The sequence below is a fragment of the Chrysemys picta genome, chromosome 13, assembly GCF_011386835.1.
Source record: "Chrysemys picta bellii isolate R12L10 chromosome 13, ASM1138683v2, whole genome shotgun sequence".
NCBI lineage: Eukaryota > Metazoa > Chordata > Testudines > Emydidae > Chrysemys > Chrysemys picta.
The window spans coordinates 50,937,674-51,058,632 of record NC_088803.1 but is presented as its reverse complement, the minus strand read 5'-3'; the positions used below and the strand labels follow the sequence as shown (position 1 = coordinate 51,058,632).

Here is a 120,959-nt window from a genome sequence, read left to right as displayed (position 1 = left end):
GGTTTTCAGAAATTGAACTTTTTGTTTGTTTTTCAGAAACCATGAAACTGTTATCTACATGCGGGCTCCGAGCCTACCACCACCTACGCACGCGCTTAGCCTCATGTGTACTGTCACTGAAGTCAATGGGGCTATTCGCAAATGTCAAGTTAAACATGAGCGTAAGTCTTTGCAAGATCAGGGCCTAGGATTTGGAGGGAGTTTGCCCCAAGTTTCCTATCGTCATTACTACCCACAGAGCTGAACTGGAGATTGCAAACCTGGGAGCAGCAGCACAGACCATTCTAACCACCTGCCAGGATAGATGAGATCCCAATAGCTGCTCGACATCCCATCTACACTAGCAGGGTTGCTACCAGCATTCCTTTCCCACCACAGGTAATGCTGTGGGGGAATATAGGTAAAGAAAGCTTTCTGTAGATATCTCTCCCTCCGTTTACAGACCCTGTTATCTATTACTTTTTAAATCCCAGTAGTTTAAGGCTCCTTGTATCTGAAGAAGTGAGGTTCTTACCCACGAAAGCTTATGCTCCCAATGCTTCTGTTAGTCTCAAAGGTGCCACGGGACCCTCTGTTACCATGTCCACAGTCTTCTAAGAGAACTGTGCTTAAAAAATGGATCTGGGGAGAAAGAAGCTAACAGCACTGGAAAAACGCTTGCAGACCAAGCCAAACTGTCTTGATTACAAAATAAGTGCTGCCCTGTTCTGAATTCATACTGTTCACACTGTTCTAGCAGCAATCAGGGATCTCAGGGGAAGTTCTAACACGTTTGTGGGCACAGGGCTTGGCATGCCTTTTACATCAACCCCATTCTATGAAATGAAAAGCTAGGGTCCTTTCTTGAATGCCTTGACGTCAGTGGGAGGTTCAGCTGCAATCCAGGACTGTGTCTCTGTAGAGCAGCATTTCACTAACTTGTAATTTCATTTTGTTTCTCCGCAACGTTCCTTATCTAGGAAGCTGCTGAAACGAAGGGCCAGTGTGCAGCACTGAGAAGCAAACAATCGTTGGAACAAGAACTCGGCGTGCATACACTCTGGGCTCTTGTATTATAAACCTAACCCCATTTTCAGAGGTAGCCAGATGCCTGCCAGTGGTGAAGTGTCTCTTACACACTTCCTATATAAAACTGCGTAACGCAACGGTAAGCAATCACCCTGAGATGAGAGCGATCAGAGGAAGTCTGACCCTAAAAATACATTTCTCACAGGTGCTACTTCAGAAACAAATAATAACAAATAAAGAATAAAATAATAATTCATAATCATTCTGGACATTTTTAAAGTTAGATGATCTTTTAAAATGGAAGTTTGCTATTTTCAGTCACATTCTCACACTCCAGTGAAGCAAATGGCTGTTTGCTCCAGTGAAATGTTGCAGACGGTCAGGGCTCAGTTTCTAGGTCAATCCCCTCCTCCATCTTATAAAGGAAGCAGTCAAGGTATTTTGGATGATTGCTTTCATATTTTCTTCCTCCTCCTCCAGAGTCTCTGCTCCAAGCCACTTCTATTGGGGCCAGGTAATCAGCACTTCCAATCCCAGCATTTGCGCTGTCATGAGACAGAACCCCTAAAATCATGAGATTAAAAAAAATAGACTCCTGATTTTTAGGCCAAAGAATAAATCCTGGTTTGGGGTCTGACCCCACTAGGTTCCTGTAACCCTCACTCCCTCTGGCAGGCTCCCCATTCCTGCAGCTCTCAATCTCCTGGCCAGCTCACCCAGACACCCAATCACCCAGAACCCAAATCCCCTGGCAAGTTCCCAGAGCGTATTTCCCCCCCCCCCCCCCCCCCCATGATCCCAGTCTCCTCACTTCCCTGGTGGGCTCCAGCAGCTGCCCCTGTCTCCACTCTGCAAGGGAGGGGACTTCCTCTGGGCCCTTACTCCCGTGAGCTATCCCTTCCCAGCCTGCAGTGGAGGGTGAGTGCTACCAAACGTGGAGAGAGGGGCCATTTCTGAAGCTCTGCCTCAGTACGGCAAGATGACACAGTGGCTTCTAGCAGGAGAAACGGCAGGTGGCGCAAGTAGAATTCCTTGGCGCCTGTGTTTTAGTGAGAGCCCCCCCAAAATCAGCTCCGAATTGCTATACAGAGTTGACATTACAGTGTAATTAAGAACAGCCCAGTTGGAAGGAGCCATCCAGAGACTAGCAGGGATGGGGTCAATATGGTACCTATGCACCTTCGTACACGAGCCTAGTACTGCTCACTTCCCTCCCCGTGCACAGTGCAGGGGTGTTCCCTGATGTCCCAGACAGGTGCCACCCTAGCTGAGCTATCAGTGGCTCCAAGGATTGGAGTGGGAAGTGACTGGGATCAGTGGAGCTGGTCAGAAAATGGAATTTCCATTCTGCTGTCAATTCTGACGTTTTGCAATTTGTTTTGTCCAGAACTGGGATGAAATCTTGGACTATTTCGATTCAGAAACATGGAAACGTTTTGTTTCAGTAATGGCAAAACATTACAACAACGACCATTGACATGCATGTTAATAGAACAGAATATGTATCCAAATGAAATACTCTATTTTTATTTCAAACCTTTTCCATCAAACATTTCGTTGAAATTGACACGTTCCCACAAAATGTTTCAATTTCAACAAAACAGCATTTTCTGTGGAAAACTGCTAGACCAGTGCTAGGTGTCAGGAAGGCCAGCATCACCATTTCAAGGAAGTTAATAGAGAACATAAAATATAGATGAAGGCTTGTTTTTAAAGGGACAGCTGCCCACAATATCTCATTTGCTGTATAAGGTCCTACATATGTATCAAACTAACATTCTTTATATGCTTATTGCACTTCTTATTTTATCAAATGTTTCTTAGTGGCTCCTTATGGGATATGGATCCTGGGACATTAGGCACCAATGCTGGGATTTTCAAAGGAGCCGGTGGAAATTCAGTTAACTATTTTTCAATGTATTTATAGCAGGGACAACAAACTTGTGCCTAATTTCAATCCCAACTGACCATCATAGGTTCAGAAGTTTGATTTGGGCTTGAATATTCCTGGATTCACATCATACTAGGATAGACTGTGGGAAAAGGGAGCAGAGAGGAGCAGAGAGAGACTGTTGAAAAAATAGCTACAGTCCGGTGTCACCCTGTGTCACCACTTTTACATGGTTATGATGTATTTTGTACATGCCTTGTGAGGTATCATTTGAAAATTCATAATCTGCTGAATATTATTATCCTGCTGAAATGCGTGTAACAACACTGCATATGAAATTATGAGATTTTGCTGTATGATTGTTACTGAAATATGTTGTAATTCTGGGTAACACCCCAAGACAATTCCTCAGAGACAAAGATACACGGGCATGCCAGCAAAGTGCTAAAGAGCCATTACCTGATTAATCAGAGATTCAACAGCAGGGGAAGTGTAAACAAGAAATTTACATTTCCTCCCAGACATAGTATGAATCTCTTGTACAAGGGGACTGTTTATTTACACCCCAATGGGGATAGGGGGAGGGGGTAATCCTCCAAGAGAGGAGGTGGGTATAAAAATGAATGACAGTGGCATCCACAAGACCCTTTCCTCTCCTCTCCATCTTACACCTCTTTGCTCATAACATCAATGAATACCTGACTATGGGCTTGGCTACACTTGCGAGTTAGAGCGCATTAAAGCAGCCCGGGTGCCCTAGCTCACTTCCTGTCCACACTGGCAAGGCATGTAGAGCGCTCTGACTCCGCAGCTAGAGCGCTCCTGGTACTCCACCTCGGCGAGTGGAATAACGTTTGCTGCGCCTTGGCTACAATGCCTGGGCGTCAGTGTGAACGAGGTGTTGCATTACTGCGCTCTGATCGGCCTCCAGAAACGTCCCATAATCCCCTTAAATCAAGCGGCCACTCTTGTCATTGTTTTGAATCGCTGTAGGAATGCGGATATGCTGTTTGCAAGCTCTGTTTCTGACAGCCGGCTGCTTATCTGCACCGAGACAAAGTAACCATTAATGTGGAATGCTGTGTGGGCGGGGGAGTCTGCTGCTGTCTGAACTTACAAGACAGCATGCTAACATGCTCTCAGCCCCCAAAAACCCACTCTCTCTCCCCCCACATACACACAACACACTCCCTGTCACACTCCATCCCCCTCCCCATTGGAAAAGCACGTTGCAGTCACTTGCATGCTAGGAGAGCTGCCCATAATGCACCGCTCCCAATGCCGCTGCAAATGCCGCAAATGTGGCCATGTCAGTGCGCTTGAAGCTGTCAGTGTAGACAGACTGCAGCGCTTTCCCTACTGCGCTCTCTGGAGGCTGGTTTAACCCAAAGCGCTCTACATCTGCAAGTGTAGCCATGCCCTAACACTGAACTTAAGAGGAATGGTCCCAGCCTGAAAGGAAATTCAGCCTGTGAACTATGAACTGAGAATTGCCTACAGCATCCGATGTGGTGAGAATGGTGTTTGCGCTTCAAATTTTATTTAGCTTGGCAAAGTTTAGGATTTAGCTTGTGGTGTTATCTTTTTATTTCTAACTTACCACTCATTATCACTTAACATCTATCTTTCTCTAGCTACTAAACTTGTTTTATTGTTTTATCAAAACTAGTGTGCTTAATTGAAGTGTTTGGGAACCTCCACTTGAGACAACAAGGCTGGTGCGTATTCATTACCCATTGTTGAAATGAGCCAATGGGCTAATGAACAGAACAAGAGGCACATTTCTGGGGCAGCAAGGCTGGTATTCAGGGATATGTGGGTGTCACCCTATATGTAATTCAGGGATGGCTGTGCCTAGCATTCATGTACTCAGCTGCGAGTGACTTTGGATGCTGGTGGCTACGAGTGAGCAGAGCCTGGAGAGGTGGCTGTTCACTAGCAAAGCAGTGTAAAAGGCATCCCAGGCTGGAGAGCTAAAGGGACACAGTAGTTCGGGGTGTACTCTGGGGAATGTCACAAGTCCCTGTACTGTTTACAAAACACCCTGATGGAAATAATAGTCTTCTCACCGTATTACACGGACAGACTCCTCTTGAGCTAGAAAGCAACTGTTTGTTTACTTAATCACACGTTAAAGAAAAATAAACAGGAAAAAAAGGTCTGGGAATTTAACCTGTTTTTGAAAACCCCAAATATAATGTGGGAGGTTTGGGAAACCCAAAGCACTCTGAGGTTCACCCATTGCTACTCTAGAGAGACCTTCAGTGGCAAATAAATTGATACAACTGATTGAGAATCCCACAAGGCTACAACATATTTACTGGGTTTAAATTAAAAGTGTATCTACAGAACACAGGACTGAGTATGATCCTGGTGAGGCTGTTTCGGGGAAGTGCGATATAATATTTACTCATGTAGGTTTATTAAAAGCGAACGAACTGTGAGTTCAGGAAAGGTGGGTAAATATGAAGGGCCTAATTCACAATAGTGGTACTCCAGTTTTATGCCAGCGTAGCTCCATATATACACGCTAGTACCATTTACACAGATTTTTGTCTGTTTAACAATAGCTGTGCACTCACAAAACACCCTTCGTGAGAGGTACTCAGTTAAAGGTGGGTAAGTATTTATTAGATGAGGAAATGGAATCGCAGAGAGGGTATGACTTGCCCCAGGGCAGACAGTGAATTGGTTTGTGCAGTAGAACTGAGGGACCTGATTTTTAGAGCAGCAATTGGCATGCACATTTCTAAAAATCAAGGCCCAGACTATCCTAATTCCTATTTCCCCGTCTCCAATCATTAGGCCACGCTGCTTCACCAATTCCAGACCTTACCGGGAAGGGCATAAGAACAGTAGGATTCGGCAAGTTCATTTTGCATAGAAGAAAGACAGTAATTAAGCACTAGCTTTCCTCCCTCCAGCCTAAGCCCTTGATGCAATCTTAAAAGGAGGAAGACGAGATAAAAAGATTTCTGCCGGAAGTTATTTGTATAAGGAGAAAAATGCAGGAACAGAAGTGGATAATTTCACCATTACTTCACTCACACATTCATTAATGGAAACCTCTCATCAGCCGGAAAAATCATAGCACATGATGGGAATAAATCAAAAAGGCTATTAAGTATATCTAGAATCTAAAGGATATTATTAACCTTCACCATCAGCATTCAATTCAATACTATGCCAAGGTCCATCAGTGCTAATGAGTCAGCCGCATTAGATGTCTCTCATTTTTATTCCGTTGTACTTAAACAGGATAGGCCCTAAATTGTGGTGGGGGAGGGGTCCCCTGAGAAGCAACAAATCGTCCTCTGTCCCAGCTTACGACCAGGTCCCATATCCCCCCTTGGGGTGCCCTCCTGCCTAACCTGTGATCCCCACCCCCTCACCTCTGTGGGAGGTTGCACAGCCTCTGGTGACTGTCCTATAGGGACCAGAAAGCCAGAAGGTGGTGTTGGAGAGCTATTTTCCAGACAGGCAACTGGTGATTTCGGCTGCTGGTGCCAGAGGTGTAGAGGACATAGAATTGGGAATGATTCCAAGGCTGGATGACCAGGTAGGTGGGTAGGTAGGTATGGATATTTTATGAGCATAAAAAGGGGTTAAATTCATTGGAGAATTTAGTCCTTGCCAAAATATTCTCTTAGCTTTACAAATATTCTCAACAGTGAGAATGCTGCATGGAAAAAGTCAGAAAACTGTATTTAAAAACAGGTTTCTGAGTGGTAGCCGTGTTAGTCTGTATCAGCAAAAAGAAAGAGGAGTCCTTGTGGCACCTGAGAGACAGGAACCTATACTCAGCATGCTTAAAGGAGGAGGAAAGTTCACCTTTAACTCCAGCTTACAACTGTAGTGATAGCAGTCTACAGGGCTACGAAAAATGAATCAGGATTATGTCAAGGCAGCAAAAACAAATAATAATAAAAAATCCAATTGACTATAAATGAGTACTGGTCTCAGTATAGGGATTGTATCAGGTTTCACTGCGGGCTACAGAAGGTGATCCCCGTCAGCCATGGCTTTGGCAAAGGGGGAAAAGGTATTTTTGTCAAATACAAATGTGCAGAGAGGCTATTTTTATTGGGGCTATAATCTTGCAATATTCGTGCTTCTTCATTCTCCTCCCAGCATCCTATCTCAGTCCAGTTAAATTATACTGCTGGCTTCGTGCGCCTCGCTTTCATCACACACACACAACACAAAGATAGCTTACAGTTTAAGTGCCCTCGACTCCTATTGTCCTCATTGTGAATGGAGAGAGCTCATCGCCTTGTAGAGGATGATCAGCACTCTGCAGAGACTCGTCAGCCAAGAAGGGAAACGGTACCAGAAAACCCGACCCTCTTGGATGGCTGAAAAATCTGGCCTTGAACCTCCTGCCTGGCCACTTAGACCCCCCAGGGACACGGCGTCTGGGTATTATAGAGTCTTGCCCCAAACCACCGCACATCATGGATGAGACCCTGAGAACCGGCACCAGGATGCGAGCGAACTCCATAACCCCAGTAAAGAGTCCAAGTCTGGAAGCCGCAATGGAGGGGTGAGCTAAGGGCCAGCTGGTCCGTTGTAAGTACCTTTAGCGAGCACTTACGCAAATGAGTCCCAGTGAAGGCAGTGGGGCTACTCCTGTGAGTACATGCCCCACAGTTTGCCCTTGAAATGGCAGTATGTAACCCTGTGAAGCGCAAGAGGCCAGAATCTGACAGCCTTACTCTCAATGACTAGTCCTTTATTCTGCAAGCTGCCCCACTGAGCTCAATGGGGCTATGTGCCTAGTAAGGTAAGGCCCTACAAAGTTACCCGAGAAGGGTTTCTAAGCACCTAGCTGCTAACCGGCATGAGAAGTATAGTAGTTATATACGTACGCGTGACCTGAAGTTCTCACTCCATTGCAGGACTGTGATTTGAGTGCTTGCTTGCTATCTTTAATTGCGTATGGCATTTGATTTATTATTTACACTGCTTGATTATAAAAGGTAGAGGACGGCTTGAACTGATTTGCTGTGCTCTGATTATAACTGCATGGTGTTACGTGATCTGATAAGTGATAGGTATGTACTTGTGAACCGCAAACCATCAGCCTGTTATATAGTTATATTACACCCCGAAAAAACTCACACTGAAAGAACATTAGTGAGGTTGCAAAGTCCAGCCCTCAAAATGTAAGAAATGCCAGAATTAAGGATGCCTGTGCAACCTTAATTCAGCCCCCTTGTGCATATGCATTATGATACAGTCTTTTATTATGTGGTCACATACTGTTTTTAACCACAGGACCCCTACTTCATTCAGTGTACAGGCTGGACTCTCTCTGGGGGTGAATCAGGGCTGTAGGGTAAAGGAGAGCATTGTCTGGAGAGCTCGCTCAATTGTTGCAGACCCACATATCATTCTATATGCAACAACCAGCTGTTCCTTATACATTCTATAGTCCTGATCAGTGATTGTTTTGAGTCTATTAATAATATTCTATAGCAACTATCAGCTCCATGTGCTTTACAAATAATTAATTTATGTGAAGGAGCGAAGTATTATTACCCCCAGCTGGGAAGGCTTGAGAAATCAACTAACTACTCTGTGCCTCAGTTTCCCCTATCTCTAAAATGGCTATAACAGGTCTCCTCTTTCACAGGTAAACCAAAAATTTCAGAAGTGATTAGTGATTTTGGGTGTCCAACTAGAGACACCTTAAAGGGTCTTTCACAGGGCAGGAACTCGGTGCTTTCTGAAAATCGTTACGGTATCTCAAGCCTCAAAATCACTGGTCTCTTTTGTGATAAATCTTGGCTTTATTTGGTAAAGTCCTTTGAGATCTCCGGAGGAATGGTGCTGTAGCCATGCTAAGTATTATCATTAGCTGGCTGCTGGCAAGGAACTACTGCCCTTTAGCTTCCTCTGGGTTGTCCCTAAGATGAGGATTATTCCCAGGAAGCTGTTAGCTGACATTCGCCCAGTTTGCACCATTTCAGAGGATGCAAACTCTTCACCGAGGAAGCTTTAGAGACAGGCAAAGTTACCTCTAATTTTGTGCAGAATGAATTTTGTTATGTGCACCAATAAGGAGGTGATGTGTAGCGGGAATGGGGCTGAGGGGTTTGGGGTGCGGAAAGGGGCTCAGGGCTGGGGCAAAGGGTTGGGGAGATGTGGGGGGTGAGGGCTCCAGCTGGGAGTGTGGGCTCTGGGGTGGGGCCGGGGATGAGGGGTTTGGGGCGTGGGAAGGGGCTCAGGGCTGAGGCAGAGGGTTGGGGTGTGTGTGGGGGGGTGAGGACTCTGGCTGGGGGTGAGGGATCTGGGGTGGGGCTGTAGATGAGGGATTCAGAGTGCAGGAGGGAGCTCAGGGCTGGGGCAGAGGGTTGGGTTGGGTTGGGTTGGGGGTGGGGGCTCCAGCTGGGAGTGCGGGCTCTGGGGTGGGGCCGTGGATGAGGGGTTCAGGGTGCAGGAGGGGGCTCAGGGCTGGGGCAGAGGGTTGTGGTGCAGGGGGTGAGGGCTCCAGCTGCGGGCTCTGGGGTGGGGCTGGGGTGGGGATGAGGGGTTTGGGGTGCAGGCTGCCCCGGGGCTGTGGCAGGGAGAGAGGATTCCCCCCAGCCCTCTCTCGCTGCAGCAGCCCGGGGTCGGGGGAGAATGTCTCTCCCCACTGGGGCAGCTTTGGGGTTCGGGCGGGGGAGAGGCGCCTTTCCGCGCTGAGGCAGCCCTTTATAGCCTGCTGCGTGACCGTTCAGCTTAGAGGGGACTTAGGAGACAGGACCTGCTAATTGTCTCTGGGATATCGGCAGGCATAGGCAATGGCAGACTCAGGTTTTGCAGCCCGGGATGGTGATGTGTCACTGGTGGTGGGCTGGACAGTGAGTCTTCCCCACATGCACCTAGCAGCGGTGGCTTCTGTCCCACAGGCCTAGGCTCGGCGCCTAACTCCAGGCATTGTGACCTGATGCACGGGGTTGTAACGCCATTCAGGTTTGGCCCAGCTATGACAGAGGCATGTCTGGGCCAACTATGAGTGAGTGGCTTTGGGACCTGGCACATGGGGTCCCAGCACCACACGACCCTCTCCACCATATTGCAATGCTCAGAGCAGCAAGCCGGGCATTGCCCCACAGGCCAGGTGAGCATGGGGCAGCCTTTGCGTCAGACAATTGCTTTTGTCAATTGCATAATATGCTCGAAAAGGTGCCACACATAGATCTGAAGGACACAGCGGGTGGCAGACATCATCTATGGCTCTCTTATTAGCTCTGCTACTGGGCTTGGGGGAGATTTTCAAAGGCTCCAAATTCTCCCTAAACATTAATAGGAATTAAGCAGCTAGTTACCGTTTGTGCCTTTGAAAGTCTCCCCTACGGTCGGCAAGTTTTGAGCATCTGTTTCCCATCCTGAATCAAGCAGATGTGGTAGTTGTATCCTGAGGGAGCCCCTCAGGATTGCTGCATGGGACTACTTAATATTTCAGGAAGTATATTTACCTAATGCAGAGTTGATTTCGCTAAGTAGGACATCCTGTCTTCAGAGAATTCGGCAGCACCGATCAAGTGAGAATAGTTTCCAGAAGTGTTAATTTAGTAGTTGATGAGGCAGACACAGGACTAAAAACAAGTCCTTTTTTATAGCCCTTTCTCTCACGTTCCTAGCTGAAATCTAAGTCATCATCACATTGAGGCTTGTAAAGCAGCAACACCTAAACAGAGCGAGTTATTTGCAAAGTGCAGGTGCCAATTTCCCCAGCTTTGGCTTGGCATTACCTTCTGGGCTCTGGGCTTGACATCTCTGTTAGCATGAGATACCTCACAGTCATTTTTTTCCCTCATGAGTTGCAACCCGGCCCCTATCTTACACCTCCAAGGAGCCGCCTGCAGCCTACAACTGTGCTCCGAACTAGGGGTGTGATTCCCTGCTTGTGTGCACAGACTCTGGTAGCAAAGCCATGGGAGCATGGGAAGTGGGGGCATGGCTGAGCTGGGCCGAATGGCTGGGTTTGTCGCTAGACTGCTATTTATAAATACGCTAGTTTTCAACGGGAGAATCAGCACACGAGCTGGGAGTCACCCCTCTTCCCCCACCCCCTCCACCCCCACCCTCCCAGCTCAAAGCATAGGCACGGCTTTAATGTTGTGCACAAGTCATAGTGTGTGTGTGCGAGAGAAACAGAGGGCTGGTCGACACTTGAAACGCTGCTTTGCTGCTGGAGTGCTTTAATGAAGGCGCTCTACACCGCCAGGCGAGAGGGGGTAGCTACGTTGGCAGGCAAAGCTCTCCCGCTGACAGCACTGTCTACACAGGGGGTTAGGTTGGTGTAACTATGTCACTCGAAGTGTGGATTTTTCACACCCCCGAGCAACACAGTTATACCTGTATAGGGATGTAGTGTAGAGCAGCCCAGCCTGGGTTTAAAACCTTTCACCATATATTTATGGGCCTAATTACGCCATAAAAATCACTTTGTGCAGACACACTAGTTAACTGCACTCGCAAATGACTAAGGCTGGTTATTTGCATGAACAACCTTGGTAACTACACATGCAAATTAAGCATGTAATTGCCACACTCTTTGAGAACCTTCTCCTTGGAGACCCTGGTTACTTGCCACTGACTTCTGTAGTCCCATTGGAATCAACGGGGAGCTGCTCAGCATCGGCAAGGCATGGCCATTGGAGGTTTGCCCATGTAAAGAAAACAGCAAGATTTGGTCCTTAGTAATTACCCCGAAGCTCCAGGAGTCTGTATGTCTACACACCAAAAACTGGGCCGGGGCTCGCCGACCCGAGCTAGCTTGATTCAATTAGCAGGAGTAACAACAGCAGTGAAGATGGCTCGCCAGCACGCTCTGCACTGAGGACATACCCAGGGGCCACGCTGGACTTGTTCTACCTGCGCTGTCTTCACTGCTATTGTTATCCTCTCTAGGCTAGCTCGTGCCCAGGAACTACCCAGGGACCAACCCCCGGATTTGGGGGAGAGAGATAATCACTCGTTATCCATTGGCTTTGCAGTGCATGGTACTCTAGCTCCATTACTTTCTAGGCACATGCAGAATTCTGAGTTTCTCTCTGTCAGATAAAGTGCTAGCCGGCTTTGGAAGCCTGGAGGAAAGAACCAGGGGTTCCCAGAACCTGGTTATAACCCCTCCACTGTTTACAACAGATCTTGCAAAAGATATTAAGACAATACCATATGCAGCACTCAAGGCAACGGAGGTCCTATGGGACAGGCTGGCTTTGCCTGGAAAGGTGTCCTCACTAGCCGTCTCCACGGAGACGCTGGGCTACTCATCAGGCCGCTCCCCGCTAACAAGCCTGCGACACTGGAGGATTTGTAAAAAACAAGAAATCAATCGCAGATGGGAACAGACCATGTATTGTGCGGAGGAGTGACGGAATAGCCGACCAGCCCTGGCTCCCAAAGCGCTGGAACAGAACAGCATGGGCAGAGGCCAGATGAATGCAACCCCGCTAAGCCCACCCCGGCTTCCTCATCTTGTATTCCTGTTGTCCTGGGAGAGGAGGGTGACTCGGTGGCCCCTTCTCTGTGGTTAATGCTGAAAATAGCCCAGCTCAATGGAAAAGGAAAGGCCTGTGTCAGTCTGGTCCTGTCCTCTGTGGCATTTGATTTTTCAGAGGCTCAGAGGAGGGTTTGTGTGATAAAGGGGGCATTGGAAATGACATCGTGTTAATGTCAGTCCGGTGGGAGCAGCCAGAGTGTGACTCAGGGTCACATGGCCTGAAGTTTGACCGCCGGGCTCCCAGCTGCCTTCAGTGTTCCACGGAGACTGGGGATCCCAACACACAAGCGGTGCCCCATCTCAGGCCAAGCAGACAGCTGCTTTGGATGCTGGGATCTGCTCTCGCCTCTTTGTTAAAGTGGAGGACAGATGCTTTTTTCAAGAGGGGAGTATTGCAAAGTGGGGCCTTCAATCACCGTGGACGGTGCCCTCTGTAGCAAAGAGTTTACAGTCTGTCCCTTGTGCTCCCGGCAAGTAACCAGCGCGGCTCCTTGGTAAGGCCAAGTTTGGACACCCTGACTGTCTGGGAGTTCCCTCTGCCATTGGCGTGTTCAGCTGTTGGCTGTGTTTGTGCTGTACACACCCATTCTACGTCTGTAAGGGAGTTACTGTGACAGTCCCGGAAGCGTGGTTCTGATGTGCACCTGGCACGGTAGGGGACAGAGAACGATGTTCCGGAGGCAGCAGTGAGGTGGGGGAGATGGAGCGTGCCCTGAAGCCGGAGGAGAGCCATACAGCCTCGGTGCAGATGGCTCTGTGCCACCAGGAACTGGGATACAACCGAGCCCTCTGTCTCACCAATCTGGGCTCCCTCTCACACTGTGATGTTGTGACAAGCTGCAAAGCCCTCAAGCTTGTCCTCACGCAACATCCGCAGGCAGGGTCCACTCCCAGCTGTATTCATGAATGCTCTGACCAGCCACTGCATGAAGCAACAATAGGGAGGCTTCAGCCAAAATACCCTCAGCTCCCCAGCCTAGGACCCTGGAGCTGTACCGTCCTGCCCTGGTCAAAAGCCTGACCAGTGTATATGCGTTATTACTCAGTCTGCCACTTCTACAAAGGAAAGTGGACGTGCACCAACTCTTGTCCGTGAGCTGAGATCTTCCCCCCCAAGCACTCCCCTGACAATGGCTGCAGAGTTCAGCGACCAGGACAAGTGCTTTGTGCTTTCCGGCAAGTCCATGCCTCAGTCTCATTCTCTGAGGATGTTACGGAGAGAGGCTCAAATACCATAACGATGAGCAGCACGGAATAAGCACCTCAAGGGTACAGAAGCTTAAGTTCTGTCAGGGTCTGTGACCCCACACCCAAAGCCTCACTGATGCACTACGGGTGGGGGCCAAAGTGGCCAGGTTCATAAGGGCAGAATAAATATTCTGGACTGGAGAAGAAATATCAAGTATAGGGCTAGTAACGTGTGCCAGACTGACAGCCTCGGGGAGTGACGTCCTTGACTGACCCACAGAACAGGTGCAGTCTGGGCAGTGGTAGTGCAGCCTTCCCCCTCCCTGCCCCATCCATCTGCTTTGATGCTGAGAGGGAGGAGTCACTCCTAATCATCTATGGGGGTGGGTCATGAATCAAGTGAAACAAGGGGGGGGGGGAACCCTCCGTGGCTTGAGTCAGATTCTCTTGTCCCTTTGGATTTACAGAACGGTGACTGAGCTCAGAATCTGGCTCACTGTCATTCACGCTGTATTCTTGGGAAGGCTTTATGCTCTGGGAGCTCTTTGAGGCAGAGACCATCCTTTTGTTCCGTATTTGTACAATGCCCAGCACAGCAGGTTCTGAGCTGTGACTGGGCCCCCAAAGCACCAGGACAATACAACAAAGGAGAAATCGTTTTGTCTACGTTCCAAAAACCCACAACTTAAGTATCAACACGGTGAAAGACAAGCCAGATGAAATACACCGTCACGACAAGGGGCCAAAACTTTGAGACCTAAGACAGAATCAGTGCTTAGGCAGATTTGTAAGGAAAAAGATATGAAAGGGCATGGAATACAGCAGCCTGCCACTGGGATGGTACTATGAAGTGTTGTTGTAACCAGGATATTAGAGAGACAAAGTGGGGGAGGTCTAATGAAAGATATTATCTCAGCCACCTTGTCACACTGATTGTAAGTCAGAATCAAAACCGAGCAGTTCCATAATGGCGGTAAAAGGGTGCCTGAAAATAATATTAAGAGGCCAGCTGGCAAGTAACAAAGGATTAAACCCTTCAAGGTGTAATGTACCCTCAGTCATCTTGTGTAGTAGGTACTATCATCCCCATTTTACAGATGGGGGCATTGAGCCACGAAGAGGTGATGTGACTTGTTCAGTGTCACACAGGAGGTTGCTAGCACAGCTGGGGATAGACTCCCCATCTCCTATCTGCCTGCCGTAGCCGCAAGACACTTCTGTCTCGGTTTTTCTTCCGCCTGTGACTCTAACACCAGTGGATGGCTGTATGTACCCATGTGAATGTTATGAGTGCAATAGATGTGTATTTTTTGCAGGCTCTGCCCTTTTACTTGCCTTTGAAAAGGACACCCAGTGTTGCCACACCAGGTATTAGACATCATGGAAATCAAGTAGTTTTGTGAAGAGTTTAAACTCTTCTTAGTCTATGTGGAATGTCTGGGCCTACAGCGCTCTCAGGAAATGATATGCCCCCTTTCCTTCAGGGGTGCAGAGGTGAGCCCTGGCTGATTCCAGCCTAGTTCCCTTAGCACATGAATCCACCTTTTGTATTTTAGAACAACAGGGTCTTTTCAGAGCCAGGTCTCTACATTAAAAAAACAAAAGGAACACTGCACATGCGTGTGCACGCGCACACACACACACACACACACACACACACACACACACACACACTCACACACAAAAGATCTGCTTGCAGACAGATGCAGTGACTGGGAAGGGTCCACAGTTCACTTGCTGCACCCAGTGGTGATGAAGATATTGTCACATTTGTCTGGAGAAACAGATCAATCTTCTCCTCTCCCAGCTGAATCTACGGCCCAGCACTTTGTGTCTGTAGCCAGCCAGGAGGAGGAGGGAAGGAGCTGAGAGCAGGAGAGAGAGAGGTCTGGGTCTGGCTAAGTCATTTTATCAGTGACATTTATTAAGGCTTTTAAGATTTCACCCAGAGACTTATGTGCAGTGGCACCTCTTCCTTCTGTTGATTTAATGGGCCTCCAACCTTCGCCGCCAGCTGAAAGACAGGTAAGGTCACCTTTGCAATTCCCATCACTGCCTGTACCTGTCTGCCTTATGCAAAGGGATCCTCTGATGACTCTCTGTTTGATGTGCTTTCTGAAGTGACATTGGCTGACAGTACTAACCTGACACCCAGGCTGCCTGTGAAAACAGATTTACGCTGACCTCAACCTGCGGCTCAACCCCTCTTTGGAAAGGAACTGGAACAAGGGTGGGACACTGTCTTATTCCGCCCATCTCTTCCTCAGTTTCCCTTCCTCCTCTCTGACGACTGCAAAGCCAGCTCCTTCAAGGTCTCTCCTGCCTCGACACACGCAACTCTTGGCCTGGCCTTTCCTCTCTAGCGAGTGCCAGGTCCTGGTCTGAAAGGTCCCTTGTGCCATTACTCCTGCAGCAGTACTGCAGCAAGCTCTCCTCCTCCAATACCAGAGAGCGGGGAAAGAACGCTGGCTGTGGGGCAGGAAGAGAGCGGGGACATGAATTTGTTCCTTACCTTCTCTTCTCACCCCCTTCCTTTCATTCTTTTACCTCCCTGGACCTCTTGCCTCTCTGTTCTCTCCCCTCCCAACTTTCTCCTTTTTCTATGCTGTCTTCTCCCCCTTCTTCTGTGCCTCTCCATTCCCCCGCCTTCTTCCCCTCCTCTGAGCCCATCCATCCTCTCCTCTCTTCTTTCTCTGCACCCTCTTCTCTGACCCATTTGCTTTTCCTGACTTGACTTTTAACCAGCCCAGGTACCCAATGGTCCATCATCCTTTTACCAAGCCACGGCCCCGTGACCAACAGCAAGAACAGCTCCCACCCAGTGTAATTGAGCTCAGCTGGAGGCCTGTGAGGAATGATGCCCTTGGTCTGCAGTACCAGGAACCTACCAACCTTCCCAAGAAAGCCAGGTGTTCCCTGCCCAGTTAAAACCCAGAAATCAATCAGAAAGTGACCCGTCCCCCGTGTAGGTGAAAGGTAGATAGCTGGCAGCACTGCGATGCCACCTCAGCCTTGCACAAGCAATGCAAGTGATCACGGTACATCTGGGGACACCATACTAAGCTCACAGTCCAGGGCCAGCCAGATTTCCCAGGAGGGAGGCAACCTACCACCTGATCTTCTGCCACAGCAGCAAGGCTGGAGGGGAGGCACTTCACTACTGAGCTGTCCTCCTCTTGGCCCCAAGTCCTTGCTTGAGGTCCCGACATGATAAATCCACCCCCCTGACACAGTATGAGCACTGTCACAGAGAGCACAATTTGACAGAGACCCCCCCACACACCCCGGTCTGCTCGCAGTGGGACAAGCCAGCCCTAGACACTGGCTCCCAGCTGTTGAGGCAATGACTGCCAAACACGCAGAGTGAACTTTCTAATGCCCCCTGCCTCACACCTTCTGGGGAAGAGATGATCCATCTCGCACCCCAGCAATCCAGCCAGAGCACCCTTACAGAAACCCAGCTCCAGCAATGACACTTGGCTGGCACCTTCCCTCCCGATTCTCAGAACTCCATGATTAGCAAACCAAGTCTCACACGCCATCTGGGAGGCAGCTCAGTGTCATTAACCCTCTTTTATGGAGGGAGAAACAGAGGCAAGGAGAAGTTAGGTGACTTGTCCAAAGTCACGAAGGGAAGTCTGTGGCAAAGCCACGAATGTCTCCCACTGCTGTGAGTTAACCTCAAGACGATCCTTCCCCATCTCACGCGTGGCCAACCTCCCTTCTTTGGGTCAAACATTAAAATTGCAGGCCTAAGCCCACAACCGCACTCTTACATTTGTGTGCACAAAGCAAGTGATGGAGCATGCAAATGGCCGTTTAGGAACCTACATGTCTGACTGCCTAGCCAAACACCAGATTTCCCTCTGCAATCATGGTGAAAGCAAGCCCCGGCCTTTTAGGTGCATCGTTCTGTTTTGCCCGGCTCTTCCATTTATTAGAACACTGCCGATTCCGGCAGCAGCGAAGGGGTTACAGCCTGGTCTGCCATATTTGTCTAGAAAATGGCAGCTGAACAGCTCGAAAACATTAAGCTAAGTAGACTGACACTTCAAAGCTAGGGTGGGGCGGCTGGGCTCCTTTCTTCTCTGCTGCTTGCATTGACAGTGTTGTTCTCTGAAGATCTAATTTTAGCAAATTGACTAGTGCACTGGATTGTACAGGACAAAGAAAGATTAGCAGCACCCAATCCACTCCACAGCTATTGCAGCTATGCTAATGGCAGGAAGAATCACAGAGCCGGGGCAAATTTGGGAACCAGAGTTCCTTTATTTTCTTCCTAAACTCGGTGAAGTTTGTATTTCTAAAAGCAACCGGCTAATTGCCTTGGCTGGAGCCAGGCCTGGCGCACACTGGGAAGAATCCCCCATGAACAGCTTTTTCCTGGTCTTGGGGATTTCCTAGGGAGAGGCTGCCAGATAAGCCATTTTCTGAGGACCAGCCTCAGATCTCTATGGTCATTTCCAGGCCTGGCTTTGAGAGCACAAGCAAGCGACCTCCTGGGGAGCTGGCACTTTGGAAGATCCTGCAACGACTTGGTGCCCTCTCTCCTTCCAGCAGCAGGAACGGAATGGGAGGCAACTGATGCCAGTTCTGGGCTCGCTGATGGAATGAGAACACGGGTAACTCATGACTTGATCTCCTCCCCGCCAGCCTAGAGCAGCAGCTAACGCATGGCACTTGGCTCCCTACAGCAGTGTGGAGCCCTGTTGCTTTTGCTTGGGAACCCTCAACCTGAAAGGCTGTTCTGGGTCAATTTGTTCCCTACGCTGCATCTGAACTCTGAGATCCAGCCTCTCCGACAGAAGCCTGCTTTTCTGTGCCCAGCATTAATGATCCTCACGCAACCCCAACCTTTCGCCTAAGGTGAACGATTTCAAAACGAAACCCAGACAGATCAACGTGAAACACGTATGTGAAATCGAGTTAGATGTCCTAGCTACAGCTGCTGTACACTTCAAAATCCAGAGCTCAGCAACCTGGCAGGGACTTCAAAAGAGAGGGGGAGCCATTGGCTGGAGCAGCAGCGAGGTTTGCAGAGCTGTCCTGCATGAAGGCTGTTAGAACAGTGAGGAAAGCGAAGGTTGTGCTTGCCGGGTTCATCTTTTCCTCCAGAGCCACAGGGCGCTCTCTTTTCCCTGCCCTCGCCGAGCAGGGAGTCAGTACAAGCTCCTTGGCTTGCCTGTTGGAAGAAAAAAATCTCCCTGGGCTTTCTCTTTCAGACGGTCTTTTATTTCTCCCCCTTCCCCTGCTAAGATTCAAGTGTACGTGCTACTCCTGCCTCTGTACTGCAAACAGATGCCAGCCTCAAATTCCGCAGAGCCTTAATGAGCACTGCGGACGTGGCCCCAGCCCAGGCCCTAACCTTTCGTGAAGAGCTGCAAACAGCAGCTGAGCGCAGTGTGTTCTAGGATGACGGCCGCTCAACTCCACGGGCCCGTTACATCTGTGCAGAAAGATATTAACCCTTAGCGCTTGTCATCTTCAAACCCAGTTTGCACATCTTAACTAATTAATCCTGATACCAGCTGTATGGGGAAGGCAAATTAATAATAACCTCATGTTTACAGCTGGGGAAACTGAGGCAGAGAGGTTAGGTGACTTACTCCAAGACCACAGTGGGAAGTAGTGTCAGAAACAGAATTAGAACGGAGAGGTTCCTGAATCCCAGCCCTTTGCTTAAGCTACTGAGTTGTGTAACTAATGTCTTCCATTGTGTACACACACACACACACACAATTCTTCAGAGTCTGAGCTTTCATTAAAATAAAGAAGCCTCTGCTCTTTGTGGTTGTGAAGAGCCTTCATGTGAATCCACAATTTGCTGCTGTAGGCCCCATTTACCCATCCCAACTGCAACCTGCAGCAAATCTTCAGGGTAAACAGGGCCTCTCTAAAAAAAGAACACGAGTACTTGTGGCACCTTAGAGACTAACAAATTTATTTGCGCATAAGCTTTCGTGGGCTACAGCCCACTTCATCGGGCCTCTCTGAGTCTGTCTTCAGACAGATGGACCCAGCAAAGCAGGAGGGGGCGAACTTCCTCTACTCTTAATGGGCTGCTAACTGGTAGAGATTGTTTCCAACTCCACTCCCATTAGACAGCTCCCCAGTACACGCACTGCCAGTATGGCAGAGATGGAGTCAGAATGGGGATCAATTTGACTCTGGGGGATGCCGTGCCAAACGTCCACTCACCCACCTCCCCATAACCCAGAAATGGTTCCAAGTGTCCATGCTAGCACTGCAGGCTCCAGCCTGAAGGAAGATAAATTGTCTGAACTGCGGCTTCTCCCCTTGTATCTAGGTGTAACCTGCATATCACTCCCGGATCGCTTGTGCAGGGTGCACCAAATGAATCATTTTCACAAAGTCTGGAATTTTGCTTTTCTGCACAAAACAAAGAGAGAGACTGACAGAGCTGGTCGACACTGATGAATTGCCCCTACTTCGACCTAACGTAGGCAGGGGAAGATGCTATTGGCCACAAATTGCTTTCGTGCAAATGTAACCTGTCCACACGAAGGGTTGTGCCAATGGCTGGGCCCCTGATGGGTGAAATTGGGGCAAATCATCAGTGCAGACAAGGTCATAGAGAGAGTGCAACCCCCCAACCCCCGCACTGTTTATCCCTATCATATAAAGTGACACCATTGCACGTGGTCTCATTTGATCTATTTAGAGAGCCCCCTGCGTGGAATCCTTTTACAAGCTCTTGCGTTTCTTTGTGGATTCGCTCACTGGCATAGGCTGATTGGGCAGCTGCCAGGGACCTAGCCGTGCCAGAGCCGAGCAGTGAGGAAGCATGAAGAGAGTTCAGAAACCAGTTGCATGGGCAATGAGCTGAACCAGAAATGAGACACCGTGTGTTTGCTTGTCCTTGGGCTTAGACTCTGGAGACTTTTCGAATTGGTGGGTTGGCCCACTTGACTAGAACCTGGGTGGGGAACGGAAGGTGTGGTTATGGCTGCCTGCTTTGTATAGTAGTAGAAGCGGGGGAGTCTTTTTTTTTATAGTAAGCGGTGTGGGCAGAAACCCTATCAATGGGCACATAACAAGGGCAACGTTCCACCACCCTTACTTACTTTGAGTGGCTCTTTTCTATTTGCAGAGTAAGGCAGGCAGACGCTGACTCCATCTCGGTTAAGTAAAGGACTTGGGTTTTGTCTAAAGAGAGGTGAGACGTTGGTGTTTTCAATGGTTGACTTGGTGGTTGTATAATCCAAACCTTGGAAAGATTCCACTCCACCCCTTACTTTGTTTAGCTGGACTCTGCACACTATGGAATTTTAGCCCCTAAACCTGCTGTAGAGTTGGATCTAGAATCCAGCACGGCCTAAAAGTGCAAGAAATCCAGACAGACCAGCAGCCACGGACAAGGGGCTGATGAAATTAGTCAATACCCCAAAACCAATCAGCACAAAAACCTCTTCATAGTCGCAGGGATAATTTGCTTTGAAATTATTAGTATATTTTATACCAGGGGAAAAAAATCCAAGGTGAATTGAATCCTCTACATAATCCAACGTGCACAGGCCAGTTCCGTTCCAGGACTACTGGCACATAAAGCCAACGTAAGCTGTGGTTATGAAAGCAAGGAAGTGGCCGGCAGGATGTTCCCTGTGAGAGTTCCAAGACTTTAGAGTTTGATCCCCCCGCCCCCGTGGTCCAAAATACCCTAAGTTTGGTGCCTTGCAGCATACCCTGAAAGTCACCTGTTCGAGAGGGTCTTTGGAGAAGGCTGAGGACATGCTTCCTGGATGATGGAAGGATAACTGGCCAACCAGCCAACTTCCTGGGGAATCGATTGCATTGCTGCTGAGTTTTAATGTAATTGCATTTATTGAGCAATTAATTACATTAAGGTGCCTAAAGCCTCAGAGAGGCTTCTTTATTATTTTTTAAATCCAACTAGATAATTACACATCACTTAGGTAGAATCACAGGCATTTTTCCATTCTGTGTTGCCAACTCTCCTAAGTGTAAGCTGAGTCCTACACGATATGGTGTTTTTTTTAACTCCTAGTACACCTCAAGCTCTGCTTTTGGTTATTCAGGTTCCTGCCCTGAAGAGTTTGAAAGTATGAACCCTAAAAGATCAATAAACAAGCAGGCAAGTTTAAAAAAAAAAAACCCTCAGTCTTAAATAAAATCTCAATTTTTGGAGGCATGACATGATTTTTTTAATCCTTAGTGTTAGCAAAACTAGGTAATCAACCAGAATTATTAACTCTATGGAGTGAATACAAACACCCGTCATGGACACAGGACCCCAGCATGCTAGACACTGTAAAAATAGAGCAGAGTTCCTGACCCCAGGTGATAATTCAAGTAATCCAAGGCTGTAAGACTGCTCCTAAATATCTAAATTGGTTTCAGAAAACAGATGTCAGCTCAGTTCCTGATAAATAGGAGATCAAGCAGCCCTTGTACCAATAGTGATAGCTTGGGGAGAAGAAGGGGGGCTTGACGCAGAAGGAAAGGGTGCACCAGACCAAGCAAGGTAAAATAAAATATATTAACCTCCTTTAGCAGAGACAAAGGAGCCAAAGACAAGAATATCAACAAAATTACCATAAGTAAAATCTTTAGACCTAAAGTAGACTGAAGTTTTCTAGCCAGCTCTGGCATTAGACTCTCTCTTCATAGCTTCCTTATCCACCCTGCTGCTAAGTTTCCTCTTTATATTCCTGCACTTCCTGAACCTCAGTTCCAAGAGATTGCCAATTCACTGCACCTGGGATCTAAACAAGGCTAATCCAACTGGATGAGACAGCAGCAGCCAGGCATCCCCATGGTAGTTCCTTATACAGCAAGGTAAGATTTATACATTAGGGCCCTGATCCTGCAATGGCATCCAGGTGGGTGGACCCTCGGACCCGTGTGGAGCCCCACTGAAGTCAATGGGCTCTGCAGAGGTTCAAAGGACCTCCTCCACAGAGCCCCGTTGACTTCAAAGGGGTTCTGCATGGGCATGCAGGCCTGTATCCATGGATGAACCTATTGAGTTCCCAGAGCACAGGTGGGCCCAAGCCCACCTGCATCTAAAGGCCTATCCATGGATGCAGTTGCAGGGTTGGAAACTAGGTTCAGATCCTCAAAGGTATTTAGGCACCTAACTCTAGTTGATTTCAGTGGCAGTTAGGAATCTAAATATCTTTGAGGATCTGAAACAGAGAAACTTAAGGACCATCACAAAACCTCACTACCTGCTACTCCAAGGTGCATTTCTTTGGCCTTGCCTTTTCTAACATAAATATAGAGCAATACGCACATTTAAACCCAAACCAAATCCTTAAATCCCAGCAAAAACAAGGCACTCGACTGCACATGCTTGTGCCCCTGGAGAGAGGGATGAGAAAACAAACAACCCATGACAGATGTGTTAGTCATGTTAATATGCTACTGGAGGATACAGATAGTATGATGATGAGCACAGTCTAAGAATCTACATAGAATAGAATAGAGATTGAAATTCTACAGCAATTTAGAACTTGCTACCATTCAAAGTCACATTTGCTAGCACATTCCTACCACAGGGAAAAAGGAATATCCAGCACATGAACAGAAAAATCAATCCTCAAATGGAAACCCCCGCCCCAATTAAAAATGATTAGCCACCCTGTGGCAGGCCTTGCTTTTGTCATCTTCACTGTGGCACAAACAGGAAGCAAAATAGAAGAATGGTCATTTCAAGCGCGTCAGAAACAATGCGGGGCAAGGGGAGGAAATCAATGTCTGACAAATGAAAAAGAACAAATTGGTAGGGGATTAAAAAATATCTATTTCCAGCTTCTGAGATGGGCTTTGGAAATGAAAGCAAGTAGAAAACAAAAGCTAAAAGGATACAGAAAGAAGGGAGCCTGATCTAGTGATGCAGGAGGTTGCATGGATAGTCGGGGCTTGGGAGTGCGATTTGCTGCACCACCACTGACTTGCTATGAAGACTTGGGCATGTCACTTAACCACTGTGTGCCAGTTTCTTCCTCTGCAAAGTGGGATAATACAGCGCTATCTTACTGGGGGAGTCAGAGGTTAAATTCGGCAACAAAGCTGAGTGCTTCCAACTCCTCCGGGATGCACAAAACGGCACGCTTTATACGCCCACAGAGGGACGAGCCTTTTATTTTAGGAAGCATTTCCAGTGTATTCTAAGGACGTGGGCCCCGCTTCTGCTCACTAGTGACTTCTACGGGGCTCCGGGTAGTGCAGGGTGTTGCCTGCAGGAGTGCGGCCTAAATCTGTGTTGTGTGTTTATTAGCCACTGATACACAGGCCCAGATCCTCAATGGGATTGAAGCACCTAACTCTCATTGATTCCCATGGGAGTTGGTGCCTAAATACCTTTGAGGAGCTGGACCATACCTGCGCTCCATTTGTGTTACCTTTGCTACATCTAGAGGGAAATGGACGCGACGCCCTACATATACATTTTTTTTAAAACAATTTTTTAAGGAAACAATAGAAATTATTCAGTGTGCAAGACTGCTGTGTGCCATTGAGAACTCACCAACGCTCTCATTTATTTGGGACTTGGGATCTTTCCAATTGTATCGAGGGAATAACTTTATAATCAAATATTGCGCCGAATGAAGGACGCTGCATTTGCCAGTGGTTTAAAGAGATTACACAAACAGTAATCCTGTTTAGGAAGCCTCTGCTGCAGTCTCCTTCAGAGGCCCTGAGTTATATGTGTTAACTCATTAAACCATGAAATGGGTAATTAGAGGACTGGGCAGATTAGTGGAGCTGGGCGGAAGCCTCCAGGAGGTGAGCTGCCCTGGGACAGGCTAAGGTGAACAGCAGGAGAAGCCCACTGAAAGAGATAAAAGAGTCAGAATAGTTCTTTTTTTCTCTCGGCCTTTAGTCTTTGATAGGCCTTTGCTTTCCGCCCCTGGAGGCATGGTTACCTCTTCCACCCTTTGATGACACAGCTGTTTTAACAGATGTGACCTGATGTAAAGGTCACAGGGACATGGTAGCGGTCGAATTCTGTAATAAATTCTTGCCTCTGCGCCTCCGTGGAGTCATTTCCTTTTCCCCTAGAGATAAATGAGTGCTCTCACGTGGAAGATGAGAGACGCAGGTACTTCCCAGAGCTGTACATCAGCACATAATTCTCTCTCTGTCCTCCAACTGAGACTGTCAGATGTAGGATCTAGGCCAGCCAGTACTAGCCCATGGACTGTCTGCAAACTGACTTGGACTACAGCTGAATGCACCATATGGTCTTTTCCCCGTCTTCTAAAATCCAGGGAGTTTCTGACGCCACTATGCAGCAAAATAAAATATAGAAATTCTGCCTGACCTGCAAGCTTTAGATCCAGATTTGAAATACCCCAGATTTTGGTTGGGTTTTGGTTCATCACTTTGGAAATATAGGGACTGCTTGCAAAATCCAGAATTATCTCTGGATTTTGAACAACATCCTAGTTGACAGCAGGACTGTTCAGATCGAGGGTTTTGGTGCCAGGCTGCCTCTTATATGTAATTAATAATAGTAATAATACTAATGGCCAAGATTTTCGAAAGTGACTAGTGAATCTGGGTGCCTCTGCTTTTGAGGGCCCAACTTGAGACACCTTAAAGAGATTTGATTTTCAGAAAGTGCTGAGCACCCGCTCTCTGAGAATCAGGGCCCCTTGAGGTGTCTCAAAGTGGGCACCCAAAATCACCAGTCACTTTGATCAACTTGGCCACCATACTTTTCGTGTAGGGATCTCAAAGCACTTTAGAGACATTGATTAAGATTCACAACTGCCCAAGAGGTTGATAAGTATTATTGCCTTCTTTTTACAGATGGGGAAATGGGGAGCAGTTAAGGGACTCAGCAAAGGTCATACAGCAGGCCACTGGCAGAGACAGGCCTAGCACTCAGAAGGCCCAACTCCAAGTGCCCTGAGCTAACCAACCTTGCACACCCACCCCCATCGTCGGCTACTGGAGCCCCCCCCCCCACCACTAGTGGGTGACTGGCAAACAGGGATCCGGCTAGCAGCAGGACCTGCCAGTACTGATGGTGCGGAGACAGAAAATACGGGACGATTTGCCCATTTTTAAGAAAAATTCGGGACACCTGCAAGAGGGCTTAAATATGGGACCGACTGTCCCTTTAAAAACAGGACATCTGGTCACCCTAGGTATGAGTCAGGCCAGCTAGGTCAGGCCCTAAATGGTCTAAATTCCATGTTAATAGAATTGACCTCACTGGGGATTAGGCAATCTTACATTGACCTACCATATGTGTATTAATCACTTCCCTTCTAGTAACAGGTTTCAGAGTGGTAGCCATGTTATGTTGTATCAGCTGAAAGATGCTGGCCTGACAGCTTTGAACACTTAGGCTACATCTACACTACAGGGGGGAGTCGATTTAAGATACACAAATTCAGCTACATGAATAGCGTAGCTGAATTCGACGTATCGCAGCCGACTTACCCGGCTGTGAGGACGGCGGCAAAATCGACCTCTGCGGCTTCCCGTCGACGGCGCTTACTCCCACCTCCCCTGGTGGAGTAAGAGCATCGATCCCCGAGAGGTCGATTTCTACCCGCCGATTCAGGCAGGTAGTGTAGACCCAGCCTTAGAAAGCAGGTAAACCATGTATGACAGTAAACGTCCACACCTGGACCCACCAATTTGCCTCAGTCTTGGAGTAAAAGTCTTCATGCCCATTCAGTCCTGGAGCTCTAATGAGCCAGCCAGCAGAGGGCTGGTTAAATTTTGTGATGTGTACAGTCATCTTCTGGGAACTGGATTGAGACCGCCTAGCTCATTGCATTTGTCCCAGGGAAGAGGGGGTTACTATTTACTTTGCACTTTGCTTATAAATAAGAGCCCCGCACCCCGAAATTCTTCTTCGTCTATGTTTTTGATGCTAAAGCAAAGTAATCATTTCAGGTTTTGTGACACCACAGTCATTGCTGCTGCAGCAAGAGGCTACGAAAGGAGATGAAGCTTCTAATATACCTAGGAGCCTTGCAGAGCCCTTTCTCGCTAGTTAATGTAAATCGCTCTTGTATCAATGTCCCTTTTTGTCCCCACCGGGCGAGATTAAGTACTGCCCTTCAGCGCACTGAAAACCTTCTCTATTTTCAGTCCTTTATTGACAATTTTAACAGCTTATCCAGGAGACGTGAGCTCCAGCTGAGCAAATCTCAAGGCTGCTGGTTGGAAGATGAATGCAAAATATTTAACTTGGATCTTTAAATCACTGAGTGCTCCCCAGATTATTGCCATGTGCGTTGGCAGCCCAGCAGCTCATTCCCAATTCATTATGTTTCCAGATATTATTCTCAAGCATTGTCCAATGCTGTGGAGGAAAGAATCAGGGTACTCCCTACAGTCACTCCATCTGCACAGCAGAAGCCAAGTTCTCTTTCTCTACCCAACCAGCTTACATTTGTGGACAAAATCCTCTTAGCAAAGAAGGCTAGCTCAGGAGAGGAAACCCATATATCAAAAGGACAAGGGCACAGTAGGTCTTTCTCTCTCCAGCACGATTAGAAATGAACTCTATAATTGCTCTTGCAAAAGCTTTCAGTGATCTCAGTAGAATGTCAGATCCCCATAAGATTTAAATTCCAAAGAACTTTAATCTGGTCAATTTGTTTTCTTTTCCGTTTCCCAGAGGGCCTGATCCCAAGTCCACTGGGGCCAATGGAAAGGGCTTCCATTGACCTAAGTGGGCTTTGAGTCAGGCCAAGAGACAGCAGAAGTGCAGCAACACTGGGAAAATGTATAAGCAGTTTCCACACCTGTGCTGGTCCACAGATTATCAGGGAAAGGTCTTCAGCACTGGAGACTGTTTTTCAACAGGAAATATGGACCTTCAGATCAAGAGACTGGTCCTCAACATCAGAGACTGGCCTTCCGAACTGTCTTGATCATTAGGGTTGAAATTCACCCCTATGCAGAAGGCCAGTATAAGGCTAATGTGCCCCTTAAAACCTATGAATCTGAAATGGGATTGAAGCGGTTACAGGTCTAATGCCGACCCTCTGAACAGGGTGAATTTCACCATTGGTGCTCTGCAATTTTTGTAATCAGCCAATCATAGCTCCAGCAAATAGCAAGAACTGTATGGGTCCCCAAAAGAACAGAAATACAAAGTGGGTAAGAGGAGCCCTTTTCTTCAACCAATATATACATTACAAAACACACACTGCTACGGTAGGTGGAACGAGCCTCTTTTTCAGATGAGAAATGACCCACTTCAAGCCATTTTAAAAAATGCTTTATTTTGGCTTCTTGTCAGTTTTGCAAAATGGCAAAACACAAATCACTTTTCGCTGGTGTAGTTTCACAAGATTTTCACGGTAAGCAAAAGGCATCTTGCAGCAGTGAAGAGAAGGAATCAATGTGGCCTTTTGTAGAGGGGCAGCAACCCTGAGCAATGTTTTGCCACTGCAAAAGTATCATGAAATGTCTAAGTAAACCAAAGAGAATGCAGCCACGTTTGATATTGTCTACTCAGCTGAGAGTGGGGTGACCAGATGTCCTGATATTAGGGGCTTTCCTTATATAGGCAACTATCCCCTCACCCCTCCTCCGAAAAAACAGTGTCCTGATTTTTCACACCTGCTATTTGGTCACGGTGAGAATAATACATTTGAACTGTGTCTGTTTTCAGAGATGGTGTGACAGCGCTGGGAACTAGCAAGGGAGCCTAAACTGTGTTCACTGGCTCCCCGGGAGAGGTTTGATTGAGGAATAGAGTGTAATTATCTAATCGGCAGGGATCCTAGTTTCCTGTGATAAAAACCCCCAAACTTCTCTAATAAAAAAAACATAAAAATCCATGTTTTTCCATAATTAAAATGAAATGCTGAACTTTAGTTTCCCTAGCCACACTATATACAGGTATCAGTTGAACTCGGTGTTTTATTGATATACAGTAGAACCCCGTTTATCCACGTCTCCATTATCTGTCTCCCCATATTAACCAAATCACCAGCTGCCTGAGTCCCAGCCGTGCAGGGCTGACTGCCTAAGCCCCCCCACCCCAAGAGATAGAAAGCTCTTTACCAATTCTCCTGATTATCTGAATTACCCAATCTGGCCCCACTCCCAATCAGTCACACCCTTGACTGATAAAAGTTTTACTGACAAAGGTGCTAGTGTAGACATAGCCTCAGAGAGCTCTCAAGGAAGGGAGATAAACCTCTTGGGTCCTGGAGATGCTCTAAATCAGGGGTTCTCAAACTTCACTGCACCACGACTCCTTCTGACAATACATGACCCCAGGACAGGGGAACGAAGCCTGAGCCCGCCCGAGCCCCACTGACCGGAGAGGAATTGAAGCCCAAGGGGGCTTCAGCCCCAGGTGGGGGCCTGTAACCTGAGTCCCAACATGCAGGGCTGAAACCCTCAGGCTTCGGCCCTGGGCCCCAGCAAGTCTAAGCCCTGGTGACCCCATTAAGAGTTTGAGAACCGCTGCTCTAAATAGTATTGCCCCATGGATCTGTAAAGGTGTTGGTGGAGGGGTCTGAAATAAACAGCACGGTGTGGACATCTAAGTGGTGTAGGCTGAGCTGTTTCCGAGGGGCTGGAAAGCAGGAGCAGAGCCCTACCTGTGACAAGCTGATTTTCCATTTCTGTTCACATTCAACAGGCCATCCGTTCTAAAGACACCTCTGCATCTTTGGGAAGACAAAACTGAAAATGAAAGCCACTTGCACCTGATGACAACCTGCTGCTGCTTCTGGTGCTGGACAGAAAATTGCTCTGGGGCTTAATTAGTCTCTGTTCAGAAAGTGCTGTGCTAGAAAATGTTTCTGTATTAAAGTTCATGGTTAAGAAAGGAGATCAAGCCCATGAGGCTGACTATGATTAATATGTCTCCCAGGAGAATATTGTTTTTAAACCTTTCAAATATCCCCTAAACATAAACACATCTGCATAGAGGAATTCAGCAATAATGGCATCATGCCAACTATAATGTCGCATAAAGGAAGTGTCCTTTCACGTATCTAATATGCTTTGGACTATAACGGGGCAATTAAAGGACAGTGAAGGAGGATGCTGAGGAGTTTGGTAATAGTTGAGAAAAGAAGGTAATCCTTTCTCAGAGACCTCATTAAAACTGTTTATTTAAAACACTGGGAAACTGTAGTTTAATAAAAAAAAGCGCAGGCTTAGCATTAACCTGCAATCTTTATCTATTTATGTATTTAAAGCTCTTCTCTGGCTACTGCTCTCTGACAAGCTTTACCAAGCTGTTGAGCAGAGAGAGCCGGTCCTTGCTCAGAATTCCACAACCTTCTTTCAGTTTCCTGTGTGGAAAGACTATAACGCATCCCAATAGTTTCTCAGGGTGAAGCCTTCTGTTCCTCACACTGCACTTCACTACTGACTTCTTGTCAGTAGCTGTACTCCCCTCAGTGAAATGGAGAAGTCTGATTTTTGTTTTTAATTGCAGAGCCCACAACATACAGTCCATTTCTTTTCCCCGTTATGAACTTTTAATCACTAGATTCCAAGCAGTGCAGAACATGGCACTCCGGTTGAAACAGCCTTCCACACAACTCACTCTGAGCTCCCCCCTTAGGTCCTATTCCTGACAATTGTATACCGTCCCCTTTTTGGGCTAATTACCTCACTACCCAGCCATTGCCCCCAAGTGTCAACAATCTCCACCATAACAGTTGAATTGTGATCTTTTCTGTTCACAATTACCTGTGACCAGCGAGTTACAGCTAGCACAGTCTCACAGGCAGATTTATTAAAGCACAATAGGTGCAATTGCACTCCCACTTTGTGCAAGTACAATAGTTATTACAACAGCTTCTGCAAATTGGGTGATTGCATAGGCAAACAGTAATTAAGCATATTAAAATGTGTAATTACTCCGTTTGCACACTCATCTGTGGTATCTGCATGCATGACATGCAGTTGCACACCCATTTTGCAAGCCTAATATTTTTGAAATTCTGGACCGTACTCTTTTAAAAGCAGTTTCTTCTTCCATTCTTTTTGATATGCTCTGAAGTCAGGATGCTCAGCAACTTGCCTGTTCAGGCCCTAATGGCAGAGGGTAACTCAGTAACTATGGCCCAAGGGAGGGCATGGATCAATGTCCATGTCGTGCTCCCTTTCAGTACCTGGCCTGGACCGGGGAAGCTAAGGATCCAACCAGTGGACCAAATTCAGTGATGAATCCTGGTCACATGCTACCTTAGGCACATTGTGCATATGCTGCGATGAAAACTGGTCGCAAGGGTGCCAATCTTGAGGATGATTTTTATCATGTGGGTTTTGTCCCCTAGAAACTAGATTGAAGTCATTACCACACAACCGTCCATCTGATGTCAACAACTTTCAGTCTACGGCCTTGGAATGGATTTGAATTGGTGATACACAGGCAAAAGGCAACACAGAACATTAGCATACCTCTGGGTCATCTAGCTTACCCAACCATAAATTTCTAATAAAAGACGACTTCTCCTATAGTCCTGATTCTTTTCAAAGCCTCTTGATGTAGCAGAAACCCCAGCACAGGGAGATTCTGATTATTTCGAGGGATATATAAGTTTAAATTAAGCTTTCACCATCTGTTCCAACTCTTAATTGGAAATGCAAAAGAAGAAGAACCCAATTTGTAATTAATCAGCAAAAAGCTCCAAGTTATTTAAATGCATGCACGCGTCTTTTGTTCAGTATGGCATGAATCTGTTAGGATTTTCTCATTATTAGACACAAATTAGGAGGGAAATTGCTATTCTCTTTCTTATGGGCCAGATCCTCAGCTGTTGTAAATTGGTCCAGCTCCATTTTTTTCACTGGAAATACGCTGATTTACACCTGGTAAGGATCTAGTCCTAGATACTTATTTTCAGCTATTGTGCCTTTTATGTAGCAAAGCGAGCAGCACTGAGAGGGTTGGGTTTTTTTATCATATTTAGGCAACGTGGACTCCCCTTCTTTACTAAGTCTCCTGAGAAGCTTAAAATTTGGAATATGCCAAAGGGATGAATGTTTGGGGATGAAATGGAGGACAAGAGCTATCATTTAGACCTGGATGCCCTAACTCATAGTTAGCACATATAAAGAGGTCCATCCATCAAGCAGTCTTCATTGCATGGCTGGGGATGCTAAAATTTGTCCTTTGTAAGCTCTCTCCGGAACTATTTGGAAATGCTCCAGGTATTGTCCAGGGGCAGTTTCCACTGGGAGTCTTATGCCACTGATCTTGCTTCAGTCTCTATTGCAGGGCTTGCCTCAACAGGGATAATTTGTGAAGCAGTCCTGGTTGGGCAGTTTGTACCATCCATGATTGGCCTTGGGCCAGCATTGATGGGGAGGGTGGACTTATACCATTAGGGATTGTCCATGCAACAGTGTGACCAGCATTACGATCTCCTTCTATCTTCTGAGCAGAACTGTGGTGCCACAAAGCAATAGTGCTGAAGAGATATTAAAGCCCTTGTCAAAGGACTTATTTGGGTTGCTTTTGATTAAGTTCAGCTACGCTAGTCCTGTCCAACTTCACTTTTCGTTTTTACAGTATCATGTTGTATAAGTGAAATAACTGCACAATAAAAATATTTTAAGAGGCATATTCAACATGAATTACAATTGCCGGAGGATAAGCTCTTTCTGCTGCCCTGAGCCAAAACTGAAAATGTTGTTCTGCGCCAAGGGGAAGAAATAAAAAACCATAAAGCCTTGTCCTGTCTCTGGGTACTTGCCTTAATTTTGGCAAAGAAGCAAAACATCAAGTAAGTATATGCAAGGATGCATTAGGTACAGGACATCCAGTTCACAGAACATCCAGTAAAAGCAAAACGTACCATGGAGTCTGGTCGAAACAGCTTTGGAAACATTTTAGAAGGGTCCAGAGCCACAAAGGGCGTTATGTGTTGCAATGATCGTAGTCATTGGGCAAGCCAGCAGAAGAATGATTCTACAGCCTGCTGGTGAGGGCACCCACCTAGGATGTGAGAGACCCACGTTCCTGTCTCACTGCTCCAGTGATTCTTTAATTATTAATCCACAATACAGCAGCCAGGGCCGGCTCTAACTTTTTTGCCGCCCCAGGCAAAAAAGAAGAGCGCCACCCCGCCGTACCCCCCCCGCGAGTGCCACCGAAATCCCCGCCCCCCCAGCACCACGCAACCCGAAGCCCCGCCCCCTCCAAGCGCTGCGCCGCCTGAAGCCCCTGCCCCGCCTCCGAGCGCCGCACCGCCCGAAGCCCCCGCCCCCCCTCCGAGCACTGTGCCACCCGAAGCCCCGCCCCCTCTGAGCACCACGCCGCCCGAAGCCCCGCCCCCTCCAAGCACCGCCCGAAGCTTCCGCCCCCCCATCCGAGCATCACGCTGCCCGAAGCCCCTGCCCCCCCTCCAAGCACCATGCCGCCTGAAGCCCCGCCCCCCCTCCAAGCACCATGCCACCCAAAGCCCGCCCCCGAGCACCATGCTGCCCAAAGCCCCGCCCCCTCCGAGCACCACACCGCCCGAAGCCCCGCCCCCCTGGGGACCACGCCGCCCGAAGCCCCCGCCCCCTCCGAGCACCGCGCCGCCGAATCAAAAAAAAATAAAAAATCGAGCACCGCCCTGCCCCAAGGTGCCGCCCCAAGCACGTGCTTGGTCGGCTGGTGCCTGGAGCCGGTCCTGACAGCGGCATCCATAGGAAAGCGTGAGGGAGACCTACACCAGAATAGCTCAGTGGTTAACACCCCCTCTCCCAAGAGGTGTTGGACTCCCCTATTCAAATCCTTTCTCCCCCCTCTGCCTGAAATGGGACTTGAACCTGGGTCCCCACAACCACTGGGTTTATAAATTATAAAACCACCACCTGCTTTTGAATTTGAATGGGACCCAATCCAGTGAGCAGGCTATAAGCCAGGGATCGGCAACCTTTGGCACGCGGCCTGTCAGGGAAATCCACTGGAGGGCCGGGACGGTTTGTTTACCTGCAGCGTCCACAGGTTCAGCCGATCGCAGCTCCCACTGGCTGCGGTTCACCGTTCCAGGCCACTGGGGGCTGCGGGAAGCGGCGCGAGCCAGTGGGAGCTGCGATCGGCCGAACCTGCGGACGCTGCAGGTAAACAAACCATCCCGGCCCACCAGCGGATTTCCCTGACGGGCCACGTGCCAAAGGTTGCCGATCCCTGCTATCAGCACACCTAACAGATCGTGCCCATGGGTGAGAGGTGCTCCTCCGCCTATCTTCCCCCTGGTTTGTGGCTCACGCTAGGGATTATGTAGGATATAGGTATCTAGACGTGGAGAAGGCGGCAGCGGTGCGCATGCTCAGAGGCAGAAACATAGACACCTGTGGAAATTTCGGCACCAAGTGAGTTTAGGCACCTCCAGAGTTAGGCAGCGCTGAAGCAGGGGTTTTGTGGATTGTAGTGGTGCCTAAAACTGGGATTCATGCGCCTAAGTCAGGGGTTTAGGCATCTAAGTAATTTTGTGGCTCTGGGACAAAGTATATATGTATCCACTGCTGTTGTTTCCAGCTGCCCCAGGTTGCTGCATGCACATGGGATAAAGCACTGAGCACACTGCCAGTGCCAAGCAAATAATAACTAATAACAATGACACTGAGCACAGTCTAGAAGAAAAGAATATTCTAAGCCAAATGGAGTCCTGAAGAGAGAGCACTATCATTATTCATGACATTGAAACCACTACTGACATTCAGACCCTATCTCCAGTGGTTTCACTCCTTTCTCCACACATGTCTTCCACCCTTGATCAATTATTCACATTAAAGACCCACCCTAGATCAGCTATTCACTTTCTGTCCGGCATTTCATCAGTAGTTAATGGAACCAGTTTTAGGATTCTGGGGGACATCAGCATGACTTTTTAGGAGGGTCAGGGCCTTCATAATTTCTTCCCTCCACATGCCCCATAAATCCCCTTAATCCATCTTTCTTTGCACCCCTCTCAATCTCCTTTCCCTCTCCCTCTGTAATCAATGCACTGACACAGCAACACACCCCATGTAAAATATCCTGCTGGTTTGCAATTTGAGGCTTACTAGGAATGGAGGGGGACAGAGGACTTCACTTATTTTGAGGGTCCTAAAAGCCAGCAGCAATAGTTCATTCCACCCACCTATTCAGCTAAGATTTATCCCAGATATAAACATCACTGTAAAGTCCTACAAAGATGGTGATAGCAACCCACTAGTTGCAAACCCTTCTAAAATAAGAATAGATTCCTAAAAGTGCTCTCTAGTAGTACAATGGCAGCAATTGTCATGGTCCTGAACCATATTTGCAATAAATGGACTTGCTGTTGATTAAATGCCACAGCTCCACTTCAGCATTTAATCAACAACAAGCTTATTATTTGCTTTGCATATATCAGTGCCATGGATATTATTCCTTCAATAAGCAATATAGCAAAATACATCCACACAGATTAAACTTAACTTCATACAGAGAGCTAAGATATGGAATTAATTTTCTCATAAAGGTCTGTTAGATGAGACACCAGTGCACTTGATGTACAAAACTAGGCTGTAATCACTAGGTTGAAAAGTGGATAGAAATTTACTCAAGCTATGAAGACCTTTTCCCCTTGAGTTTTGAATGAATTCTGGTAAGATGTACAGTGTGAAGATTTCATATGCTTTCCTTCAGAAAGGTGGGTTTCAATGCTAAGTATGGAAATGCAGAAAGAACCTTTAGCTTCTTTCTTTTCCTCTTCAACTATGCATCTGAAAGACGGTTATTTCTGATGGACAAATTCATGTGCAAAGTGCTCCATCTGGTGGTAAACACAAGAGCAGAGGCCATCAGGAACCATCAAGATTTCACAGAGAAAAGTCTCTGCTCCTCAAGGCTGTTACTCTGAAATCTGCTCCTCAACAAATTCTTAAAAGCCTCTTACAGTGGGAAAGTAGTCACTTGAGAGTTGAGTCAGTGCAGTGGAGTTTTGTAGAACTCTGTAATATTTCTAATACAGCTTTAAAGCAATTCTACTTGGTTTTGCTACAAATCTGTCACTCGGGCCAGAATATGTTGAAAGTTCTGCCAAGGACATTTTTATGAAGCCGGGGCTGAGATTCATTCCAGCGAACCTGAGTAGCTTTATTGGGTAAATGGAAATGGGGCAAAGTGAAGTAGCAGTGATGTTCTGACAATGAGAAGGACATGGTGACATACAGATATCCCATTATCATGCTGCATCATGATGTGCCAAGGTAACAATAGGAAGTAAATGCCCTAACATTACAATATACCATTTTTCTCTCTCCGGACTACTCGCCTTCTCCGCATTGATGAAGTGGGAAACCTCAGCTGTGCTTCAGAGGTACTTTATGAACAGAGGGCCAGATCCAGAAATTTAAGAAAAAAAGATAAGACCTAGTGTAGACAAGGTCCTGGCTTCCTCTGTCAAAACATCCCCTTGTCGTGGCAGATGCAGCATCTGCACACTTTGCCAAGTGTCCTGGGGCCTTTGGGGATGAGAGGTGCTGCATGTGCAATAGGGATCTTCGCAGGCCTGGCCCAGAAAGGCTGCTGCCCCCTTCTAAAACATACTGAGGGGATGTGTATGTGTGTAACATGCTGTGTGTGAAACACTGTGCTGTTGTAAAAAGACGGGTTAAATCCTTGTTGAAACTGATGGGTGTGAACATGCCCTTCATTTAAAATAGCTGTCAGAGACAGTTTAGGGGCCCTACCTAAAACAATCTATAATGGAGTCTGCTCAGAAATTAACACCACATGGGCAGAGGGCTCCACTGGGACAGTGTGTGTGTGTGTAACACATGATGTATGTGTGTGTGTGTGTAACACACTGTGGGTGTATGTAACACACAGTGTATGTGTAACACACTGGGGGTGTATGTCTATGAATGTGACACACACTCTGTGTATGTAACACACGGTGTGTGTGTGTGTGTGTGTGTGTGTGTGTGTGTAACACTGGGTGTATGTCTATGAATGTGACACACACTGTGGGTGTATGTACTACACGGGGTGTGTGTAACACACTGGGGATGTATGTCTATGAATGTGACACACGCTCTGTGTATGTAACACACGGTATGTGTGTGTGTGTGTGTGTAACACTGGGTGTATGTCTATGAATGTGACACACACTGTGGGTGTATGTAACACACGGTGTGTGTGTGTAACACACTGGGGGTGTATGTCTATGAATGTGACACACACTGTGGGTGTATGTAACACACGGTGTGTGTGTGTGTAAAACACTGGGTGTATGTCTATGAATGTGACACACACTGTGGGTGTATGTAACACACGGTGTGTGTGTGTGTGTAACACACTGGAGGTGTATGTCTATGAATGTGACACACACTCTGTGTATGCAACACACGGGGTGTGTGTGTGTGTAACACACTGGGTGTATGTCTATGAATGTGACACACACTGTGGGTGTATGTAACACACGGGGTGTGTGTGCGTAACACACTGGGGGTGTATGTCTATGAATGTGACACACACTGTGGGTGTATGTAACACACGGTGTGTGTGTGTGTAAAACACTGGGTGTATGTCTATGAATGTGACACACACTGTGGGTGTATGTAACACACGGTGTGTGTGTGTGTGTGTGTAACACACTGGAGGTGTATGTCTATGAATGTGACACACACTCTGTGTATGCAACACACGGGGTGTGTGTGTGTGTAACACACTGGGTGTATGTCTATGAATGTGACACACACTGTGGGTGTATGTAACACACGGGGTGTGTGTGTGTAACACACTGGGGGTGTATGTCTATGAATGTGACACACACTGTGGGTGTATGTAACACACGGTGTGTGTGTGTGTAAAACACTGGGTGTATGTCTATGAATGTGACACACACTGTGGGTGTATGTAACACACGGTGTGTGTGTGTGTGTGTGTAACACACTGGAGGTGTATGTCTATGAATGTGACACACACTGTGGGTGTATGTAACACACGGTGTGTGTGTGTGTGTGTGTATGCGACACACACCCTGCCCGAGGCGGGACCCAGACACCGCCCCCCCCCGCCCCTTCCGGCCGCGCCGCTCGCCTGGGTAGCGCCGCCCTCTCGCTCGGCTCCCCAACATGGCGGCCAGCAGCGCCTCAGCCTCCGCTTCCGCCGCGGCGCCCCCCGGGGGCTCCAACCCGGCCGGGCCCGGCGGGGCCTCGGGCCTCACCGCCTCCATCACGGGCACCATGAACAAGAAGAAGAAGCCGTTCCTGGGCATGCCGGCGCCGCTGGGCTACGTGCCGGGCCTGGGCCGTGGGTGAGCGAGAGGCGGCCTGGGCCCCCCCCCGCCGCAGGGCCCCGCCTGCGCCCTCCCCCCGTGGAGTCGGGCCTGGGCCCCCGACCCAGCGCTGCGGGCCTGGGCTTTGGAGAGCCGGGACTGGCCGGCGCTCCGGGCGCAGTGTCCCTATTTCCCGCCCCCAACTCGTGTGTGTGTGTCTGTGTGTGTGTGTGCCCCCCTCCCCCGGCACCCTCACCCACATTGGTGGGTGGGGGGCGCTGGGGCTGCAGGGCCTGGGTCCCAGCGAGGCCAAAGAGAGCCCCTCTCCTGGCACCTTAAGTCTTGTTCGGCTGACCAGACAGCAAGTGTGAAAAATCGGGACGGGGTGGGGGGTAATAGGAGCCTATATAAGGAAAAGACCCAAAATTAGGTCTGTCCCTATAAAATCCGGACATCTGATCACCCTAAATCTTGCCCACATGAGACAGTTGTACCCCTGGGGTGAATTTAAACCGATTTAAATGGTGTAAGTACTCCACTTCCCCGAGCGGCGGTAGTTACGTGGATGGGAGAAGTTCTCCCGTTCTAAACCGGGGGTTAGGTTGGTGTAAGGACCTCGCTCAGGGGTGTGGATTTGCGTTGGAAATGTCTACGCTGTGGTTGGTATACTACCTTGCTTAGGGGGTTGAAAACTCCACACTCCTGAGCGATCCAGTTAAACTGACAGTGGGGCTGCGCTTCTGTCAACCTAGCTACCGCCTCTCGGGAGGTGGATTACCTAAATCAGGGATTGGCAACCTCTGGTATGCGGCTCACCAGGGTAAGCCCCCTAGTGGGCTGGGCCGGTTTGTTTACTTGCCATGTCCGCAGGTTCAACCGATCTCTGGCTCCCACTGGCTGTGGTTCGCCGCTCCAGGCCGATGTGGGCTGCGGAAAGTGGGAGCCAGCACATCCTTCGGCCTGCGCTGCTTCCCACATATTTTTAAAAAGGAGGTGGACCTGGAGGAGTGGCAGTGTTGGGATAATAGCTGGTGGGGAAACAGGGAGCAGGGCTGTATAAAACCTGGGTCCATTCTGCGTAAAACTGTCTCTTTAAGAGGACAGTTGTTCCTGCATGACATCACATCATTTAACTATGGGGGCCAGGTAACATACCTTTGAATTACAAGTTTGTTCTAAATGATCTGGACAAACTGGAGAAATGGTCTGAAGTAAATTCAATAAGGACAAATGCAAAGTACTCCATTTAGGAAGGAACAATCAGTTGCACACCTACAAAATGGGAAATGACTGCCTAGGAAGGAGTACTGTGGAAAGGGATCTGGGGTCACAGTGGATTACAAGCTAAATATGAGTCAACTGTAACGCTGTTGCAAAAAGAAAAAAGTAAACATAATTCTGGGATGTATTAGCAGGAGTGTTGTAAGCAAGACATGAGAAGTAATTCTTCAGCTCTACTCCATGCCAATTAGGCCTCAACTGGATTATTGTGTCCAGTTCTGGGCGCCGTAGTTCTGGAAAGATGTGGACAAATTGGAGAAAGTCCAGAGAAGAGCAACAAAAATGATAAAAGGTCTAGAAAACATGACCTATGAAGGAAGATTGAAAAAATTGGGTTTGTTTAATCTGGAAAGGAGAAGACCGAGAGGGGACATGATAATAGTTTTCAAATATATAACAGGTTGTTACAAAGAGGAGGGAGAAAAATTGTTGTTAACCTCTGAGGATAGGACAAGAAGTAATGGGTTTAAATTGCAGCAAGGGAGGCTTAGGTTTGACATTAGGAAAAACTTCCTGTCAGGGTGGTTAAGCACTGGAATAAATTGCCTAGGGAGGTTGTGGAATCTCCATCATTGAAGATTTTTAAGAGCAGGTTAGACAAACACCTGTTAGGAATGGTCTAGATAATACTTAGTCTTGCCATAAGTGCAGGGGACTGGACTAGATGACCTCTCGAGGCCCTTCCAGTCCTATGCTTCTAAGATTTGTAATGCCTCACTTTCAGAGTGATTAAAACACACATCTGTATATTGTAGCACTATTGCTATAGGCTAAATCATGGCTACTGGTCTCTCACTACAGTGCCACGGGTTTTACCACCCGTTCTGATATTGGCCCAGCTCGAGATGCCAACGACCCAGTGGATGATCGTCATGCTCCGCCAGGGAAGAGAACTGTTGGGGACCAGATGAAGAAAAACCAGGCTGATGATGATGATGAAGATCTGAATGACACCAATTATGATGAGGTGATGAAGCTGTAGCATTCCTGTTCGCTTTTTCCTCCTGGCTGAGGGAGGTGTCTATAATTCTGCTCCCTCTACCCCTGCACACACACACTACTAACCCCCTTCATAATGGCAAATCTCCAGTAGAGGAGACAAGGGCAGAGTTCCTTGTAGAGGCACTTAACACTACGTTTTGTTTGCATAGATGCAACAGTTTTGTGGTTTTCATTTTGATGTTTGTATATTATAGTTTAATTGTCCGTCCCATGCCCTGAGTATCTTGGGTAGGGATATCTAAATAAAACATTAGTCTCGGTACTTTGTGGGATGCATCTTTCATCTGCCTCCAGAAATGAAATCTGAACTCTGTTGCCCTTTAAGGTTCCTTCCCCACTCTGAACTCTAGGGTATAGATGTGAGGTCCTGCATGAAAATCTTTACGCTTAACTACCAGCTTAGATCTGCTTTTGCTGCCACCACACAAATTGAACCAGGCAAAATTGAAGGAAATGGTTTTTCCTTATGGGAATTTTTATTTACTGAAAGGTTTTGCTGTTGAAATTCATACAGTATGGGCAAGGGCAGGGTTGCTTTTATTTAGGTTTGTGTTAGTCGGATGCTCTTGTTAGAAGCGGCTTGCTAAGGTCTTTTCCTTATCCCAAATTATGTTGATAACTGTGCTAGATATGTAATAGCATCTTTAAACTGGAGTTACTGTTTTTAAAATTCTCAGTTTAACGGCTATGCGGGGAGCCTGTTCTCAAGTGGTCCATACGAAAAAGACGACGAGGAAGCTGATGCTATTTATGCAGCTTTGGATAAGAGAATGGATGAACGGAGAAAAGAGAGAAGGTATAATTATTGCACTGGCAGGAGAGGCGTTATTTGCTGATTTTAGTGGGAGGTGGGTCTAGGAGTCAGAACTTGTGACTTCTGTTTCCAGCTCTTCCGCTGTCTCAATCTGTGTTCTTGGGCAAATCTCTAAAAGGCAAAATGTTCAAAAACAGCCACTGATTTTGGGTAGCCAATGTGAGAGATGCTGGGTCTGATTTTCAGAAGTGCTTGGCTTTTTGCATGACACCTTGAACAGATGTTAATACTGACTAGCTTCTCTTGCATATGGTTGAAATGGCTGAGGTTTGGTGATTTAGAGAGATGCTAATCCAAAACTAATATAACTGAACTTAAATGCATCACACAACAAGTGAGATATTGTTAGAAAAGTCTTCTAATCTAGATATTTTGTATGTTTATTAACAAACGTTACTAAAAACAGTATTTTATCAGATCCATAGGGAGCTGGAGATTAAGACTAAACATGGATGCAAAGTTCAATTTTTATTCTATAGTATTATTGCTTGAGGATCCTGAAATGTGCCTTATTTGACTAGATATTTAATATTCTTCTGTAAATCGATAAACAACTTCAACTTGCTATATGCAGTATGTGTAACAGTTCTCTGATATAGGTTTATGCCTTAAGAGCTCTGACCAAACAGGTTTCTTCTATAATAATGGTACTGGATTTAGTGTTTCTGTGAGCTTGACTTCAGCACTCCTTATTTTCTAGAGAACAACGGGAGAAAGAGGAGATTGAAAAGTACCGTATGGAACGTCCCAAAATTCAGCAGCAGTTCTCAGATTTAAAAGTAAGGAGATAACTGTCCTACACGTTATGAAGAAAATAGCCCATTTTAAGAGTGAAGAGATGGACTGACTTTGGGCATTTATTTGCACAGTTCGTATTCTATAGTATTTTCTATACGGGAACTTGTTAAGAATGTTATGCATGTCCCTTGCCTTCAGACTAGAACTGATTTCCATTGAACAATAGACAAAAATGGGTACGAAGTTAGTAGCTAGTGATGCAGAAACCAATTTTGGGCTGATAATGTCTTAAGTATTGTAGTATGATTTTCAGCAAATGGTTTTGCATCGGGGACACAGGTGGTTGTTTTTTTACTGGTCAGTATTGATTTAAACCAAAGTACTGTTGGTATATGCCATTTACAGTAAATCAGTATGATTGGTAGTTTGTATGTGTGTACTGTCAGGATTGGTAGGATTAAATACTTACCAGCCATTTAGTTGTAGGTGTCTGTGGTCATCGCCATTCCTTCCTCTCTGCCAAATGGGCATATTAGGGTATTGAAATAGACACAGATTTTGGTATCGGATCTTTTTGGCTCCACAAGTATAAACAAGCCCTGCACCCTGAGAGTGGGTTGGTCTGGTCACCCGGGGCTGAGAAGCTGCGTTGCAATTCTGCTTTTTTAAAATGTTCACGATTGACATAACTGAAATTTTTCTCCCTCCACATCAGTCCTGACTCTCAACATTTTCAAGATGGACATTGCGGTTAGTCAGATTAAACTACATATTCATAATACCCTGTTAAAATTTAAAAACAATTGCTACCAATTAGCGAGGCAAAAATATAAAAATATCAGGTTAAGATCCCAGTCTGTACAAAGAAGGTTCCTATTAAAAGTATACAACTCCCCTGTGCACTGAAATTCTTTAGTGTTGACCTTTGACTTCAAAATGGGACCCCACTGACCCTGAATTCTCTGAAACCAACGGATTGATAGTCTACTAAACAATAGAAAAATTTACAGTTTTTCAAACAACATTTTCTAGAATCAGTAATGACCGCTTTTTTTTGTGTAGAGGAAGCTAGCGGAAGTCACAGAGGAAGAGTGGCTGAGTATTCCAGAAGTTGGTGATGCTAGGAACAAACGTCAGAGGAACCCACGTTATGAGAAACTGACTCCTGTTCCTGATAGTTTCTTTGCTAAACACTTACAGACTGGGGAGAATCACACTTCTGTGGATCCCCGGCAAACGGTGAGCATGAAAACAAACAAACATGGAGAAGTTACCGCTTTACCCATGTTAAATTGGAGAAAATGATTAATAGTAGCTAGACACAAGCACTTGCTGTGAAATGTGCCTTATTCTTAGCCTAGAACACATCCTGCAATTCCATTTAAAATAAAGACAAAGGCACTAGGCTTAACCCTTTCTTAAGTGAATAGCATATGGAAAGACCTCTTTAGTACAAGAGCCTTTAGAAGAGGTTGCTATGTGTTGCAGTCCCAGGCTTATTGAAAACTTCTATTTTATTCAGCAAACTCTGGAGCTGAGCAGAATCTGAGCAAGAATAATCAGATAGTCTTTTGTTTTAACAAGGGAAGATTCTAAAATTCTTTTGTTTTAGCTCTCTTTGGTTAAGGGGTGTCTAACTAATTTTGGTCAATGAACCAACGTATTTCTTATTGACTGAAACTTTTCCAAATATATAACATGAATTGGAGTCTAACTTCCTTTAGTGGCTGATGTATTCGATGTATTCTAGAATTAAGACATTTCACTTTCAGTTGACAGGTCAGTGGTTGAAGTTTTTGGATCATAATTAATTGTTTAAATGGATGCAGAGTACTGTGATCGGCTGATGGAAGAGAAAACTTATTGGACTTAAATTGATACCAAATGATTATATGATTTTATTGCTAATATTCTTTCAGTTAATATTGTCATTATCATCTTTTGACACTTCTTAATTAAATAAATCTGAGAACATACCTGTTCTCATGTTTTATTGTTGAATAGTGCCACTTGATGGTCCGTAGGAAGTTATTCAACTCCCAATATAAAAACCACTGTTCATACTGTGACTTGGGAGGCAATTGTTCAACTTGTACTGGCAATACTTTGGGGAAGATTTCCAAACTCATAAACATCTAGCACAGGGGTGGGCAAATTTTCTGGCCTGAGGGCTGCATCTGGGTATGGAAATTGTATTGCGGGCCATGAATGCCCGGTGGGGGAAGGGGACTGTATGGGGTGTAGCATGGGGGGGCTCTATAAGGGATGTTACCGAGGTGCGGGGAAGGGGGGCTCTACAGGGTGGTACCGGGGATTCCTAAAGGCCCTGCCGGCAGTGACACTAAGGCTGTCATACCAGGCACTGTCACAGGTAGAGGCACCCTAGTTGGGCTGGGTGCAGCCCCTGGGTGGTTTCGAGGCTCTCAAGGGTGGGGCCGTAGGAGACCGGGAGGGGATTGGGCGCCCTGCCGTATGGGACGGGTTTCCAATCCTGGAAACAGCACAGTGAAGTCGCGCCTGCGCAGTGTGGCTCTGCATGCCAGAAGATGCTCATCAACAGAATTGTGAGGTGGGGGCTGGAGAGTGCTGGGCGGGTGGAGCAAGGCAGGCCCCCAACCCCGCACACCGGCGGGAGCTCGAGGCCTGGAGAAAAACGTCTGACAGGCCGGAAGCGGCCCCTGGGCCGTAGTTTTCCCACCCCTGATCTAGCACCTATTGAAACTCCATAGGAGCTGAGCATCTAACTCCCTTGAGTTCTGTTGAAAATCCCAGCATAAACCTTAATAATATATCTCATTTTTTGGCAGCAATTTGGCGGTCTGAACACTCCGTATCCAGGGGGTTTGAACACTCCGTATCCAGGAGGAATGACACCTGGGCTAATGACACCTGGGACAGGTGAACTGGATATGAGGAAGATTGGGCAGGCCAGGAATACCTTGATGGATATGAGACTGAGCCAGGTAAGGCCACAGGAACACAATATCCCTGAAAGGTGTACCTGAGGTGTACCTGTTTTGTAATGAAGCCTGGTTTTTCAAAACTATTATTTTATTCTCTTTGGGATATTAAATAGTGAAAAAAACATTGAAAAGCAGGGCAATAATAATTAAAAGAATACCCTACAGCCCTTAGCTACAGGCCTGTTCTAGAGGAATTCTCTGGGAGATGGGTCAGTGCATTCTGGACCATCACAGAGGAGTTGAGCTTGCCAGTCAAGGCAGAAATGGACATCAGGTCTACAGAGTCAGTTTTTAGTTTGGTGCGATGGTTGTTCCTCTTCTCTTAATTAGCGAACCATTCAGTACACAACACTTACTCTGAAATGGTATCATGGAGTTCTATATTTATTTCAGTAATTTCAAGAGAAAATTTCATGCTGGTTCAGACGTGAAAAGCAGGGCTTTGGAGCTGTGCTCCGGCTCCGCTCCAGCTCCAGGCAAAAACCTGCAGCTCCACTGCTCCGGAGCTGCTCTGCGCTGCAACTCCAGGCTCCGCTCCAAAGCCGTGGTGAAAAGATGGCCTTTCTAACCACTAGCACTACACTCTCCCATGGGATCTGAAAGTCCAACTGTGTGCTTTTTGACTCTGTGGTGTATACTTGCAAATATTAAAGATTTGTCAGGCTAAATTGCACCCTTTGTTCTGCTTGTCCAACCTATTACCTGAGAGGGATTGCGCAGTTTAACTCAAGGCAAAATTTGGCCAGATGTTTGGAACTTAACTAACAGTCCTGTTGATTCAGGTGAAAGAATCCGTCTTCCTTTCCTATATCTGTGTTCTGCAGTGCTGTCACAGAAGTAAAAAATGCACCATGTCATTAACATCAGATATGATTGAATACATACACAGATTTTGTTTTTACATAGTCATAGAATGTTGAATGAACAGCTACATTAAAGGCCAATGCCCATTAGCGACATACTCATGGGGATGTTTCTGTAGACAATATTACAAAAACTTTTTTCTCTAATTGTCCCTTCTCCCCAGTAAAATCAAATATTTAATTGTTACTTTACTCTTCAGCTAAATTCCTTAGTTAATCCTTTTGGGGATTTCCTTAAGCAAGCCAGTTTCATGTTATTTTTAATTGCAAGCTGGTACCAGTGCCATTTCTAGTAAAATTAACAGTTCTTATGTGTTTGCCAACTTTTTAAAACATAAAACTAGAGTGTATGTAATATTAACAAATGACGGTTCGTGGGTAGGGTGACTATCAGCGTTGGTGCCTGCAGCATGTTCTCGTGCCTTTGACAGTTCTCTTGACTGAAACCCACTCAATAGGACAGGTGATGTCAGATGCCCTTAACTTCTCCAAATTGAAGGACTTTTTGTAAGTCTACACCATTAAACTTTTGGTGACCTGGGTCAAATATCAAATGTAAACATTTTTCTGTAATTGGCATTGCATAATAAGTGCACTAGATTTCAAGATTGTAATTCAGTGGGAACATGGAAATTCAGTCCGTCATAGTTAAACATACAGACGCTACCTGGGCTATGCAAACCCAATTTACGGAAAAAGTTTCATACGTTTGTTTTTTTTTGGCGCGCGCGTACTTGTCAGAGATACGTTCCCGACTTACGCAAAATTCGACTTGTGCAAAGAGTTCCGGAACAGAACGCTTGCGTAAGTTGGGGCGCTTCTGTATCTACACAGCACGTGCAGGCTATTTCTGCCTGCTTTCTCACATATAGAGAGGTTTGATTGCATCGCCTTGGTTTCAATTCCTATTTTCTGACTGTAACAGGGTCTAGCTAAAAAGCATCCTCAGTGGACAGGCTCCATCCTGCTTCGCAGATGTTCTTCTTCTCTACTCAGTCCTCCCCTCCCTGCTCCTTTACAAAGTTACTAGTGTTGGTACAAAACCTGTCTCCTCTGCAGCTGCCATTTGGAACACCCTCAGTAACTTTCCCTTTAATTTCTAATCTCATTTGCAAACATTTTTCTCCTTTTGATTAAGCCTGTTAATTCCCCTCTCTGTTTGCTTAAACTCTGATAATATGGTTTAATTGTGTAAATCATTTTGGGATACATTGTGTATGAAAGATGCTCTGCAAAATAAAGCTGCATTGTCATTTGTTTTAGAAAAACAAACAAACAAACCATGGGTATAAGCAAAGTTCCAGTTTATTCCATTTTGGTTTTCATACCAGATGACCATGTAAGTTAAGAGAGAACAGTTTTTGTGTGTTTTCACTCTTAATGTATTTTTCATTGCCAAAACTGTAGTGCTCTGACTGGTAATTTCATCAGCTTTGGATTTACTTTCCCAGGTCTCTGACTCTGTGAGTGGCCAAACTGTGGTAGACCCAAAGGGATATCTGACAGACTTGAATTCTATGATACCTACACATGGAGGAGATATCAAGTAAGTCTAGTTTGGGGTGAATTGGTTTGGCATTTATTAATGGTTGACCCTTCTGCATGTAAATGGAAGTTTATATTTCTAATGTATCTGGCCAAAATGGCTTCCAGGTGACCTTTGTACATGTCTGAAGGATTCCACTCATTACTTTTTATTAATATGTTGTATTTGTGAAAATTGCTAGACTGATGGCATTGGAGACTGAAGTACCATAGGCCCGGTCCTGCAAGTTCTCCCTCACCAGCATACCTAGATTCCGGGCTTGGATGAGCTGCCTCTCTGAGGGAGTACAGTCTCTTTACCCATTCGGTTCTTGTGTAGACTGCCTAATAGCATGCCAGATGTGCTGGCGGCTTTGTGATGCAGTTACCTATCTGCTAGGAAATAACCCAATACATTTCACACATGCTGCTGATCAGTGACTGCCCTTAGTCAATACTAACCTCATTTGACCTGGTGACATTGTGAAAATACCTGTAGCCCAATCTTCTGTGACATGTGTATTTAGTCATATAAAAAAGACTTACTTAGAATTAAGGTAGCATAAATCCATTTTCTCAGTGCCAGCACTAAAAATCCAGGAAGTTGCCAAGTGAAACCAACATTTACATGTGCAAGAACTTCAGCCCCTTTGCCTTAAATGTCCTAAGCCTTAATAGCCAAAAGTGCTTACACACTTGTCAATTCCACAACAAGCTTTCACTTTCAGCATGCAACAAACCATAGTGCACACGTGCAACTCCTCAAAATCTCACTTAATATATGCAACCTTCACATTGACCTCACTTACATTAAAATATATTCTCCACAGTGTTGTAGTGGTCGTATATAATGTGTTATCTGTGTGTAAAAATGTCTGAAGTCTGAGTTAATTTACATCTGAGTGTGATTGTGAGGAACTGGGTGTGGGGAGCTTATTGGTGAAGGAGAGCTGTTCCTTAGCTTACTAAAAGCTTTGTGGTTTGTATTTTCTCCTTTACCAGTGACATCAAGAAAGCTCGTTTACTTCTGAAGTCTGTGCGGGAGACCAACCCTCATCATCCACCAGCTTGGATAGCTTCAGCCCGACTGGAAGAGGTTACTGGCAAACTGCAAGTAGCTCGAAACCTCATCATGAAGGGGACAGAAATGTGCCCCAAGGTCAGAGTTGTTTTGCCTCTCTGTGGATTATTGCAAAAATTTGTGAAAAGAGTGTGGTTAGTTCTCTTACTAAAAGCATATTTTCTTCCATTGAGCTTTTCAGTATAGATTAATATAACCACTCCTGTAACTTATCAGAGGAGCTGGAATAGTGTGTTTCCAAAAGCTCTAGTTTAAACTTGTTATGGGACTTTTGCCACTGTTTGCGCTGATGGAAAGGGTGTCAATTTCATTGTTTGCTGACCCACAGAGTGAAGATGTTTGGTTAGAAGCTGCCCGGCTGCAGCCTGGAGATACGGCTAAGGCTGTGGTGGCCCAGGCAGTCCGCCACCTCCCACAGTCCGTCCGGATTTATATCAGAGCAGCAGAACTGGAGACAGATATACGAGCAAAGAAACGTGTCCTTAGGAAAGGTGAGACCTTCTACAGGGTTATAACAACTAACCCTTCAATTTCCTGCAAGCGTTCTTCTAAAAAAAATAATAAAACATAAACTCTTTAAGGCATGGCCTGGGGTTTTAAATGTTATTCTTCTTGTCATCAGCAAGAACATATCCTTTCACACTATGTGTGATTAAACTGGAAATCATTGCTGCAGGAAGTTGTTGAGGCTAAGAACTTAATAGGATTGGATATAGAGTTATAGTTTTGACAACAAAAAATCTGGAAGGGATATTAAACCTTGTGCTTCAGGACTTAAGCCGGTCTCTAACTATTAAGAGACTTCCAAGAGGTGGGGTATTGTACTTTTCTCTGAAGCCTCTGGACAGAGGATTCAGGAGAATGGATTGGATAGATCTCCACTATGGAAATTCCTATGTTCCTATGACAAATAGTTTTTCTCTACATTATTTACTCAAATGCTTGCATCTTTTATGCTGTTGCCGTCACAGCTCTCATCCATCTGAAGTGTACTGCCTCCTTCAAACTCATAATGCCTATTCAGTAACACAACAGTATGATTGGCACTTCTCTCTCATGACTGATCATCCCGGTGTGCTGAAATTAGAGGTCTTGCTCATGGCACCACAACATTAATTCTTTGGCTGCTTGAAGTCAATGTGCCAGTCCCATTTCAGAAGAGATTAAAACTACCTCCTTGTCAAGTTGCTGAATCCTAGCATTTAAATTCTGTTACGAACACTCAGAGTTACTGCAGTTTTCTAGGTGTCCAGGGAACAGGATAAGGATTTAATGTCTTTGTAGATCTTTAATATGCATCAATTCACGGTATTAAATGACTGCATAGCATCTAGTACGATTACTGCAAGGATTAGGACCAAGGGAAGTAAATTGCCTCCTATCTGACTGTTGCAGTTGGTTATCTGTGATGAAATGACACTTGTGTTGTACTTGCCAACATTTGAATAAAAGATTTGCGCTTCAGCTGTTGTTCTGGAACTTGCAAGAGTTCAGATATTTATTTTGTGTGGGGCTTTTTAATTATGGGTTAGATACTGCAAAAGAATTTGTTCTGCAATGTGCTGCTAAACACAGCTGCTGCTATTAAACTGTGTGCGCCTATAAAAGTTGCAGTAAGTATTAAATAGAAAAACAGATGTTAGTCATATGAGAAAGTGATAGATTTCTGGATGTGTCTTGTGAGCTGGATTATAACGATGATTTACAGCATGTTAAGTACACAAGTTATTTTATTTTTTTCCGTCTGATGTTTAAATGATTAGAGATATTGTATGTTCTGTGAGCAGCTTTCAGTTTTCAGTTCAGAATATTATCTGGTAAGAAGTTTGGTGTATAGCTGTTTATGTTGGTGGAAAAGAATATAAATGTATCATGCTGCTTCTAATTTCCACATGTTACTATCAGCTTCATGGTGTTCCTCGGCTACTGCGTCCTATGGTGCAGCACAGAACTGAGGCCTGGAGGTATTTGGATCAGGAATCATGTGAAGACTGGCAATTTTAACCAGTATTTACCAGAAAATAATCAGGGCTAAGTGCCAAGTAGCAGCACTGAAATATGATCCTGTAATGTGCTTCTCTTTTGTTTCTGTGGGTTGTATGATCCTATCCCCCAGCAAACACTCTAGAGCGTCTAATGCTTTTATCCTCTCTAGTGAGGCAGCAAACTGAGGGCTAGAATCCATTTTGAGGTGTAGAAATTAATGCTGTGTCTGTGAAGACATGCTCTTTCCTGCCGAGTAGCACTTAAAGCTATCAAAGGCTGACATTACTCATTTAGAATGCTTTAAGAAAAGCTCCTGCCACTATAAACTTGATGAAGAACAGTTAACGTCCAGCTAGTCAGAATACCATAATCATTTTCTGTATGTATTTCCTTCTGGTTTTGAGTCCGAGAGAAGCTCAGGATAACAATCTTTGTCTTCCCTGGACCTTTGTTGGAACAATTAAAGGGACACCATTAATTTGAAACCTGCTCAACTTCAAAAACTGAGATTTTAAAAGTAATTTCAGATGTTACACTTGCCTTGGAATCATCTTTCAATTTTTTTGTGGTTTTACAATCACATTTTCCTGTTTTTAAAAAGGTTTCTCTTCCTTGTTGCTATAACATTCCCATATAAGCATGGGAAAGACTAACCAGACAGAAAAAACAATGAAACTGAATGTACACTAAGTGCATCAAATAAAAAACACCTGAAAAGTAGAGAAATATTCTGTTGTTGCAATCTTTTGGTGTTGCTTGTAGTAACAAAAGAACACCCTCTGTCATATCCATTTTTGTCAGAATTAATCCTTACATGCTTGTTTTTATACCTGAGTGAAAGATGCAGTAACAAAATGCATGTCCTAAGGAGCTAAAACATTTGTCATAATGTTCTAAAATTGATTTGAACCCTACTTAGACCTGTAATATCTAACAGCTCTAAAATCTCAAACTGGGCACAGTCAAGATTAAGTGGAAAAGCCTTTAACTTGCACAGCAGTTGTCTGAAAATCAGTTTTGTTTGGCTTGAAATGGGGAAACAGTGCTTTATGGTTCCTTGCTTTCCTGATTTTTGTGTTCTGACAACTGTTGAAGCAGTTTCTGAAAGAGTTAACACAGATGTTACAAGTTAAGACTTTTGCAGCCTGTGGAATTTCAGGCTAGATTTTGCTCCAATTCTTCCATCTTGTATTGGCTGAAGAGAAACAAAAGGACCTTCTGGTTTGGAAAAATGGTACTTTTTCTCCCTCTCCAACTTCACTTTTATTTTTCAGTGAGCAAAACTGTTTTAAAATTTTTTTTTTAAGACTTCCTCTATGAAAGAAAAGGGATGCTATGTTTGCAGAAATGATTATTGCTAGTACAGCATTCTCTCTTGTAAAAGCCTTCTTTCCCAAGATTCATATTATTATTTGACCTTTCTAGCCCTCGAGCATGTTCCGAACTCAGTACGCTTGTGGAAGGCAGCAGTGGAGTTAGAAGAACCTGAAGATGCTAGGATAATGCTGAGCCGAGCAGTGGAATGCTGTCCAACCAGCGTGGAAGTAAGTCAACAAATCTCTCTCTCTCTCCTTCAGATTAAGGATATTCCTATAGAAAGGGTCTGATGTTTACAAGCTTTGAAAAGCAAAGTTGACAGTAAAGTGCAGTGTGCGGATTTACCAGGCATTTAACTAACCAGCAAGACAGGTCTGGCAGTATCTTTCTGGGTTAATTTGTACGCCTCAGGTGGTGGTTTTCAGCATGTTTTTACATGTCATTTTGTTGTGTACTTGTTACTGTAATTGTACATGTAAATTGGGTAATTGTACCCATAAATGGCTAGTTAGGCATATTTGCTTGCACAGTTACCTAATTTACATATGCATTTATGATAATTGCACAAACACACATGTTACTTAAGCCGCTGTTTTATTCACTTTAAAAACATTGAACCATATACTGAGCTATAAATCCAACTGACAACACAATAGAAAATATTACTGCAGAAGTTCAACAGAGACAACATATTCACACATTTGGAATAAGAGGTATTGAATTTTCAAGGCCAGTGGTAAAGTCTGATTATTTTACTACTTATATATTGGCATCTTGCAGCCTCGTTATAGTGTGAGATGGGGAGACTCTACCAAAGAGTATATATCTGCATGGTGCAAAGCCTTCTCTCTCGCCTGTTGATGGGGCAGATACTGCTGTATGAAGTGTTGTCGTCTCCTTGTTTTAATATCTAACTTGTTGTTGCTGTCCAGCTCTGGCTTGCTCTGGCAAGGCTGGAGACATATGAGAATGCTCGCAAAGTCTTAAACAAAGCCCGTGAGAACATTCCAACAGACCGTCACATTTGGATAACTGCTGCCAAACTGGAGGAAGCCAATGGAAACACTCAGATGGTGGAGAAAATCATTGACAGAGCTATCACGTCCCTCAGGGCAAATGGGGTAGAAATCAACAGGGAGCAGTGGATCCAGGTACTTGTGTGTGTTCTCTTTTTAAAAAACCCTTCTGTGCATGCTAGTATTGGGCTCCAGTCAGACATTTCAGATTATGCATTCTCTTCCCACTCTGAAGCCCACTGATGCAAAATAATATAGAACTTAACATTTCTGATATCAACCAGTGTCCCATGTCCGAGTCACTTCTGATCAATAACTATCTGAGCTGGAAGGAACCAGGCTAGTGCCATGATTAAGTGGTATGTCTGGGAGTAACGTGCAATCTAGCTGGAGAATGTACTTTACTGTAGTCAGATTTACGTCTTTTTTTGAACTGTGCTACTTCAAGCAGCTGCTGTATGAGGCACAAGTCTCAAGCTGTGCTTTTTTGTATTACCTACACCTGGATTTATTGGTTTAAAAACCATCTACTCACCAAAAGGAGGCCTTTTCCGACAACACATTACAAGAAATGGGTGTAATTGATTGCATGTGGACAGCAGAAAGTAGTGGAGCGATTTTGTGCAGTGTCCACATCTGAATGTTTTGGTAACAATGAAGCCTGCAAAGCCCCTGGATTGGCAATAGCCTCTGCAATGTACCTCTCACTTGGCTTAATGTTCTAATCCTTCTGTTTAAAAAATTGGACTTGAAAAGCAGAACATTACTTTAAAATAACTTATAAAATAGTTTATTGGCCTAAAGCACTTGGTGGAGTGCATGAAGGCAGCAAAGTGTTTTCATATGTTCTTGTTCTGAATGCAAACTAAAATTCAAGTAAGGCAGTGTCTGAGCCGACCCCCGTTAACTTGAATCTCATATATGCACTGAGACAAGGTGGGTGAGGTAATGTATGTTATTGGATCAACTTCTGTTGGTGAAAGAGACAGGCTTTTGAGCTACACAGAGCTTTTCTTCACATCTGCGTTGCACATTTGGCACACCACTCAAAAGAATTTCAGTAAGGAAACTAATTTTTTTAATTATAAAACTACCATTCCCATTATCATTTAAACCAGATACAACTTCATTTATAGCAATAGGAGCCAATCTAATGAGGGTTGAAATTAAACTTCCATTATAAACCTGGCTGTCCTCCTTTCTCAAACTTCTGTGGTGCTGGAATTTTCCATGCTGGATGTCCTGTCAGAAGTAGAATTTATTTTGCAGGTTTCAACAAAATCTGCTTAGCCTTTTTTGAGTTGTGTATATTAAAACAAACCTTTTCCCCTGTGTATTCTGATAAATGTGCCAAATGTTTCTTAACTTGGTGGTGGGTGGCCGACAGGGTTTTATTTAAACATTGAGATCTGAGAATCAAGGCAAACATAAAGGAAGTTCAGTAATTTTGAGGTTATGAGCATTGATGCCACCATCTTCCGTTTGTGTATTTGTTTTCATACACAGGATTTTTGTTAGGTTTCATGGCTCAGTCTGTCTTGGAGCATTTCTCATCTTCTCATGCTCTCTCTCCCCAATTCCTTTCATAGTTTTCAGCATTTTATTTTGGAAAAATCCACAGTTGGCTCAGTCCAAAGGAAATCAGTGAAATGGAGAGAGGACCCTTCCAGGCTGGAGAGGTCATGCTTTGTCAGTCCGTCTCCTGCTCAAAGGATGCAATAGAATGTGCTTCTCCTTTGCTGGCTTTTCACACTGAAATAACAGATTGTCTTAGTGTTGCTCTCATTGTCTCTAGGATGCTGAGGAGTGTGATAAAGCTGGGAGTGTGGCTACGTGTCAGGCTATTATGCGAGCCGTGATTGGGATTGGGATCGAAGAGGAAGATCGGAAACATACCTGGATGGAAGATGCAGATAGTGTATGTCCGATTAGGACCCTTCTGTTTTCTTTTAATTATAGTAGGGGAAAGGGACTGACAATTGGGAAGTTAGATCTATTTTTTGTGAAAATAAAGGGCTGATATTACTGGCCAGATGCCAACAGACTCTGTGCAAGCTTGTCTCTGAGTTCTGTCAGCACTTCTCAGTTTTGAGTTGCAGCAACCTTCTAGAGACGTTCTAGAGACTGCTAGTTGTGCAGAAATTTTGCAATTGTTTTTGTAATCTGAGTAGATATTGTAGGCCAAGATGGCAATTTTCAAAGGAACCTAAGGGAATTAGGTGGCAGATTTCCTTAGGCTCCTTTGAAAATTCTAGCTCAAATGTTTACATAATCTAACTGGATTTCTTTGTCAATCTGGAACAGATTGAATATGCACTGACAACTAAATTACCAGTATTACTTTTATAAAACTTCCAAAGCTACATTTTCAATATGTTGACCTGGAATTGACCCTACAAACTATGAGTGCACATGTAATCATGCTAACCAGCAAGTTCTGTAGGCAAGCCATGCATATGCAAGCATATAGGACCAATTTTAAAAACATTGGATTTTTAAAATCACCTAAATGACGTAAGAGCACAAGCCCAATTGAAAATCAATGGCATGCGTGTTCCTGGGACTCCTAGGTGCTTGTGAGAATCCCACCATTGCACCTTATTTAGAGTAAAACATTATTCCGAATCCAGTATATATTTAATTTCTGCTAAGTGATTGCTATTCAGATGTTTGTCCTGTTGTTATTATATGTACTTGGTAAATACCACTCACCGGAATTCTTGTAAAACCTTGAGCTCTGTCTCACCATTGATATGTACATCATTCTATCCTGCACTTTATATCTCTAGGCCCTGTACTGACTCCCTTTGGATTTTCTCCCCTCCCTTCATTTTTCTCTAGTGTGTTGCTCACAATGCCCTAGAGTGTGCTCGGGCAATTTATGCTTATGCCTTACAAGTTTTCCCAAGCAAGAAAAGTGTTTGGTTGCGAGCAGCTTACTTTGAAAAGAACCACGGAACCAGGTACGTATGCTGCATAATTCTCACGCTACCAAAAGGGTGTTCTTACAGTTCTAAAGTATGTGGGTTGGGGTTGGTGTAGGCAGAGAAGCTAATAAATTGACCATAAACTATTGAATAATAGGATTTAGAAAATCTGAGCTGGTGAAAACCCATTGGAATTGTATGCAGAGCTGAGTTTAATTTCTTATGGTGGTAGACAGCACCTACTACTGGTGTGAAGTCATTAAAAATCCTCTTGGTGAATGGGGCAACCTGGTATGTGGGAATGATATGGAGGTGGTGTTAAACCTCTTGGGAATGGGACACCTGAGAAATGGTGGGAATGTAGGATGGTAAGTCACTTGTTTCATTTAAACTTCTCTAGGTTCGCTGGTTGATCAGTGAGCCAGTGTGTGTGCAGAGAGGCCCTCAGTCAGGTTTTAATTAAAAATGTTGCTAATTTGTATCAGGTAAATGTTCTGATTAAGATCACTCTTGAACTTAAACTTGAAAAGAAAAGCCAAACTGCAGATAGTGTATCTTAAAGCTTGTGCTGTGTCACATGCATCTAATACTTTCTCCTTAGAAAGCTTGGAAGAGGGGCTAAACTTGTAAGGGCCTATGGCCGCAATGCTACAGACACACTGGCAAGTAATCCTGTTAAAGCCAATGAGACTACTCAGATGTAACTGATGGCGGGATCTGGGACTTAGCTTGTAATGTTCGAGCACTTTCTCAACATGTTGTTTGTTTTCCCTCCACCGCTGTCAGTAGCCTTTCAAGTTTCCTGGTGGTGACTGACTTTTAGCCCCCTCATTTCATTTGTAAAATACATTTTTACTCTACTGAAAACATAACCTCTTATCGGTGTGATCCAGGCTACTCCAGCTGATAATGCTGGAAAAGACTTCTTCCACAGTTGCCACCGTATCTAGTACGGTGTATTGTTTAGCTGAACAGCACTTTCCAAAACACACAAGCTGCCTATGAGGTCTCTCCATAAACACTTGCTTCACATGATGGTGTCTTAACAACGATTCACTTTTTGTAGAGCCCTTTTCAGAAGTTGATTTTAGAAACTTCATGGGAAAAGAACCCATCCCCATCTCCTTATGACATGATTTATCAAAGTTTATAGCATTGGACTTTGCAACAATAACTATTTATAACATCGAGTAATAGTGGAAGTAGGATCCGGCAGTTCAGCTTTATAGATGTGCCTTCGTGTTATCATAGCTCACATTTTCTCCTTCCAGGGAATCGCTGGAGGCTCTCTTGCAGAGAGCTGTGGCGCACTGTCCTAAAGCAGAAGTGCTGTGGCTCATGGGAGCCAAATCAAAGTGGCTGGCTGGAGATGTGCCTGCAGCCAGAAGCATTTTGGCCCTGGCTTTCCAGGTGGGTGTAGCCTTCATTTGACAGACTTGAGCACGTGGCAGATGCATAAATTAATTACTGCCAGGATGGGACAGAGCAAAGCAAATGAATAGGTCCTTTCTAGAGAGGGCTCTGAGCTCCTGCAGCAGCAAAGTTAGCCTTTCAAAATGGCACCATTCCTTTTTGGTTCTGTGTTTCCCCAATAGAATAGAGAAGCAGGCTGGAAGCAACCCTATAGACTGCAACCCTTTCAACATTGCCGCTCCCAGTCCAATTTCTCCGATTAGCAGTGTCCCCGCTATCAGCAGGTTCCTCTGGATGAATTAGTCTACTTCCTCCATTCATTGAAATGTAACGGTTTGGATTCCAGAACCAGGATCACACCCACAAATAGTGCATGTTTGCCCCCTGTAATTGTCTGTAGCCTGGACCAGTATAATCAGCCTACTACAAAATGAAGGAAGTTATCCTCCAGACACTGAAAGGAGTGGGGAGCTCCATAGTGCTGATGCTGAGGAGAGCGGGGCCTCCAAAGCAGAGTGGTAGTAAAACTGAATGACAGCAGAGACTCGTTCTTACTGGAGGTGACTGATTTTTGATTCCACAGCTAGGTTCTGGGAACTTTTAATTGTTCTTAGAGCTCTGAACCTTTCCCAGCATTGATGCCCCAAAGTTATTTGTATTGCAGGAGCACTTACAGACCCCAGTCAGGGATCAAGGGTTCATTTTGCCAGGCACTGTCTACAGGGGTAATAAAAAAGTCCCTGCGTCAGCGTTATAATCTTTTCACTACTTTAATTGACGGTTCAGAAGAAGGTTCAAGGACCAACTCTTCTGAGCAGTTTAGAAATGAAATGTCCATTCCTAAACTGGCGTAGATCCTTGGATTGTGGGTCTGTTTGGGAGAACTCTTTGTAACCTTAAAAGGCCATAGATGAATGATTGGGAAGAGCTTGAACTGAAAGAATCCTGGTGCTGATCGACAAGGGCCTGATTACAGTTTAAATCTGAACCAAACAAAGGATTAAATCTTCTGATGAATCAGACTATATATTTGTCACTCTGTTCTCCTAGGCCAACCCCAACAGTGAAGAGATCTGGCTGGCTGCTGTGAAGCTGGAGTCTGAAAACAACGAATATGAAAGAGCGAGGAGATTACTGGCGAAAGCACGTAGCAGTGCCCCCACAGCCAGAGTAAGAACATGTGATGGGTGGAACGACAGTCTTCTTTTGATATGGGGGAGACGGGAGGGAAGAAGAGGGAGTTCCTTCACTTTCATGACCCCAGAGACGTACCAGCTGGCATCCTGCTATTTGTTTTTTGCAGGGACGTGGCTGATTTGTTAAAGTGTTTCCCCAGTGCATTGCAACATGAAGTAAACGTATTATGGAGAAAAAAGTCTGGGATCAAATAAAACTTTAGATTGTTACCCAGATGGCAAAAGTCAAGAAATTCCCAGTTACAGCTGACAGTTTATGTAATAGTCATGTTACATAAAGCATGTCTTGCATTTCATTTCTCGCTTTTAAAAATGAAACTCTCCTATTTGTAGGGAAGACTTTCTAGTGCGTATTTTTTTGAGTTCCTAATACAGGCATATTATCTAAAAGGCCCGACTATTCTGGTTTGTGATACAAAACTACATTGGTGTATCAGTCTGAAGGATGTCGCTAGCAATATTATTTGTAGTCAAAAGTTATTTTGCCAGTTTTCAACTGGACCATTTTAAAACACCCTCCCACCCCACCCCTCAAACAAAATACATCTAGTCTATGTAATGGGGAAAATAAATCAAGATTTAATTTAAAAAAATTACCTCTCATCCTTGATCTTTTAAACATTCCTCTCTACCTGGCAGTCAGGGTTGTGAAACTTGTGTATGTCAGATTCAATGCTGTTGCTCCTTGGATGGGCTATTGGGGGCATTCAAGTGCGTGGGAAGCTAATAGTATCTAAACATCTTGCAGTCTGTATTTGATTTTTGGTTTTAGTCTGTCACAATCTGGACCAGCAAGAAGCACTTTGCCTCTCAATAATGGCCCTTCTAAATGGTAAAGGAAAGAATTGAAAGCAGTATGTGGCAGTCCTTAGCCTTCTGGTTCAGAGCTTTGGACTGTGGGGAAGGAGAAAAAGAGGTCCTGGGAGCCACATTTACAAGTGTGGTAGAGACCTGGGAATGGAAAGTGGGGTGTGGTAGGAAAGCCAGTGAGCAAATTCATGTTCATGTGCTCTTCTACTGCCTAAATATTTTTGCCTGGAATACTTCTTTAATATCACTATCTGCACTCTGCTTACAGTTGGGGCAAAGGTTAAGGTTGATCATGTTGTTCCAACTCCTGGATAACTTTTGTGTTGATCTCCAGCTGTTGCTGACTCCCAGAATTTTTTTAGCCTTAATTTTCATGTTTTCAGAAGCCTGTTCCTAGTCTATGCATGTAATAGGTGTATGTTTGTGGAACAAGGAATCCACTGCATTGATATGTTACTGGATCAATAACTGCTAATGAGAAAGCACCTTCTTGTCTGGTCTCAGGTCTTTATGAAGTCTGTGAAATTGGAATGGGTGCTCGGGAACATTGCTGCTGCCCAGGAGCTCTGTGAGGAAGCCCTGAAGCACTATGAAGACTTCCCCAAGCTGTGGATGATGAAAGGGCAGATTGAGGAGCAAGACGAGCTAATAGAAAAAGCTCGGGAAGCCTATAATCAAGGGGTAAGGATGGACATGATTCCATCTCTGCTTCATTCTTCCAGTATAGGGAAATCATGTATTGACTGTCTTCCTCAAAGCAAAAGCCGTAACTTGTAGGAATCTGTCCCTGGTAGGCTGGATGCTGACATCTTGCTAAAAGGGTAGAATGATCACATAGGAATGGCTAGGTGATGAGGATGAGCAAAGGATGAACATCTAAACCAGAGTCTCTGGATAGAATGTATCCTCCACTAGATCATTCCAGGTTACATATATTTGGTGCATTCAGATTTGTCTGCATAAAATGGGAGGCTAATCTCTTCTTTGCCACACATTCATGCTCTGTAGTATAAACATCAAACCACACATCCAAGTAGATTGACTGTGGTTATGCTATAGCTGAGTTACCTATTCTTTAGGTTGTATTGACAATGTTAAGAGGAAGCTGGCCAGATGCTTGTTCTTGATTGGGGGGAGGGAGAATTCAAGCTCCCCTTTTAAAATATTTACTTTTTCTACTTAATATTCTAATGGCTATCAAAGGAAAAAAGTGCCCATTGGTAGGTTTTACGAGGAACAAAGTGCAAGGAGAGAGTTTATGTAGTCCAAAGAGATGCTGCCATATACTTCAAATATGTTTGGGGCATGTCTTGGGAGTGATGTGGAATAAGAGAGTGAATGATCTTAAAATTAGCCATGAAACTGATGTGGAGACATGTTAGTAATTGGAGGCTAAAAGTGGCCTAAAGTCCCTTAATGTCAAAGGAAACCTAATTTTGGATACCATGTTCTCCTCTGCTGGTGCAGCGCTTTATGTTCCATCTCAAGGCAGCACAGATTTTAAATACACCCATTAGTCAAGGTGTGTTTCCTCATAACACTGAGGGGGCTCAGTAATATACAATGCATTGCCCTCTTTTTCCCTGGAACTTCAGGAGACGAGACAAAAAACTATTTTTTGCAGGGATTCCTATCATAAAACTCACCAGAAAGGGTGTGGAAAATGATCCGGTGATATCAGTGACTCCCATTTCCCCCTTCTCACACACTCTGCAAAGATAGAGTTTCATTGGGGATTCGCTTCTCTGGAAGTTGCTCTGCAGCTTTGGTATAAAAGCAGTCAATACTATAAACTCCCTGTCGTCATCTCTCCCTGTTGCCCCAAACCCTGGTTCGTTTGCTTTCTTTTAAACAGTTGAAGAAGTGCCCCCATTCCACACCCCTGTGGCTCTTGCTGTCCAGGCTGGAGGAAAAAGTTGGGCAACTGACCAGAGCAAGAGCCATCTTGGAGAAGTCTCGCTTGAAGAATCCAAAGAATCCAGACCTCTGGTGAGTAGTGTAGAGCTGACCTAAGTACACACGAACAACACAGGCAATGTATTCTTTATGCTAACCACCTTGCACCCTTCCCCAACCTCCTGCCATCTGAGCATGGATTCTCTATTATCGCATACAGCCAGAAGGAAGTCCTGGGTATTTCACTCTTTTGCTTTGGGGACAACAATTCCCTTCTGAATATGTGCAGTCCTCTGGGGGGCACATCTAGGACACAGCTGCCATCATGTTACTTGTTCTGGGGATGCAGTTGGTTGCCAACTGTTTTCTTGTAATGGAAACTGTAGATTAATCTAAACTACCTTTCCATTTCTGTGTTAATTCAGTCTCCTCTAAATGCTTTTATCTAAGATGACTGTTACAAAATAAAGGTCACAATGATCTTTTAACCCATGGGATGGAAAAATTATAATAGCCATTGATTCTACCATGATTTCCTGCTGAACACATTTAGCCCAATGAGCTTACGAGTGAGCAAAATTAGTCTCCTGGAAGCTGTGCAGAGAGCACTGGTAGATGTGTTCTTAACAAGTCCCATGTCCTTCAAATGAAATGTCTCACAGGTTTCTTGCTTTCTTAGCTACTGAATTGAGATGTTGACAATGGTGTCTTTTCCACACCAGGTTAGAGTCTGTGCGATTAGAATACAGAGCTGGACTAAAAAACATTGCTAATACGCTGATGGCCAAGGCATTGCAGGAATGTCCCAACTCGGGTAAGGAGGAGCTGATTTTTCTCAAATGCAGTTATTTTCGCTTGGTGGATAAGAGGGGTCCTCATCTCTCTAAGATGTTTCTGCTAGCCATGTCATCTTATGTACTGGTCAGATTCTGATATGCTCTAGGACAGTGGTTCTCAAACTGGGGGTCGGAACCGCTCAGCGGGTCGCAAGGTTAATATATGGGGGGGGTCACGAGCTGTCAGCCTCCACCCCAAACCCTGCTTTGCCTCCAGCATTTATAATGGTGTTAAATATATTTTGAAGTGTTTTTAATTGATAAGGGGGGTCGCACTGAGAGGCTTACTGTGTGAAAGGGGTCACCAGTACAGAAGTTTGAGAACCACTGCTCTAGGAGGTGGTAATTTCCTTCTGCAAAAGAAGTGTTGCAGATCTGTTAGAGGTCTCAGATGCTTTTGACTCTTGCCTGAAGAGAAGGGCATGGATTGTTCACAGGTGGTTCAGTTTTCCTGCAGTGTTGCTTGGATTGTGTTATCAGGCCCGTGCCTGGTATGTGGTTCCTGGTTTTCTGAGAGAGTATCTTGGACATGGGTGACTTTTTTTCTTTGAGGACTAAACTGATTGCTCCTGTTTAAAGGAGGTGCTGGGTTCTGGGGTTGAATGAAAGCACTCTGGGTTAACAGAGATCATTTGTGCAGTAGAACTGTTCAACGGGGTATGATTTAGTGGAAGAATTATGAGATTTCTTTGCATCTTCCATGACTAGATGTGCACTCTTAAGAATTCCTTATGTCGGAGCTTGTCGGCACCTTGACAACACTTCCATGGGATAGGTAAATATTATCCCCATTTTATAGACGGGGAAAACTGATTGTGTGCAAGTGACTTGCCCAGGATAACACAGCAGATTGGTGTTGGAACCAGGACTAGAATGCAAGTGTTCCAGTTCCCACCCTCCCACTAGGTCAAGGGTTTCTAAACTTTTTTGTAGCATGAGCCACGTGTAAGTATTTCGTCCTGAACCTCCTTCCCTGCCATTCATGATTGCTGAGTTCTCTTCCTAGTCACAATTGTATAACGGCCCTGTAGCAACTACATAGCTAAATAATCTTGAGAAAGAAAAGCTTTTTATTTTAAGGATCTTTTTTTTGCCCTGTTGTGGAATACCACAATAGTCATAAAACATGTGCTCAGGTCAGGTCATGGACTTTTCTACACTGGTACAAATATAGCCTGCAAGTAAAGAGAAGTCTTGAAAGACACAAAGGGAAAATTCTTGCTCTAAACTATCAGTGAAATCAGAACAGAGTTAAAGAGAGAGTGAGTGTGTATGCGCGTGCACGTGTGTATACGTACACCCCCCTCCCCCCCCCCCCCCCCCCCCCCCCCCCCCCATGGTTAAGGCTACGATTATGTCACAGAGGTCGCGGAAGTCACAGAATCTCTGACTTCCAGAGACCTCTGTGACATTGGGGGCCCTGCAGCTGATTAACCGCTGCCAGCAGCAGGGGACCACTGCAGCAGCCCAGCCTCTGCAGGCAGCAGTGGGACCTCCCACAGCTCCCAGCCACTGCGGGGATCCCAGAGCTCCCCGGCCACTACTGCTGACGGGGCCCCCCTGCAGCTCCCAGGCAGGGGGCAGGGTACTGGACCCTCCTCCCTCCCCATTTTGTCAGCGATTTTTTGAGTAAAAGTCATGAACAGGTCACGGGCAATAAACAAAAATTCACGGAAGCCGTAACCTGTCCATGACTTTTACTCAAAATATCCATGACAGAATCGTAGCCTTACCTATGGTGCATATATGGCTGCCACTTACAGGAAGCTATTGCACTGAACCACCTGATGGAATCCTGGCAGATGTGAGACTTCTAAAGATTTCCACAGCTCTAGAGTGTTCCACAGGTGTGGCTGGCTGACAAGTGAAGCAGAAGATTTCATGCTCCTTTGAGCAGATTTCCTTTTCAGCTTTTTGGCAATGAAAGAAAAATTCTCTGGGGATGTGTAACCTTAAACTTCTGTGGGCATTTAGAGCAGTTTTTCTGGGCCTCCTGTGACTGGCCTGTTTGGCAGCAGGGTACAGTAAGGATCATTGGGAGGACTTCAGCGTTCCTCATCAAACTCTTCCAATTGCTTCCAGGTGGTACATTTTACAGCTTCTTAATGTTTTTCCTCCTGAGGGTAGTTACCTGTCATGTTCGCTTTGAAGAGATGAGAGTTGATGATTCTTAGGTAGATGTAGCGTGTCCTGTACAATTAAAATTACACACTGAACAATTTCACTCCTGGCTATCTGAAAGATTTGGTAACCTTTTTGTTCTGGGTCGTTCACTATGGGCTTATCTATCTATAGTGTAGCTATGCTAGCAGAGCCCTCTAGTGCAGATGCAGTCAAAGCTGGCAGAAGTTCTTCTTCTGCAGGCATAGCTGCATCATCTCATTCTTCTGTCAGCATAGTTGCATCTACACCAGGGTTTTGGTGGCATAACTACGTTGGGTGTGATTTCCGCCCTCCCCCGGACTTCTAGCCGACAACTATGCTGGCAAAACTTTGTAGTGTAGACCAGGCTCAAGTTTGGCTACCGTCAATCTGCCAATAATGACCTTGGGTGGTCTATTATTTTCATACTAAGTGCCCCCTTCGTAGCAGACTGCTAGAAATGTATATATTTTCAAGGCATTTTAGTTTTGCTTCTAGTAATTTGTTGGGAGGTTGGCAGTGTTGTTGGGAAGTATACCGGGTGCCTGAAGAGAGCTGTGGAAAGTTTCACCAGACCATTTATCCCTTCATGCTAACCACTGGAAAGTTGATGAGTGTATCCCACCTTGTGTCACTCATGAATTAACTGAATTAGTATGTAGGCAATGTGTGTGATTTGTCTGTACAATTAAAACATTTACCTGCACTTGTGGGATAACAGTGTTCAAACATTGCTTACAGAGGCATCCATAGATGGCCGATGGCCACCACATAACACCAATCATGTGTTTTGCATGATGCAGGGTCTCCAGAAGAGGTTTGAGGATAGTTCTATATTGCACTGTTCCCACTGTGTGGTGGTCACAGCTGAAAGTCTTTGGGCCGGCACATACCTAGTGTATGAAGTACCAAAAAAAATGGAAAGCGAAGAGTGTCTTGTAGAAGCGCTTCATAGCTGGAGACTCAGTATTCAGGGAATAGCAGCTGATACTGCAGAGCACAAAACAAAGAAGCATTCAGTACAAAGTTAGTGAGTTTTGGTGAGAGCTATTTGAGTATTAGGTTGGTCCATCACACGATGATTATGAAGCACAAATATGATGCGGCTGTGAAGGAGGCTAATGCAATCCTGGGATGCATCTGGCAAGGTATTTCCAGTAGAGTTAGGGAAGCATTATTACCATTATACAAGGCACTGGTGTACGCTCATCTGGAATACTGTGTGCAGTTCTGGTCTCCCATCTTTAAGAAAGACTAATTCAAACTGGAACAGGTGCAGAAAAGGGCTACTAAAATGATCAGAGGAATGGATAACCTATCTTACAAGAGGAGACTTAAGGAGCTTGGCTTGTTTAGCCTAACAAAACGAAGTAGAAGAGGAGATATGATCGCTCTCTATGAATACATCAGAGGGATAAACACCAGGAAAGGAGAGGAATTATTTAAGTTAAGGGCCAACGTTGGCACTAGAACAAATGAATATAAACTGGTCATCAATAAGTTTAGGCTTGAAATTAGATGAAGGTTTCTAACCATCAGAAGAGTGAAGTTCTGGAACAGCCTTCCAAGGGGAATAGTGGGGGCAAAAAGCCTAACTTATTTTAAGACTGAGCTTGCTAAGTTTGTGGAGGGGATGGTATGATTGCCTACAATGGCCTGTGGCCCATCCATGACTGCTATTAGCAAATATCTCCACTGGCCAGAGATGGGACACTAGAGGGGGACGGCTCTGAGTTAGAAAGAATTCTTTCCCAGGTGTCTGGCTAGTGGTTCTTGCCCACATGCTCAGCGTTTCATTGATTGCCATATGTGGGGTCGGGAAAGAATTTTTCCCCGGATCAGATTGGCAGAGACCCTGAGGGAGTTTGCCTTCCTCTTCAGAGTGAGGCTTGGGTCATTGGGCTGTTTTGAACTAGAGTAAGTGGTGGATTCTCTGTAGCCTGAAGTCTTTAAATCAAGATTTGAGGACTTCAGTAACTCAGCCAGAGGTTATGGGCCTACTATAGGAGTGGGTGGGTGAGGTTCTGTGGCCTGCAATAGTTGGGAGTATCAGACTAGATCATCATGATGGTCCTTTCTGGCCTGAACGTCTGAAGCAGTAATGACACACTGCATTCTGGATTTAAGCACCTACCATACTTGCTATTCTTGGTAAAATGTGGCCTTTTAATCTTTGACTTAACAAAAATTGGAATCTTTGTTTGGTTTTTAGGAATCCTATGGTCAGAAGCAATTTTCCTTGAGGCAAGACCACAGCGAAAGACCAAAAGTGTGGATGCCCTGAAGAAGTGTGAGCACGACCCTCACGTCCTGTTGGCTGTAGCCAAGTGAGTAGCTATTCCTATTTTTAATGAAGTAAAAATAGACATTTTGTCTCTGGACACAAGTTAAGGTCACATACACCATGAAAACGCTGCTGCAGATCAGTAGCATGTGGCCTTGCTTCAATACAGTATTGATATGCCTCAAAACCAGGAACAACCGATGCATCTGTATGGCTGCCTCTGAGCATCTGTGCAAATCAGCTTCTTTCTCTTGGTTGAACATAAGCTGTCTGCCTTTTTTCAGAGTACTAATGTCAGCTGGGAAGTGTAGGAGTGCAGTAGGGAACACTGTGGATTCATGCAGAGATCTGTTCTAGTGTTAGGTTTAGGTACACTGAAAACATCACTAGCATGGGATCCCTTGGTACATAGCTTTGACAAAGACTTGAAGTCAAGCTGTAATTGCTTTTCCTTTTGGGGACATGTTATTCATGCCCATGGAAGCGTGGGGCTGCTTGTGCTGGCCACTATGCCAGTTTAATGTGGACAGGTGCTATTTAAACTCCCTGTCTCTTCCCTCTTAGTCCCCAAATTCTGCCAGTGGCCCATAATCTTGACCTGCCGTACTCTCCTTTTCCAGTTCTGCTGCTTCCATCATCCCATGCTGTTTCATTTTGGGCATTTCCTGAGTATAAGTTGCCGGTCATGCTGAATTTGCTTCTGTGAAGCAGGCAAATGTCCATTTAGGAATTGAAACAAAACTAAAATGTCATTTTCTCTTGTTGCCTAGACCAGATTTTGAGTTAATCTAATATTGAAGGGCTAGTATTTTAATCCACTGTGCTTCATGGCTTTTTTCCTGTTCTTTTATGTTACGAGCCTCCAGTCAAGTGCAGGGCTGACTTTAGTGCAATAGTGATTGGAAACAGCTGTTTTTTCTTTTGTAAATACCAGAAGAGTTTAATAGAGGAAGTGTGTAAAACAGTGCCCAAATCTTACACAACTTTTCTTGTAAGCCAAAGCAAATCATACAGGATTCACTCCAGTTACTGTGGCACTAGGGTCTGCCAGACAATGACAGCTGACTTCTTCAGTTTTGTCAGCAAAGGAGAAGAATTTTAACTTTCGCTTTAGGGAAACTGGTTCCAGGCCCCTTCTGGTACATCCTCAGACTATTTAGTAGCTAAACTAAACCCAGCACAAGTTGCTTCCACCTCCCATAATGAGTCTTCTGTATGTGTCTCTGATACTGTGGGCTGTAACATGATTGTGAAGAGCTTTTGTTAAAAGTAAATAAGTTACTACAGATTGTTACTTTGCAGGTGTTTTGTCTGTTTCCTATCAGTGTTCATGCTCTTTAAATCACAGTTTATCTAACACCGAACAATCAAGTGTATCATAAGGCTTAAAAAACAATCATGTTATCAAACCATAAAATTATACAACTTAACAGCTTAGCCAATCACACAGCCTCCTATTCATAAAGACCTCGCTAGTTTTAATTGAACTCTATTTGATGTACAGAAACCAAACCCATAAAATATTGACACAGTTGATTAGTTCTTGGGGGAAAAGGTTTTGAAATTCATGAGCAAATTTTAGAAATGGCGACAGGCAATGTGAGTGCAAAAGTTGGGGTTTAAACATCTAAATCCCACACCTACCCTTTTGCATTGAAACAGATTTTCAATGTACGTCTGTTTCAGTAGATTTTAGTATTTCGCTATATACATGCACTTGTACTGATGGCTCTGCTACACAGTACGATGGGTTCTGCTTCAGATCTTGGCCTTCATAAATCTGGACACACTTCTGTAGGTACAGGACTTAAATAAACTCCAAATATCTAAAGATTGTACATAGCTTGTTAGATAGCTACAAGATCATCTTAAAACATTAAGAACGTGATGGTGGGAGATAGGATTGCCTGCATGAGCCTCTCATTTTATGAATTTGGTGCAGCATGGTTGACTGACAGTAAGCAAATAAGGGGAGAAGATTCTGCCTGGGTTTCAAGAAAATAACATTCTTTCTTCAGAACATCTGACTCTCCCCCCTGCTCCCTTCCTTGGTTGGGGGCTAATTTAGCCTTTTAGACTCAGTCAGCAATCAGCAAGGAAACAGTGGGTGTTCCATTTTACCTCTATAGTCCCTCTTCCACCTTCCCAGGCAGAAGGATCTCTTTTTGCAAAGCTGCCTCCTCTGTGCTGGGAGAGCCAAGAGCTGAACTTTTCAAGCTGTCAGGTGACCCGTTGTCTCTGCAAGTAGAGAGTGACCTGCCAACTGCTCACTTCTGCTTTTCTCCCTTTCCTTCCCACAACAGGTTGTTCTGGAGCGAGCGTAAAATAACCAAGGCCCGAGAATGGTTCCATCGAACAGTGAAGATAGATTCAGACCTGGGGGATGCCTGGGCTTTCTTCTACAAATTTGAGCTACAGCACGGCACTGAGGTAAGAGAGTGTCTCTCTCTATAGATAGAAGACATGACCTCCTGGGGAGTGATGCGGCGTCCCCACCCCACCTTCTGCTGGCTAACAGGACTGGTTTTGAAGCCCATCGTCACTATTCATTAATCAGCAACAGGAATCACTGCTCAGCCGTTCAGAGCACCCTGTTCCTAGCAGAGAGTGCATTGCCTCTGCAGTACACGTGGCCTGAGGAGTGAGAGGCTGAGACTGCTTTTGCTAACTAGATAATTATGAGCCGTGTGATTTAAAACATGATATTTTTAAAACCAGCATTGTTAATAGATGGAATTACTTTTTAGATTTCAGCTTCAGAAATTGCCAAATTCCTTTATGAAAGGAAATGTAAACCTACAAATGACTTAATCATTTTCTGAATCCAGAACCTTTCAGAGCAGCTATCTCAAAACTCTAAACAAAAAGGGTTCTGTATCTTAACAGACAACTTTATGTGGCTGGGAAACAATTGTGTGCAATCCTAGTGTTTGATTATAGATCAGAGCAACTGTCAGTCTAGTGTACCCCATCTGTGCTCTCTCTGTGGTTCTGCAGGAAATGGAAATTATCAAGCCAAATGCCATGTTGAACACCCTCTGCCATTGCACATCTATTCTTAAACTGAAGTGTGTACTTTCTGCTTTTGAAGCAGAGGATGGAGGATTCTTCAGGATCAGTTAGCAGTGCATGTAATGCTTGCCACAGCTCTTGTACGTTTAGGCAGAATATGCACTTCTCTCTACATGGACGCTCTGGTGTTCCTTAATCAATTCCTCTAGATATCACAGCATGGAAAAATAATACGGATTTTTAAAATTAGAAACTGCTACCCCAATAATAGATGCAGTAAAATGTGCACTGTTGAGCACTGACCCCAAGTACACTATCTTTTCTGTGTGGTTCTCCAAAGATGGTATTTCCACTCAGTCCACCGGGAGCGAATCTCACAAAAACCACCACCACAAAGAACTCGACACAGCTGGCAGCCTGTCTTTGCCATCCACAGTTACATTAGCTGATACAAAAATATATGAGCTCAACCTTCATTCTTCAAGGCATAAGCCATCCGCTAACTGCTTGGGGTTAGTAAGAAGTGTCCCTGTAGGTGTTGCTGGATAATTGCCCCTTATGAGGGTTTTTATCCCGTTCCCTGAAATATCGATATGGGTTGCAGTTGGAAATAACAGACCAGCTCCGATGGACCATTGTTCTAATCCTGTATGGCAGCTCCTATGTAATGCTCATGAGAAGCCTGGTGCTGAGGTGATGTGAGACTTCTCCGCTTCAGGGAGAGGCGTCTCCCTCGACATGCTGGATGTGTCTAGGCAACACAAGGAAAGCATGTGGGGGAGGGAAAGCTCAGTGGTTTGAGCATTGTTCTGCTAAACCCAGGGTTCTGAGTTCAATCCTTGAGGGGGCCACTTAGGGATGTGGGGCAAAATCAGTACTTGGTCCTGCTAGTGAAGGCAGGGGGCTGGACTCGATGACCTTTCAAGGTCCCTTCCAGTTCTAGGAGATAGGATATCTCCATTAATTTAATTTAATTTAATTTAATCCACCACAGTTGCTTTGATTCTGCCTGATCTGCGACTAGGGAAACAGTTTCATTGTCTGGCAGCCTAGAATGTACTAAGACTAGGCTCTAGAGCACCGTATTAGATTCATAACTCCGCAAAAGGTCCGTTTTTGTGTGTTCTCTCAAAACCAATGTTAGATTCTGTTGAAGAGCAACTAGGGAAAGAATGTGGGGAAAGGTAGATGGTGGCAAACCAAACCTAGTTTGGTGGCCCATTGGGCTGCTTTGCAAAGCTGAACAGTTGCCATTGATGCCAAGCTTTAACCTTCTGTTATTCCTAACCCTGATTCCTACCTCTTTCTTTTTTTAATGGTTTGTATAAGTCAGGGGTCGGCAACCTGTCAGAAGTGCTGTGCCGAGTCTTCATTTATTCACTCTAATGTAAGATTTCACGTGCCAGTCATACATTTTAACGTTTTTAGAAGGTCTCTTTCTATAAGTCTATAATATATAACTAAACTATTGTTGTATGTAAAGTAAATAAGGTTTTTAAAATGTTTAAGAAGCTTCATTTAAAATTAAATTAAAATATAGAGCCCTCCAGACCGGTGGCCAGGACCCGGGCAGTGTGAGTGCCACCGAAAATCAGCTCGTGTGCCGCCTTCAACACGCGTGCCATAGGTTGCCTACCCCTGGTATAAGTGCTTAACTTTCAGCACAATGTACCAATGCATTAGAAGGAATGGTAGAATCTGAAGATGGTCTTACTCAGCTAGGAGAAAGAATTGCGGGATTAAGATAGTCCCAACCTATTGTTTTTCTTCCTCTGTAGGAGCAGCAGGAAGAGGTGAAGAAGCGCTGTGAGAATGCTGAGCCCCGCCATGGAGAGTTGTGGTGTGAAGTGTCCAAGGACATAGAGAACTGGCAGAAAAAAATTGGAGAGATCCTAGTAGTTGTGGCAGCCAAAATTAAAAATGCCTTCTAGAGTATGCCATGTTCATCTGCCTCAATCATCCCTGCAGGACATGGCCCCTTTGCTAGACATGTTTCCAACACCCTCAACCCTGCCAGCGACACAATTGCTTAGAGCAAACAAAGGAAGTTGGTGGAACAAATGAGGACCCCTGGTTTTCCAAAAACATTATTGTGATGAGGAGACGGTCCCTTCCACTCCTGCGGTAGTGCTTGAGACTGCACATTGCAGTCGTTGGTGAGGCATAATCCGATGCGTTTGTTTTGTAATGTCTTCTGTGAACATTGCTGGCAGGTAATGGTGCTGAGTCATTTTGCGTAGGTTTGATGGGCATTCTCATTCGGATGTCTGAACCCATTCTGTAAATTCAAACCTTAATTATTGATCACTTTCTGATGACTTGCAGCTCCTCTAGTGTCTTCCCTGGCACGAGTTCTCTTCCTGTCAACCAGGCCTTCAGTTTCTTGGTGTTTGGCCCTTTTAATGATGACTCTTGGTCAACAAAGCTGTGTCCTTCATATTTAAGCATACTAAGGCTTAAAGAACGAGGAACCAAAGAACAATTATTGCTGAAAGACATGCCTGGAATGTTGGGATGGAAGGAAGGGCATGGTGGCAGAAACAGAAGGCAAAACTGTATGTTTGGTGTGACAAAGCTAGACTGGAACTGCCTCCTCAACTTTTGGGGTAGACTCCTGGTCAGATTTGTGTGGAAAACTATTCTTAATTGAGCATTTTGTGAAATCCAATAACCAGAACCTACTCTTAGTGATATTTTCTCTAATTTTTAAATGTATAATGTAAGCATTTTCTTTTAATGGAATAATTTCACTTTAATACTACAGCAGTAGTGTTAAAACAACATGGTAAAAATAACTCGAGGCTCTTTAAAGGAAAAATCCTTATTCTTAGAACCATTCAGAAGCCATGTGCTTTAACAACTGAAGCTGATCTCCAGGATGGATGGATATGAAACACTTCTCCAAGCTCAGATGGAGAAACTAGCTTGTTGCTTGGATGATCTTGGAGCACATAGACGATATCTGTGTCTGTAGCCCCTGTAAGTTGTCTTAGGTTCATGAGTAAAGTTTTCTAAACCTATGAGCAGTGCCATTTTTTGACCCAAAGGGGTGACTTTCATTCTCTTGATCCTCCTTTGAGTGAAAAGAAATGTCCTCCAGAGAGATTGTATCTATTTTATTCTTCACCAACTGAAAGATACAAATGTCTCCAACTTCATTTAATTGCATTTGTATATTAGGATATAGTGATTTTTTTTTTTAAAGTATGTATCATCATAGAATGCTGTTTGAAGAAAACCTGTCACTTGCCTGGAAAACTGTACAGATGTAATGGGATGCTATAAAATACAACTGTCTTGTGTTTCGCTTTGAATTCTATTTGACCACCATCTCCTCCATTGCAGTGACTGTTGCGTGTCAAAGAGTAAATGCAGGGTGGTTGGATGTGACTAGTGGGTGGGTACCCTATGAAAGGCCAGCTACTCCTTACAAAGATGCCCGTGTGAGGAATGTATCTGTCTGCCAAGCTTTCTCATATTCTTTTGCTTTAAGTGCCACATTGTTTAAGGAGTGGCCACTCTTGATGAAAGTTTTTCTTTCAGATTTATAAATGCGAAATGAAGCCCATGTGTTCTCTCTGATAGCTGGTGAGAACATGTGCAATTGCACCTTCATTAAGAAAGGTATACCTCATTAGTGCGCTGGGGGCTTGTAAACTTTCAAAGGCTCAGGCCTGCAGCTGTTCAGGCAAGCAGCATGGAGAGGGAAGACCTCCACTATTCCAAGAGATTCTCCACCACCAACAGTGACTTTCCTTCCGTCGCTGATGCAGAGGCAGGGTGACGGTTCTCTGCATGGGGGATGCAGGGGCTGAGTCTGGGTTAACCGTACTGAGAGAGGACAGGGGTGTTGGTTGGTTGGGGTGGGGAGGTATAGATAAGGGGATAGTTTAACTAGGATTTTCCAGAGTTGGGTCAAACTAATAATGGTTCTGCAGGGGGTCAGCTTGAAAAAATGTGTTAACAAATTAGACAAGGTGGGTGAGATCTTTTATTGGACCAACTTCTGTTGGTGAGAGAGACCAGCTTAAAGCAACAGAAGTTGGTCCAATAAAAGATACTACCTCACCCATCTTGTCTCTCTAATATCCTGGGACCAACATGGCTACTGCATATATTAACAAATGCCATTTACATACTGTATTGAGTACCTACGGGGCCTATCCTTACCCCTCTGCTTATAGATGGTGTCCCTTCCCTGTCTTCTCATCGGTCCTTTGTCTCTCGAGATTGTAAGATCTTTGGGGGAGGGGACTGTTCCTCTTGGTTGGAAAGTGCCACAGTGCTAGAAACGTGCTAGAGTAATCAGGGCAGCAAGCTTGGGCTTCACAGTCACCCGGGTACAGAGGGCCTGAAAAGCCCTATATGGCCCTTAAGTCCTGCAGTGAGGCTGTGTTGGATGAAACACAGTGGGGTTTTTACACTCTGCTTTGGAATGGGCTGGGGAAGGGCTGTTGGATCCAATGTCTGGGAAAGTCCCAAATAGGGGAGAGGGGTTTGGAGGGTTGGGACGCTGACCCCCACCTCACATCCCTGCCCATTGGTTGAGGGCTGAATTCCATCCTCCCCTGCACTTGCTTTGTTCCCAACACAAAGTCCATTCATTCAGACTTTGTGTGAGATTGGAGTGAACTTTCCCTTATTTAAAGAGCATAAAATGTAGCAACATAATAATACAAAAATTCACCTTCAGGGTAAATGAACTCTCTCTCCCAGTGCTGAGGCACAGAATGGGGTATTGAAAGCATCGGGATGTGAGGGCTATGTACCAACACATGGATTTGTTTCCTTTCGAGCATGAAATTCCTCTTGCCACCCAGTGTTTCTACCTTTCACCTTATCTTTCAAAATGCCCTTAATTGTTGATGCTTTTTTTTTTAAATGGACTCTTCCCTTTACCAGCTTCATGTTTTTAGATGCCTTAACATTTTGAAAATGGATTTTTGAACCTGTAAATTTTATTTATATGCACATAGAGCACAATAAACATGTCTGGATCCAGCCTTCAGTGGTGTGTCCTTGAGTATACATAGTTCCTTCTGCTTCAACTGATGATCCAGCAGACCGTTCCCCTCTCAGATCCCTCTGGAAGCCTTAGTGCTGCCAAGACGTCTGTAAGAATTGGGTTGGGTTATTCAGGTATCCTAAAAGCCACACATTTTCGCTTCATGGTTCTGCGCCCTCTTCTTTGCCAAGTAACTATTGCTCTTAACCCATTCCTTCTTTGTTGTTCCATTAATCTTTTTGTTACATCATGTATGAACGTAGTTGTAAACTTGTGGCATGGGCCATGTCTTATTAATACCCAGGTGCCTAGCATGCTTTTGGTTGCTGTCAAATCTTTAGATTAGCCATCCGCAATTTGTTCTGTAAAAATCATGGTGAGAAGAATTTAAATTAGGTTTAGCTGACGTCACACTCCAAATATGATTCTGAGCTCATTCATCTGAGGCCAACAAAGGTACCTTGTTAACCTCTCTTTGTGTGTATACAGAGCTCAAGTGTCTTAACCATATTACACTGGCTACTCACACTAAGTTCTATAAATTGATAACATCTAGCAAGATGATTTTATAGTACAAAGTGCAGTTATGAGCACTAAAGTAGGTTAATTCCATTTTAGATCCACTTTCAGAAATTGCTAATTGAAACATGTTGCTAGTAGAAACTGAAAGGGAAAGGTCTGGCTTGCCACGATCTGGGATCTTTGACAGCAGTTAGCTCCACAGCAATAATTCTCCACCCCAAAAGGTGGTTCTGTGAGAGCAAGGATGGAGCCAACACCTTATTTCCAAAGCAGAATTCCCAAGTGTTTCCTCTTGCTTTTGTTTCAGGATCTTCAAACCTCTGGCAGCTTGGCCTAGGCATGGCTGTCTTCAGCAGTAGTAGTTCCATAGTGTTTTGGAAGCCTTACCTGGCCCTCTGCATGCCTGATGGAGCTGGCACCATGTGCTTCAGTTTGAGACTGGTTTTCAGGAGACTTTCTGGAAGTGGTGGTGGTGGTGGTTGAAACACTGAGGAAGGGAGATGGTTATTTATTACCTGTAGTGTGGTAGCCCTGTCCTAGACTTGGCAATGTATATACATGGAACAAGGTTCCTACCCCAAAGAGTTCACAATCAAGGTTTGAAATATAGGTTGAAACCCAGAAGGGACTTGCCCTTGTTGCTTCATAGACAGGTCATAAGAACGGCCAGACTGGGTCAGACCAAAGGTCCATCCAGCCCAGTATCCTGTCTGCCGACACTGGCCAATGCCAGGTGCCTCAGAGGGAGTGAACCTAACAGGTAATGATCAAGTGATCTCTCTCCTGCCATCCATCTCCACCCTCTGACAAACAGAGGCTAGGGACACCATTCCTTACCCATCCTGGCTAATAGCCATTAATGGACTTAACCTCCATGAATTTATCCAGTTCTCTTTGAAACCTTGTTATAGTCCTAGTCTTCACAACCTCCTCAGGCCAGGCGTGCCACAGGCTGTCCAAAAGCACCTTCTCCAGACAGGTACTTCATGAGCACCCCGAAAATCCCACCCTCCGCACACTGGGACTCGACTCCCAGCAGTTTGCGCTGTAAAACAGAGCGATCAGACCCGACCCTCCGCTCCCAGGCAGAGACTTTCTTCTCCAGCTCCTCTATAACCAAGTTGTTATAATCTGCCACGATCCTACCCCTCTGCCGAGACTTTAAGAGGCTGCTTCACTCTTCCCCCCCCCCCCCCACACACACAGCCCGCCCCCTTTCCCCTTCTTCCAGCTCTGGGAGGGCAGGTGCAGGTCTCCGGCTGGGATAACTGGGGCAGGCAGGATCTGGGGGCGGCGGGGGGTGGGTGGGACTAGAGCCGCGGGCGCCTTATCCCCTCCCACTCCTACTCTTAGCTCCTGGAGCCAAGTTCAAATGCTGGGACCCAGCTGGGGCAGGCGAGGGAGCGGCAGGGGCACCGGTTGAGACAGGTCCCCTGCGCCGGGCATCCTGGAGCTTGGAGGGACCGTACGGGACCATGCAGCTGGGCGCCTCGCCTCCCTCCCCGGGCATTTGCAGATGTGGGGATCGGCACCGCGAGCGATAAATGGTGAGTGTCCCGGGGGGGGGGGGTTGATCCCAGCCAGCCGCAGCTGCCACCTGGAAGTTTGCGCCCGGGGGGCTGAGAGGGCATTTTGGGACCATGTGGGGTCCCCCCCCCCGCATAGGAGAAGCACCGATTCCAGCTAGATCCAGGAGAAGGGACTGGAAATTCCCACTCCGCACCGGCCCCCAGGGACTGTTCCTGTCTAAACCCCGCTCGCCACGGGCCAGACTTTCCTGTAAATGGTCCCGCTTTGCAGCAGCGGCTGCTTGTTTCTGGAAAGGGCAGGATCTTCCCCCGTCCTGGGGCTGGCTCATGGCTGGAGCCCGGTCATTGCACGGAGCCAGCGTGGGCGTGTGTAGATGCTTGGGGGGGGCCTCGTCCCAGCCTCCTGGTGTGGTCGGGGGCAGCCGAGCCAGGGAGAGAGACCCTTTTGCAGGGGGGATAAACTCCTAGCCCTGAAGTGTATAAAAATCAGCGCATTGGCGGAGGGGAGGAAAGCTCTGTCCTTAATTAGCAGTGTGTTGAAATCGATTTCCTCCGGGCTTGTCTGCCAGGTTTAAGGCAGAGCCAACCAGACCCCTTCTGCCCTCCAAGCTACCCAAAGCGACAGGGGTCATCAGGACAGTGCAAGCCAGGACACCGTGTGGGGACCAAAGTGATTTCTGCTGGAGCACATCTATGCCTCTGAGTTTAGAGCATGTGCCACCAGGAAGTGCTCTATCAATACTGGTGATTTCCCTTATCTGTCACTGTTTGCTAGAGGATTAAAGCCAGGAAAGAAAAGATTAGCCCCTCAGGCATATGCAAAGCACAATTTAATACCTGAGTTTTTCTACCCAGTTCACAGTCCTGTTCTTAACCTTACAAATCACTCCTGGTCCTTCCATGGAAGGAGGTGACTTCTAAACCCAGAATGAACTTTTCCTGGATGCCACAAACAAATATTAAGTGATGCCAATTTTGAAAGGATGTTGTGTGTGTGTGTGTAAGGGGGGCAGGGGCCCAAACCTTCAAACTGTCATGGAGAGAGAATTAGTAATCCCCAGGCATGTGAATTAACTACAATAACTTTTTCCACCTCTGAACAGTGCCAATTACTAAGAGAAAACAGTTCTCATGATTTGTTCATTAGAGTCTTCCTTCTACAAGGGTGTATCTCTTATGGGCACCCCTCCATCAGGCTGGTCACGTGAGTTGTGAGAATCGCAGGTCATAGCCTTTGAGAGTGTAGCCAGCCTGCCTTTTTAATGGCAGACTGTGTTTCTTCACATATTAAGGACTGAAAATGTAGTACCCGTCCCAGCTGCTTGGAAATGGTGCAAGTGTTGCTCTGTTCCAGAATTTGATATTTATGGAAAGAGTCCTTTACTTAATAGTTCAAGTGAAATTGCACGGCCTTCTTTCCTCTGTGGGGAAGCCTTCCTGAGTAGCAACCCTTAGACTTTGGCCGGTGTCTGTGTGGAAAGGGATATTCCGTTTGCAGTGAAGCTGGCATTTTGATGAATGTCTTTGAGCGTTATTTATATCTTCTGGGCTGCCTGGTTTGAAGTTTGCTCTGGAGTGATATCTCCCTTCTCTTGGGGAAATGTGCAGAGAAAACAAAGCGGTGCAATTGGCGTATCTGAGAAGATTCTGCCACACCCCAATAGAAATTCCACTCCCTTCGCTGGGGCAGAAGGAAGTAAACCTAGACCATTCCTTGACGCGTCTGAGGATCATTGATTTTTCCAAGACAGGACAAGCACTGAGATTTACTTCATCCACTCAACAGTCTCAGATATCAAAGCTTCGGCTTCAGTGCTATGCCACGGCTGGCTTCAGTGCTGCGTGGAAAGCCTGAAGGTTTGACGAGGGATCCGTGCTGCACCAATGCAAGCAGAGAGCTGTGTAGGCTATTTCCCCCCCATTTAGCCATCAAAAGCGTCTGTTTCGTTCCTGTGTGAGATCCCTGAGCACCTGGATTAAAGGAACTTTTTGAAAAGCTGGAACACGCGCAGAACAATTGCACAAGAGACCATGTCTCACTGGATTTTATTGCTCCTGTATTTTATATTCAGCACCTTTTTAAAAATGTGACAAAATAGGCTTCCCACACAGCAGCCATTCTTCTGCCTATTCAGGCCTCCTCTGTCCCTATGCACCATCCTGACAGCTGCCCCCAGTTTTGTTTGGACACATAAAAACACCTCTCCGAGGATTGAGACGCTGTTGCCATTAATTCTAAATGAAGTCTTTGGATTTGCCCCTGAAATGGCCTGGGACCATCTGACCTAAGACTGCATCTCTCCCATGACTGAAGCCCCTTTGCTCTAAAAGGAGAAGGAAGTGCTGGCAACGTGTTCTCCAGGAGGACCTCTCAGCTTTGGAGTCTCCTCTCCCCTGATCTGATAAAGTCCAAATCTGTCGGGAATGCTGCACAACCTGGTTAGCTGACCCAGGGACATGTATTCCCGAAGGATACCTTATTTATACTGTAGTCCAATGTACTCTTCATGCTTTCCACTTCTTATGTAGGAGCTCCCCATATGCGCTTCTGGAGTCCACGCTGACCCCTCCCAGGACAGCCGACCATGCTGCTTTTAAACCACACAAGCGAAACCAGCTTCCTTTCAGCCTGAAAGGCAAAGGCAGGTCTCCCGTGCCTGGCACTAGTGTACAATGCTGAAGCTGCGTTGTTCTTTCCCATCTAGATTCTCCCCAGGACTCTCCTTTGTGCTGTTCTGCTGCTGCTGCTTGTATCGGTGCTGAGCAAGGGCAAGGCAAAGTGCAGCATTGTGGAAATCCTGCGGCAATACCAAGCCGTGATCTTCGATGAGCTCCAGAACCTGGTGAGTGGAGCGGACAGTCCCCGGCGGGTGGGCGGGCGGGTATACAAATGTAGCTATCTGGCCATGTGGCACGGGTTGTCTTAGACTGTGTCGGGCCTTTGGAGCAGGGAGCGTGGCTTCACTGATGTGGGTACAGCGCCCAGCAGAATAGGGCATCCATCCTACCTGGGCCTTTAGGCATTGCTGAAGTATAACAGTGTTCCCTGCGAATGGGAAGTGCGTACCAAGAGTGCCACTGGAATTCAGCTGCCAAGGCAACAGCAAACTCCCTACGCCCATGAAAAGTGCCAGGAGATTTTTGTAAGGGGCACTCTCCCCCCATCAAGCCAGCCATAGAGCTTCAAGGGGTGCTCTGCTCAGTTCCGTGGGTCTCTTCTCCCCAGCGCATATAGCTTGTGCTGTGCACAGAGCGCGGGATAGTAACTTCAGGGGAGCCGGAGGGAAAGGCCCAAAGCTGATCAACTTGTAATCCTTTTATTTTACACAGAAAAACTTGACTCGATCTGCTGAAACCCCACGGAGGGGGAGAGCTGGCCTAGCCTGCCTCTCTAACAAGGTAAATGCTTTCTCTGCAACGTGCTTTGGTGTGTGTGTGTGTGTGTACACCAGCATCCTGTACTAGATGAAATCAGGACTGCTCAACTGTGTGTCATCAGCCCTGTACCGCTAGCTAACAGCCAGTACTTCCCTTTAGCTCAGTGAGCACTGTCTGTGTATGTGGAACAGGGTGACGTGGGTTCTCTTCCTGTTTTCACACAGGTTTGGCCATTGAATGGGTGTGAGAAAGAGAGTGGGGGCCGAGATGTGAGTCTGTACAATACTGGGTCACACATCAGGCGATCCTGCAGTGCACGTAGGCAGGCCGTTTGTCTGGTTTTAAGCTGCAGAGTCTTCTTCTTGGGTGGTTTGTTCCCTGTCCGGGACTGAGACAAAATCAGAGATGGTTTTGTCCAGTATCGGACAGGGAATGACATTTTGGAGAGCGCACTGCTCCCCCCGCCCCGCTGTGCATGCGAGGTCACGTGGCAAGGCTGGACCGGCATGCCCTTCAAAATGGCGTCATCTGTGCAACGTGACCTCATGCACGCCATGCGTGCGAGGTCCCCCCAGCAGGGGTGGAGCGGTGCGCTCCTCAAAATGGCATCTGCAGCGTGACTTCCTATGCCCCACGTGCGCAAGGTCGCGCCGGTGGGGTGGACCCACGCCATTCCAGAAGTACAGGAAAGCCAGGTGTTGTGGGAATGCGTGAGTGGCCACCCAAACTGCCCAGCAGTGACTAGCTCTCATGCCATGGCCACTCGGCATTTTGTGGCAGCAGAGACACGGCCAAATTGTGACTGGCGCTCGCTCTCAAGCCAGTTCGACACACTCCCCTAGCTAGACAAAGCCCAGCCACAAGTGTCTGAGACATAGGCTAGGTCTACACTACGGGGGGGGGTCGACCTAAGATACGCAACTTCAGCCACGTGAATAGCGTAGCTGAAGTGGCGTATTTTAGGTCGACTTACCTGGCTGTGAGGACGGCGGCGAGTCGACCGCTGCCGCTCCCCCATCGACTCCGCTTCCGCCTCTTGCCGCGGTGGATTTCCGGAGTCGACGGCAGAGCGATCAGGGATCGATTTTATCGCGTCTTCACTAGACGCGATAAGTCGATCCCCAATAGATCGATTGCTACCCGCCGATCCGGTGGGTAGTGAAGACGTGCCCTCACAGAAGTTCCAGTCCCACTCTTGACCCTGGTGTGACAAGTCTGCAGGCAGTGTTGTCCCTGTGCTGTACACCAGGGCACCGCAGAGCTCCGTGGCTACAGCAGGGGATAGAACTCGAAACCCTGGGACTCCGAACTGCCATTTGCTATTGGAGCAGTTACGATTCCATCCAGGAGGAGGCAGTAGAACGCAGGCACACTAACCAGTTCAGTGCGCTATGTGCCCCTTTGCTTTCGCACAGTTTACTGCTCACACCTGAGGATTTTGCTGTTTGCTCTGTTCTGAGTTCCTGCCCCGCCGCTTTTGTGTAGCTAAAAAGCCCTCGGGTATTAGCTACACAAAAGCTGCGGGGCAGGAACTCAGAACAGAGCAAACAGCAAAATCCTCAGGTGTTGTTAATAATAATTAATTTATTATTATTATTTATTATTAACACCTGAGGATTTTGCTGTTTGCTCTGCCCCGCAGCTTTTGTGTAGCTAATAACTGAGGGCTTCTTCTTTTGTATTCAAACAAGGGGAAGTGTGTGTGTGTGTGTGTGGGGGGGGGGGGGTTCATCTAAAAAGGGAAATGGATGTGCCCATGACCTGCCCTTTGAGGGAAAGGCTGCAGGTCTCTTTAGCAGCTGGGGTGGAGGGGAGCCTGCTGGGCGGCAGCAGCGCTAACGTGGCGGTGCAGGTGGATGGGCAGCAGGTAACACTTGTATCACTTGCACGGTGACACTGCCTGTGGCCACAGCCTCATGCCTTGTTCCCCCAGCGGTCAGCAGAACAGCGGCCCTAAGCTGTATTCTAGTGGGGGGAGGGATTTTTTTTTTGCAGGGTTGGGCGACGACTATATTTTAGGGCACTATTTACTCCAGTGATCTAAGACGCTGGGACCCCGAGGTTGTCTTAAGCTACCGCTGGCTCCTCTACTTAACCATAGAGTTTTCTGCTTGAGTTGGCTCTGCACATCTGGATTTTGCATCTTTCTTTGTTCAGGAGCAGAAAATCCTGCTGTCTATCTCCACCATGAGCATGTCTCTCAGGGACATGGTCAGAGGCCCCTGGAGGAATCCTGAAGTGGTGGCTGTGATGCAGGTGGTCAGCAACACGGAGTCTGTGACCAAACAGAACTGCAAGAAAATCCACAAGGTCAGGGCTTGCTTTTCTCTTCTGCCATGCAGCTGGCACAGTGCAAAAAATAGCAGCCATTCATTAAGTTTAAGTGTTGTAACCGTGTTGGTCCCAGGATATTAGAGAGACAAGGTGGGTGAGGTAATGTCTTTTATGGGACCAACTTCTGGTGGTGAAAGAGTCACGTTTTTGAGCTCTTCTTCAGGTCTGTACAAGCGCAAAAGCATATCTCTTTCACCACCAGACGTTGGTCCAATCAAAGATATTACCTCACCCACCTTGTCTTTGTTAGGCAGCACATGCAGGCCTGGGGCAAGATCCAGGGTCTCCCCAGAAATCAGGGGTGGCTCTGTGTCTTTTGCCTCCCCAAGCATGGCAGTCAGACAGCCTTTGGTGGCATGCCTGCGGGAGGTCCGCCAGTCCCGTGCCTTCGGCGTACCTGCCGCCAAATTGCTGTGGGACCGGCAGACCTCCCGCAGGCATGCTGCCTTTGGCAGCCTGACTGCCGCCCTACAGGGACCAGCAGGCCAATCCCCGCGGCTTCCCGCCCCAGGCACGCACTTGGTGCGCTGGTGCCTGGAGCCACCCCTGCCAGAAATGATGCCTTCGAACTGTCACTGAGCTGTTCTGTTGTCTGAAATGAATTCCCTGCGGGAGAACCCTGGGGAAACCCCAAGCTGATAGCCACCCTCTCCCTATCTGGCACTAGTGCTGGGTTCATTAACGGACACTCTTCACCTGGGAGAGTCGCGGGGGAAAGCCCAAGCTGAGGGAATCCATTCGGATGTTTGATGCCCTTGTGCAAGACTCTGCCGACGAGCTCAGGTTACCTGGCACAATCTCAGGAAATCCCCGGCTCCGCCCCCTCCTCCACCCAATTTGTCAGAGTAACTAATTTATTTAGTGTCGTCTCATTGGGAAATGTGGCTGACTGGTCTGAATAGCCAATCGATCGGAGCGCCTATGAATGGAGACTGATACCTGGGGGAGGGAACCATTTCAAGTCCTCTGGGGAACAGATCTTGTGTCTTCTCCACTTACCAGATGACTTTCCTCCATACTAGATGTGTGTGGTCTGCATTAATTAGCCAATATCCAACGCTGGGATTATTTATGAGGATTCTAGGCTGTTGTTGAAATATATATAAATATATAGGAGAAACACCTCCATGCCCTATCCCCCCGGTTGGAAGTTTTACCTTGGGACGTTCCACCAGGTTGGAACGCACCCACCCTCTCTGGAGAGTGATACTGGATGGTACAACTCCACACCTCACAGGTGGCTTCTCTCCTGTACGGCCAGATGTGCACGTGTGCGTGAGTGTCCAGGTATCCAGCAGAGCACACGCAACCCCCTGGGAAGTGTGTGTGTTACAGGTCCCACACCCTCGCCAGTGGGTTACATGCATGCTTGGGGACCCCCATTTTCCAGTGCTATCCCCCTCCCCACTGCTTTTCCCCACATGCTCCTGGGGTACGAACAGCTCTGAACTGGTCTCTGTCCTGTTCGGCGTCTGTATCTAGGCATGGTTTTCATTGCTGTGACTGTTTTTCTTTCTTTGCATGCTAACAGAAGAGTCTGTCAACAGCTACAGAGAAACCGCGACACAGAGGCCAGGGCAACAGGAGAAAGCAGCTGAAGGTGATAGCGCGAACAGTGGAAAACTTGGTCACCTGCTGGGAGAAGCTGTTCTCTCTCCACTCAAAGGACTGGGACACATAGGGTCAGTAGGAAGCAGTGTATGGTGCTCTCCCCATGGGTGCTGAGTACCTGGGATTGTACCACCACCTCCGTACTAGCCAGTAAGCAACACTGATTTCCTGGAAACTCCTTGCCTTCTGATTTCTTGGTTCTGCCATTGGGTGAAGCAGGCGGTGCTGGGGCAGGCTTTCCATTGCATCCCATCCTTCTCTGTGGGGACTGGAGAGGGACGTCTCTTATGCTCATGGCCCGCTCTGCTACTGTTCCAGGTAGCAAATACTGAGGGTCAGATTCAGCCCTGAAATCAGCTGAGTGGCATCAACAGAATTTGCTCCTTTGTGCTGAATAAAACTTTGTTGGACATTTCCACAGCGGGGGCCTTGGCTCCGGCGGGTCTGTATGTTAGGAATTTGGAAGGACAGGGCAGTGAGCAGGCAGTGAAAGAAGGGGGTAATAGGGTAACAAGAGGCTCCTGGATTATGAAAATGCTTCTTGTCTGCTAGGAACTCTCTCACACTGTGTAACACTGACAGACCTGTTGTTGGTGGGTGGGATTGAATCTGGGACCTGTGGAGCTTAACTACGTAAGCCCTACCGCATGAGCTAAAGGCCATCTCCCTGTAGAGTAGACTCATTTTATCTCTCTCTTTAAGTGGTCTCAGTACCACACGATGGGACAGAGCACCACACCCAGGAGGTGTGTGGGTTACAACTGCACCACCTGAGATGATGTCTGCTGCTTTCCCGGGGCTGTTCATTGACATGCAATATTGGCTTCATAGTCCGGAAGGTGCTGGGAAGAAAGCCATCTAGCTCCTGAAGGGTTGCTGCTTCAGGAAAGGCTGGGCATGGTAGCCATCATGGCAAGTAGTCTAGGAAATCTTAGATTCCCCTGACATTCCATGGGTTTGAACTAGCTCTCTCTCCCTCGTTCTTCCAACCTGCGCTCAACAGGCTGGTGCGGAGAATGAAATGGACTTTCTACAGCTGCTGCCATCTCCTGGAAAAACCAGGAAGAATAGACAATTGAGAACCACTTGTATCGCCTCTCGGGGCCGGGTTTCTCTTCCCATCATTCTTTGTGGTGGACACTTGCAAGTGGACAAGGGAAAGCCAAAGCGCTGTAGGAAGTGGGGTTGGTGACTTAGGAAGTGGTGCTCTTCCCTCTGGGTCAGGGCTGAACTGATGTTGCCTCGTGGTGCTAAGGGGAAGGCTGTGCTGCCTAGACGTAAAACCAGCCTTTAGTTGCTCATCATTTATGCTGTTGTAACTACTGTCCTCTTCCTACCAGCAAAACAAATCCCCTGCTTCTAGAAGAGAGGCACCAGAGCTCACCCTTTAATCAGTTGTTGCTGGTAGGACTCCAGCCCTGGAGGCAGAGCTGCTCCCATTAGCTTCACCAGAGGACACAACTTGCTGTGGATTCATGCTGAGTGGTGCATTAGGACATTCAGGGACACCCTAGCCAGTGGCTGCTGAGTAAAGTCTTGTATCTATATGAGGTGGCATTGGGACTCGGCTCCTGCTTGCGATTCTAGAGGGCAGCGGTTCAAATCCCTCTGTGGCCATGGCTGGTGGAGTAAAAAGTGTTTGATCACAGTAGTTCTTTCTGGCCTTGGAATCTATGAATCTCCTTCTCTCTGCTCTTCATGGGACAATGCCATTGCTGTACTCTGCATCGTGGCTGTTGGTCAAGGTATCTACTTGGTCAGAAACACAACACCCAGGGCCAAGTTCTCTGCTGGAGTTAGGGAGTGCCACTCCATTGCAGTCAGTGGGCCCTCTTACACCAGTGGTGAGTATGAGTTCAGAGGGAGCTGGTCTGAGATTCATTGAGCGCCTGCAGCTCTTCGAGAACCAGCCTCGTGCAGACAAGTGAACGTCATAGGCGGTGAGCAGAGATCGTAAAGAAACATCCTTTTACTTACTGGCTGCCTGGCATTTAAACATGAGCCTCCCCGAAGGAGCAGCGTCGGAAAGGAGCGCGTTTTCCACGCACCAAAACAAAACCTCGGCAAAAACCCTTCAAATCCATGAGCTTGGGAAATACATAAATCCCCAGTGTATCCAATGTTGAAATGCCATAATGGTGAGAATTAAAAAACCCCAGATGGTGGGGGAGGGGATAGTTTGTTTCCTGAATAACAGTTTTTCTCTTACCAACACATTCTGCCTGCTTTAAATTCTTGGGTGTGAACGCCCCAGTGTTTGCAGCTTCTCAGAAGCTTGAAAATAAAACGTCTTCCCTTCCTGATTCTGGATATTTTATCTAGAAAACACGAAATCCCCCCTCTCTTCTAGAGTTTGTACAGCTGGAGTGGACGTCTGGGCCCCTATGCCGTGGCTGCTATTTTTAGCCAGGCCAGTTGAATTAAAGCTAGCGCAGGTCTGGCCTACCCGAGCTGCAGTCACATCTTACTACCATCCTTTCCTTCCTTGCAGCAAAAATACAGTCAACAACTCTTCGGTCTGGGGACCAGATTTTATCACTAAACTAGAATTCCCTCTGCTGGCTGAAGGAGGTGGTGCAGACTCATCGGAGTATCCCGTGCAACTCCCACTTGTTCTGTGGTGCTGTCTTGCGGGTACGCTCCCTCTGCTGCAACAGTAACCCTTTGCAACGACCTGTGTAGGTACATCTATGGCTCTGCTTCACTACAGTGTCTCGCAGGCATAAAGGAGTTTACCCGCACAATACCCCTGGGAGCAGAGAAGTGCTGTTATCCCTGGAGTACAGATGGGGAACCGAGGCGCAGAGAGACCAGGGTACGTTTACACTGCAAAAAACACCCAACAGAACCCTGCAGCAGCGGGTTTCAGAGCCCGAGCCTACAGACGCAGGCTGACGCTAAGGCACTAAATGTAGCCGTGCAGGTGTTCCCGCTTGGGCTGGAGCGCAAGGTCTGCAAGCCCCCAACTCCCCAGGTTTCAGAGCCCCAGTGGGAACATCTACACAGCTATTTTTAGCACCATCGCGTGAGCTCGGAGACTAGCTGCTGCAGGGTGTTTTTTGCAGTGTAGATGTCCCCGAAGTGACGTGCCCAAGGTCGCTCGCAGAGTTGGTAGCAGGCCCAGGAAGAGAAGCCAGATCTCCTGGCTCCCGGCCCTCGTTTGAACTCCTGGATGATGAGGGAGAGGTGAGTGGCACTGCATTCAGAGAAGTGGCATGTGCTCTCTGTGTGCCTGACAGGCCCATGAGCCCCCCACTCCAGAGCCACCATGGCTACGGGAGAGCAAGCCGCATCCCATGCCTCTCACACCTCCCACACCTGTCCCTGCTGACACAACCTAACTGCTGCCGATAGTGGAGTTCCTAGAGTAACGGTGACAGTCTGGCTTAGTGGGTAAAACAGAGGGCTGGGTGGAATCACTCTGCTGGGTTCTGTTCCTGACTCTGCAGCTGGCTGGCCTTGGGCAAGTCACCCAGCCAGTCAAGCTTAGTTTCTCGTGCTGTAAAGCAGGTATGATGCTAATCGCAGGACTTGTCTTATGAACTTGGAGCAGGGGCCAGTCTAGGCTGGTACCTCTCTCTGACTCTGGCCGGAACCAGGTGCTTCAGAGCAAGGTGCAAAGAACACGGCAGCAGGCAGGAATGGGAAAACCTACCCATGGGGCATGTTTCCTCGTGACCCCGGTTAGTTAGAGTCTGGCTCATGCGCTGAAGCATGAAGGTTTCGATCCCTTTCAAAACCCTGGGTGGTTTTTAGTCCTACTGTCCTTTCCCTATCAATGCCCAATCCTGGTCTGAACCCTGCTAGGCATCTGGCCTCAGTGCTATCTTGTGGCAGGGGGGTCCGCAGGCTAGTTATACCCCGGGTGAAAAAAATCCCTTGATCGGTTTTAAATGAACCTCTCCCAGACTGCCTCCGAGGAACTGTAGACATGCAAATGATTCTGCTGGGTTTCTTCTAGCAAGGATGGCTTGTACCCTGAGCCAGCCTGTTAGGAACCAGACGGGATGAATAAACGTGGAGCCCCCTGGGTTGTTCCTGGAGAGGTGGCAGGTCAGAGAAGCGGCACCTAGGGCTGGGTGGTCCATTGCCAGCATGCTGCTGCCCGTCCGTTTGGAATGGAGCCAGCCTCCCTTGTTCCGGGACACCGCCCTGCCCAAGCGAGGGAGGCAGGCTCAGACAAGGGCTGTGACTATCCTCTCGAGCCAGCCCACACCGGAGCAACAGCCGCGAGCGGCCCAGGGACCCCACGGGGCTGCTCGTCATCGACCCAGCAAAGCGGCCCCGGAGCGGTGCGGCTGGCACTGCTGCTAGAGGGTTAATGGCGCGGCAGGCTTGGCCTCTGCCCTCTCCTGCCCCCAGCCACTGCCAATGCACCCAGGGAATGTGTGATAACACGATGGCGGTGGCTCCAGCTAGCCCCTCTGGGCCTGATCCTGAGGGCCCTGCGGTCAGTGCACTGAGCAGCTTCAGCAGGGAGCAGGTGAGTGGGGCCAGCTGGAGAGGAGCTCAGCCGGCAGCCGCTTCCATCGGGCCCTGCCCCGTCCCTTCCCTTTTACCCTCATGTGTTCCTTGGCTTCCCCACCCCTCTCCGTCTCTGCACTCCTGCCCCCTCCTTCGCCCTGCCGCTGTGCGGTGCCCTGGCAACCCCACGTCCCTCCCCTTCCCAACGCCGCAGGCTGCCTCAGTGGCTAAGGTTAGTCCCCAAACTAACTGTTGGGGGAGGGGCTCCTCCTTATGACCCCCCCCCCCAAGAGACGGCGATCTCCCTCCTATGCACTTTCCCTGCCCCCAGCAAGCAGGGAGAGCATGGGCTAGTGGTTAAAGCAGTGAACAGGGCCGGAAGGCATCTCCCCCCAACTCTGCCACTGGCCTTCTTTGTAACCCTGGGCAAATTCCTGCCTCGCTCCCTGCCTGGGTTTTCCTAGCTGTGAAATGGGGATAATCACTCTTTATTTAATACTCAGGGGCAGGGAGTGCCCGGAGGCCCTGCTCAGGATCCCACGTGGGCTGGGTGCCGTACAAGCACAGAAGGACCTGGCCTGTGCCCCCGAGAGCTTCCCCTTCCTGCTGGGCTGAGCCCACCTGACTGTTTGCAAAGTGCTCGCAGCCCCTCTGCGAGAGGACTTTTCCTCCCGAGGCCCGAGTCCAGCTCCCAGCACCCGGGGCCAAACGCTGCCCCCAGCTGAGCCTGTTCAGCGCCACTGATGCTGGTGAGCTAGCGCGGGGCAGGGGAGGGCAGAACTGGCTTCTCTTAATCCTGCTGGTCACTCTCCTTCCCAGGCCTGCTCGCCGCTGGGGGCTTTCTGCAGCTGTTGCACTGGGGCCAGGCCTGTGCATGGAGCAAGGCAGGAGATTGGCAGCCAGAGTCTGGCTCTGCATCAGCCGGGGGACGGTCGTGGTCCATCCGCATCCTCTGCAGGGCGCCCGTCCATCAAAGAGCGCACGGGCTTGAGACCCGAGCCCAGCCAAGGCCCTTGGCCGGTCTCAGCCTGAGAGCAAACGTAAGCCAACACCGGGGGTGGAGCATAGAACCCGGCCCGGGCGTTTGCACGACGCTAGATGGCAGGAGAGGGCTGTGCTAGAGACATCCTGGAAAGACTGTGGAGCCAAGCAGCCAGGGACAATGGGCTTTGACCCACGTAGCTATGCCACGCAGCGTGGCTGGCGGCCACTGTGTGGGGCTGCCCAAAGCATTGCTGGAGGGTGGAACTCGGATTCCTGGGGAGGATCCCGGCCTGCCACCCCGGCCCCCCCTTACGTTCTTGGTCGGGGGAAATCGCTTGGAGTGAAGTCAGTGCGAATTCACCAGAGAGGGGTACGGAGGTTTCCTCGTGGGCCCGTCATGCCCTCACTTGCTCAGTCTCCAGCAAGACCCAGCGCTTCCTTGTTTCACTGGCTACAGGCTGCCGTGCCGTTGTAACCGGAGAGGAAGTGTCTCTGCACCAATCTGAGGGGCATCACCAATGGGAGCCTTCTGAAAGCCTGAGCCCAGCCCCAGAAAGGCTTAAACATCACGAGATCTAAAAAAACGGGGGCTCCTTTTTGCTTTGCCTTCTGATTCCTGAGCCCTTAGGGCGCCCTCGGCTCACGTTTGCAGGCAATGGCTAGAAATTGACTTTTAAAAAAAAAAGGGAGAGAGAAAGCTGAGCGTTGCCCACAATCACCTGCCTCCAGGAGCTGGGGCTTTAAGGAAAATCAGTTATCGCCAGGCGTGTGATTAAAATCACGAGAGGCAGCACTGCTGAGTTGCCCCTTCCCCACCCTGGCCCAGTGTCATTAGCAGGAAGTGCTGTGGCACAGTTGGAGGAAAGAGATCTTTACTGGCCGAGCAGCCACTGTTGGCCGGCAGCAGCCTGGCGAATGGTTTGCGGTCCTGATTGCCAGGTGTCTCACCAAACTAGCTCCCTCTGCCTCCAGCCCCGCTCCTCATACTGTGCCCCTTCTGCCTGCCTGCGCTTTCCCTGTCCTGGCCTATGGTGGCTGGGTCCGACTCCTTTCCTCACAGTCTGGGGTTCCCACCTGGTGGCAGCTGCAGCCTGTGCAAGGGTGTCAGACGCGTGGGTCCTGGAGCTGGGGTGGAGTTTATGCCCACGGGTGTGCGAATCCCATGCAGGGATCCCATGCCCCTCCCTGTAACTCCCAGAGCCCCCTTCAGCAGCACAGCTCCCTCCTGTACGTTCCCCCAGGCAGGCCTGGCATCTCAGCGCGGAGCAGCGCTTCACCCTGCGCCCCCCTCCAGCCCAGCAAAGTCAGCTGGGAGGTGGCAGGGGTGGGCAGAGTTCGCTGCTGGGCTCCCGAGAGCCAGTAGCTTGTGCAGAGAACAAACGCCGGCTTGTTTTGCTGATGCTCATTCTATCAGCTCTGCAGGGGGCTTTGCATTGAAAACGTTGTTTGGGTTTGGGCTTCTTTCCCTAAACAAAAGATCAAATACAGAGAGCATTTTAATTGTTAAATGGAGGGGGGGGGGACCAGCTACCCCGCCCCCCAGCAACCATCCCCCCGAGAGTCCTAAAATAGCAAAGATTTTGCCAGTTTGCATCCAACTTTTATAACAATATCGGGGAGGGGGGATGCCCCCTCCTCAATCGCTCCCAGTCTCTGCCATCAGCCTTTCCAGTGCACCAGGGGAAGCATGATTCACGCAGGCCCCCCAGAGGTAATGTTTTCCCTGTTTGTTCTCAGCAGTGGTCGGCTGAGGGTGGGATGATGTGCGCTGCTTAGTGTGCCCCGGGCGCCCGCGCTGTCCCCGTCTCTGCTGCAGAGCCAGTGGAAAAGCCAAGGGATTGCGAGGCAGCCCAGTGATGCGTGTGCTCAAGGCTGCCCTGCGGGAGCTCTTTTAGGCGAGGTGCTTTGCAGCGTTAGCCAGTGCTGCCCCGGGCATTGCCGCAGCTGGCTGTGTTTGCAGCTCGCAGGCAGGGCCAGGCCCGAGACGCTGCTCGGGCTGGTGGGACCGGCAGGCCCTTGGTGTGAGTGTCTGTCGTTTGGGCTGCGGGGGCAGACGAGTCGCCTAGGGCCTGGCAGAGGGGGAGTGGTTGCTTAGGGGTTGTACGCACGGGGGACGGGAGCACGTTCCCTTCACACACATCCCACCAGTCTCTGAGAGATATTCGCGCTCTGGACACAGCCCGCCACCTTCTACGGGGAGTCCAGACGCGGCCGGGGGGCCTCCGCCTGCCAGCTCCCAGCGGGACGGGTTCCGAGCTGTGACTTGCATTGTCCGAACGTCTGGCTCGGTTCTTCGCGGGAGCCATGGAGCAAAGTCCCCCCGAGTTGGCAGCACAGTCTCAGAGAAAGCAGAGCAACGACTGGGCCATTCTCTGGGCCACATGGAGCAGCCGTGAAACTCCCAGGCTGCTGCCTGGCCTGGAAAGTGCAGGCCAGGCCTTGCTTTGCCTAGACGGGCCTGAACTCGGATTCAGGCACATGGGTGCCCCTTGGACGTCCCGGCTCAGGCCCTGCCTCAGAGACCTAGGATAGCCGCAGACCGTTCGGGCAGTAGGGTGGGAGCTGCTGCGTTATCAAGGGGGAACGTGACAGAGGCCAGGGCAGTTACACGGACGTGGGAAGCGAGGTGTGGAACGCACTGGCCCTGGGTGCGTGGGAGCAGGTCTCCTTCCAGTGGCTACCTAAGACCACGGAACCACCAGCGGCTAATGCCGGATAGACCAGTTAATAACCACCACCAAACCCCTGCCCCTCTCCAGTCCGGTCCTCTCGCTGCTCCCAAAAGCCACGCAGCTGCGGCTACGCCATCCCCTGCTGGCTGGGAGCAGGGTGCGCGGGGCTGGGTGGAGACTGAAGCAAGCCGGGGGGGGAGGAGGGGGGGCGTCAGAACCAGCACCAGGCAGGCGGAGCGTTATGGACCATCAGGGAGGGATGAGTGAATGGAAAGGAAGGAAAATGCTAAAGGGAGGGAGGGGAAAAGGGAGGTTGGAGCGATGGTGGAATTGTAGCAAAACAGCCGGAAAAAGGAAACTGGCCTGAAAAGGAAAATAAAAATAGCCGGCAGGCAAGGCCAAGTGCGGGAGTGAGCACATTTCCTTGAGGGCGCACACTCCCTGCCCTGCGGCTGGGGCTCCCCGCAAGTGGCCCCAATCCCAGCCCCCCCGGATGGCTCCTTGCAGCCCCTCGCCGCTCCCCCTCGCAGTGCCAGGCGGTTGGTTGGCACCCAGAATGGTGCCCAGCTCTGGGGCATTGGCACTTTGGAGGATTGTGCAGTCTCTGCCTGCTCGCTGTTGAGTGTGAAAAGCAAATGCATGTGTGGGGGAAAGGGTGTGTGTGTGGGGGGAATGTCTGGGATTGCCCTAAGTGTGTTTTTCTATATGTCTGTGTGCAGGCAGGAGTGAGCAGTGGTACCTGTTTGGGTCCATGCCCAGGCCACCGTGTCTTTTCTGTTCCGTGCACGTGTCAGAGCACCTGTTTGTGTCCAGGTGTGTGGCCATCGTGTGTCTGCGGGCATGTGATGGGGTGCGTGGAGGTGCATGTGTGTTGCAGAGGTCCATTTAACAGCCATCACAGATATGCTCCATGCACTTGATAACCTCTGAATCTAAACTTCCTTCTCTGGGGCTCTTGTGTAATTATCACTCATTACACCGTCCTTCGGCTGCACCAGGGAAGCAGCGACAGTGGGGTGGGACCAGTATGGTGTAGCTACTGCCCACGGATGCTCCAGAGGATTTATCCCAGAGCCCTTCTCCTAACCGGGGTAGTGCAGGGAATGGTTGGGTTGGTCATGGCATCTCAGCCTGGGAAGTCACAGCTCCCAAGGGGATTGGGGACAGATTTCAAGGGGGCCGTCCAATCCATGTTGCTAAATACAGGCCTGGCTAGATTGAGTGGGAGCTCTGGGGTGAGGTGCCCCAGTCTGGAGAAGTCCAGTGATCTGTTCCTTCTGGAGAGCCCTGGGGTGCTAGCCCAGCACCGTTGATGGATGGACTGCCAGAGGGTTAGAGCAGAGACGACCCAAGCAGCATGGCTAGTCCCCAAAACGCTTAGACCGGGGTCAGGCCGGGAAGAGCACAAACTTGGCCATCGTGTTATGGACCCATTCCTGGAGACTCAAAAACACCACGAGTCCATCTCAGGGCAGCTCAGGGGCTCCTGGAGCTGGAGAACATGAGGGTGTTGGAGCAGGGGAGGGAGAGTGACAGCAGCAGTTAAGACAACTGTTTCTAATGGCCAAAGAGGTGCGGTTTGAGTTTGGGGTCTGATGGCGTCCAGACCAGCTGATCCTGTATCTGCCCATGTCCAGTGACACGCTAGGGACCCCCTCGGATCGGCGCTGCAGCATTTCCTCCTCCAAGGATGCAATTTAATAACATCTTTCACACTTCTACAGCGCTGTTCATCCCAAGGGCTTCACAATTGCCATGGACTCTGCCCCACCAAAATGCAGCTGCCTCTGGGGTGGAGGTTTGGCTGAGCGCAAACACCCTTGGAGGCGCATTTGCATATGGGGCAGACTCTTGGTTTCAAAGTCTCACTCAAAAGACCTTCCCGGAGTAAACCACACAATGCTCCTTTTGTCCGTCTCCGAAGGAAGGCTGGTTGACTTGACCTTGGCACTTGTACCTGTAGTTCCAGAGCACCTGTGGGTGTTCCAGACCTGGAACGTGGGCTCCTGCACCACCCCCCTCCGGCCAGCTACAGTGAGGGACACTGAGGGAGAAGGGAATTGGCCTGGCATGTTAAGTCTGTGTATGACAATGGGAACAGTGTGTTGTTCTCTCCCTGTCTCTGCGCAGCGTCATAAAGTTGTTGAAAGCCCAGATTTACAGTGTGATAAACGCTAGGGGCTCTGGTTAATATTTTACGGCGCAATCCTTTGGAGAGCGGTTGTTTTTGGAGAGCCCTGCGACGCGCCCATCCCCAGGCCCTCCCTGGCTCCAGCTGGAGGAGAGGATTTCTCTGGGGGCAGGAACCCCCAGGTGTGGATAACAATGGGAAGACACAGACTGTCCCCATCCAATGCAGCTGTGGAAATCCACAACGCGAGGGGCCAGAACATAAATCCCGGAGGACATTTGTCCATCCCCACCAGCCCCACCCCGCCGATACGTGCTCTTCACGGCTCCAGGCCGGACTAGAATAGCAGGGTTCCCGGAGGCCCGCATGGCGGTGCCTCGGCAGAGCAACGTCAGGGCGTCTGGCTGTCTCTGGTGCGGGCTGCAGCTCAGGAGGGAGGTGTCTGAGCAGAGCTGCCTGGAGACGCTCATGCTGTCTGCTAGCTCCATGCCGGGCTTTAGGCAGCGCTCTGAGTCCTTGAGCAAGAAATACATGGAAAACCTCAGGCTAAACAATAATAAAGAGGCTCCCTGGGTGGGGGAGAACCTCCCCCTTTCTCTGGTCCTGCTGCCGGGTTTCCAGGCTCCTGCACGACAACAAATAGTCCTGCCATCTGCCAAGCAGATTGAGTGCCACAAAGCACGGGGGCCTCCCCGGCGTGCCTGCTCTGGGATGTCCTCAGTGGGGGATGCTCCTTTCAAGGGACCAGCCCTTCCCAACCGCCCCCCAGAGAGGGGATTCCAGCCCAAGCAGCTGCTACAGAAATCAAGTGATGCCAATGTCTCTGCAGCTCCAACCCCCATCTCTCCAGTCCCACCAAATTCCCTGTGGGCTGCTCCCGGGACGCCTGCTCGCCTGGAGGCAGGCACCAGACTGGGAGAGGAGGCGGGGGTACATGATCTGCTGGATAACAATTTCTCCAACGCCTAAACTACTCCTACTCCTGTCCCGCTCTGGGGAGTGGGTGGCTGGGTCTCCAGAGCAGCACAGTGTTCATTCATGGTGCCACTGAAAATGGATGTTGTAAATAGACCTGAGCCGATAACGGCTTTTTCACAAAGCAAACCCGTAGCCCCAGAGAGAACTGGAAACAGGACAGTACGAGATTAAACATCCCTTGGGGCATGCAGAGGGGATTGCCCCATCACTGCAAGGGGAATCCCGTACCTATTACCTGCCCAGGACTGTGAAAAGTTAGGGGGGAGGAGACAAAAATGTCAGAAAAAAGACACCGCTGCAGGGTTCGTTTAGATCGTTTCAGAACAAAATGTGTCAATTTTTTGACTCGAAACGACCTTCTGTTTAGGAACGTCCTTTACTTTTATCTTTTTTTTAAATTAAACATGTAAAAAACCACTCAAACTCTACATGAAACGCTTTGTTCAGCCTGCAATGGGTTTTTTTTTCAACTTTTTGAGTCACCAAAAATTTGGAGTCAAGTATCAGAGGGGTAGCCGTGTTAGCCTGAATCTGTAAAAAGCAACAGAGGGTCCTGTGGCACCTTTGAGACTAACAGAAGTACTGGGAGCATAAGCTTTCGTGGGTAAGAACCTCACTTCTTCAGATGCAATCCAGACCCACATGTGACGCCGTTTTGATTTGAAAAGCCAAGTTGCCTTTCCGTGGATTTAAGTCATTCCCACCTAAAGCAGAACAAGGGAACAGGATGGACACAATGCGAGGACACAGCATTATTTAGATACAGCCACGGGAGATAGGCCTGGAGATAAACCTTGTCCTTCATTGGCAGATGAACTTCCTGATGGAGGTTAACAGTGTCCGAGATCTCAGTCAGATGCAGGACCTTAAAATAAAGAGCATCATCAAAACAGAGGTCATCAGATGGCGGGACCAGGAAGGGGAGTTTCAGAACCAGCCCATGGAGGTACCCTCCAAAGAGGGACACCGCAAAAGATGCCCCAAAACCTTCAGCCTGGTAGAGAACCTGCTCTGAGGTGTTCCATCCCCGTCTCTCCCCCAATGAGGACGCATTCAAGCCGACATTGCCATCTGGCCAGGCATGCAGAGGGAAGACCTGGTAGAGGTGGGGGCCATAGATCTCCACAGAAGCAACCCAGCTGGCCACCATCCCACCCATGGTGCCAGTGACGCCACACAGGCCATGGAGGTTGTTAATGCCACACTGTTGCTGGAGAGGGAGTTTTCCAGTCAAGAAGGGAGTTGCAGACTTGAGACCCAGGATGCATGCCAAAGAGGAGATGCTGCCCAGGGCGAAGGTAGCAGCCGCTGTGATCATCATGTTGGCCAACGCCCCAGTGACCATGTCCCCAGCTAAGGGAGCATTCTGCAGTTGGCACATGCTCAGCTTGCCCTGCTTTAAGAAGGCAGGAAGCCGCGAATGTGATCAGAGCGCTGGCCGCTGAGGCATCCCCTGGCTGGGCACGGGCTGCCACAAAGATCAGCCAGAAGATCCAGAGAAACATGGTTCCTACCAGGGACAAGAGATTGGATTGGTAAGAAGGAATCTCTTGGGGGGGGGGTGCTCCTGCCACATCCCTGTCTGGCACAGAGCAGCAGAGACAACAACTCCAAAATAGCAAGTAAAGACAGGGAGAGGTATGGTTCCTCCAACATAAGTGACCTTCAGATGGGCTCTGACCATCCATTTGCAGGCTACACAGAAGGAGATTTCACACAAGGCCAGGAGGAGGAGCTGGAAGGGGCCAGTTCTGCCAAGGGTGGCCCCGACCGAGATTAAAACAGCCACGGCTGCAAACCACAGTGGAGGCTGAGGTGAACCTAGCCACCGTGGTGGTGGTGCACAAACCCCTGCACGACTAAGGCCCACTGGGTGGAGAAGCTGGCCAGTAAGAATGGCACTGAGCCCATCCAGCTTTGTGAAAGACAGCAGGAGGCCCTGTCCCTCCAGCCACATCACCTGCATGTCCCGGAAGAGCGGAAAGATACTGTAGAGCTGGTTAGCACCCTGACATCTGCAGCCTGAGAGGCAGTGTCCGTGTGCTCATCATAGGTCAAAGAGCACCGGCAGGGCTCCCTGAAAGAGGCCAAGCAACACGGGCAATCGGCAGCGGAGACTGGGGCAAAACACTTTGGACATTCTGCACTGGGCTGCGCCAAGCAGATTCTGTGCAGAGGAGAAGATTAGGCAATAAACCAGCAGAAGACACACAGCCGGCAAGTTAGTTGCCATTCTGGGCAACGTCTGCCATCTGCCTCCACGTTCACTCGAATGGAAACCAGCCCAACCCGTGCCAGGCTCATGTTCTGGGCTGAGCACCGAGGCACTCTTATGTTTTAGGTTTTGTTGCGAGAGTTAAAAATGAATCAGGGATACACTTTAATGCTCTAGGAGAGCAGACTTTTAAAAAAGTAATAGTCATAAATTGTAGCTCGTCTCATTTTGCAATAATAAAAGCACACACAAGGGTTTTAAGATTTCCAAGAGATAATAAAGAAATAAATAAAAATTACCATGTGAGGGGACTGAACACTTGAAACATATACAATTGGACCCAGGGTAATTGTATTATGTGACCCTTCTGAGAGCTGGAGCCAGCAGCAATCAGGCCTGGGTTCAATATCTAGTGGTTCCTTTTCAACAATGCAACACAAAACCGGCTCGAGCCCCCCCCCAGTAACCTGGGAAAGTTCCACACTATCCCTGGGCGCCTCTGAGAGGCAATACTTCCCCACTCACAAGCACAGAGTCTGAGGGTAGAAAAGAAACTTTTAATGAAAGGAGAGAAGTCACCTGACGTTAATTAGGGAAAATGCCACAAGTAGGATTCATAAACATAAAGCTGTGAGCAGGACACCCACGCCAGAGTGCGTGGGGCAGTGCCTTCCGCCTCATGTTCTTGAGTGCTACAACCAACAGTTCCTTTACTGTGCCCCCCTCTGCTCCCTCACCATACCCCACTCACAGAGGTTGTCCTTGGTCAGTGAGGACCCAGGGTTCAGAGGTGCATATGTGTGAGTTCACGTCCACCCAGAGAAGAAGGTGCTTCTTTCAGTGCTCCCTGGGAAGACCAAGCATAATGTAAGAATTGTTCTATTTGGTATGTGTGACACTAGGCCAGGGAAAAATTCAAGGGGTCGAATATGTGATATGGCTGCAAAAAAGAGACTCATATTCTGGGGTGTGGTAACAGGAGAGTCTAGATAAATTCATGGAGGATAGGTCCATCAATGGCTATTAACCAGGCTGGGCAGGGATGGTGTCCCTAGCCTCTGTTTGCCAGAAGCTGGGAATGGGCGACAGGGGATGGATCACTTGATGACTATCTGTTCTGTTCATTCCCTCTGGGACACCTGACATTAGCCACTGTCGGAAGACAGGATACTGGACTAGATGGACCCTTGGTCTGACCCAGGATGGCCATTCTTATGTAGAGTCATATGTAAAACAAAGGAGGTCATTGTCCTACTCTACTCTGCACTGGTGAGGCCTCCCTGGAGTCCTGTGTCCAGTTCTGGGTCCCACGCTTTAGGAAAGATGTGGACAAACTGGAGAGAGTCCAGAGGAGAGCAACCAAAATGATAGATGGTTTAGAAAACCTGACCTGTGAGGAAAGGCTAAAAAACCTGGTCACGGTTAGTCCTGAGAAAAGAAGACTGAAGGGGGACCTGATAACAGTCTTCAAATGTGGGAAGGGCTCTAATAAAGAGGAGGGTGATTAATTGTTCTCCCTGTCCACTGAAGGGAGGATACGAAGTCATGAGCTTCATCTGCAGCAAGGGAGATTTAGGTTAGAAATTAGGAAATTTTTTCTTGCTATGAGGGTGGTTAAACTCAGGGACAAATTACCTAGGGAGGCTGTGGAATCTCCATCATTGGAGGTTTTTAAGAACAGGTTGGACACACACCTGTCAGGCATGGTCCAGGCTGAGTTGGTCTTGCCTCAGTGCAGGGGATTGGAATTGATGACTTCTCAAGGTTTAGAAAACCTGACCTGGCTCGGGACAGGTTTGTAAAACCCAGGACGTCCCCAGCCAGACGAGGACTGCTGGCAGCTACACCGGATTTGCCACTGCCTTGTGCAGTTATTTACGCTAGTGCAAAGCAGGTGTCAAATGCTTCCCACTCCGGACACGCCCACTCTGCGTGAGTGACTTCCCGGGGCGCGAGGCAATGGTGAATCAGGCCCACTCAGGGTAAACATTTGTGAGTCAGCCGGCGTGGTATGGGGTGGGGCCCTTTCAGCACCTGCAACACACACCCGCTGTAGCCACTGCAAACCCATCATAATATCTACAGTACAAAACTGCCTCATGCCCTTGGACCCAAAGACTCCTCGACATGGAACTATTATTCAATCCGCACATATTATTCGGATGTACTCAGTACAGTAGGCGCATAGGAACTGCCAGCCTGGAGCAGCCCCAAGGTCCTCCTAGCCCGGTATCCTGTTTGTGACAACAGCAAGTACCAGATGTTCCAGAGGAAGGCGTAAGAACCCTGCAGCAGGCAGATGTCTGCTCCCACGTTAGGGCTCCTACTGAGGTCTAATAGCGATAATTAATAATAATAAATCAGCCGTATGAATGCTCCAAACAATTCCACTGGGAGGGAGGGACGGTTTTTATTATCCTCATTTTACCGATGGGGAAATTGAGACACACAAAGGTAAACTGGTGTCTTGGAAGCCACGGGCATGTCAGGATTTGAGGTCAGGAGCTCCTGGTTCCTTGCCCTGTGGTCAGTCCAGTAGACACAATGTCTCTCCTGTGTCTCTCTCCGTAACGTCAATGTGAATCGGTTCCAGTACAGACACCTAGAAATCAGAGCTGTACAGAATCTAGTGTGCCCGGCTGCATGACGAGTGCAGCTTGACTGTGAAGGGTTAAAACCATCCCCAGTAACACCAGGAAGGGATCGGTCTGCTAAGTTCAATCAGCAACAGCCACCAGCTGCCCTCATCCAGTCTGCACTAAGCACCTGGGGCATAAAACCGGGTGTCAGACAAGAGGCGTGACCCAATCAGTAACGGGGGAGGAGCCCCCTGTGTGAGCCATTCAAAAAGAAATCCAAGTGATCCCTGCTCCTTGGGACCAAGTCCCCGCACGAGGGTGGGAAGGGGATGGGGAGCCACGGATCAAACCCAAGACACCTCTTTTAAGAGTAAAAACATAATCTTTATTGCACCTATAAAAGGGTTAAAGTCCCTACGAAGTCTGAAGTCCCAGCACAAGCAGCCACCAGCAATGTTCCCGTCACACCATTCCCAGTCCAGGAGTGGGGGTCCCTTCCCTGCCGATCTGGGCTTGGAAGGGAGGTATGTGCCTCCGTTCCCTCCACCCCCTATTGTAGCGTGTGAAGGGGTGAGAGCAGTGGGGTGGCTTTGTCCCCTCCGTCGACTGTATTGTTATTAGTATTTCTTTGGCACCCAGGCAGCTGAGGCTGGGGGTGTCCCAGCCAGATGAAGGAGGCATCTGGAGAGAGCTGAAGCTGGGTCAAAAGAGATATGAATTTCCCCCATCTCCCTTTAACTGCAGTGGGTAGTCGCTCTATGATGGAAGGGCTGGGGAACCATCTCAGCACCATCCGTGCTGGGAAGGCAAGAGGCATGCTAAGCAATTGCTTAGGCCCCCACAGCCCCATAGCACTGGCCCATGCATACCCAGTGGCTGGCAGGTGCTTCCTACCCCACCCTGCAGGGGACGCAGTTACTGGGCTTGCTCCATTGCTGCAGGACACTGAGAGGTAGGTGTCCGCCTGGTCTGTCTCCCCCTGCTCCCGAGTCACCCGTCCGCTGGGCTGGGAGCAAGTCTCCCCGCTACCCCCATGACCGATCAGATGTGAAGGGTGTGGGGCTGCCACCTACCTGGCCGGTGCAACAGCAGGTCCACTAGGGAAAAGCCCTGTGGTGCATGAAGCCCAGCTGGGACAGTGGGTGCTGCGGGCCACCCAGGATCTGGGACAGTGGGGAGGGAGGTTAGTACTTTTATTAAGTAAATTTTATTTCAAGTGCTTAAGCACAAGTATATAGAGTCCTTCAAAATACCTGACTACATGAGAACACTGCCCTTGAGCCCCCCCCCCCAGCATGCCCCCTTTGCTTGGGCGTACAAGGGTGTCCTGGGCAGGCAGCCTGGCACCTGTCTCCTCCAGTGCCTGCTCCCACCTGAGTCTTTAGGGTCTTTTATGCTGCTCCATCCCTTTTACGTGCTGTAAAGAGTGAGGATTTCATCCCCAGACTTGATTTGAAGACTTCAAGTGACGGAGACTCCACCGCGTCTCTAGGTAAGTTGTTGCAGTGCTGACAGACCCTCACCGTTCAAAGTTTGCACCTTGTTTCTAGTCTTCATTTGTCTAGCTTCAGTTTCCAGCCACTGGCTCTTATGTTGCCTTGCCCTGGCAGATTAAAGCCTCTCTGCTGTAAGACATCTTCTCCCGCAGGTACGTGCTGAGAGACTAGTCCAGCCACATAGACCGAGCTTCCTCAGTCTCTCATTGTAGGGCAGGTCTTCCAGACTTCCAACCAGCCTTGTAGCTCTTTTCTAAACTCTTTCCAGGTTGCCTTTATAAAGTGTGGCCACCGCTCTCATGGCAGATCCAGGAGAATAGACGCAGCCTTCTCTGAAAACCTGTGAAATCCCTTGACACTGTAGGTCCTACATAAACAGTATCGGTTGCTGTCTTTTTTTTTTAATGATTCATGGGTAATGTGGTCAATGGCAGCATGGTGAATAAATATATTTAAAAACAACTCGATATTTCAGACCCAAATAACCTTGTCTCTCGAGTTATTACAGTCATAAAATACTGACAAATTATGGGCAAGTGGCCAAACCTCCCACAAAACACTGTAAAACCTGGGGGGGGGGAGATAAAGAAAGACGTCACATTCCCATTACCCAGTCCAAATGCCCCACTCCATCTTGTTAGCACATTGTGTAACACAACATGTTGAGGCAACAGGACCGCACACACACACACTCACACACAGCCGGAGGAGGGGGCAGAGAAAAGGAAGCAATTCAGGCTTTGAATCTTTCTCTTAAAATGTTCTCATGGCTTCATTGGAACTCGCAGCCACAGACGCTTTGAAGCCCATGGTATAAGGAGTGAAACATCTGGAAAAATTAGGATTAATGAAAACATAATTCCCAGGGCTAAAGCAGAGATTAATCCTGTGTTACCACTTGTGTGTTCCACTCATTCCCCAACTCATAAAGCTGAACTTATTAAATCGCCTTGAGCTGGGTTTTCCTCTTTCTCTCTCTCTCCTCCTGTTAATGCAAATGGAAGTTACTTACGCCAAATGCTTGTAACTACAACCAACTGTACACCGAAGAGTGTGGGTGGGTGGGTGTGACTGAGCAGGAACAACAATGTCAGGGAATGACCGTGTTCATCCCAGGAGTATATTCAGTGTAAGGATCAGGACAGAGGGGGAACCACCTTTTTGTTCTTTGTTTGCACAGTACTTGGCAAAATCGGGTCTAGTCCATGACTATATTTCCTATGCATTATAGTAATACTACTAATACTTAATAATAGGAGAGGGTAAAAGTCCCCTGGGTCTGACCAGCCTAATTCCACTCTCCATTACACCCAGCAATCCCAGGGAGCTCAATGGGAGTTTTGCGTGTCGCCCTGAGATGTGCGGTGTATCGTAGCTGGCTTGCACCTGCTCTTATGGAAGTCAATGGCAGTTTAGCCACTCACTTGAGCAGGATCAGGATTGAGCCCAATATGTGTTCTCTTGAAATACGGGGAACACCAACAGGTTCAAGACAAACTTTTTAGGCCTGAAAGAAGACTGGGAGAGGAGGGGTCATTACAAAAGCTAATTCCCCTCGCTGATACTCACACCTTCTTGTCAACTGTTTGAAATGGGCCACCTTGATTCCATTGGCCTCATTAGCACTACAAAAATGATGTCCACCACTTCTTGTCAACTGTTGAGAATAGCCCACTTCCACCTTAATTGAATTGGCTCATTAGCACTGACCCCCGACTTGGTAAGGCAACTCCCATCTTTTCATGTGCTGTGTATTTATACCTCCCTACTGTATTTTCCACTCCATGCATCCGATGAAGTGGGTTATATCCCACAAAAGCTTATGCCCAAATAAATGTGTTAGTCTCTAAGGTGCCACAAGGACTCCTCGTTGTTTTTGCTGATACAGACTAACACGGCTACCCCTCTGAAACCGTTGCATCCGATGAAGTGGGCTGTAGCCCACTATTGATGCTCAAATAAATTTGTTAGTCTCTAAGGTGCCACAAGTACACCTGTTCTTTTCCCCTCTGAAACCTGTTTCCAATCCCTGCTTTGCAATTCTCTTCGCGGATGAAATCTAAATCTCCAGAGGTGCTGTCTGCTCTGGGTGGGCATTAAAGACTCCCATCTCACTTTCCACAACAGCAGCGGGATTGGCTACATTTTCCGCTCCCTACTCACCACCACTGTGCATAGTACTGTGCACTGGGTGGCTGCTGCCTTCTACCCCAGAGGTAGCTGCATTTCTGTTGTGATCTATGTGTAGAGTTTGCAGAGCTGTGTGAAATCAGGCAGCTGTTGTATGCAGAACACTGTGCAAACATTCTCCTCGGTTATGATGCATGTGGGGTCTGCACTCCTTCAGTTGTGCTTTGGGGGTTGAAAAAACCTGGAAACTCAAAGAGAATATCAATCCAGTGTGTGAGCTTTGCTTAATGCTGAAGTGAAGCCATAAATCATTACAGGCTTGTCCAGATTGGGCCCGGGGTTACTTGAGTGGTGCCTTAGCAAAACCTCCTGATTCATCTGCACTGGGATTTCAGGTTGCAATGAAACCTGAAACTAGTAGAATTTTTCATGGTTTGGGTTTTACACAGACCAGTCAAAGGCTGGATGAAAGACCCTCTAGAAATGTAAAATATTGAACAAATTCCTAGTCACTTAGGACTTAACTGTTATCACCTTGTGGCATACAAATGAGAGCTTTTAACGGCAACAAGGTTGGAACTCAAACATTAGGGCTCTGAAAGCACAAGTCTTCGCCACTTGGGCTAAAAGAGAATCTCCGTATCTGCTAACACTATAAGGCCTATGCCACAATGCAGAACGGTTCTGATTCCATACAGTGGAGGGCAGGGTTACAAGTCAAGCCTGGTCATTCTAATGTTTTATAGCTTTGACTCAGAACCTCGCTCACAGAGTAGATTGAAACCTGAGCAAACACAACGGCAAGAAAAGAAGACAGTACTAGGGTGAGTTAGGGAGGGCTTGTTTTAAAAAAGCTTATTTTTATTTAATTAAAATAATGTAAAAGCATGAATTCACTTTATCTTTCGATTCATCATACAGCTGCTCCTTTTACCACATTCCCAGTATGAACAAAACAAGAACAGTTCCCAGAACAGCTACTCCACAGAAGCACCATTTTGTCAATTTCAGAGATTTTAAGGCCAGAAGGTCCGTTTATGATCCTCTAGTCTGACCTCCTGTATAACACACGCCATAATTTAACCCGGTGACTTCTGCATTGAGCTCAATACCTTGTGGTTGAGCTAGACCATAGCTTTTGGAAAGACGTCTCACGGCATCCAATCAAGACAAGTCTTGATGTCGAGACTCCAGCTGTTGGCGATTCCACCATAATCCTTGGTCAAATGAGCCAGTAAGTAATTACCTTTCCTGTTAAAGCTTTGTGCCTTCCTTCAATGGATCCGGGAAATCTTCAACGGTTGGCTTTTCTCGCAAGAATTCCAGTCTGATACAGCTGATAGAGATTCCCTTTATCTCATGGGCTAGGGGCTGTCTTCTCTGGGAATATTCTTTTCTGCATCTCAGCTGTCCACCCAGGCTATCATAGACGGCATGGATTTTGTGTGTCTGGGGGACTGTGTAAGGGCACAAAAGTGTGTGTGTGTGAGAGAGACAGAGAGAGAGAGAGAGGGATAGAGAGAGAGCACTTTGAACCTCAGAACTTCACATTGGCAGAGATTTAGGTCATTTTTTATTTTATACAAACCCATTTGCTCATCCTAAGGTATTAACCCATCCTCAGCTTTCCCTAGCAAATTAAAAAGACAGGGCTGAGATTCTGCATTGTGCCTCTAAGGTCTGGTCTATACTACCCGCCTGAATCGGCGGGTAGAAATCGACCTCTCGGGGATCGATTTATCGCGTCCCGTCGGGACGCGACAATCGATCCCCGAATCGGCGCTCTAACTCCACCAGCGGAGGTGGTAGTAAGCGCCACCAACAAAAAGCGGCAGAAGTCGATTTTGCCGCCGTCCTCACAACGGGGTAAGTCGGCTGCAATACGTCGAATTCAGCTACGCTATTCACGTAGCTGAATTTGCGTATCTTAAATCGACTCCCCGCTGTAGTGTAGATGTACCCTAAGAAATGCAGCACTGAACTCCCAGCCTAGTGGGAGAGGCCACCTTTGCACCTGGGCAACTCTGGGGGCTGAAGAGACAGAATTCATTCTGTGTCACATAGACAGCCCTGGAGGCACTGGAGATAATGGCGAAGAATAAAATCCCTCCCTCCCTTCCCACAATGCCTCTGTCTTTCTCTGCCTTGGAGTTTGTTTTGTACAGAGGAAATCTGCAACCTTGTTTTGTGTGTGTGTGTGTGTGTGTGTGTGTGTGTGTGTGTGTGTGTGAATGAGAGAGAGAGAGAGAGGATACAACACAGCTGGGAATGAGCGGGGGTGGGGGAACACATGCACGCGTCCGCCTCCGCCTGCGATACTAACGACATGTGTGTGAGGGCACCAGGTGTTTGCACCGGCACTTCAGGAGGGGCCATTTTTTATTCTCTACTGTAAATCATTATTGTGCCGCGGGTATTGTCTGATTTCGGAGGAGATGGCTGGAGTTCGCATCCTGTCACTCTTCCCAGGCCCGGGATCAGGAAAAAGCTGTGCTTTGTAAATACAAAAATAAACAACAAACTCTTCCCCCAATTTACGCCCCCCCCAATCCCTGCAGTCGCAGAGCCACCTGCTCCAGGAAGTGATTTTTCATATAGAGAGGAAGCTGGACTCTAATTAAATCTCAGGTCAATAACATAAAGGGAGAAAGAAGGTTATTTACATTCCCTGTGGTACGTTAGACTAGGGGGGAAGAGGGGTGATGCTTTGGGACCTGTACTGCGGGACATTCCTTAGGGAATCTTTGCATCTGGAGGGGCCGTGTCTGCCTCTGTGCTGGGTATATTTATATGGCTGCATGTCCGGGACAGATTTTGATTTGCTTTGTCCTTATGTACAGGTGGCATCAAGGAAAAGAGAACCCGGGACGGAAGCCCTGGCTCTGGTTTCCTCCTGTTTGTTTGGCTTTGTTGTTGTTTGTTGTTTGATCCCACGGTGGATCTGGTGGAAGCTGAACTTTGAGAACGTGAACCAAAGATGACCTTTAAAGGAGAAAGTAGAGTAAAAATGTTCAGATGAAGGTAGGGCTGGTTAGAGCAAGAAGGAGGCGGAGGTCTCTCAAGCTGACTTAATGTCAGCTAGAAATCAAACTGAAGTCCTTCAAAAAGAGTAGCTCATCTGATGAAATGTTGAGACTGAGATTATGGTATATGATAGGGGTCTCTGCCTTTCCCATTGCCTAGTACAAGGCAGTCTCCATCCCACCCTCTGGGAGAGGGACAGAAAAAGTTCTTGAGGACTTTCCTCAGCAATAAGAACAAGAAGCAATGGGCTTAAACTGCAGCAAGGGAGGTCTAGGTTGGACATTAGGAAAAAGTTCCTAACTGTCAGGGTGGTTAAACACTGGAATAAATTGCCTAGGGAGGTTGTGGAATCTCCATCTCTGGAGATATTTAAGAGTAGGTTAGATAAATGTCTATCAGGGATGGTCTAGACAGTATTTGGTCCTGCCATGCGGGCAGGGGACTGGACTCGATGACCTCTCGAGGTCCCTTCCAGTCCTAGAATCTATGAATCTATGAATCTATGAATAAGATAGCAGAAGCAAGTGGCCTTATGCCAAGAGAGCTCTTTCCCGGCTGCTTCTTTTCCGATCTTCCACGCTGGAGATCTGGTCGTTGGCAGTAGCAAGGAGACGCATCTCCCTTTCCTATATACAAGTTTTGCCTTGTCTTCTACTGCCAGAGGTTGCAACCCAGCCCCCTTGGAGGAAAAAACGTGCACTGACAGTCTTCCATTCTCCTCTATCCTTGCAGTGCAGCATACAGGAGAATAACCGGAAGGACCATCGTGATTGGCCCTGCAGGGTGACCCCAGCCTATAGACAGAGCTCCTCTCTGCTGACTGCCATGGAGTCAGAGCTGGAGGGCTCTGGGTGGTTTGGTATGTATGAGCAAATGGAGCGTTTCCGAAAGAGATGGACTGAATGTCCCAGCGAGATCCAGGAAGAGCGCGGGCAGGCACTGCACAAGACAGTCGCACCACTCTGCACATGTGCCTCAGTCCCATTCTGGGCCTTCTGAGCAGACCAGGCCTGGTGATTTAGGGATGTTGGCCAATGGGGATTTGGATAGGGCCATCGAACTCACTTCCCCTTGCGCTCTCACTCACTCTGGGCCTGACTTAGTGCCCATGGAAGCCAGTGGAAAGACCTCTACTGACTTCGCTGGGCATTGGATCATCTCCTGTGCCACTGAGCTCTCGTGGCTGAGTGTTGCTTGAGGACATGCTGCCTTCGAATACTGGCAAGGGTTGGGAGCTAGTCTCAGGACCTGCTGCGCCAGGACCCCCCTAGAAATCCCAGCCCCAGCTAGTGCCTTGACAGTCGCACGGAGTCCCGCCAAAAACATGAGCCCAGATTCCATCTCGGAACAAGGGCCCTCTACCACGCCGGGGCCTGGCCTCGTCGGAGGGAAAAGCCTGGCCTGACACGCCACGAGCTGCCACCTCCCAGCTCTGCCGCGGGCCTCCCTCCAGCTGCGCTCTGTTTTTTAAGGAATTCTGGGCCTCTGCTGCACAGAGATAAGCTCAAGAATTCACAGGCCGTTCCAAATATCCTGTCAGCTTCCGCCTGCTTCCTTGCTGCCGCTGCATTTCATTTGTCTCATTTCCGCTGCATCACGCTGGGGAGAGCTTCCTGTTTTCTAGCCAGCCCCCGGAGTGGCCACAGCGGGGGCCTGGAGGAACCTCGCTTGGGGAGTGAGCAGGACGGGGGGGCGGAGGACGGGTGATGGAAGACAATAGGGCGTGGAGGAGAATGGGGTCGCCCCCGGTGAGAGCTGGGGAGGCAAGCAGTCTTGAACCTGAGGGGACTGGCTTGAGCCGCTGCAAGTTTCACAGAGAGAGCCAAATCCACTCTGACTTCCGAGGGAGCGCAAAGCATGGTAATTAACTGACCACGGCGAATGTGAGACCACTGCCCTCTACTGTGTGGAATCAGAACTGCTCAACTGTGTGCCATATGCCCTCTACTGCTATCAGAGGTTCCCCTTTAGCTCTGGAGGCAGATGTTTGCCCTTTCGGAGCAGGAAGATCCTAGGCCCATCTCTGCAGCTACTGAGACACCATGAGTGGGCAGCACAATGATGCTGGGATGTCCTTTGGTGGCCATGGCTGTGTTGTAGCAGGACAGCCAGGTAATTGTGGTGCTGTTGCTGATGTAGGCCAGCCTGAATCCATCGGTTGGTGGGTCTTAGGCTACGGTCCATGGATAATCAGGGGTCTATGTGGCTTTTCCTTTGGCCGGCAGAATGAAACATTTTGAGGAGCAAGTGGTGGAGGATTGAGGGCTGGGATAGGAGGTGGTCTTGGGGAGGAATGCTATAAATCTAATCATTGTCTCTTCAGGGTTTCCTATCTGCCCCAGAGAGTCTAGAACATCACTTTCTTGAAGGGAGAAGGAAGAGAGGTTGTTTCTCTGGAGACAGGCAAGAGGGACCCTCGCTGGCTGTGTTCTGTTCTCAACGGTGGTGCAGAGACCATGCATTTGAACCTCGTTCCTACAGCCTTCCATCAGACTCAGCCTGGAGGAGGGGGAGAGAGGGGAAAGGGTCTGGAAATTGGTGGGGGATACCCTAGGAAGGTGTCTCAAGAACAGTGGGGGATTTGGGAGAGCCCTACTGGAGATCCCTCCTCCCTCCAGAAAATCCAAGAGAGAGCTGCACCTCCCTTTGCCCAGATGGGTTCCAGCACAGAGTCCCAGGTCCCACAAGAAAGCAGAGGCAATTGCCTACCCCTGCATTTTCCTTTTCTGCCCTCAGTAGACAGAGATTGGAGAACTCATCCTGGCATCCCCTGGGTCCTGAGGCCACACCAAACACAGGGGAAATCAGACTCGCTCATGGACAGACATGGGACCCGAGGCAGCTGCTGGGGATGGACAGAGAAAGCCTGTTTGGGGGATCATCCCCTCCCCCTGCACACTCAAAGCTGACGTGGTAGGCGCAATGTCAGCGCTAACTACCAGGACTGAATTTTCTCCATGAGCCTCCGTATTGAGGGCAATCACCCATGCAGATCTGCACCAAGAACCTGCAGCCATGGGGCCAGGGGGCTGAGAGGGACAATGACAGGACACATCCTGACCCCCAAGCTAGCCCCCGACCAAAGACAGAGCTTGGGACATGCTGCCTGCTCAGTCATCTGATTCCGGCCTTCCCCGCCTTTTCTGGTTCCCAGTACAAAAATGAGCTGGGCCCCTCCCTCTAAATGGGAGCCTTTCAGGTTAGGGGTGAGACAGGGCGGCACGGCCTGGTGGGGAATCTTGCCTTGCCGTGGCCTGGGCTGTGTGTGGGGGGGTAAATGGAGGATATCAGCTTCCAGTGGTACCTTTTGCAAAATCTCAGAATGAATGGCCTGCTGTACTGGGTTAGCTAGAGTCCAGGCCTCCAGGTCTTTGTCTTTCCTCTCCTTCCCCCATCCCCTCCCCAATGCCCTCCAGCAATGACCTGAGCGGTGATCTTGTCCGAGCAATGCAGGGCAGTCTGTGCGTCTCCTGAACAATGACTACCTGGTGGTGCTGGGCTGCCTGGGACAGACGCAGCCTCGCTGCATCCAGGGGGCATCAGTGACTGACTCCTACAAACAGGCCAGGAGACCCACTCCTGATCCCAAGGAAGAAGCAACGTCGGTGCAAACTGGGAGATGCTTTTAGGAACTGGGCCGTCCTTACAGGCTGCTGGGAAGGGCTCAGAGCTCTGCCTTGAGAGGGCTTTGAGGCGGATCCGGCGGCGTGGTATTGAGCTCGCTCCCCTAATGACAGACACCCCATTCCCAGGCTCAGCCCACGCACCGAGCAACAGGTGCAGGCAGCCCTCTTCCCAGCCGCTTCCCGTCAGGCTCCTCACCTGAATGTCAAGCCAGGCTGGGGCGGGTGGGCCAGGGTGGTCTCTCTATTCAGCGCCTCAGCCGGCAGGCCAAGAATCCCTGCTGGAGTGTGAGTGTTTATTCCCAATGATTCTCATCGTTTGCAGCAGGGCAGGAGTTATTCAAAGCGAGGAGGAAGCGAGAGCAGCAACTGAAACAACAATGAAAAGGAAACGGCGTTTCGAAAAATTCTCCGTTCATAAATCAAATGAACCGCAGGTGATCCCTGAGCGGGACAGAGCCAAGGAAAAGACACCAGTCCGAGCAGCCAGGAAGCGGCTTGGCTACAAAATCCTGCCACTTGGTAACATAACAAGAAATTCCTAAAGGTTGTCAATGGAACCAATGCAAGTGTTTGGAAACAGTGCGGGAAGAGAGGGAAACCGAGCGAAACAAAAGAAAGGGGATTCTTCAAGGGGTTTCTCTGTGTTGTGGTAGGAGAATTGGAAGAGGGTTCCCACGCTGCTGACCCTATGACCTGCTCGAACGGGGTTCATAGAATGATGGGCACAAAGTTTGGGCTGTGGTGTGAAAATTCTTAGTATTTCAGGGCGCTTAGATCCAGGGTTTTCGTCCAGTCCTTTACAGAGATGGGGTAAATCACCAAGTTTGGATCCAGATCCCAAGTTCCCAAGAGTTTGGGACTTCTTGGGCGTGGGGCTTTGGTGCGGGCTCAGTTCTAGTTTAAAATATTTCTTTTTCTTTTTAATCTTTGTTATGAACCAAACTGTAGTGGGGGATGCAAAGTTTTTTCCATGGTGAATTTTATTTCAGCAGCACATCCGGGGCCATGCACAGAAGCGCCCCTAAAGGAATGGAAATGCAGGGAAATCTAACCAATTAAAGGCCAAGCATTGAGACTGAAACTGGCTCCCCACCCAGACCTCTCTCCCTCACTGCACCGAGAGATTCTGCAGCACATGGGCTATAGGACAGGGCTGCAGCTTTTGCAGCTTGTTCCAGCAGGACACACGTGTGGCCTTGCAAGATTGCACTGAAACATTTTCCCAGCGTGTACCACGATGGACTTATAGGACGTGGGACTTTGCTGGAGAAATTGGAATGATCCTGCAAAGTTCAGGTTGGTAGGGCAGAGCTATCATATGCCACGACCAAGACCCATGCACAGAGATGTGAGTAAAGGACGTCTCAGGATTTCACTCCTGCTTTGGTAGCAGGCTGTAACTTGGAATTTCCTGGCTCCTGTGTTCTGTATCAGGGCCAGTTTTTGGTCTATGTGGCCCTTCTGTGGTCCTAGAGTTACAATGGCACTGCCTATGTTTTACTGCCCTAGGTCGCCCACCACTCTGGTCAGCTCTGCACAGACTTCATTTTAGCTCAGTGGAGCAATTGAGTGTGCTGGGTTTTTTGGCCAGGGAAGGGGATGAATTTGATGCTAATGAGTGTCCAGGCAGAACTGGTGCCCAGAGCCAAGCACAGTGTGTGCATATGTCATGCAAGCTCTTCCAGTGCACTGCAATCCTGATACGCAGCATCCCTGTTAGTCCGGCTCAAGGGGACTCAGAAAACTCTTCCATCAGATCCCAGATCTGCCGGATCAGTTCGCTTTGTGGCCTCATCACCCAGATCCACCTCCTAGATGCCTCAATTCTGCTGTGCCCTCCCCTCCCCTGAATTGGCAGACCCCTCAGGAATATCCTTCTAAGTCAGGGGTCTACCAACGTATTTCTGGGTGGCCTCAAAGTGCGGCCACCGACTCTTACTGGTGGCCACTCTGAGAATTTTTCCTGAAATACGTAATTAACTTTAAGCAAAACAAATAAATATGCACATACACATGTCCAGATCATTGCAATTTATTTATGTAGGGGATTTTTGCAGATTCCATCATAAAAATAATGTACAGTTGTCTCTGTTCTTTACTGGACCTAAATAGAATAGAAACAAAAAGAAGGTGCTTGGCATGTTTCGATATTTTTTACATTGCTAGTTAGTAAGTCTGCTACTGTGAAAAGTGGTATTTGTATATTTGTTAATATCACTTTTCATAGCAGAGTTACTCAGCCCTGGCATGCTGGGGGACAAATTAAGCTCTGGATGAGGAGGTGGGGAAGGAGGCAGGGGGGGCAGTGGCAATGGGGGTGTGAAGGAGGAGCGGGGGTGGAGGTGATAACGGGGGGCGAGTCCTGGGATGGAGCCCCAACCCCTGCGGCCAGAGCCTGCCGCCCAACACCCCAGGGCAGAAGCCTGAAGCCCGAGCCCCACCACCCCTGGGAAGATGGGGAGCTCCCACTGGTTGCCTGCTCCTACAGCGTTTGTGGCTCCGGAAGCGGGTAGGAACCAAACCCTGCGGGCAGCCCTGGGGGAGGAGCCGCTGTTTTGCCACCTCTCCCCCCCCATCACCGCCCAGGAGGGTGTGGCCGCAAGAAAAGCCCCTGGTGGCCGCATTTGAGAAATGCTGTTCTAAGTGACCATCCCTAGGAACCGGATGCTGAATTGCCTCCAAGGCCTGTCCCTGTGTCCTGGGAGCTGTGCTAACGGCACCGAACCGGCTGCTGCCCGGGAGAGCTCCATTTTGCACTTTGCAATGAGTGCGAAGACTGAGAGGAGTTCCTTCCTGCTACCTACACTGGGTACGCGCTGGGTTCCACCGCACACCGTCATGGACCAGCATCGTTTTCTCGGCATGTTCGGTTTAGCTCTGGGATAGAGCGACTGACGATGCTGCTGCAGTTCTGTGGTCTTGTCAGCCTGGGCGATTCGCTATCTGCATGGCTGGTTTGCAGCTGTCTTCCTCGGCCCGCTCTCCTCTCTCCAGCCGGCCTGGAGAGTTTTATGTCTACTGGCAAATGTAGTTTTTCAGTCGCATAAAGACACGTAGAGGGATTTTTTTTGCCCTTTCCCTCCCCCCCCTTCCAAAGTCAGTTTGGTTCCCTTGAAACTGAGTGACTGCCTGCAGTGGGAACCAAGCGTAGTTCAGGTGAGCATCTCACACTTCCCCACACACAGCTGTCTGCCAGCACTTTAAAACCCACATCCCCGGCCATTCTTCTCCTCGGGGTGGGGGGTGGGGGGCTTACTTCTGAGCCGGACCGCTGTGCCTCATCATAGGGCGTAAACAACCAAAAGCCTCTTTAGCATTAAGTCAAGGCTGTCAGACTTGATTAAAGGCACCAGAACTGAACAGCTGTAAATCCACCAATGCCTAGATTCCAATCAACCTGTTCCCTGAATCGGAGGTGTTTGTAATTAAGGGAATCAAGTTGCCAGGTGTTTGCTTCCAGCTCTGCTACAGCCTTACTCTGTGACCTTGGGAAAGTCACTTAGGGAACATTTTCAAAAGCAGCCACTGATTTTTAGGTGCCTTGGGTTTTAGGTGTCCAGCTGAAGACACCGGGAAGCAGATTTTCAGACGTACTGAGTAGCTGCAGCTCCTGTTGCTGTCTCCTGGAGACAAGGGTGCTCATCTGCGCTGTCTCAAAATCAGGCCAAAGTCATCTCCAATTGGGCAACATTAGTGGCCACTTTTGAAAATTGGAGTCTTCCGTAAGCTGGAAACAGAACCGACCTGCATCACAGCGGGATTGTGAAGTTAAATATATGCTTTAATGTTTATAAAGCCACATGCAGTCACTGAAAGCACTGTATTCATAGTCAAGAATAATTACCGGTAAGGAGCATCTGCAAAATTGGATGCTTCTCCAAATGTACCCAAATCTCTTTGCTCTAGACAAGGAGCTGCATTCTCCTTAGATCCGAGCTTCTTGGGAAATGTCTGGTACTTCCTGGTTGTTCCATTCAGATTCAACACTCCCTTATGGTAGTTTTGATGCTTTTGCTTCCAGGGAGCAGAGAGACGCTTGAAAATTAAATTCCAGAAATGAGGGCAATGGATTTGAATCTCATAAATGGTTCTTGTTTAGAGATGGACCCAATATGCGTAAGGTAGACCTAGATCTAGATCTCCCCAAACCTGAGCCAGGGTCTTGGTGTAGTCCTTTAGAGAAACATGCAGGTTCCAGAGTGTGTGTGTGTGTGTGTGTGTGTGATGGCAACCTTCAGAACTGGTTTTCTGCAAACATTCACGTCTGCAAAACGTGCTCACACAAACTAGTTCAACCAGGAATTATTTTGGGGAAGTTCTCTGGCTAGGGTGACCAGACAGCAAGGGTGAAAAATCAGGATGGGGTGGGGGGTAATAGGAGCCTATATAAGAAAAAGACCCCAAAATCGGGACTGTCCCTATAAAATTGGGACATCTGGTCACCCTGTCTCCGGCTTGTCTCTAGACTAGATGAACATAGTGCTTCCATCTGGCCTGGGAATCTATGAAACTATTCACAGAGACCAAGGTGGCTGAACAAAATTCATTTTTAAAATTAGAGTTAATATTGATGGGAAAGATTTTTTTCAGTATTCACCAAACTCTAAAAGAGATACTAGATTGTCAGTTTGGCCGACTGTCCCTCCCTCTCTTTTCCCCTATCATCTTGTCTGTCCACAGAACGCCGTAAATAAACCCTGTTTCTTTAAGCAGTTTTGTACAGTACAAGAAAACGTACTTGTTGAATTACAGCTTTTTAATCAAATACATGTAACCATGTCACTTAAAGTGCTCAAGAAAAGAAAAAAAAACACAATTGGAAGAGCATGATATTAAAACCAGCTGTTTTTTTACCCCCACCACAGTTAATAGGTTTTGAATGTTTTGAATGGGAGAGAAAACAGAACCAAACTCCACTTTCATGTCCATCTTTCAGATCAAACTTTGTCTGTATTAAACATTGGGGAGACCAGCAGGCTTGGCTTCCCAACGAGGTGTGTGAGGGGAGAGGGGAATCGGGAGTTCTTTCTATTCTTTCTGGCCTTCCTCTCTTTTTGTCTGTCCCCCTCAGTGCCAGCTATAAAAGGACACGAGAGAACCCAGGTCCTGATTCCAGCCAAAGAAATAAAATCGTACGAGGCCAGCACATCTGGGATCTAATAATGTAAGGACGCAGCTACAGGTTTCCAAAAACCAACCGGCATGAAAGATTCAGCGGCGGGGTTTTCCTGTGTTTCAGCCATTTAGAAGCACATACCAGTGTACAGTTATTCCAGGGGCCTCTACTCAGACAGACCTGTTTATTTTTTTGGGAAGGGAGGGCAGTTGAAAATGGTGCTTGTGAAAGTGACGGAAGCCCAGTGCGGACTGAGGGGTTCATGTGCCAGGCTGGTGAGCGTCAGACGGACAGCTAGGCAGGCATAGTGCACCGACACTCGAATGAACGTCGCTATTCCAGGCCCATAGCCTATGTACAGCTCTGCAAGCGCACCTCCGTCCTGACCCACCGCACCCCTCCTATTTCAGTGCTCCGCCGCACGGCACGCTGTTCAATCCTGAGCGGTAGCATCCTCCTTTCCCATACTGCTCTGCCAATTCATCTCCGTCCTGACCTTCAGCAGCCCCTCCTGAACGCTCACACGGCTCTGCCAATGTACCTCAGGTCTCCTGGCTTGCAGTACTTGCTATTATTAGAGTGCTTCCCCCAGTGCACTCAGACCCGATCCATTATGCCCCTCTTCTTTCCGCCATGAGCACCCCTTGTCGCTCCTCTCTACCTCCACCCACGTCGGCCAGCACCACTGCAGCCGTGCCCTCCGGCACCCGGGTTCCCCCAGCCAATGGCTCAAGCCCTGTGGTTAGTTTGTAACATGGACAAACATTCATGAAGCGTGAGGCAGAGACCACCAAATATGTCAACTCCCCCCACGTTAAAATTTATGGCTTCATACCATACGTTTGAGTAGCTTGAAAGCTGGCCAGAGCTTCCATCTCCACGACGGGGCCGATCTGCTGTCGGCGACATTTCACATGGACACGCAGCCCTGGGTTTTTTTAAATGAAAAAATACAAACACTTGATGGAAAATGTACATTTGTTCCATATGGGACGGCCGGCGTGTGGAGGGGAGCCAGGAGAGTCATTTTTAGGCAGGCTCCTCCACTGATGGCTGGAGCGGTTCCCAGAATGGCCCCCGTGCGGCCTGGCCTGGCTTTCCTGATGGGCCTCAGACAGTCTGTGACGTTTCTGCTCAGGCAGGAGAAGGATGCGAGCGAAAGCCCTGCCAGGATTCACCCCCCGGGAGGCAAGTGAGCACAGAAAGAAGGAAAGGTTTCAGTTGAAATCTCCATGTTGTCCTGGATGGTGTTAACTCTGAGCCCTAATGTAGGCCTGGATTTCCAGACAGGAGGAGCCCTGCTGACATCAGTTGATGTTCTCAGCACCTCTGAGAATCAGGCCCATAATGCTTTTTGGGGATGGCTGTTCCCTCTGAGGGAGGTGCCACCAAGTGTCTTAGAAGGACGTTCACGGGGGCTCAGCACAGAGCCAGGACAAATGCCACTGAGGGAGTCTTGGATTGCAAGTGTGATATTAGGGATGGGTCCAAACTGAAACAGCTCTCCAGCGTTGAGAGCTCTTGGCTCAGAGCCTAGGTCTCAGCTTGGCAGCTCCCCTTGTGGCTCTGAGGATTTGGCTTGGGCTCATCTCTTCAAACTGGCCCCAGGGTCGCTGCACATCCGGAGAGTGTTGGCCGGCTGGCCGCCATGCACCTGGGTGCTAGAGGAGGGCCTGTCAGAGACCTGGGCGCTGTGAGAACACTGCGCTGACACACTGGGCAGCTGCTCCTGGTCTGCTGGTAGGAGATGGAGACCAAGTTTCTAGAGGAGGAAATCAAAGTGAAAAAGCAAGGTCTGAGCCATCGGGTGCAGGGCCGGGGAAGCACTGAAGGCAGGAGGGAGCAGGGGGGGAGACAGCCTGTGGAACTGCAGCCAGACCTCCCTCAAACAACGGTATCTCCAGTCCAGGGTTGTTGAGCTTCACAACAGGAGAAATGCTGTGAAAAAATTAGTCTCAGGTGGGGGAACTTGTCCAAGAACGCATTTACGGACGCTGTGCTGGCTCGCTGCTTCTTTGCAAAGCCTCTAATATGGATGATAGGATGGGCCAAATTCTCTGTTGGCATCGTAACTCTGCTGAAATCAGTGGCGTGGTGCCAGCAGAGAGTTAGATCTGTACTGCGTGTGCGTGTGTGTATTCCGGGTCTGAGTTTCTCGGGTGCTGAGTCAATGAGAGCCTTGAAAACCAGCTCCTATGTAAGTTATTTGCAAAAGCAGCAGGGTACAGGAAGGCCTCCGTTCCTTTTCGAGTTGGGTTTTATGGAAATTCTTTTGTTGTTGTTGTTATTAGTTTTCTTGGGAATAGGCCTGTAACTTGCAGAGAAGAGGGAGAGGGGGGCTCTGGCTGCTGAACACGCAATGCTGCAGAGATGCATAAACATAAAGGTCCTCTGGGGCCTGCAGGCCGCACCTTGATATGTGATCAGTATTCCCAGAAGGAGGGTACCCTTCCGCTACTGTGCTGGACAGGCACCAGTGCCAGGTAGTAATAACAATTCTAGCCAGGGATGTGAAGCCTCTTTGATGGAGCTTTGATTCATGCCCAGACAGTGGAATTTTGCCAGCGCTTCATCGATCACCAAAAGCACACCCTGATATAAGCGAATCAAAGATGGCTGCCATCTCCTGGCTACCATCTGGCTCTGCTGTGTTTCCCATCCGCTAGGGTTACCATATTTCAGCAAGAAAAAAAGAGGACGGGAGGAGCCCCGCCCTAGCCCCGCCCCTGCCCCTCCCACTTCCCGCCCCCCCAGAACCCCCAACCCTCCCCCCGTTCCTTGTCCCCTGACTGCCCCCTCCTGGGACCCCTGCCCCTAACTGCCCCCCAGGACTCCACTCCCTATCTAAGCCTCCCTGCCTCTTGTCCCCTGACTGCCCCAACCCTTATCCACACCCCCACCCCCAGACAGACCCCTGGGACTCCCACGCCCCATCCAACCACTCCCCACCCCCTGACAGCCCCCCCCAGAACTCCCAACCCATCTAAACCCCTCTGCTCCCTGTCCCCTGACTGCTCCGATCCATCTCCCCACCCCTGCCACCTGACAGCCCCCCCCAGAACTCCCAAACACTCCCCCCCTGCTCCTTGTCCCCTGACTGCCCCCTCCTGGGACCCCTGCTCCTAACTGCCCTCCAGAACCCCACCCCCTACCTAAGACTCCCTGTTCCTTGTCCCCTAACTGCCCCCTCCTAAGACCCCCCCCCAACTGCCCCCCAGGACCCTACCCTCTACCTGTACCCTGACTGCCCAAAACTTTCTCCACTCCCCCCAAAAAGCCGCCCCCCGTTTCTTGACTGCCACCTCCAGAACCTTCCTGCCCCCTGACCTCCTTACCCTGCTGCTCAGAACAGAGTGTTGGGCTCTGTGCAGCCGAGCCGGACACGTGGCTGAGCTCCCCAGCACAACAAAACCCGGTCCCTGGCCCTGCACAACAAAACCCGGTCTGGCCCTGCACAGTGCTGCTGGACTGGGCTGCAAGGGAGCTGCCGGCTCAGAATGCAGGGCGGATCTGGCTCCTCTACAGCTGCTCCGGAGTCCAGCCCGGGACTTCCCTGCAGCCCTCCCAGCCGCTCGCTCTGCTCTGCCGGGGGAGGGGGGAAATCCCGGACATTGTGAGTGCTTTACAAATTCCCCCTGGACGCTATTTTTAGCACAAAAAGGAGGACATGTCCGGGTAAATCCGGACGAATGGTAACCCTACCATCCGCCATCCTTCCATTGCTGTAGACGACCTTCCTGTTTCCTCCTGCCTGCCTACCTCTCTCCTGCCAACCCGCCTCTTTCCTGGGCCCAGTGACTTAACATAACAGCAAGGCTCCACTACATTTCAGAAATGTATCCAAAGCAAACCAGAAGGGGAATTTGAGGTGGCCAGAATGCAGTGGAGTTTGGCCAGGACACCAGATTCAACAGTCTGACTCCTGTGGAAAGAGCCAGGGGCGTTTAGCAACCACCAGGAGTCGAGACCCTCTGTTTTACATCTTCTTCGCAAAAGCGTGTCTCTAGCAGACTGCACAACATCCCCCTTAGCATGTGAGTGGCCTGTCTGCACCACAACAACTGTTTTTCTGCATATAAAAGCCAGGGCCAGTGTTGGGGGTAGCAAGCAGGGCCCCACGCCACAGGGAGCCCTGGGAAGCTAAGTTGCTCAGGCTTCGGCTTCGGCCCCAGGCGTTGGTGCTTCAGCTTTCTACCCTGGGCCCCAGCAAGACTAATGCCGTCCCTGCTTGGCGGAAACCTGCTTGCGGCCCTCCCAGTGGGCCCCAGATCCCTGGTTGAGAACCATGGCCTTAAAGGGTCCTGATTCCCAAAAGCAAGGTGCTCAGTACTTTCTGAAAATCAGACCCTTTCAGGTATCTCAGGTTGGGCACCCAGAATCCCTGGTCACTTTTGAAAATCTCAGCCATCATTATATGAAGAAAGAAAGAAAGAAAGTTGGATGTAAGCCATCTAGAACAGTTCATTCCGGATGACTGGCAGAATGAGGAGTATGAATGAGTTTTTCTAAAACATCCAGGGTCAGTAGATGGCCATCTCCTGTTGAATGTCAATGGGATTTTGGTCCCTAACTCCCTTTGAAAATCTCAGCCTTGTTTACTTGTTGCTCTGATCCCCTATCTGGTTCTCTTCACCCCCCTTCCTGGCTCTCCCTGTGAGTCAATATGACTCAAGCCAGCACTGTGTATTCCGTGGAACCACCAAAGCTTTGTCAAGTCCAGCAACAAAGACCTCCATGTCTAGAATCTCTTTCCCCATGAGCACAAAGAATATATATGGAGATATACCTATCTCATAGAGCTGGAAGGGACCCTGAAAGGTCATTGAGTCCAGCCCCCTACCTTCACTAGCAGGACCAAGTACTGATTTTTGCCTCAGATCCCTAAGTGGCCCCCTCAAGGACTGAACTCACAATCCTGTGTTTAGCAGGCCAATGCTCGAACCACTGAGCTATCCCTCCCCCCAGCTAAAGGATGTTGAAGATGAAGGATGGGGAGCAGAAAGGGGGAGATGGAGAAATTGAGAGTAGAGTCCAAAAGAAAAAGGCCCCATTTTCCAAAACTCCTCTTTTGGTTTTTCACCCTTGAATAACTTCAGATTCAAATCTGCATATTCCACTGGAAGGCCGCATGGCCCATGCTGTTTTAATATTTGGCTGATGTCATTGAGTACTTCATAATGCCATAAAAAAAACCAGAACCTCTATAAACCTGACCAATCATCCTCCAGCAGAACACACACATCTTGTGCACCGACACGGGCACTCACACAAACATATCCACAGACACACACAGAATCAGACCGTTCCTCATGCCCCCTACACACACAATATGTTCACACCTACACATATCCCGAGAGGTTTGCTCTCAGAAACACAGACTCATCAAACCTTGTCTATGCCCCCATAGAGAATACACAGGGGCAGATGTGCTCATTTGCACAAACACACACACACAAAATAGTTACTATTGCTGGATGCCACATTTACATACATGCTAGCGTTCTACACACGTGTGCAGCCACACTCGCAACATGCATGAAAGCCGAGATTCTTCTCTGTAGGGCCCTGCGGGGGCTCGGTTAATGAGGAGATCACGGGAGCGGCTCCCCCCGCAGCTCCTCAGAGAGCTACCCATCAACCAGCCAATCCCTCTGCTGAACAGGGAGCAGCAGCTGTGGCGACTGGAGCGCTGAGGCTGCAGTAACTTCGGAAAAGCCCCCCTGCAGCTTTGTGAAGTGGGGGAAGGATTATGGGCCCCACCCTGGAACTGTCATAGAAGCCCCCGCTCTGTGCCTGTTTCCATATGCTTGATGCAGAGACCGGGCTTTGGCCAGCAGAAAATGCACACAGACCTCTCCCCCACCAGAGACCCACACATACCAAGTGCGTACTGACCCACATACACAAATCTCCCCCTTACCCCCCCAATCACACAAAATTCAAAACTTCTCTGCATATTGCGTTTGTAAGACTGGGAGGCTCTGTGGGCTTCCGAATGTTGTTCCCCGCCCCGCCTCTGCCCTTCCTGGCTGTGCACCGGTGGGGTTAGTGGCAAGTCAAGTTGGACGAATCTCAGCAGGTTTGCTGCACCGAAGCATCATCCATCTTTTCTCTAGGTCTCTGGCCAGGTGGGGCTGCCCCACTGAGAGGTCTCGGATTCAACCCCTTCCCCCCAAAGCCCCCCAAAACTCAAAAGGAAATGTCATGTAAATGAATCTTTCTATCTATTCCAGCCTCCCAATGGCATTTCTAACGCACCCATCAGGGTAGTATGTAGCTGCCCCGCGCAAAATTAATATTCACATTGAGTA

General features: G+C 48.0%; 2 protein-coding genes across 2 annotated transcripts; both read left to right on the top strand.

Moving 5' to 3' along the window:
* Positions 1 to 37,566: 37,566 nt before the first annotated feature.
* On the top strand, positions 37,567 to 72,156 carry PRPF6 (pre-mRNA processing factor 6). Its single transcript, XM_005309872.4, has 21 exons — positions 37,567 to 37,792; positions 39,836 to 40,001; positions 40,714 to 40,832; positions 41,551 to 41,629; positions 42,651 to 42,827; positions 44,396 to 44,551; positions 46,866 to 46,960; positions 47,941 to 48,097; positions 48,348 to 48,510; positions 51,431 to 51,549; positions 52,255 to 52,473; positions 54,134 to 54,256; positions 55,180 to 55,301; positions 56,537 to 56,675; positions 57,729 to 57,848; positions 59,189 to 59,365; positions 60,540 to 60,673; positions 61,303 to 61,394; positions 65,771 to 65,885; positions 68,146 to 68,272; positions 70,633 to 72,156. Exons 1-21 carry the CDS (start codon positions 37,611 to 37,613, stop codon positions 70,783 to 70,785), a joined length of 2,934 nt encoding a protein of 977 aa, XP_005309929.1. The 5' UTR covers positions 37,567 to 37,610; the 3' UTR covers positions 70,786 to 72,156.
* Positions 72,157 to 75,630: 3,474 nt separating this feature from the next.
* C13H20orf204 (chromosome 13 C20orf204 homolog) lies at positions 75,631 to 83,646 on the top strand. Its single transcript, XM_065566189.1, has 5 exons — positions 75,631 to 75,928; positions 78,616 to 78,753; positions 79,241 to 79,309; positions 81,446 to 81,598; positions 83,154 to 83,646. Exons 1-5 carry the CDS (start codon positions 75,926 to 75,928, stop codon positions 83,301 to 83,303), a joined length of 513 nt encoding a protein of 170 aa, XP_065422261.1. The 5' UTR covers positions 75,631 to 75,925; the 3' UTR covers positions 83,304 to 83,646.
* Positions 83,647 to 120,959: the final 37,313 nt, after the last annotated feature.

Coding starts and splice junctions, on each gene's coding strand:
- PRPF6 (XM_005309872.4), top strand. CDS start 37,611: ATGGCGGCCAGCAGCGCCTCAGCCTCCGCTTCCGCCGCGGCGCCCCCC. Junction 59,366..60,539: donor GGGAAGCCTATAATCAAGGG/GTAAGGATGGAC, acceptor TCTTTTAAACAG/TTGAAGAAGTGCCCCCATTC. Junction 65,886..68,145: donor GTCCTGTTGGCTGTAGCCAA/GTGAGTAGCTAT, acceptor TTCCCACAACAG/GTTGTTCTGGAGCGAGCGTA.
- C13H20orf204 (XM_065566189.1), top strand. Junction 78,754..79,240: donor TCGATGAGCTCCAGAACCTG/GTGAGTGGAGCG, acceptor TATTTTACACAG/AAAAACTTGACTCGATCTGC. Junction 79,310..81,445: donor TAGCCTGCCTCTCTAACAAG/GTAAATGCTTTC, acceptor TTCTTTGTTCAG/GAGCAGAAAATCCTGCTGTC.